A 144,179-nucleotide genomic window follows, 5' to 3' on the forward strand; every position below is an offset into this window, starting at 1 on the left:
GATAGGCGAATATATTATTTACACGAATTTAAAAATGTTGATCTTAACAATAAAATAGAAAAGGGAGTATTCACTACAAAACTGGATAGTCTTAAGTGTATATCTGCTGAACTTGTTTATTATATTGTAGTAAGAGTTCGAAGGCAAAATAAACAATACTTCAATGTAATATTAATCAAGATGAAACCAAAAATGAAAATAAAATGGTGTACATTTTTTTTGTTTGTTTTGAAGTTATGACAGTGAGATGTTTTACAGAATGAGCTATGACTTTTGTGTGTAGTACTTTTTGCCTTCATGTTAAATAAAGTAAAATGATAATTAGAAAAGGCAAAAGTTGCTTTCACTTTGGTATATGCTATACTGAATTTTAATCTGTATGTTTTCGTGTTTTTGTATAAAATTTTAAACATGCATTTCGATATCTTTGCAACCTTTGTACCAAATATGGTCACTAAGCTCACTCTTGGAAACTTAAAATCGCTGAAAATTATCAGCTCAAAAAATTGCAATTAAAACAGATATCACCTGAGTGTAAAAACATGTAGACATAACAGGAAGACATTGTTGCCATTGAAGCATGTCTATAACATTGGAAAAGGTTTGTGAATTAAATTTTCAAGAACTTAAGAAAGTTTGTCTTAGATTTAGTGACTAAGTATATATATAGTTTTTTGTTTTGTTTTTACTTTTGTTGAAATACATGTAGTGTAGTGGTTTCTTTTTCGTTCTTGTAACTATAATTACTATTAATAAATTTAAATCAGATAACAGATGTTCACAGAAGTATTTCAATAGTCATATTCAGTTTGAGTTTCTGGACATTTCAAAGGCGTCATGTTTCAAACTTTCTATAAAAAATCATGTTGTTTACTTGTATGATTGATACAAAAATCCTCTGACTAAGAATATGATTTCTTGATAAAATATAAGACATAACAGTGAAACATCAACATTTTATTTGAAAGAAAACATCCACTTATATGTTATAACAGATCCAACAGTTAAGTAGCTGTCTTTGTAAGAATCATGCAAAATCTGAAATATGTGATACACCCCAAAAAAGGCTACATATTTTTATTTTTATAATTAAGTTGTTTTATGGGTCTATACTATGAAATGTGTAATTATTCATTCAAATCTGCCTGCTCTTAGGAGATAATCCACACTGAAAATACAGTAGATTCTAATGTATTTGAGCACCATTTACAGAGTTATCTCCCTTAATTTTGATATCTACAGTGCATTCTATATAATTTTTATCTCCTAAGAGCACGGATTATATGAAAAACCACATGTTTATTTCTGTTTACTATGACATTTCAAACAAAATATCAGAAATAAAAATATGTAGGCTTTTTACACATGAATCACATTTTGCATGATCCTTAGCTGGAGTACTACTTAAAAATACAAATTTATCAAAAATTACGTACAAACATGAGTGTCTATTTCAAAGAAACAGTATAAAAAGTGGTGTTGCATCAATAATCATGATTAACCATTTAATATTATTGAAATTTTCATTGTCAGTTTCACTTGTAAGATTTTCAGTCCATTTCAGTGTATAGGTTCCAATTCAAAGAGCAAATTACCAAGTCTATAGTTTTTAAAGAAAGCTTTCTATACAACCTTTATTACGCCTTATAGGGACGGAGCAGCAGCAAAATCGTACATATGTAAATCCCGTCAAAACATATATATCGCTCAGTGTAAAATCTTTCTGTCAGAAGTGGCATATTTTGGAAGGTGGATGTGATTGTTTGAACTTTAAAGGCAAACACATCATGTTTTTAAGGAAGTCTTGCATATTCCTCTTGGTTAAGACATCAGCAATGTAACAACATAACAGTGCATATAAAGTTAAGTGTAATTTGAGTAGAAATAGCTCCATCTCTCGCAGGCAAAGGTTGAAATAATATTAAATTTTGAATTAATCTGACTGCCCATTTTACAGTATATTAACAAATATGTTTATGAAATATATCAATATCCTGCAAAATGGTACAATCAAAGATAAAAAAATGACCAAACTGTACTATGGCCTCCACAATTGGATTGTATATAATATCACAATAATCAAAAGGACGGATACAGAAAAAAAATATCACTCAAAATGCATTCCTGGAATTAACTATATGAGGTAAAACATGACTATAATTAATTATCAGAAATTTATTAAGTTCTGGACTTCACAAACAGATAAGAAACTGGTGTTTATCTTGCACAAACATATAATTTTCCATGTATATACAATTAATATAAAACCTTTAAAATATGAATTTGAAAACAAAAATTAACAAAATTTAAATGAAAAAACAATAAGATGAAACCACAAATGAAAAAAAGTTGATTTACAGAAAATCTCATGACTTCAAAGTTTTGATAATGAGAAGTTTTACTGAATGAGCAATGAATTTTATGTGTAGTATTTTTTGGCCTTTTTTGTCCAATTTTAAAAGTGGTAAGTAAGGAACTGCAAAAAAATAATACATCTACAAACAGTATGTGGTCTGAATTTTGTATACTTTATTCATTTAGCATGTTTTCACATAGAAAGCATGATCATATTGTTTTGTTTCTGTAAGGCATCATCTTTAACAAGCTTTTTGTATTTCTTTAAACTTGAAAGAGTAGTAATATAACTTTGAAATAATTTTTGGACAATAAACTATGAAAATTACCTTCATTGAAAATGATCTGATCTAAACATTAAAACATTACATTTAAAACATGGTCCTATTATTTTTTCAATCAAATATCACAGACAATGAATTCAACAACAAATATAAAAATAGTCATTTTACAAGTACATGTACACAAAATAATACATATTTATCAATAAATGTTGAAAATAAAAAAATCATACATTTTCTCATAACAGCATGAATTTCTTGGAACCAGCCAAGAAACTATTCTTTGTACAATAATGTATTGCATTACTCATCAAAGGTTAAACCAAGACTACTTTCAACACTTTTAAAGGGGATAAGATATCTACTGTGAACTTAAAAATAAGAATATATAATAAAATAAATAAGCGAAGATAAGTAAAATATATTAAATTGAAAAATCAATTACCTTTTTTCAATTTTCTTTCATCTAAAATTTGGAAAGAACAGAGAGACTGTGCAATTAAATAAAATCAGATGGATAAGAAAGGGTTACCACACATTCTCAAACCCCATATCAAATTGCCTACATCAACTAAAACAGTAACTTCTACTATTTCCTGTAACATAGTTTCATTTATTTGAATTTATCATAGAAATTGCATTTTTTTAAAAAATAATACATAGCAGTATTTCTATAATAATATGAAATTAAAAGAAAAAAACTGAATACTTGCCAATATGATTTAAAGCGTTTTAATGCTCATCTTTTGTGCATACTTTAGATTATTTTGACATATCTAACAAACTGGCGAGGTGTACCTTTCCTTCCATAAAATGATTGAAGGCATCATTACACTTTAAAAGTGACCAACTTTAATGTAACAATAACATTTATGCTATTTTTTAAATATCACATCTCTAGCAGTATTGCTATAAAACTTTAATTTCAAGCCATTTAATTGGATTTACACGGCGTCATGTGATGTCACTTCTTAAGTGTAACTCCACCTTAAAGATGAATGGAGTAAGAAAAATATAATCTGATGTATATACAACCCTGAGAACGCAACTATTCGCTAATATTGGGCAAAATCTACTCAGCAACAAAACATTGCTCTCTTTTTTCAAATTAATTACTTTTGCCATCTAACAATACCTACTATCACACAATACAGTAAACATATTAATTTTCGCAGTTGCTATTTTTTGCAGATTCTGCCGAATGAACATATTTGTGGGTATCAATTATTGCGGTGTCAAAAAATGGTTAGCGATATGTTGTGTTAACAAATCCACTTTGCGAGTACTATTTTTTGCGGATTTCTGTCCACCACTAAAATAGTGAAAATTTGTACACTGCGAACATTAATACATTAACAGTAGTAATTGGATCCATAAATGGCAGTGCACATGTACTACACAAACATTAAATATTTTTTTCTTAGAATTCAAAGAAGTTGTTTTTATCTATTAAGAATTTTATGAAAAAGTAATATAACTAGTCTAAAATTGTATGACTGAAAAGATTTTGACATAAAATTGACTGATCTAACATATCAACGTATGGTTCAACTATAAAAAAAACTGCTTTTACTTGGGGTTTCCAGAAGTAAAGACTATTTTTCCCCTCTTCATAGTTTTTTCTGCATTATTTCTTTCCTTTAGGCTCTTCAAACTTATTTGTTTTATTCAGGATTTTCATTAAGTTTTTACTCATGAAGTAGGGTTTTTCTGGTGATCCATCATGCATCTCCAAATCTTCCACTGGAAAGATAATATAATGTACAAAATCATTATATTGAAAGTTTTCTAGTGAGTCCATGAGTAAATATTTCCCATTACATATGATATTAGAATAACAAAAGCTACATTACAGGTACCGGATCTGACCAACTTATTGGTTGTTCCAAATACTTTAACCAAGCAGACTAAATTAGGAATAGGTATTTAGGCCTGAAGAGTAGATTTCATACAGAGCAAATCAGTTCTGCAGAGGAAATTTGATAACAGAAGGAGAGTGTTTATCAGCAACTTTATTGTTTTTCAATTGTTCTTACAGCCTGATATTTTCAATCGCAAGCTACTGTCATAATACAAAATATGTATTGACAATATCTAATGACAACATTTCGTCAACTGTGACATTGCTGTAACAGAAAAACATCAGTCTTGAACATCTCAGAACTAGAAATGCCATTATTTTGTATTTCTCAAAAATGCATGTGACTTTGTAACCACTGGGCGGTGATTAAATTTCTTTGAGAGTTTTCCTTTCATTTTACATTTTCGAGTTTTCCACAGATTTCATAGGAGAAAACAATTATCCTCCAATGCTCTAGATAATTACAAGATTTCTCCACTCTTGATAGTTAAATTTAAAATTTAACATACTCATTGAAGCTACTGGGTTGAAATCTAAAATTTAACAATCTCAAGTGGAGAAATCTTGTAATCCCTTGGAGACTGAAAGAAAATCTTCTGCCATGTGATGGAGTGATATAAAATAAATCAGAAAGTGGTTCAAATATCTGCTGAGGAGACAAATACTTAACAAAACAGAGAAAGAGGACATCTATCATCATATTATGATCTGGTGGAAATATATGGGCAAAATCAAGACTTATCAAAATTGGTTATTAGGTCCCAGTGCCACATAACCTTAAAACATTACTTTGGTCCAAAAAACTTCTCAACTGTCATTAAAGTCATCAGCTACAAAGACTTTGATTGGAGTTACCATGGAAATTAAGAATATTCTCAGACTTAAGTATTTTTTTTCCTTTTGTGGTGACAGGGCCTGGTTTGAGGAGGCGATAAAAAACTTACAGAAACAGAGGAACAGTGTATCTACTGCCATGTTATAGACACTGAAGAATGTACAGGAGATGATGAACATTCCTATCACCACAACCTACAATATAAAAAACAATGTATTGTACTTAAATATTAATTTACAACTGTGATATTTAAAGACTTATAGTAGACTTGTGTCAAATCGCGGATTATGAACGCAACATAAATAACATAAAGTAATTTGCAGCTGCTTAGAAATTTTATACTTTTGAAAATCATTCACCCAACGAAGTCTTGCATACTGCAAATTCTGAAATGTTTTCATTTATTAATTTCATACAAAAAATACATATGACTTACTTCCAAAAACTTGTGTCAACAAAATAAAATTTATAGAATGTTTGCTGGAAGATTATCCTCAAAAGTGCACAAAATAAAACTGATATTTGGCCAAAATTACAAAATACAATAGATAATGTAGACAAGAATTTTAAAGTAGCTGTCTTTGTTAGAATCATGCAAAATCTGAAAAATGTGATACACCCCAAAAAAGGCTACATATTTTTATTTGTGTAATTAAGTTGTTTTATGGGTCTATACTATGAAATGTGTAATTATTCATTCAAATCTGCCTGCTCTTAGGAGATAATCGACACTGAAAATACAGTAGATTCTATTGTATTTGAGCACCATTTACAGAGTTATCTCCCTTAATTTTGATATCTACAGCGCATTCTATATAATTTTTATCTCCTAAGAGCACAGGTTACATGAAAAACCACATGTTTATATATGTTTACTATGACATTTCAAACAAAATATCAAAAATAAAAATATGTAGGCTTTTTACCCATGAATCACATTTTGCATGATTCTTATCTGGAGTGCTACTTAATATCTTATTTAATTCTTGCCTATATTTGGTTAGCATAGCATAAAAACATATCAAATGGATAGACTTATAAACATCCCGTTCCCAAAAGTATACATACTAATTTGTTTTAGTAAATTTGGTCCTGTTTAAAGAAATAATCCAACTTACCACAACTGGTGTAAGGAAATAATTCAGTGTTGGATTGTAATTCTGAAAGAAGTCTATTCCTCCTGAGAACCAGAAATAAGCCCCAACACCTGTAAAACAAAAACATTATTCTTATTGATTACACAACATCAAAGTAAAGAGTAAGGAAGCAACAATTTGATTTTTATGGAGGGGGGGGCAGGGTCAAATTTGAAATAAAAGGCAGAATGATGATGTACACAGCAAATATTTTTCACGTGAAATTCATGCTAATCGAGCTTCACATGAAATTCATGTGAAATTCACATGAAATTAACATGATTTTCATGTGAAATTCACTAACACAAATTTCATGTGAACATTTCTTGTGAATTTCACGTGAAGGCTCCATTCACCTGAATTTCACATGAACTCTGCCACTTAGTTTATTTGCTCAATTCAGGTGAAAATCATGTGAAATAACTTTGCCTGTGTACGGTTAAAAAATTCTAAAATGATCACATTGGTAAATCCAGGACAGGCTAGATGAAAAAAAAGTCAGGTAAGAAAATTATACTGAAAAAATCCAGGACACAAAATTTGATCTTAGAATTTTAAACAATCAAATGTGCCATACATGAGAATCATATGGTTTGCAACAAATGAATATCATATGAATTGGGTATGATATGTTAATCATATGTTTCCATTTACATATGATTATTGCATGACTATCATATGATAATCACATATCATATGTTTTTCGCTGCTGTAATATAAGGATCATAATATAATAGGTTAAACCCTAAACACTCCCTAAGAAACATATGAATTCAAACACTTAAGCCCTTTCATAATTTTTGTCAGGCCACTTAATATTTATTTCCAAAATGGTAAAATTTGTTCTGATATACAGTTTTTATGCATTCTTCTGTTGTCGTGGTCTGAATTAAGTATGGGTCAAAATGTACAGCTTTGGTAAGGAACTGTGGGTTGTCATGGTCTGATGATTTAGGGTCGAATTGTTTGGTGTTGATAAGATGATTATGCCATTTTAGTAAACATTCAAGGGCCATGTTTTAACCATCCCTTTCTAGGAAAAAATTAAGATCCGATTTGTATTTAATCATCCAAGCTAGTTAATGTTTCCTAGTCCAGTGTGGTTTTCAACTGCATTATTAAGTATACAAGAATGGAGTTGCAATGACGCTATTTTTAAGCTCCAAATTTTACCTGCACAAACTATACGTTGATGGTTTCTCTGGCCATAAGTATACTAAACCCACTTTTTTTTCTTGATAATATAACCATTAACCCTCCCTTCTAGAGTGTATGATTATAATACATTTCCAAACCAAAATTATTGCAAATCATGGGTAGGGAAACTTTTTAAAAATTCCAAATATATTTATTTTTGCATTTTTCCAAACCATTAGTCACATTGATATTTTTAAAGTTTCAAACATAATAAACATTTAAAATTATGAAAAATCATATTTATGATATTGACAAGGGAGATAACTCACCAACAGCAGCTGTGACTAGAAGTTTACTGATAAACAGGACATAATCACAGACCTTGTCTAAAACTACAGCTCTGCAAAATAAAGATTTAAATTGTAATTCAGTCTAAAACTAAATCTAAACAAAATGAAATAAACTTTGACTATTTTACATCAATCATAACTAATTATACAAAATGATATGATTATCAATAGTTTGGTTTGTTCTTACAAATACATCACCCCTTTCCTGAACAAAAAACTTGAATGAGTTCAATCTAGGATACTCCTTAAAATCTCTATCTTTGATTATTTCCCTTTACTTCATGCATATCTATTAATTATGCTATAAAAAACTTCAATATAATGTTTCATCCAGTTTCATTAAATTCAAGGCACATAGAGGAACAGACAGACAGAAAGATGACCAGATAAACAAGTGGTTTCCTAATAACACCCAATATTTGCATAAGCAGTATAAAAATGATAAAAGAAAAAATAAGAAAAAAAGATCCAGAAAGTGTAGTCAATAGGAAAAAGAATGGATATGAACAAATGCAACATATATATCCTAAATACAAACTACTTTCAGCAATCACCAAGGATAACTTTATTAAAACCTCAGTCAGTCATGGGGAAACTACTAATCACTGAGGACAACTTTATTAAAACCTCAGTCAGTCATGGGGTTATTACTAATCATCGAGGACAACTTTATTAAAACCTCAGTCGGTCATGGGGTTACTACTAATCACAGAGGACAACTTTATTAAAACCTTATCAAGGAATTTAAGTATAACAAGATAAAAACACTCCTCCAAAGACAAATCAACACTAAATGGGAAAAAAAGTATACATCGGCTTACCATCGGCTTACCATTGCTTATGGGGAGGGAATCTAATCCTTCAAACTTACCTTACAACATTTCGTAATAATAAGAAAAATGCCTCTTTAGCAGCTGAACAGAAATTTCTACCATATACAGCAGTCTGAAATTAGATCAAATGAAAATAATGCAATCTTTGAATATCAAGACTGATTCATATTTTGAATATTTCAGGTGACTAATTAGTGGAATAACATGATTTCTTACATAAACATAGAACTACAATGATCTAAAAAGATAAACTTGAATGTTACACAAACAATTTGTATAAAGGGTACAATTATTACATCATAATTGAAAATAGAATTATTACATCATTATGTTTGATCAATTTAACACTAAAGACTTTTGTTTTCATTACTCTCATTATTTTTTCACTTTTCACATATTTGGGGGGGGGGGACATTTTAAGTGACAAATAATTTAAAAACCCATATATTTTGCCTTCTTTTTATTTCTTAAATTAAATTTACTAATTTCTATTTCAATGAAAGATTATGAATGTAGAGTCTTCAACTAAATACTGATTTCTGTAAGTATGAACTCAAAATTTCTAAAAACTATACAACTGGTTGCAATATTGTGTAAAAAAATAACTATCAAACAACATAAAGATGACAAAAGGCAAAAATCACATTAATTACACTTACCATGATGTAGGCATTTCTGTTCATGAACTTGACGAATTTTTCTAAACACCAGAAACAACACTTTAAACATCTGTAAACAGAGAAAAATGTTAAGTAGCAGTCTTTGTAAGAATCATGCAAATTCTGCAAAATGTGATACACCTCAAAAATATTTTTATTTTTGTTATTAAGTTGTTTTATAGATCTATATGATGAAATGTATAATTATTCGTTCCAATCTGTCTGCTCTTAGGAGATAATCAACATCGAAAATACAATAGTTTCTATTGTATTTTACTGTCATTTACAGAGTTATCTCCCTTAGTTATGAATTCTACAGTATATTCTATATAATTTTTATCTTCTAAGAGCAAGGGTTATATGAAAAACCACATGTCAATTTCTGTTTACTATAACAATTTAAACAAAATATCAAAAATAACAATATGTAGGCTTCCCAACCATGAATCACACTTTGCATGATTCTTAAGTGGAGTGCTACTTAATATTTAAAAAAAGAATCAATTGTAAATCATCTCATAAAAAGTTTAAAGTTTAAATTATATTTAATCAGAAAAAAAACAGAACTGGGAGAACAAAATAAATACCTACAAATATTTAAATTAAATTTGGTTATAGGTTTGGAAGGCAAAACTAGAGCTCACGTATCAAACTCTGCAATATTTATTCCAAAACAGCCTTCCATGTCATAATAAATTCTGGCAAAATATTTTGTTACTAAAGTTCTGGATTGAAAACTACCATATAACCTTACATTGCCAGATCCTTAAAAACTACATCAAAGCAGTATTTGGTGACATCACAATGACTCAATAATGACAAAAAAGTATGTAATGTTTGTATGCTAGGATTCCAATATCATTTGAACTTCAAAATATACCATAAGAAATAAAAGAAAGTATATTGATATTTCCACAAAACAAAAGGCCTGAAACAAGTGCTGGTGAATCTTCTCCTTTAACCAAAAATGCTATGCTATGATTATAAAGCTAAACATGACTTACTTGACAAAGAATTTAGCCACTGGATTTTCCTTTCCTTTCAGTTTATGATCAAGGTACTCCAAGAAAAGTCTGATAAACTGTATTATAGCAATTATAAGGGATCCAAATGCCAAAGTTCCCAGATGGTACCTTAAAAAAATAATACAATACTTCTCATACGTTTGCTCAAAGCAATATTTCAGATTATTTGTCAACAGATAAATAATTGAAATTGGTGAGGCACAACCTGAAAAGATATTGATTAACAAATACTTTGAATATAGAAGTTCCTTAATTCAAACCAAAAAGTTTGGACATTTAACTTGAGAGTAATTTACATGAAAAAATGAACAGCAAAAGATGTACACACAATTGATGTTACCCTATTTCAATTAATCAAGTCTACTTTTAAAAAAGGCAATGAAACAATGTCATGCCCTGTTGAATATCCATATTTTTTTTTCTATCTTCTGATTGTTAGAAATTGACTGTATTATTCTCTCCTGTTGAAATTCAGTCATGTAATATTCATTATAAAAAAAAATACAGTAAATCCTCTCTAAACAAAACCAAAAAATGAAACCAGCTTTAAATTCTTTTGTATCAGTTTAATTGTATTTTGAACCTTTATAAACCAAACACCTACTGTAAACATATTAATTTTTATGGTTGCTAATTTTGTGGATTTTTTCAAATGAACATATTTGTGGGCATCAATTTTTATGGTTTCAAAAATCAATATTAGAGGTATATGGTATTAAAATCCATTTCACAGGTACTATTTTTCATGACGTTCTGTTCAATACGAAAATATCGAAAATTAGTACACCACAAAAATTAATACCTTTTACAATTTCTTAACAAATTCTACGGTCCAAAAAGGTTTCAGGTTAGACAGATTACAATGTATATATTTTTACTACAAAATGGCATGACATTTTATAAGGATAACAAAGAAATAGAATTGTCAGAAAGAAATAATAACATTGTCAATATTCTTACATCATAACTTACCTTAAACTTCTATAAAAGGCAGCCGAGAGTGGGAATGCAGGGATGTCTTTAGGCTTTTCAAAGGCCCAGTAATATGAGGCAAATGAACCCGCTAGAGTCATTTGACCGAGGGCAACAATGAAGTTCATCAACCATAAAAACATAAACAGCATGAATACCAACACTGGTATAATGTACCTAAAAGTTAGAATATATAGGATGAATTTTTGATTTGCTAAATTAAGTCTGGGTCCTGCCTCATGAAAAAATTTTTTGGACAATCAATTAATTAGCAATTTGTTATTTGAAGAAAATCTCAAGGATTTTAGGAAAAGTCTCAATTTAAAATTTTCTACAAAAACAGAACCATGACTGACATGTGATAATAATATTCTAACGAATTCAAAATTTTTAAAAAGTACATCATTTCATATTCATATTTGTTAGAAACTTTAAACCTCAGAAATATAACAGACAAAACACTAATATTACTGTATAGAGGGTCATTTTCGTGGATGCCAAATTTTGTGGTAAAGGTATTATATTTTCAGGGTCTCTATCATTTGTGTCCATAGATACAGGAGGTACTGTATAATATCTGATTCTAAATTTTGTAAGCTTTTATTTTCATGATTCCCAAATTACAAATATAGCAATAATTTGGCTACTTACTCCTCTCCTCCGTATTTCACAAAGTCACAAACTTGTCCAGCTGTGGAATCCTAGAAACACAAATAGTTTACATTTTTCATAAATATATTTTTATCAATACAATAATGGTAAAACATAAGCTTCATGAAACAAGGTAAAACAACACTATAAATACTAGGAATGTTTTGTGGTATGAATTAAATGTACAGACAGCAGACTTATGAAGGTCAGTGATTTTTTAGTCAGCTTAGAATTGCAATATATGTATGCATTTTAAGGAGGTAGACCTGGGGTAATGGATATTACACATGAAATCAGTGATATGTTTGTATCATATTAAACTTCACTAAAGTATTTCAAGCTTTCATTTGAAACAGAATGAAATCAGTCCAAGTTACTTTGATGCTTACATGAGATTGATGTAAAATGCTGAATACAAACGTTCCAATGATTTAAAAGAGTTGTTTCCCTTATCCTAGGTCTACCTCCTTAAAGGACACCTGAGTGAAATTTATGTGAGTTAACTTTAATATTGATGTGATGTATTGCTTTATATAAATAAAACTTCAATTGAAATCTTTTCATTATGCCAATTAACGTACTCAAATTGGGTATCTATTGGGACATGAAATGATATCCAGCCATGTTGCAAAAAAACACTTTGGGGTAAAAACAACTTGACCATAACTAGTGTAAATATTCCAGTATCAAACTCAAACAAAAGTTGGTCTATAATTTATGACACTCAATAACTATACAAAGTTTGAAAAAGATCTGTCAATTTCTTCTTGAGTTATCATCTGGATATGGACAAACAACTATTCAGAGGATATCACATAATACCTCCCCAGTCATTGTGGCTAGGTATAAAAATTAGTTGTGTACTCTACAGTTAAAAAAAATTTCAAAATATACTTACATCAGGTGTACATGGTGCTCTGGAGAGGTAATAATCTACTCCATTACTTGATGTGTTGGTCGAGTTGGAGTAAAATTCTGAATTACCCATTGATGCTATGTAACTGAACAGTACTTAAGGAAATCATAATGAATAATTGGAGAAGAAAATGTGACAAATAAGATTGTATTTTGCATCTTTGAGTTAAAATTCTCCTTAAATAACGTTTTTATTAATGAGAACCCCTCCAAAAAGTTTAAAAAATGAGAAAACAAATTATCTCCCTTGAAAGAACTTCCACTTCCCTTTTGCTTTCTATTTTCTCTACTAATTTAAATAATTAAGTAATTCAAATTCTATAAAAGCTAAAGATTTGTTAATGTTGGAAGTCTAGATAGACTCTATTTCTGATGACCAGAAAAAGATCAGTTTCCCAACCAGCAAAAAAAGAGAATACAGAGCCCATTTATACTCAAAAAAGATTTCAAAAGCTTTTTTCTGTTATAACAGACTGTTGTTCAAAAACATCTGTTTTTTTTTCTACAAAATGTGAAATACAGAAATGACATTCATTTCATTTGTATGTGTCAGTAATTCTAGGTATAAATTAATGAAATACATTGCATTTTCATGATCAAAGGGAGATAAATCAGTTTCCCCATCATTCTATTGTAACTGTCTATAACAATCCAAGATGAACAGACAACCAAATCGTCTTCAGTAGACCATAAACTATCCACACAGTGTCAAATTTGTGTGTTTTTCTCTGAGTATGATTAATTATTTTTCAATTTTGCTTGATTTTTCCAGATTATAACACATTACACAACAGCATTTAACCATAATTTCACTCATAAGTGAATTGCCCTTTTTTTAAAGATTGTCCCTCGATCTTAATTACTGGTAGTAAACCCTAACTTTACGGTATAAAAGGATACGCTACACTAAATCCCATGTATACAACCAGGCACAGCTGTAGGATAAATGGAATTACGGGCCAAAACAAAGTAAATATCATGTTCCCGATGGCTCTGGAATGAAAAAAAATAAAACAATGAGTTGACATCAACAATATACCCTTAGTCTAAAATAAACCCCTTTTTTGAATGAGAGATACATTTTCTGATTAGGCAGGTATTTGGTTTACACAGAATCAAGAGCATTAGAAGATGTCTGGTTTAAACAGGTTACCAGTTTATCCAGGGTTCAGTTTAGACAGGTTTCACTGTATTTAATGACAAATCATTAATGACAGCTAAAACAACATCTATCATACAATAATAATCCAAAAACAGGACATAATACATGTATAATTTTCTGAATAACTTTAGAAGTCAAGAAACTTACACATCATCCATTGTTTTTTTTCAAAATTAAAAATATGTCTAGGGCTTATTTTGAAAAGAAAAACACAAATATATATATGTTATAAAATGGGAAAAAATGATAAAGAGTGTAGAGTTGTCCATTTGTAGTTTGCATTTAATACAGTGTTAGAATCAATTTTTCTAACCACTTTTAGCTCATTCTTTGCAGCCTCCAAAAAGTTGTCTTTATTATGAGCAACATCATGAACAACACCATATGTAACACCACAGTGGAATTAGAATCATCTAGCTCAAAATTCTTTCTAATGAATGGAACAATATTTCTCACACTGGTCAGTAGGTTTGAAAACTGAACAGAAATACATAAAAGAAGAAAAAAAAATGAAAGCCCAGTTCTTAAATCACTAAACTGACCTGCTCCCTTCCTTGATAAGTTCAATAGCTATACAAATTCTGCTGCACAGGATCAACAGCAAGAAGATAAATATGGCCAGGAATGTGGATGTGGTACAGGCTGAAATGTAAACATAATTAATGTGACAAGCCATGTTACCAAAGTTCTTATATGTCTATCATGTTGGGATGAAATATAATAGATTCATTCATTATACAAGTGGACTTTTTACCACATTCAATATGTATATAGAAGTAGACAATTTCATTCAGTACTACCTTTTTGTTAATATTCATTTATAATTTATGTTTGTATAGAAATTTTACCTAAGAATGTTAAGTGCCTTTTCAAATCAAATGCTATCAGAATTATCAATTAAATAAACTGTTTCAGAGATTGCATGGAATTTTGTCATGTAACTTATTTTGCAACTTTCATGTTCAAATAGATGAACATGTATGCCTGAGAAAACTGTTCACATGTTTCACCTATGACTAGGTCTTATTTTGAAATGAAAAACACAAGTATTAAAAAAGATTTGATTGTTACCACAATAAAAAAATATGCATTGAATACTGGACAGATAAATATATTTCAGACTACTTAATTCTATGTCAGCTTTTATATTACCGGTATATATTTGAAAATTGTACTTACCAAAAGCCAGCCAAGTCTCTTTAAGCTGTAGATAGTATGAAAAGTTGAGGGCAAAAGCTTCATCAAATCCCCATTTTGCTGTAACATCTTGGTTTTTCAGCTCATAGTATTGTTTGTAACACCAGTAAGCCCCTGTAAAAGGAAAGGAGAGACAATGAAAAATTCCAGTACATTCTAGAACTTGTACTATAAAATATAAGTTACAGTAATATTTGTGTAGCCACACTGAATGCTAAAATTTCTTCTTGGTGGGTGATGTATATATTATATTTGTCATATTCTATCTTGATAACGTTTACAAAAATAAATAAGAGATACTGATCCAGACCAAATAAAAAAAAACCAAATTGACAGGAGCACATTTTACCATTAAATCATCTGTAGTTCTCTGTAACACTTACCAAAACCTAGAAGTCCTATAACTGAGAAGATACTGATCCAGACCATCACTCCTGAAATCCATCTCATCAGCACAATCCAAATAAAGGCAAAAATCATGCCCATACCCAGGAAACTGAAAGAAATCCAAGAGATATTTATAGTAAAGGGCTGTTAAGAGATTGAATTTGTGTTTGTGTTCAATCCTTCATCTATCTGAATTTAACTGCTTGTTGAAATGTCTCCCATAAACCCTGCTCTGTAACTGTCATTTGTTGTTGTTTTTTTAACAAGACATGCAGCTGTATATTATGAGGCAAAATAATGAATGGGCAATTCAGATGACCTACAAAATATTGAACTGACAATTCCGATGAACTACAAAAGAAATCTGGATTATGATAGGGATGCCCTGACCCCTTAAAATGCATTTATTTTCAATTTAATTTTTGACTTTGTTAATAAAGATAAATTGAGAACTTACACCAGTATAAGATACCCAGCAGCTACAATATCCTTCATCACCATCTCTACCTTCTGTACACCAGAGAAAAATATGGCTAAATACCTGAAAAGTAAACAGCTTTTGATATACTGTAGTACATGACATATCTCACCCTGCCTCAAGTAAGAACTAAATACATGGGTTATTGGTATAATTAATTGGTCGTAATGGCATAACCTTTCATCTTGTTTGAAGCAGTTTAAGATTCAATTTTTTAAAAAAAGTGTGAAAATTCGATTTGGTTTATACCATACTATTATACTAACGGCTTTATACAAATCAATCCAGTAGCAATTCATGATGTTATCTAACTCTTCATATCCACAAGAAAAATTATCACATAAGTTTCAGTGATTTTTCTAGCGCTCCTCATTTTTGCCAATGACAAAGGACTTTTCAGAATGATGAAAATAATCGAGTCTCATTTCATCAACTGAAATCTTTGAAAGTACAAAAAACATTAAGAGCTATAAGCCCAACATTGGTTCAAGCGGTGAAAGTGAAAATTTAATTACCCCAACCTAATTACAACTCTCAAGAGGTGTCAAAATTTTGTGTAAACAATCTCCTAATTTGCCAATTACACTTATCAGGCACCGCACGTGGAGTAAATGTTGATCTCTTACCACTCAAGCGTGAAAGTTCAAATATCGGTAACAATTGCTGCTTTAAAAATTCCTTTACTTCTCATTAACTCGGTCTCAAAATGACATAAAAAATAATTTATAATTTATTTTTGTACATCCAACCAAATGTGGGTAATTTTGTCACTACCCTAGTGTCACTACATTTTGTAGTTGCATGTCAGCAATATTTACGATCTTGAAGATATCATTTATGCTATCAATGAATTCCTCTGGGACCAGTTTTCATATGTTTTTCATATGCTTAAGACAACCAACAAAATATATGAAAAACATAAATGTTTAGGAATCCCTGAAACTAACTCTTAAAAACAAGTAAATAAAATTCATACGATAATCATATGTCTTCCATAATAGGTCTTAATGTATGAAAAAAGTATGGTTATCATATAATTTGGGAAAACATTTGTTTCTGTCCGCTTTTATACGCACAAAAGCATATGTTTCTATATGGGTCTTGCACATATGTTTCAATACTTACTCACTACCCTGACTCAACAGGGTTCCAGTTAGACTGGTACCTCCACTATCTTGTAATGTGTAATTAGAACCACTGGCAGTGTAATACAGTTCTTGTGCATAGTCTGTTATCTCATTAAAAATAGATGGAACGCATCTGTTTATCACTGAAAAGAAAGTCAGTAAAAATTATAAAAAAATAAATAATGGAGTTCTCATATGAAAGAAAAGAACGTGAAAACAGAGACAAAAACACTACCAAACTTTAAAATAATCAGCTAAAGTCAATTAGCCCTCAATGAATGGTGAGAAATTTTCAACATCCAGAGTTTCCTTTAGCTTTATGCTAAAATGCCTCAAATTATAATTATACCAGTTTAACAAAATATGCATCACACTCTAAATTACCTTTAACATATAAAAACCTAAATTCAAAATCAAAGAAAGTTGACAAAGCTAAAGTTTTCTTAACTGGAACAGGCACAACAGATGCCTATTCTAAAAGTAATTAATCTACAGATGAGGTCTTTTCCATGCATGACAATCTCCACACGTGTTTGCCCATTATAGTCAGCAGTCAAGTTTACATTTTATGGCCAATAATCCCAAGGCCCGGGCTACCCCATTCAACCACCATGAGTACACACCTTAAAAGCTTTGTGGACTGAGCATCATAATGCCCTCCACACCTAAAGGTGGGGCATAACAAAATAGAGCTTCTATATATAAAGAGACTTTGTACAAAAGAACATACCGGTAATCATATTCCCCAAACTAGTTTTTGATTTAATTCCTAAAATCTAAGATCAATTGTAGGTGCAATGTAAACAGAAAGTTCATGATTGAATAAGGCAAGAAACAGAAAAATGTTTGCTTGTGGCTTAAAATTCTATGGCAGATATTTCATGCACTTCAGAACAAGAAAATTTGACCTGATTTGAACAGACCCTGAATACAGAGCTAATTTTTTGCAAGTGTGTCACAGAGGCCCCATAGGTAGGCATGTCACATTATTCTGACATCTAGCCAATCAATGATCACTAATATATGGGCAATCCTAAGGAAGAAGCAGTGACTATAAATTTTAAAGTCTTTGCTGGGACTTGTTTAAGCATAGCACCCACAACTGTACAAAGAAGCTATATGCTATACTTAAAAAATTCCAATGAAGTCTAAGTGACAAGTATTTATCAAACAGATGTACATATATGCAGACAGGAGTTAAAATTATTGTTCATACTCTTAAAAGTAAGACATAGAAAAACACAGAAGGTACATCACATCATATTATAGTTGTAAATTTTTCAATTAAATATTTAGCTTAGAGATGAAACTCTTCACAATTCAGTGTATTATAAGTATACCATACCTGAAGTTGAATCTACATAATATGGAGCACACACATCATCATCGATAAATCCTTGTATGTCAGCCTATAAACATTAATATGGAAAAAGATAAAAATACATTCTGTTAAAGTGTAAAATAGATTTATTAATACATTTATTATCAAAACAAGTAATCTATTGGATCCAACTATCCTTCAGTCTTCATTTCTGCTCAAATTTTAGTTTGGGTTAATTTGTAGAGACGAAAAATTGATTCATACTTTCTCGACTTTGCAACTATTTCTAGTTTTCTACTATCTATATACATCTATGCCTTTCTGACAGCCAAGTTCTATAATTTAGATCGTATTGTGATTCTGTATTCTCAGATGAATGTAACAGTAAATATGATTATTGAAATAACTTGGAGATATATTTAATCCATAACTATAAAAAACTGTGAGGAAATGCTCACTTAAGTGAAACCCCACATTCAATAACATACTCCTTAAGACTTCAAAGTTGATTTGAAATCTAAATATAAAATAATAGGTTCACAATATGTAATAAAAGTTTCTATGAACATTTAATTCCATACAGGGGTGTTAGTAGAGTTGCAGATATGTTATGAGCACCCTATATTTATAAAAAGCAAACTCCATATTTATTTCTGCAACTGAACTCCCCTCCAACTCCTGCCCTTAACAATTAAAAGCTTGGTGAGCATTGCATGATATGACAGCAGCCAGTTGAATTCTGTTTACTTGGACTCCCTTGCAACAATTATGGACATAATATTAGTTATGACATATGACACCTTTAAACATAGGGACTTAGAGCTCATTAGTTGACATTCTTTTGACCTTCCCTTATTTACTCTTATGGACACTACAACTGGTTTGGATACAGTATTGCACAACATTTTGAAATTCAATTAACAACAATGATGATCATGATGACAAAAATGAAGCCAATGAAAGGACAATGAAGACAACTTCATAACATTATTTAGCTCCAATCTTTTTTTATGTGGTATAACAACCCCCTCCCCCACAAAAAAAAAGAAAGAAAGAAAAACAAAACAAAGTAAAACCAAAACCCCACAAAAGACAAAAAAGCAAAACAAAACAAAACAAAAATAATGCTACTGTCACTCATGAATAAAAACCTAATTAAACCCTGCTTTTAATAATGATATAACTATCAACCCATACATATATTTGCTCATGGACTATACCAAAATTCTTTCAAGAGAGATAACTCCTGCAAAAATGAGTGTAATGGGAATATCATTACAGAACTTGTATTTGCAAAAACAAAAACATTACTATCTGTTCTGAATGTACAGTATAAATTACCCGAGAAGAACTTGTTGTAGGTTGATTGGCTACCCAGTCCTTACAGATCATTTTATCAATATCACTCTGTTGTAATGTGCTAGCAAGAGCTTTGGCCTTTGTCTCTAAATACACATAGTAACCAGTGGGACATGCATCTTGGCATACCTGCAGGTTAAAAAGATGAATTTCTAGCTTAAGAAAACTAAACTAAAATTCTAGTCATAAAATTTGAAGATATAATTAAGAAACACTTGTTTTGTAACTCTGATTTTACTAGGTAAAGGAGTCTGTTCAGTTTATATCATGTCAAATCTACTTGAATATTGCTTAATAACAAGGAACCTGAATTTGTGACAGTCTTCTATGCAGTAATCATAAGCCACATGCATCAACAACTAAGATATTTTGTCCATCAAAGCCCACTGTATCAACACAAGGGTTAAAAAATATTTGGTTTGTTGAAGCATATGGCAGATATTCCATTTAAGGAAAGAATGTTACATTTTTTTTTCGGTCTATGACGAAATAACCTCCATCATGTGGTCAGATTAAATAACCAGCAAAGCAGGTTATTTTCAATTGTGCACCATGGGCATTGAGGTTATTTCTTCATAGACTGAAAAAATATATAACAGACATTCCTTACAATTAAATTTAAAATTAGATTTCAAGGAGTAAATCTTTAAAAAAAGGTTGATGACGTCACAGTCATATTACAAAATTTGGTCTATGAGATGACGCACAAAATTTTAATCCAATCAGAAAGCATGTTACTTCTGCAATTAATTTATAATGAAATATCGTCTGAAACCTGTTCATAGATTCAGAAGAAAATCATTCAAAACAATCTCTATAATTAAGTTTCCAGTTGTATTCAAGTCCAAAGTCAGTAAACAGCCTTGAAAGATTAAAAAAATTTTATGTAAAGTTTTTTGACAATAACAATACCTAACAATGTTAAACAAAATGCTGGTCTTTTGAACAAACCAAGAAAAAGGCTTTCCATACAGCAAATTAAACAAGACGTTGCACACAATTTTGCCAATCCTGAAAAGGGGAGGAATGGTGCAAGTCATCAGTCAAAAGCAACACACAAAATCTCTAAGCATTCCCTCCCATAGAAGCTGAGAAATCTGTAACAAAAAAGTGTAACATACAGATAAACAGAAGGACAGATAAGGTGATTAATTGCAAAATAGCTCCTACTCATGAGTGAAATATCTTCTAAACTGACCTGAGGTGTAGGACATCCACTAACAGCCACTGCTGCACCCATCTGAGCACAAGTTAAAATATCAAAATATACCAAGTATGGCTTGTCCTTTACACTACAACAAAATAGAGAGTAGTTAATTTTATATATTGATAATATTCTATATGAATAAAAACTATTTTTAAGTTAAGTGCACCCAGCTTTGTACTACATCATCATTGATCCATCAAGTGCACCAAATTTTATACCACACCATCATGATTCAAACAAATGCACCCAACTTTGTCTACGTCATCATTGATCAATCAAGTGCACCCAGCATTGTACTACACCATCATGATTCAACCAAATGCCACCAGCTTTGTACTATACATGTACCAACACTAAGCGAGTTTCCCAAGTAAACAAACAGGAGCTCATCTCACTCAAAGGAAGTAATCTTAAAACCCTCAGATTAAAAGGTTCTTTACAAGTCCTTAATTGAAGATCTGTGATTTTATTTTACAACAGATTGAGAAATCCATAAAATTTAGTAGGGAGGAGTTTTCTTACAGCATTTAACTAAAACTAGATAAGATATTGTGTAATGTAAGAACTGTACATGTGCAATGATCTGATGAGGTCACATGCAACTGAAATTAGCCATTTCTAGAAGAAACATTATTCTGACTAAAAAAAAACACCACAGCATCCCCATCTCCTTTATGCTTTACTCTTGGCAAAAAGATAAAGCAACTACCAATTTTCCAGACACAATTGGTATGAATTGTCTGGGCTGGGATGAAACCCTTACCAGTAGCCTCTAACACTCCAGACCAGTACAGTTCTTGTATAACCATGTAGATTATAAGATAATTCAATGATAGTTTGAAAAAAAAACTTACGAAGAATCATAACCACAGATCTGTCCTTTACTGTCAGTGGGAAGGATTAGTTTGTATGGATCACCTCTTGTGTATCCTGCAAATATAAAGCAACATACATGCACATCTAAACCAACTTATATATATATAGAAAGGTCTGAAAAATTCCCAACAATGTTAGAACTGTCAAATTTGCGATGCAAATTTTTTGTCGTTCCCTCCGCGGGACTCGAACTCGTACTGCTGTGACATCTATGGCAACACTGCCTGCATGAAGTCCAGCGCCCTAGACCACTGGGCCAGCTAGGCTAGGCGGTGTTGCCATAGATGTCACAGCAGTACGAGTTCAAGTCCTGCGGAGGGAACGACAAAAAAATTTGCATCGCAAATTTGACAGGTCTAACATCATTGGGAATTTTTCAGACCTTTCTATACGTTTATATATCTTCCCTGTATCAATTTGATCCGATGGAGCAGTGTAGCAAATAGAGTCGTCACATTCTGAGACGTTATATATATATATGTAAATACAAATAAACAGTCACATATATAAGAAACCAAGTACCTGTATATACATGTAAACAGTTAGTATCAATATTGTGAGTGTATAATTACAATGCTATGTCTGAAAAACTTACTGAAAAAAATCTACACTGTATTGACAAAATTGAATACTGAGAAAAATACTTTTCAACTGAGATACTAATCTTTGCAAATTAGACAATTCTGTCAAACTACTGATCTCCCAAACAAAATGAAAAAAATTCTACTGAATTCTAACATATTTTATTTAAAATGATATTCAAATGTTCACAAATTATTGGTAAAGAATATCATTAAACTATCACAACTTATACCAAAACATGATAAAACTCATGTTTTAAGACCAAGTTACACAATCCAATCCTTCTTCCCACACAGCCAAATTACCATATGTAAACTGAAACATATTTTAATTGTATGCTCAATTCATATGATAGTCATACCAGTATGTCACATTGTGGCACTTTATATAATTATTATATGTGGCATTATTGGCTGTGTGTAAAATTCTTTTTAAAATGTTTAAAGGTCATGACACAGCAACTCATGTCTTACTCATGTTTTAAAAAGAAATAAAGAGCTGTGTGTTAAGTGCATGATGTGCCATTGCCCTTTTAACTTGTCCTTATGCTTTTAATGAATTTATGTGATCAACTATAAATACTGTGAGTCAAATACCCTCTCCCCACAAAAAAAAAAATAAATAAATAATGCACAAAAAAATTGGTACTATCAAGACTACCTCAAGTTTAACTAAGTTTGTTGTCTAGGTTTTTCAACCAAACATTTCTGTCTTGTTCAAAACACACTTTTCTGACAAGGTTACCAAGTACCTTTTATATTTATTAGTTGATCATCATAAGAAATGGTCTGTTTTCAACGATTTTTTAATGTATAAATTTCCTTGGCTGTTTCTGCCTTTTTTTCCGGAGTAAAACTTCATAACACAGAAACATAAAATTTGACATTTATACAAATAGAAAGGGAGCTTACTTCAATAGATATGAACAATTCATCAAAGTTTCATATAAGTTAGTGGAAGTGTTTTTGAGTTATTAACTGAAAACTTGAAAATAACCCCTTTTTAAGTATAAAAATTCATTACAGGGAAATGAAAAATCTTAAATTTATAAAAATGGAAACGGAGCTTACTTCAATAGATATGAACAATTCACCAAAGTTTCATATAAGTTAGTGGAAGTGTTTTTGAGTTATTAACTGAAAACTTGAAAATAACCCCTTTTTAAGTATAAAAATTCATTACAGGGAAATGAAAAATCTTAAATTTATAAAAATGGAAATGGAGCTTATGTCAATAGATATAGACAATTCACCAAAGTTTCATAAAAGTAGGTGAAACTGTTTTTGAGTTATTGCCCGAAAACTTGAAAATCCCCCTTTTTTTAAGTAAAAAATTCATAACACGAAAACGAAAAAGCTGAAATTTATAAAAATCAAAAGGAGCTAATGTCCATAGATATGAACAATTCCATAAAGTTTCATAAAAGTTGGTGAAAGTGTTTTTCAATTATTGTCCGAAGTGTTGACAACAGATGGACGGACGGCACGGTATACCATAATACGTCCCATCTAAGACGGGCGAATAAAAATTAGGGTAAAGTTACTCAAAGTGACATCCACTGACACCTACCAATAACTGTACAAGCTACCATCCCAGCAAAGAAGAATAAAAACAGCAAACAACATATTATATCTGTACATGATCTACAAATAGAATGAGAGAATTAGTAATGTCTATATTTTAGCCAGTTTGACAAAAAAATACTATCATGGTCAGTTGAAGACTTATGGGAAGGGAGGGCTTGAAAATATTGACCAGTAGAGAGAAACACAAAATATTTGAGATTTTATGTAATTCCCCCATCCATTTTTAAATGAGGGACACCTACAACGGTCCCCTAGAATCAAAACTAATTATTTTTCCTTAATGTTGCAGAATATCTACGAAAATACTACAAAACAATTGAGTGCCAAGTTTTTTTTAAAATAGCTGTGTTAGTGTTTAGGATTTGCAGTACAAAATATTTAATACCAATATATGGATACATAATAAATTGCAATTCTTTTTCTATCTGACCTTCTGCAGTGGTTTAGTGACTTTTTCAAATGTTCGTAAAAAAGACGATTTTTTTTGGTCAAAAAGTTATGAACAATATAAATAATACAGAACCACAATTCATTTTCTTCAATGTCACACAGATGGAAGATTGGTTGATTGATTGATTGTTGGGGGTTTAACGTCTGAGCAGCAAACAGCTATATTCAGACGATGAACATAAAATGGGTGATAAAATGAACATGAAATGATGATGAAATGAAAAAATGGGATGGGCCAAAAGGATAATAGGGTCGACAAATTTTGATTGCCACAAGAAAAAGAAAGGCATGGGTAGGGTAGGGCAATTTAGCCTCCTGTGGTGGAGCGCAAAGGTTCCTACTCCTATCGAATACCACAGCAGGGTTCTTTAACGTGCGAGGAACATAACATCTTTCCCAACAAGCTGCACCACTATGGTTTGCAATCAGGTTTTCCATATTATAACTTGACAACCCCAGCATGTAACACGCCAGGGGTACCCCATTCCATCACCCAGGGCCGCTTCCCAGTTGCTCTGTGGGCAGAGTGCCTAGCCCCTGGCTAGGTTTCTGAGCACTATTTAGTCGCCTTTTTACGACAAGCTTAGCGCTGCTCCAGGCCTATTCTTTTAACACCCGGACCTGCATGGGGCCACAGAAGGAAGACAAGAAAGGCTTAGTAGACTGCCTGTTCAGATTAGAAGAGCTGCATGTGATATCATAATAGACTTGGCCAATTGAACTATGTAGCTATAACTTATATATTTCAATACAATAATTATGTGGTGTATTTTTCCAGTTTTAAGTTATGTATATATAGGAGGGGAAATGCCTAAAATTTTACATCATAGATTTACATGAACTTGAAAAACTCAGTTTAAAACAATGTATCTTATTATGTGCCAAAGTCAATCATGATGTCTGTTTAGAGGATGCATTTGTTATAACATGATTATGCTTATTATTTATTTGCTTTGGCTTGTTTGAAAAAAAAATAAAATTTTTGTCAAGATCTTTAATTTCTTTTTCTGACACAGTTGGTATTGAGTGCACTTTGACATCATGTGACATTCATAATGCTTAACCATGGTAACCTAACCAATGTAACTTACAGCCTTGCATTTTATTGGACAAATGTGATAGCAACCATGAAACTTATGGCTCTATTGGGGGCATTGGTGTCTAGGATATTTTCAATCACTTTTATATATTGGAAATTGGAAATAGTTTACTTGTTGAACCAATAAAATAATTGAAATATGAAACACAGCACAGTGATCATACAGTTCACCAAATAAAATCTTTAAACTAGATCTGGGTATTAACCAAGGGAGAATATGCATCATGTATCTTTTTTATAGTACTTGTTTACCTTTGCTATATTATTGCAATTATCAGCTGAAAATGATCCATACCAACAGGCAATGTAAACCATAATTTGAACATGAAGTTGCTTGTTTTGTAGTGCTAGGATATCCCCATACATGAAGTAACATTGGACAGCACCCAAAATCCCTTACAATGTATGTCTCATCTATATAAAACCACACATCAAATTTGAAATCTATCCATCCACTGGGAGCTGAGATAATTGTGACGAAATTTGGAAAGATGGAAAAGGTGTACTCTAATATACCTTTACATCATTATTTTTTAAAGTCAGATGTAAAAATTGCTGAAACTGAGATCAAACCGAGAGCAAAATAAATGCAGAAAATAACACAAAATCTCCCTATAAAATTTCATAAAGGTTGCTGATGAACAGATAATGAATGGACAGATAGACAGACACAGAGAGACAGGAGGATTCCTATAACCCCCAAAAAATTTGTTTGCTAATGATATCATTAAGTAAGGCTCCAAAAATTTAGTAGTATCCACTTGATGCATCCTGTTTACATGTACTAGTGATATGGAAAACTTATGGGAGACAATGAATAAATAAAACCATTAGAGATTAAAAGGAGTGTTTGTAACTTTCAATATAGGGTGATTAATAAATTTTACTTGTAAAAGTACATCTTTCACTAAATTGATCTCTTATAACAATAAGGCTTGTCACTGTCCTGTTGTAAAGGTAGAAATTTATTATTGCAAAGAGGATATACCATTTATGCACAATACAATATCTCCAGGTGCGGATCCAAGGACTGGTGTACCAGGTGTATGCCCCCCCCCTAAATTGGTAAGAAAAAAACTTTTTACCACAAGTTTCACCCCATAATAATTTTGCCTTGCTTTTGTACTGCATTTAATTCAATTAACACCCCCCTAAACTCAAATCTTGGATCTGCCCCTGATCTCAGAAGTATTGTCATAAATTTACGACTGATCAATTTGATCGTGTCCTGTTTTACAATGTTATTGCTACTGTTGTCAAAACTCCAAGTAAATCAATACTTTACAGTGTCAAATTTTAACTCTCTAGAATTAATATCAAATCCCTATTTTGTAAGACAATGTGACGTCACTAAGAAGGCACAGGTGTAAAATAAGATAAAAATTAAATGGATTATATGACGAGACTTACCTGTTTTTGATTGGTCCTTTGAAGTTTGGATCAAATTTACGTTTTTCTCCTACAAAATAAAAACAAGATTTAAATCAGTGACAAATTGACAAGAATTGTTTCTACAACTTTGATCCTGCTGGATTATTTATGATTTGATCAACCAAGAAAACAATTGCACATGAAAATAGCTTTAATTTGTAATCTTTATATTAATTATACACATTAACTTTCATTTAACATGATATTCATTTGATTTTCACACACAATTAACTTCTGATCACATGACTTTCATGTGATTTTCATGTGAATTAAAACCCTGGTCACATGAACTCTATCAAAAAAGAATAGGCTTCATGTAGATCTTACATAATACATTCTGTTTATAAATTTTTCTAATTTTTCTCAAAGATGACCTTAAATGAAAATTCTGTAAAATAGTATAAAAACATTGGTCACCAAACTTGGTTTCAAGATGATTAAACCATAACGTAGGCGATTTTTTAAATATATTTTATATAGATTCTTCAAGGAATTTTCATTATTATCACAAACTATAAAAAAAAAACCCCAAAAAAATGGTCCATAGAATTTCTTAAACCCTTGTGTAAAGAATCCTTATCTGACTTTCTATTACACTACAAAAAGAAAATGGGGGTTACAAACTCACTTTCTTTCTTGTAAAAATTTAAACTTCCATTACATTCTCCTGCCAATCATCCCCCCCTTTAATGAGGCATTTTGTGATTTTATCATACTTTTTTGTCAAAAATTCTTTAAAATAATTTAAGACATGTTATACATCATTCCAAACTCAATATGCTCATTAAAAATACATACTTCTACATGATTTTGCAGGATGACAGAAAATAATGCTCAGAGTAATAGGTAAAAGATCAAAAGTTGCCAGGTAAATGTGAAAAAAAAACACTTGTGGATAGCTGTTGTACAATCTATTGAAGTCCTAGTGTAAGAAAATTTACAAGAGCCAAAAAAGAAATTATGACTGCACTGTTTTAAAACATAGACCATATCTTCTATCTAACTATAGCCTCTATTACCATTGGTTGACAGATATGACAGTCTCATAAATGCACCAGAGACAACATGGTTATGAAAATATCATTCTATTAATTAAAAAATAATTGGAATTATCGGTATTTGGATAAACTGTACACTCAGGTATAATAATTTTACACGAATTGAAGAAATAAATCATGTGACAGATTTCATGTGAATGAAGACATCATGTGAATTTCATGAAAAAAAAATCAAGTTCAAGTAGACAGAAAAAATATGTCATTCCTTATTTAATTTTAGTATCACAATTCAACAAGTATGTCATTAAAAAAGGTTGATGAAATAACAGCCATATACAAAATTTGTTCTATGAGATGATTGACAAAAATTTTAATTCAACCAGAAAGTTCTACAATTAAATTATTCATAAATGAAATGCATGTGAAAGATGCTTGCCTGTGTAGTAAATGAAAACCAATTTAAAGGTAAAAACTGCTTGGATTCTACATTAGATCTTTGAGAGAATAAATCCATATCACATTGAACCAGACCTAAAGCTTGTTCAAATAAATCTATTCCATGAAAAAAATAAATTGAATCTATTTTTTGTCAAATAAAGGAAATCATCTGAAATTATTTGCAGCTCTATGTCAACAATATTTCTAGCATAGATATCTTGCAATCAGTAAATGAACAGTCAGCTGATATATGTATACGGATACTTGGCAAAGAATGGTTTTGTTCAACTCCATTAAAATTAAAAAAAGGAGACTTACATACAATGTCAAAGAGGAAAAAACAACTATAAGTATATCAAAGACATTGAGAGTATTACTGATTAATAATCTGTAAACAACAAGATAAAATGGTAGAGTATAGTTGTGAAAAAAACCCCACTGCAATCAGTTATGATGATTATCTATGACACACATTTGTCCTCATTAAATCATGAAACACATAATTTCAAAATTGCAAAACCAACAAGAGACAACAGCCCTGATATTAGGATTATGAATTTATCTATCTAGTTCATAAAATTGTCTTTCTTGCAATAAATGAAGGGGACCAAAACAAGAGGCTCCCAGGAGCCTGAATTGCTCACTTGGTTAAAGTTTGTCTTTCAAGGGTGATAAATTTAACAAGTAGATGTCTAACAATTTTGACTCAAAAAGACTTCGGTAGGACTTATCATAAGGATCATTTCAGCAAATGAAAGTTTCTTTCTATCTATTATAAGTTTCAAGATATTAGCTGAAAACTAAAAAAAAAATCATCTTTCAAGGGCAATAACTCTTATAAGAAGTCGCCTGACAACTTTGATCCCTAAAGACTTTTGAAGGCCTTATAATAAAGATCATTTCAGCAATTGAAAGAGTTTGGCTAAACCTAACGGTTTTCAGATATATGCGAAAAACTACTGTCTGACCCCTATGTTCTATTTTTAGTAATGGGGGCCATGTTTTTTGATGGATCAAAAATCCCCACAACAGTTCTATGCAGGATATCACAAGGAATATTCATACCAAGGTTGGTTTCAATTGGTCAAGTAGTGTCATAGGAGAAGATTTTTGAAAGAAATAGCATTAAAAATAGCAAAAATCATTGAAAAAGGGAAATAACTCCAACATGGCTTCACAGATTAAAACCAAAACTTGATCAGAGATAGATCTCATCATGCTGAACACTTTTAAATTTAGCTAAACCTAAAGATTTTGGAGATATATGTGAAAAACTACTGTCTGACCCCTATGTTCTATTTTTGGTAACGGCATACCCCAAGGAACATTTATACTGTACCAAGTTTTGTTCTAATCAGTCAAGTAGTTTCAGAGGAGAAGAGTTTTGTACAATTGTTAGTGACGATGATGGATGATGACGATGACGACGGACACCAAGTGATGGCAATAGGTCACATGGCCTTTGGTGAGCTAAAAACAGTATTCAAAATATTAACAAGAGTAATTCTTGCTTTTAAATTTATTACTTTAAAAAAACTGAACCTACAGCAGTAGACTTAGTATAACAGACATTCAATTAGTGATGACAATCTGTCATTCTAAAATAATGCATGGTATCTAGTTTCCTATGCTATGGATATTTGATCAATCAACCAATTGTAGAGTCTTATAAATATATATGTATATATAAAAACTTAATGCGGTGAATTTTAAGATAGACATTTAAGACACAACAAATACACATGAATTACTGCAAAAGGAGGTTTCATCTGCTTAAAATAATTTGAAATGAGAGCCAATCAACTTTAGGTAATGTGGTTGCAAAATGCCTCCCAAACAGAGATGTAATGTGTTGCAACTCGGTGATTCCTGTGTGACTCGCTGATTCAACCAAGAATCATTGATTAATACATGTACATTGATTTTTTTTTTAATTCAAAATTAAAAATGAACATCTTTATGTGCAATAAAGTTTCTAAATGAGATCAAATATTAAGTAAGTGCAAATTTAATCATCAATATTGCATTACTATCAATAGAGGGAAGACAAGAACTCACTATAATCACATTTATTAAGGAACTCTACACTGAATTCCTTTAAACTTTCACACAACTTTTTTGACAAATCAGATAAATATAAATAGACAAAAGCACTATGTTACATAACATGCATGTTTTTGCTGAAGTTCCAAAAGTTAAGTGCTTAAAAAACCAGTGAAACATATGTACTAAATGAAATTAGTCTTAAATTATAATTAGACAAACAAACTAACACATAAGAGTAATTAAAAGGTACTATTTGAAGACTTGAATGTGAAAATAAACAAAGGGAGACAAATCCATGAAAAAGACCAACAGAGTTAACTACCTTGATATTCTTTCTCACTCCATGCTTTTTTCTTATCTGAAATGTGTTAGGGGTAGTTAAAACATGTTCAAGTATTACCACCCTTGATGTCATCTTATTTAAAATGGTACTGATTCTGTACAATTTCAAAATTGGTGACAAACCCAGAGACAATTCAAAATTATATAGTTTGTGATATGTGAATAAAATACTTTAACAAAAAAAATTAATGTACTACAAAAACACCAACATACTAAATTTAATGCTGTATCAAATTTATTCATTTCAAATTATGCAGGTACATGTACATGTATTTGTATGTAAAAATGCATGACCATGGCATTTTTCCAACAAACTTTCCAAATTTAAGTAACTCTAAAAAAAAAATAACTTATCTCTTATGTTAATATGGTTTATTTTACACATTAAAAGATTTTTTTTGTAAAATGTACCAATATTGTAGTGAGATAGAATTTCAAATTTTCCTGACATTAATTTGAATGTTAAGTGCCTGTTGAACACAAAGAACAAGTATGTCAATATAAGCAAAGGAGTATAACTAATAAAGCACTTGTAAGAAGACGGAAAGTTGAATTGGTATATCCATGATGCATGCAATATAAAATTTAAATTTACTACATATTTATGGCATATTAAGTTTCTACTGAAGTATAATGGGTAATGAGAAAACAAACACAAGTACTATCTTCAAATAACTTTTCTAGAAATGGTTATCTGTCAATGAAATCAACTTTTCCTTGTTTACAGACACTACAGGGTTTATGTTACTGTACTGTAACATATAATAAAGCTCTGTATAAGTCTCTTCTCTTAAAGATTGTTCATGTAGAAACACCAGGCAGATTCTATGATTTAGTGGCAATGATTTAGTTTTATTCAACCAATTCTAAAGTTAAAATGCAATTATGATGTCAGAGAGAAGTGGGGTACTGGTATTTCTGTATCAGAAGTGGATGACTGAAAATTTGCTCAAAGTCCCCTGGCAAATCAACTGGTCATGATCAGGTTAGAGAGTTATTTCCCTTTTTAAAGTTTCCAGTGTTTTCTATGTACTCATTACTTCATTCTTATCATTTCAGTAAATAATGAAACAACATTCATATTGAGAAAACATGATTTTGTGATCTCTTATGGATGAAAATTCTTTTGAAAAAAAATTTGGCAGAATTCACCCACTACTTGGGACTTCCATTGACATTCTCTCAAATCATACATTTCTGATATTGAGTCTGTGTAAGCTCTGAAACTGTATACTAATGGTATCTCATTCTTATGAAAATTTAATGATGTTAATACTTCATAATGAGTTTTCTTCCTCAAGAAAAACATACACCCAATAAATTAAGGAATAAAAGCCTTGCATGGGTATTCCATAATATTCTAGTTTATGAGGACCTAATTCTGACTATGTCAGTTCAGGTTTCCATTTGAAAAGTTCAACTTTTATATGTTATTGATTAACACGTTTCATTTGCTTACTACACATATATAGCAAATGAAAAGAAAGGTATCAATATTGTAAATGACTTAAACTCTTCAAATGGAAACATCAGGATAAATTTGGAAACTAATAATATAATAACAGGATAATATAATCATAGATTAATGAGCCCTAATTTTCATTGTAAAAAAAGGTGACAATCCTTATGGAAATGGTATGATGGAGTATGCATGTAAACATACTATAAATACAATGGCAGATCCAGGGATAGGATTCTGAGGGTTGGAATCTCCCCTTCTCTTTTTTTAGAAATTTTAAAAATTTTGTGCAACTATACCCCTCTTTCCAAATCTCTTGATCTGCATCTGCAGTATAAGGTAGGTTTCTTTCTCATCCCATTGCAATTAAAAAGCAGAACCAAAAATATAACTATTGTTAGCATGCAACCATTCTAAGAAGGCCACAAGATTCATAATACATGTACATTGTATATTGTTGCTACTACAATTCTTAGGGCATGTCATTGATTAAAATACTTGTAAATAACTAGATTTTCTTTGTGGTGGTCACATGAAAGCTTTCAATATTGTCCAATATACTGGTAGTTCTATTTTATTAAACATGGTCCAATATACTCCACTTTTATGACCTGATCAATACATTTACAGAGACAAATATCAATGATTTCAATATATCATTCCATTATTGAATAGAGACTTTAAATGACTAAAGAAAATGGAATTAAACCTCTTCACATCAAATCTCATTATAGTTGGGGTTAAAAACTATGAGTTTGAAGATAAAGGTTTACAATATAAATTATGTGAGTACAGTGTTTTAGTTTGAAGACACAATAATTGAAAATTAGGCACTGCAGCACTTTTTATAAGAATGCAATAATTTTGGTAATATAATTATTATGGTAACTGATTTTAACTACTAATCTTGGCTTCAGGCATTTCAATATGGCTATATAAAACGATACATGAAAGATACATCAAGCATCACTCTACATGTTGACGTACTCCCAAACAGTTAGAGTAGGGAAACACTCTCGGACCCACGTGGGGTCTGGGAGTAGGCCAGAGCATCAACACAGCAGCCCAGCCTCTAGTGGGACATACTCTGACCGAGTTCTTCGGTCAGGTATCCCGAAGGCTGGGCTCCGCCACCAATACCAGTTGGTTCTACTAACCCACTAACATCGACCGTGAGAGGCCTGTATTGGTATTCAAGGTCGTTAAAAACCCCCAATCATCATACAGAAAGCAATTCTGGGCACTGCACTTTGATCTCTATTTAAGGCAAACTGAGGCGTTGGATTTGAAATATTTGTAAGTTTATACACATGATCTTTGTCAGTTTCTAAAGGAAAACAAACCAACATTCTCAACTTGGAGACAACAATACATTTTATATTCATACTTTTATGTCTTTGAAAAATTTCTTCCGTCATTTTTCATTTGAATCAAAACTGGATCTGTGGCATCAGAAAAAAAAAGAAATATCATTGAAAGGACATATAAAAATCACTAGTTTTTAAATTAAAAAAAAAAAACCTCATTTACCAAAGGTTGCTTTAAAGTAAATCAAATAGGAATTTCTGTATAGAAGATAATTTTCGCTGGGTGATAATTTTGGAGTATTTCAGCAGTCTGTCTAAAAATACCAAAATAAAATCAGTGAAATTTTTACTCTGGGCTTAAACACCTAGTGCACCACGGTATTCTAGGATTACACTTTCCCATCACACAGGACTAGTACAATGTTGGCATAGGGAAGTTATTGATTATACTCAACTTTCTCATTGGAAAGTAGAAAACTTGATAATTCTAAAGAAAATTTCAAGTGTTAGAAAGTTAATCTTCATTCTAGGTTATCCTGCGGAGACTAATATTGAGAAAAATGCTAGACTACAGCGTCAGCCAAAATAAGAAATGCCAAAATTTTACGTGATACCTTTTTGCTTTAAAACAGCCAAATTTACACCCATCAATATAATCCACCATACAGTAATAAAATGTCTTCAGACAAGATAATCTCATTTTTTAGTATGTACTTGTAATAATAATCTCCCCAATCTTACATTCTCAAAGTTGAATTCCTTTTATAAATGATAATAACCAACAAATACTAGCACAGCAATATGAATATTCCTAATCTTCCTTTATAGTGAAAGTGCACTTTGTAAAAGGCACATCATGACCTCATATCGGACATATTTGTGTGATTTAAGGCAATTGCTTGCATAACCAGAAATTTTCAGAGAAACAAATATTACAATGTGGAATGGTAACTGAATTAGTTATAGTAAAAAACAAATATATTAACTTTAAATAAGTTTCAAATACAACCTAGGTTCAAGAACATATGCATCTACAATGTGATGTATGGTACATGTGTAAAACATAGCTAGACTGAGAATTTACATGTATGTAAAATGCAATGAACTCTTTATGTAAACTCCTAACTTTCCTTTTTCGTCTACCCAAGACTTGACATTTTATGAGCAACTCAGTGGGTGTTTCTAGAAAAGTGGCAGATGGTGCATCTGGTCCATGCTCCCAGCTTTTAGTTGTTTCCTTGTATGTATTATTTTAGTTACATTATGTTTTTTGTTGTGTTTGTCTGTTTTCCATGTCTGGTTTTTGTCCCTGGATTACATTCTTTTGATTTCCACTAAAATCTTGGTTCCCTTGATTACTCTTTAATCAGCTCTTAGAACAATTTATTCCTCTTTACATTGCTGTTATTGATCCTACACCCATTCATTTCTAGTTGATTACATGCACTCAGATCAAAAGCATAAGAATATCAAGGTGTCAGATTAGAACATCAATTGTATTTTTCGACCTGATAGAGCAGTATTGGAAAATCAATCATAACTAATTCGAAGTTTATGTAATGACACTAAACCTATAGGGGAATACAAACAGTAGTTCCATTGAGTGATGGCTTACATATTAGAAAATTATTTACTCTGGGGTTGAAACATGTTTTTTATTGGTTTACATAATTATATCAGTTTTACTTAGCACCTACATCATCCAAGCTTTACAAGAATTAGAAAATATGTAATCTACAAAGAAGATGTTGTATTATTGATATAAATGCATTCAAGTTTGTATATATAAGTTACCAAAAATACTCGCCCCGTGCAGGTCCGGGTGAATAGGCCTGCAGCAGCGCTAAGCTTGTCGTATAAGGCGACTAAATAGTGCTCAGAAACCTAGCCGGGGGCTAGGCGCTCTGCCCACAGAGCAACTGAGATGTGTGCCCCAGGTGGTGGAATGGGGTACCCCTGGCGTGTTACATGCTGGGGTTGTCAGGCTATAATATGGAAAACCTGACCGCAAACCATAGTGGTGCACCGTGTTGGGAAAGATGCCACGTTCCTTGCACGTTAAAGAACACTGCTGGGGTATTCGATAGGAGTAGGAACCTTTGCACTCTGCCACAGGAGGCTAAATTGCCGACCTTACCCATCCCTCCCTTTTTCAAGTGGCAATCAAAATTTGTTGACCCTATTATCCTTGTGACCCATCCTTTTTTTTTTCATTTCATGTTCATTTTATCATCCATTTTATGTTCATTGTCTGAATATAGCTGAAATATTGCTGCTCGGACGTTAAACCCCAACAAACAAAAACCAAAAATACTGTGAGCAAGCTCCCAAATATAGATGACCCTGCTACAAGTGGACTTTCGTCAAGTTGGATAATCTCCCCTCACAGTGCCCTAGCATTATCTACATTCAATCACTTTAGTTAACCTTCCTATAATCTTTATCAAAAACCAAAGAGTACATGTAATTTAGGATGGGTTGCTCTCACAAGAAATGTGCATGGACAGTGTCAATTTTATATGCCCCAAACTTCTTTGTGCAGTTTTAATAAAAAAAAATGGAAAGGAATTAAGGTTCAACATTCCAACATTCCGTCTCCAATTAAAGGAAAGTCATATGATGGCTCTTTGAGATGTAATTCTTTTGAGAGAGCAAAATCACCAGACATTCTGTGTTGTAGGAAATAAAGAAAATAAAATATTGAAAATGTACAATTTTACACCAGACGCAATGCTGAAAATTTTTCTAAAGAAAAAGAAAGTGTGTGTCAAGGATATTTATTGTCAGATATCAATTGAATTGTAGTAATTTTATAACCAGTAGCAAACATGTACAATTTAAATAATGTAACTAACAATTGAATTTCAGTCTTGTTTTTCTTTTATATAAAAAGATATTTTTGGTTTGGCACAGCAAGACTTCAGACAGAATTTAAAGGTCCACACAAGAGGAAAGAATTAAGAAAACAGAAGAACACTTTCTGCTTAGTAATTCTACTTTAAAAGTATTTTAATCCACTAAAATGTTTAAAAGTCAATATACATTATATTGAAGTAATATATTGAATCCAGAATTAAAAGTACTATTCAAATATACAAGTAATATATTACCAATAAAAAAAACACCTTATATACCGAAAAAGTTCATGGGAGTGGCATAGGTGATTGATTTGTAATAAATATTTTCTTACCATGAAAGATTTTCTTCCAATTTTTAATTTCAAGTACTTAACAATACACATTTACTATAAATGCTTTATTGTACATTTTTTGTACATGTTAGATAGTAAGGATGTTCGCTGCTATATTTAAGAATAACATGAAATTCCACGAATTGTCTCGCTGTGCATACCCCATTTGCACAGGAAGTTGATATTGGAGAGCAACCAAAATTGTTTAAAAGACATACTCCATCTATATGAAGCTACAGTACAAATTTAAAATCAATCAATCAATTACAAGCCGAGATAATTGTGACAACAATTTGGGCGAAAATTTTTGGTGGAAGGACATTAGGTGATTCCAATACATCACCCACTCATTTAGCAGATTAATAAATTGAATAATATGAAAGAAAATATTCTTAGTTTATTAAAAAGAAATGGAAGTTGAAATGTAGGCTTATCCAACTGCACAGGTCATAATACTATGAAATGGAATAAAACGAAACAAGTCAAATAAATTGTAACAAAAAATGGCTGAACATGACCAGCGAACATCCTTTACTTTTGAACAAACACAAAAATAAAAGTGAACTCAACTGTTCAGTATCCAAAGGCGTGAAATACCAAGAAATTTCAATGAAGTTAACACATGATTGATATTGATAAAAACATTTTGAACAGATTCTACTTGTAGTGTACAGACACCAAGAAGCATTGGTGTATCAGTATAGTGTGTAAGTCACAGAAAGAGTGTAAGTTAGCTATACAATGTACAAATGAATATATAGAGATGTTTCAAACCAGAATCTACACATACAATGTAGTACTACCTTTATATTCCTCCTTCGAACTTGATTTGTCTGTAAATTGAAATCAGATGTTTGTAAAATAGTGTTCTGACTTTGTCTCTTTAAAGTATCATTTTAAGTAGTAAGATTTTCTAAAACGGTCTGTGATATCAAAACATAGTCCTTCTTTTGAGAATTAAATACACATGTAGCTAGCTGTGATCAAATTTTTACCAGTACAATATACAAGATTTCAGATTTACTAAAATGTTTCTAATAACAGAAATCAATGCCTCTGAATACATAATTTTGAACCCCCAACACAAAACATGGATCCAGCATTACTTACATATTTTGAAGATGGATGGTATATCTGTTAATCTTTGGATTAATACTGTTCATGAGGGAGATGGACACTTTCTCATGTGGGAGATTATTTAAGAAAAAGCACATTTTTTTATGTAAAAATTCTATCATTTAGTATACAAAAGGCATAAACTTAAAGCAACATGACAAACATGCAAGTAATCAAGCACACACAAAAAAAGCATTAAAATAAAAGCAATGCAAACTAGATTTCAAAGCAGATAGAGGGTTAGGTATTAAATGGATCAAACAGGCCTCCAGGTGACACTGACCCTCTAGTATGACAATTGTGATAATTTTTTTTGTATTTATGAATAAAAAAATGATAAGAAAAAAATAAAGCATTTATCATACAACTGTTTCAATAGTTTTGAATTAATTGCATTGAATTCCCTATTTTTAAGTAGCACTCCAGCTAAGAATCATGCAAAATGTTATACATGGTTGGAAAGCCTACATATTTTTATTTTTGATATCTTGTTTAAAATGCCTTAGTAAACAGAAATTAACATTTGGTTTTTCATATAACCCTTGCTCATAGGAGATAAAAATTGTATAGAATGCACTGTGAAATTCAAAATTAAGGGAGATAACTCTGTAAATGACGCTCAAATACAATAGAATCTACTGGATTTTCAATGTTGATTATCTCCTAAGAGCAGACAGATTTGAATGAATAATTACACATTTCATAGTATAGACCCATAAAACAACTTAATTACAAAAATAAAAATATGTAGCCTTTTTTAGGGTGTATCACATTTTTCAGATTTTGCATGATTCTTACAAAGACAGCTACTTATAACATTTTTCTGCCCCTCCTTTTGTGACTATGCGGATCAGCCATGGTTGCACATTTTTTAATATGAATATTCGCAGTTTCACTAAAAGGTTATAGTTATCTTAAAAACTGTATGCACAATTCGCATATCATAACTTACTAAGCCATATCATAACCAAGCTTATCTTGTTTTTATAGGAGAGTTCTTCAATCTCATTAGTGATGTCATATTCACTAATTTGCATATCATTAAGTGTCAAATTGGTTGCCAAACTAACAACTAAACAAACAATTGACAATTTCATGGTTAGAATTCCAATTTTCAAAACTTTATAACTTTGTTATTTTATATCTAATTTTGGTTCTGTAAAATGTTTCATTTAGATAAAATAATTCATATTATGTATGTGAATTCATATCTGTTTTACTTGAAAAAATAAATTTGTAGTGAAATTTATATGTAAACCACTGTTTTTGTATTAAATTATAATTAAAATCGTATGTACATATAGTCTAATTACTGAATATTTATTTCAAAAATTTCATGGATAAAAAGAATTTTATTTGCAATGTTGGGAACAAAAAGAATGTTTAAATTAACTTAAAAATGAAAAAGTTATGATGATTTAAAGTTGATACCCTATGCCACTCAATGGATGTTTTGAAAACCAAAACCAAATCACAGGTAAGTGATGACACCACGAAGAACTCTCCTATTTCGCTTACAAAGGGCAGGCCATGCATGCATGTGAATCCCCGTTAAATTTACAAAACAGTCCAATTTAAGCTAAAGATTTTCTTATTTTGTTCCTTTCATGTACATAAATATACATTGTATATAAACTTATTAGTCAATGTGTACATATTTGTTCATGGACAATACGCTAAAGTTCTGTGATGTGCCTCTGCAAGCACGGGAGCACGGTACAATATAATACTTGCCCCCCTTGCTTGAGTGTGCTACAGTAATTCAGTAAACAATGAACAAACCTTCCTTTTCTTTCTTATTTTCTTCTTCATCAGCAATTTTAGCCATTTTCTTATAAGTAATCCGAAATTAGCGAAAACAACTTCAAAAATAATTCCTTGTTTATGTCATGAACCTGCCAGATTAAATTTACCTGTATCACGTGATCAAGCTTTCTCATTAGCAACAATGAAAACATTAAATGACAAGAAAATAACATTTTATTGATGAAATTAGATTGGACTTCGAAAATAAACAGTTTATAATCTGAATTTAATTTAATCACTATAATATGTATATTTTTAATACCGATTAATAAGTTATTGGTATACGTATCAAACAAAGTATACGGGTCGAAGATGAAATAAGTGTTTTTTTTTAAATGCAATACAGTCCAGCGAATGTACAATAAACCTGAACTATGTATAGAAAATCAGACTTAAAACGTTTTGTCTTCCTATTTAAAGGCCAGAATGGTATTGAAACCTGGTACCGAAAGAGTTGATGAGCACACTTATTTCTTAATTAAGGCAAAGCATAAGATAAGTTATTTTTGTAAATATATCTTTTTCTAATTTTTCTAAAAAAAAAAACCAAAAAAACACAAGCCATCAAACTTATTTCCAGGTAATTGAGCCTCATAATTAATGTAGGTGATTTGTTTCACAAACTATCTAAAAATTTCATCAAAATTTGTGTAAAACATCTAGTCACTTTTTCTCATAATTCAAAACAAATCCAAAATCCTGTTTTGTTTTTGCAAAACATTTCCCACCGATTATCTCCCATATGCAAATGATTTGATAATATTTTTTTACATCACTTCCAACACTATTTACTTAAATTAAAAAAAAAAAACACTTATCTGTGATTTTGCAAGAATGCATACCGGTAATTATGTCTGGTCTGGTCACAGGCCCTTGGAGCTAGGTTTGTTTAGGTGTTTTAGTCTTTAAAATATAATTATTCAATTTGTTTCCATTATTTGAACCATACTGTTGTCTATGACATGTCCGCCTTTTATTGATGCTTGTAATGCTATGCCAAGAGTTCGGCCTATCTCCTTTTCTAAATCCCAAGCACCCGTCAACATTTTATGAAAATTGACCAAAGTTAATGGCTGCAACGACCAATGATGACTGTACCTGGCTATATTTGACAACATTGTAGTCTAGTGATGACATAAACTGGTATATAATATCAACCAATAGGCAGTAAATGTCTGAAGATAGAATGGTGGATCCAACAGAAGGGAGGGAACTCATGCTTGAAAAGTACTTGGTTGATTAGATAAAAATAAACTGGTAAGAGCGGGCCTGTGGTCCTTTTCACAAAAAATTGTAAATGTAAAATTAGTCGTAAGTTATGACGTCATAATATATGACAAAAAGAAACAATGTTTTCTTGATTAAGACCATTTATTACATAATTCAGAGATCATAATAATCATACATCAGAAAAGGTTATCTAAGATATAGGTAATCATTATAGGTAAAAATTAAACTGTAAATCTGTAAATACATGTACAAATTACTAATCTTTTAAAGTTAGAAAATAGGTAGTGTGTATAATATGATAATGATATAACAGCCATCAATAAATACCAGTAGTAGAGTAGCCATACACGTAGACAGTATTTAACATGAGATTCATACAATTAAAAAGAATATCAGAAATAACAAGAACCAATAGCTGTGCATGGTCTTGTACATAAATCATGTATATTTTATATGCCAGATTTTTTAGGATATGACATGTCTGTCTGTCTGTCTGTCCAAACCTACCATGACACTAAACAGTTTTGATAGATTTCATTCCATTCTTTTCAATATAATTAGAATCAACTTTATGTTTGATTCACACTGTTTTTGGAGCTAAACAAACTGTTAGTTTCAATTAGATTGCAAAATTTTGTATTTGATTCATTTAATTTTGTCATTAATCTTTGTTTTGTTATAATTGCATGAACACTACTTCATACTATATGTTTCTATTCCTGCACCAACCTCCTGATAATAACAAAAGTACTGACTTAAATTGAAATACCAGAAAAATTTCTCTATCAAATGAATACTGTTTCAATGAAAAACAGTAAAAATAAATTTCAAAGAAAGCTTTTCAATCATTCCAAAATAAAACAGTAATGATCCAGTCATAGTAAAATAAAAACTACTAAACAAAAAATATATTTATAAAAAAGTTCTCATTCTATATTAAAAAAAATCTATCATTCATAAAAAAGTGAATTTATTAGATCATGGATTTTCTACTATGTAGGAAGCATTTGTCAAAATTGCAAAATCATTTCTTTCATGACATAAGAACTGTTCCTTCATACTGATCCCCTGAAAATCTGTATATTAGAACTTGTCCTTCTCCTAAAAATCTGCACATTAAAAACATATAATACAAGCATATCACTGATTTCAAGAGTTATGTCCCTTACCCCAGGTCTACCTCCTTAAGGTAAAAAAAAACATCAACTGGAGAACAGCTTATCATGAAATTCTTGAAAATAACCTTGGGAGAATTTGACATACAAGTTTCAATTCACAAAAAATGTAATACTATCACAGTAGTTGAAAGTTCTGGTAATACAATAGGAAAAGGATTTGTAATGTAAAAACTTACAAACAACTTCTTGTGAGAAAGTCACAGGGATTTCATAATAACTTTTCAAACAACATTTATTACACTTTTTCTTTTTATTTATGGTTTAATGAAAATATATTGCAACAGCTTGTGCAACACTCATAAATAGTTATAGAAGTATCTTCAAAGATAAAAAAAAGTTTCATACGGTTATGGAAAATGATTTTAAATAAATAATGACTGATATGTTATTATACAATATATATTATGTTAAATGTTCCATATATGTAAGCACTTATACAATGTACTATAGAATACATTAATAGTCTGATTGCAATGAATAAGTGATAAGTTGTAAGTTTGTTTAGTTAATATAAAAAATCAGTCCCCATAAAGAAGAAATATTTCAAGGATGTTTGCTTCTAATGTTTGTCAGAATTTCAGACTCCTCTGGTTTTATCCATTTTATAACATTAATATTTTTTGCCACTTTTCCTTTCATAATTTCAATAAATACCCCTTTAAATGTTATTTGAGAAGTTTTTATGAAATCCTTTTAATTTCTTCAGTGTTTTTAATAGATAAAACCTACTAAGACAAAACCTGTGGAAAATCAATAGAAATCCTTTTCCTGTCAAAATTTCATATGCTTGTATCTAAAAAAAGAGCACACACTCCCAACATTGTTTTGTACTAATATTGTTCTAGCATGAAAGATCTTAAAAGATTGCTCAACCGTTGATATCCTTTTCATTTTTAACAAAGCAGCAAACATCCTTTAATAAATTTGAAAATAGCACTTGTTAAACTGGTGTCACACTGGAAACAAAGTAACCATACATTGCAGTTCATGCATGTGTTGCATGGAAACTGAAGATGAAATACAATCACAATTTGAAGCATCAGCCAAACTGTTGAAAAAAAACAAAGCTAATTTTATAGATAATTTTCTGTGGGAAACAGACTGTATACCTGACAGTATTATATATATATTCAACACAGTGTTTTGTAAAACTCCTTGAGAAAATATTTAGTTGCTCAAAGCCTGCAGAATATAATTTTGGATAAGAAAATTCCATTAAATCACTCATTTGAATATAAATTCTCTGAAAATTGAATAGTGGCAGAATTTGTGACGTCATTTTGGCATGTACACAAATTTATAATCCCTTGGGTAGCCAACATGTTTTTCAATTTTCTTATGATTTTCATCTGGAAAACATGTATGAATCTCTATGGGTTACTTTCTTTTTCATGTTTACATGTAACTAATACGGTTTTAGGGAACAAAGATAAATATTAAGACTTATTAATGATGGACATCCTTATAAATTATGTATGCAAGGTACTAATCAACAATTCAACCAGCAAAATAAGCAAAAAGGACTTTTTAGATGTTAAGATAAAATTTTCACAAAACCATAGGCTTGAAACTGTCAGGTATTCGTTAATCTAACTGTTAAAAACAAGTAATGTGTCAATAATGCATTACAGACTGTGTATTAATGTCAGTATAATATATTATTGACTTATGTTGAATATTAGACTAAATATGGATCAAAACTACCAATACAATACAAAATATAAATGTGCGCCAATACAGGATTTAGCGGTCCAATACTAGTATGACTTTTACCCGTCAAATACAGTTTTTATCAGTCCAATATGACATATTGGCCTAAGCAAATATGACATATTGGACTAGTAAGTGTATAAATGCCAAAGGATTTCCATATTGCTAGCAAAGAACCAAAAACTCAGCCAATATGGAAAACTTTACATAACAATACTATATTCTTTGTCACTGAGTATTGGTGAAAGTACACAAACTGATCCATCAAAATATCACCAATTATTCAAAGTTGAGATTGTGAAATTTTTAACATAACCTATGTGAACAATATTTTTCTTCAAATCAATTTTTTTTAACTAAAATGACAAACTGCAATAACAAATGCATGTAATAATTTCTGAATTTAGAGTAATTGAGGCTTATTGATACATGACAACATAAAAAAAACTATTACTACATCCTGATAAACATGAACAGATTTTAAACATAAAAATATTATGGTATCATTTCTATCACAATCTCCATCGTTCAATGGAATGTACAAGTAATAAGTATATATAGATATATATATTGTTAAAAGATGTATGATATAAAAGTACCACTAGCCAACAAAGCCTTTTTCATTAACCATATGTAGAGGACATAGCTCTCTCATTCCAAAGATTTCAAGTAACTTTTTTTTCAAAATTATTTGAACAGGAATTAAGTGTCAGTCCCTGTAAGAATCAGGCAGCAGTTGAAACATGGTATGAAAAAAACATCATTTTGATTCGCACCACCAGAATCAAGGAATACATATCACGCTGGACCTTTGAGTTACAATTTCTTTGAAATGCACTGAAAATGAACATTTCAAGCAGATAACTCTGTCAAAAAAACTAATTTTCTAACATTCTATTGAAAAATTTCTGAGCAAAGCCAGTAATGCAGAGATCAAATAATGGATTTTTTAAATAAAAAAGGCATCTTCGAGTGATATTACATTGTCAGATCAGTGGGGTTTTGACATGCATGTTTCTGATTTTTCCCATTTTGCCTGATTCTTACAAACACTTACACTTAAAGCTTGCAACAGTTAGGGCATTTTATCATCATTACTGCTATACGTTAAAATTAATTTTCACTCCAAACATTAAGCTTCTTTTTTAAATATATTTTTATCAACTCTATGTATTATGCTCTACATTCAAATTACAAACAAAAATGATAATTAAAACAGACAGAACATTTTGTACCCAGCCATAAGAGAGGAAAAGAGACAAGAACATTTAAATTATTAAATTATACATACATAAAATCTTATTCAATAAGCAGACATAACATTCTAAATATAAATATATTCTAAAATTACATTTTTTTTTACCTTTAAATATTGCAAAATGTTACAAAAAATTGCTGATTATTATTATGCATGTAAAAACTAGAAAAAAGTAACAAAAAGACATAGCAATGAATAAAATACAGAGATTCTAACAGTACTGAGTAATATCAAAATACTAGGCAATGCATTTTTGATTTTGAATAATTGATTGTCAGAATTCAATTGTGTGGAGTTTCAGATGTTAGCTTAGAACACACAATTAAAAATGTAATGTGATGGGGCAGAAGAGACAGAAAAATACATGTAGAAGTACAGATAGCTGCATAGTAAATATCACAACTAAATAGGATTTCATAATAGAATAAATTCACCAAAAAGTTGAAAAATTCAGATTGTCCTCCTGGCATCTTTTTGCCATTTTGTGGATTTCAAGTATTGTATACATTTGTTCTTATAAACAAAGGCATCACAACCAAAGTATTCTATAAAGAAGTTTTCACTATATACGTTTGACTTGCATGAACGACTTCCACATTCCCAATTTACATTGATTGAATCAGGTGAAAACTGGTTTACAGTTGTATACTAGACAAAGAAAGGATATCAGAGTCAAAGTCTACAAGAACAGTAATAGTTATGTGGAAATAAGTCTCCAGAAATTAAAATATCAGAAATGCTTCTATAATATGTATCATTTAAAAATTCCTGGCACTAAACGAATCAAGTTTCTGTTCCCTTGGGTCCCATTACAATGTCACCGGATCTCACGCCTGCTGACCCCAGCTGACCTCGATATAATTAAAGAACTTTTCCAGAATGGAAGTAAATGTGAAAGTCATCTATTAAGAAGTATTACCTAATGAAATTTCAATTGGTCCAAAAATATCAAGCACCATACAATTTTGGCACTCTCAATCAACATTCTCTTTTAACACACCCAATGCTAATGTTTTTCCCCCATTTAAACTTTGTTGTCTTCCTCAGGTTCTTTGTATTTATTTTTCTTTGATAACAGTCGTAAAAGTCCTTTACTCATATGATAAGGTTTGTCCTTTCCATTATTCATCTCTAAATCTTCCACTGAAAATAAAACAATCACATTAAGTACGTGTAGATAACCAAGAGACCACTTAATATAGTTACACTGTGGTTTTGAGACATTGCATTCAAAGGGAAATAACTCTCAGACTAGTTGGCTCACTCGTCACATCTGAGGAAGAGTAGGGGACTCATCCAATGTTGACAATTGTAGCTGGCTGCCTCAAATAGAATAGGAAAGTCTTTTTACCGGAAAAGAAGATTTTTTTGAGAAGTGTGGATAAGGAAATTCTACCAAAAAAATATATTTTGTAATTTCTCATTTTGGAGTATTGTTACAGGTATATTGTTGTCATTTCAGAAATGATAAAAAAAAAATTACAGGAATGATCAATACAAGTAGTAAAGATGTTTCCTGTTTGTTAAGTACAGGTCTTCCTAAGAATCATGCAAAGGGTAACATAATAAAAATATAAAGTAACTAATGCTTACAGAAACAGAGAAATAATGTATCCACTGCCATTGTATAAACACTGAAGAATGTTGCTGCTATAACATAAGTTCCCATAATAACAACCTGAAATAACATCTGTAGTTAACATGGTATTACAAATAACTCTATGTATTAAATGGTAATGATGCTTCGCAGAGTTTTTTTTTATATTTCTAAAGAGAACAAACATTCACAACAGTACATGAATTGTAATTATAACCTTGTTTGATAATATTTCTTGATGGTTTAAAATAGATGAAAAGTTATAACAAAATTACCAAACAGATAAAATCTAGGCAGTAGTTAAAAGGAAAATCTGTATAGCAAATGACAATATCAGGGTAAAAACCAGAAAGTTGGGAACCATTGCAATGGTCCTAACTTGGTATGGGCACTCCAAAATGACAGGTGGGTTAAACAAGATTTCATAGTGTTCTAAACCTCCCATGTGTTTAAAATCTGTCATTTACTCTCCCCACAAATACATAAATGTGCACAATATCAGTTTACATATTATATTTTTCGCCAACAAGAAGTTGTTGCTGGATGATCAGATGGATGGATGAAGTGAAAGATACATTAGCGATGTAGTCCCTAATACTAACTGTACCAGTACATGTGTACTTACAATTACTGGGACTAAGTAATAATTAAGTCTGGGTAGATAATCTGTGAAGAAATCTACTTTTCCTTGGAACCAGAAATAAGCACCAACACCTTGAATAAAAAAAATCATACTTACATTCCAAGAACAACAAAAATAAACAAAAATACAAAAGCATCCATAAAGTTAAAATTCCTAGTGAAAACTATATAAACTTCTTTTGAAGTAACCCTATACTGTTTTTCTTGGATATCATGGATTGGTCAAATGACACAAATTCCCAACAAAAAGTTAAGTTTCATGTGAAAACTTTTACTATCTAATGTAAAGTATCCATAAAATAAAAAAAAAATTGACATCCCATGAAAACTGAATTCAATCCAAATGAAAACCTTCACAGAATTTCAAAGTAATTGATTATTGCTATTCTAAAAAGGGGTTTAATTAAATGGTCCTCTGTATTAAAACATATTTTTCTTCCTCTTCTTCCTTGATGATTTGTACTGCTATTTAAAATATCAATACAAGACTTGCTCTTGTGATAAAATCCCTGTCTTAATTTTTTGGCAGATTCATTTGTTACTGCTTAAATCATAATTTGGAAATCTAAAAATTTGACATCTTAACTGTATTTGTCATTTTGTGGGTATTATACATGTACTACTTGTGCTGTATAAAATTTTGGTCCTACTAAACTTACCAACACCAGCTGTCACAACCAATTTACTTATGAACAGAACATAATCTGTCACTTTATCTAACACCACTGCCCTGTAATGTACAAATAGTTAGATATAAAAGTGTGCATAAATAATGACCCACAATATACCACAGGCATGATTAAAATATAAGGGATGGAGCATAAGTGATGCCTTAAATATGCAGCTGCTCTGAAATCTGAATGGCTCAAAATACTACAGTTGGAAATGACAGTAAAAAAAGGTGATTGGTTAAATGTTTAACCTAGACACAGTGTGTGTTATAGGAAGAATTGCACATTCCATTGGTCAACACATCAGCACTATCTATAAAACCAAAGCCTTATGGAAATTGACATGAATTTTTTGATAAATAAATAAGACTGACATCAGCTGAATTCTCAAAAACACTTCTTTATCTGGTTGATGGAAATTGTTGGTCAAATCTTTTATTACTTCCAAATTATGCATTTATGAATAAAGGTCTACTTGACTTGATTAAATCCACCTACAGGTACATGTACTAACTTACCTGACAACATTCCTAAATATTAGAAAAAAAGCATCTTTTGCTGCAGGGCAGAAACTTTTACCATAAATAGCTATCTGAAAAATAAATAAAAATAGTGTAAATATGAAAATAAATTATAACACTTGAATTTAACACAAAAACTAAATTTATCTGTACCTCATTACAGAAACAATCCTTTGAAAATGACTTGTATTTAAAATCAGTAACTAAAAAAAAACCTTGGTATTCCAGCCAAACCTGTCTCTTTTGATGGTGCCTCATTACCATTTCTATCTCTATTACCAAATAAATTAAACAAAAACACCTCCCTTATAATTTATAAATGAACTTAGAATGGCCTCACTGAGAATTGAGCTAAACATGTCCAAATGTCTACAATCAATAGTGTTTAAATGCCAGTCTCTATAAGAATCAGGCAGTGGGTGACACAATATATTAAAAAAAACAACCATCAGAATCATGGAAAAAATATAAGATTTTCCATATCATAAACTGATTTACAGTTTCATTGAAATGCACAGAAAATGAACATTTAAAGGGCAAATAACTCTGTAATGAAATATTTCTAACAAAATCCAGTGATGCAGAGATCAAATAATGCTCTTTTCAAACAGAGAAAGCATCCTTGAGTGAAATTATATTGTCAGATTGGTGGGGTTTTGACATGCAAGTTTTTTTATTTCTCCCATTATGCCTGATTCTTACAAAAAAACACTTAAATATAGTAGTTCCATTAATTAACATAGTTAGTATATAATTACTACCATATGCAAAATTGAACTTACCATAATATAAGCATTTCTGTTTAAGAACTTCAGGAATTTTTCAAGGCACCAAAGACAGCATTTCATACACCTGAAATTTATATCATTTGTTATATATGCATATTATGGTGACTTTATAAAAGAATAAAGATTGATTGATGACAGAAATAATTTAACCTAAGACTTAGTTTAAAAAAAATTGTTGTGACCTGACTTTACAAAGCCAACAGACAAGGCAGAAAATATAAGAATATATACATGAAGTAAAAAAAAAGTAACGATAAATTCATAATTTTAAAAAAGTGGAATTCCACTCAAGAGCAGAGGAAAATAAGGTCTATTTTTGGCAAAAGTCATTGCTAAACAGTACATTACTTAAGTTGTTGTTCCTTAGTATATTTTTCTACTGAGTCTAAGAGACCAGCTTAGTAATATACATTATGCTAAGTAAACATGCACCTTATTCTGATCTTATAAATGGCCTTGGAAATCGGTAACTTTAACCATTTGATAGACTGGTATACAATACAATAACAACCAGTCATTGCATGCTACATCATCCAACCATTTCTGTCAAATTAAGGAGGTAAACTTAGGGTAAGGAACACAACTCTTACAAATCATTGGAACGTTTGTATTCAGTATTTTACATCAATATAATGTAAGCATCAAGGAAACTTGGACTGATTTCGTTCTGTTTCAAATAAAAACTTGATAGGCTTTGGTGAAATTGAATATGATACAAACATATCACTGATTGCAGGAGTTATGTGACTTATGTCCCTTACCATAGGTCTACCTATTTAAGTAGACCAGTTAATATGAAGTAGATAAGTAAATAACTTGGAAAAGGAAAACAATGTACTAGTCATCATGCACAAGCAATATGCAAAATATCTAAGTTCCCTCTAATAAATCTGAGAAATCTATTACAGAAAAGTGTAAAGGATGGACAGACAGACGACTGACAATGTGATTGCAATACAGCAATAAGAAATGGATACAATTTGTCTTCTTTTGAAAAGTGGATAATTGGCCTTAGCTCAGCCTAAAAACTTACTTTATCATAAACTTTGCTACAGGGTTTTCTGATTTCTTCAGTTTATGGTCTATGTATTCAAATAAAACTCTAATCATCTTAACAATGGCGATGATCAGCGAACCAAATGCCAATGATCCAATATGATATCTGTGAAGAGAAAAAAGGATATTGTTAGATCACTTGAAAGTAAGAATTATAACAGGAAAAAATATGTCAACCTAGTAAGACATGAACTCACACTTGTCATTTTGCTCTGAATGACCCCCGATTTGTCTCCAATTGACCTTATGACATCATTGATCTTTCAATAGCAGATAGTTTAACACCAAACTGTGGGAAAATATATTAATTTCTTTATTGACTTTCACTAATAACTCACTGGCTTGGATCCATCAAATCTTAGCCTTACGTTTCACATGTATCATTAAGATGTCATGATACTGAGAAAGTAGGGATTAAATTCACATGTTTTTTTTTAAATATTTTTGGTCCTATATTGTATCAGATCCTTAGTTTTCATTTTTTTATTTTCTCACTTCTCTACCATTTAGCTCCCTTTGGAACCATATTATTTGACTGATCTATAAAAAGAGGATAATATTGGCAAATCTGAAATGTCTCTGGGTTTTTCTTTTGCCCAATAGTACCTTATGTATTAACCATATTACCTGACTGATCTATAGAAAGAAGACGATACTGGCATAGTTGGAATGTCTCTGGGTTTTTCCTTAGCCCAATAGTAAGATGCAAATGAACCAGCAAGTGTCATTTGTCCCAACGCAATTATGAAATTCATCAGCCAGAAAAACATGAACAAAATGAACACTTCTAATGGAATGATGTACCTGAAAGTATAAATTATATACCAAATGGGAGGATGAAACAGACACTTAATATATATTGTCAGTTCAGAAATGAAAACAAAAATGTATAATGTTTTTAAGTCGTGATTTTAACTGAGAATGTGGAATAGAAGTATACAGTATTGAAAAATCATAGGTTTTAATGCTATTATATTCTGATAATAGTCAGAGCTGTACATTAATCAATTTAAATTCAAGGGAAAAAACTCTGTTTCTTTTCTGATAAAAGATCCAGTTTGCAATTTATTGGCAATTAATTCAAGTTGCTTATGTCACAATAATAAAAAAAATGTAACAAAGTTCCAATTTACCAAATTTGAAGGCATATTCTAATAATGTCTTCCAATGAAAATAAAAATATAACTGAGATTTTTGATTTCTTACACTTTAAATTGTGATAACAAAAAATAAAGAACACTTTTGTAATTTTTGCTTTATTTTTAATGATAATATACACTTTTAAGAACAAGGGTCACTCTAAAATAAGTTATAAGAGATGGTGCTAAAGTCAATATGTCATACATTTATGATAAAAATCTAATAAAAAGGAACATTGAACTTAATGCATGAAACAAATTTTTTTTTCCAATTCCATGTATAAATATTTTTTTGCGAAGTTCAAGAAACTAAATAAATAATAAATTTATCAAAAACTCATGGATTCCCATTTCCCATAAAATCAACCAAGGTTTTGTCATAGATAGATTACTTACTGATCTCCGCCATATTTAACAAATCCACAGAACTCTCCTGTCAATGAATCCTAAATGGCAAGAAAAAATAACATCAAGATACAAATACATGTATGTATATAATCATATCCTTCATGTAATCAAACATTCATGTGAATAATTAACACTTCCAAATTAGTACCATGTAAAAGTTGTCTTTGCATTAAAATAATATGGCAAATTTAACATTTCTAAGCTCGCAGTACTAGTTTACCTTTACTTCACATATATGCCAGAAATTTTTAATTTGGTTGTAATTAATATCTGACATATTCCCTATTTTAGTGATCATTTGACAAGTTTGTGCAAAATATACATCTAAAAAGCCAACATTTTTCAGACTTGCAGGCAAAGAATTTCAAAACTTATTGCTTTTCTTTTTTCATAATATTACAAATGATGCAGGGAGCCAATTTAAAAGATATTTAAAGCTAGCAAAAAGATCTTTTTACATGGTTTATTGCAAGCAAAAGTGCAAAATTTTTATGTATTAATACATGTGTTACTGGTATGGAAACAAAAATTGAATGGACAATGAAGCACCATAAACAATTCCAATTGGCATAATTTGCCCATGGGTTATAATTACTTACTGATTCATTACAAGGTACAGAGGAGAGTAATTCACTCCCAAGCTGGCTACTGGTATCATTTCTATAGTATTCTTTTCCTCCCATTGAGGCTACAAATCTATGTCATGTTAAGGAATATTGTGAAAACTTTTATCTAGTAAAAATTAACCTTGGAAAAGAAAATCTTCAAACACCTAAAATTTTCAAAATTTTACTATGACTTTGACGATGTCAACAAACCTCCCAGAATTATTCTTTGTAGTAATAAAGACTAGTTGGTACAACTTTCAACACATATCTAGTTACTAGGTGAGTGATTTAAATAGCTCTCTAGATGCAATTATGCTGTACATTATACAAAATGTCCTATTTTTCTAGCACTTAATACATGTGATTTTTATAAACATTGGTATAATACAGGAAAGCTCTAATTTATGAATTTAACCTCTACCAACCAATGTGTTCCATTAGCTATTACTTTTCACTGAATAAATTGTTTCAACATGGTAAGGACACATTGGAATAATATAGGGCAGAATTCTACATACATTACTATGCTTAAAATTGTATTGGAAGTGGTGTCAGTCTGTTTCAAATTGCTATAAAAATATATATCATGAACAATAATAATAGGATAACTAAATGGAAAGAGTGAATAACCGAAATATAATCACTAATGCAAAATGCCTAGATTTAACAAGTGTGCTGAACTACTTTTGCACAAGAGTGAAATCTTAATGCGTTCCTGGCACGAGTGTTTATAATTTGTTTTTTACCCCAATAATCAATTGATTATCCTATTTATTATACAGATTTGCCCCTTATTTATTTGTTGCTATTTTCAACATGAAATTCAAATTTTGTAAAGGAAGGATTGATATACATTTTGTGATGTTTTGGCAGAAGAAAGTCTGAGAGTGAAATTACCGAGTTTATTTTACAGTGTAAACTACATGTATTGAAAATTTTTACAAATGGAACATTTGGTAATCACTTCTATCTATATTATAATACATAAGGATACACTGCTGCTACAGCCATGTAAGCTATGACAATGATTTGTAACAGGAATGGTATGATTGGCCAGAACAAGGTGAAAATCATGTTTCCTATAGCCCTGTAATATAAATTTAGATTCAGGGTTAATAATCAATTGAGAAAAGCCATAACTAGATGTCATGCTTGTTTTTCTAAAGCATGAAACACATCAAAAGGAAAAACAAACAAGAAATTGTGTTGTCATACAACTGTTGCCAGACTCAACATTTTTCTGACAGTCATGGCATTTTTTAAACAAAAATATAACATTAATGTGAGGAAGGTGAAAACTTACAACAATCCTGAAGAAACATATGAATTCAAACACCTAAGTTCTTTCATAATTTTTGTCAGCCCTGTTACTTTCTTCCAAAGTGGTAAAATTTGTTATGATATACAGTTTTTATTGTCTCTATGCATTCTCTTATTGTCATGGTCAGAAATATGAATGGGCTGAAAAGTCCGTCTTCGGTTAGGAAATGTGGGTTGTCATGGTCTGAAATATGAATGGGCTGAAAGTCTGTCTTGGGTTAGGAAATGTGGGTTGTCATGGTCTGAAATGTCTTTGGGTCTAATTGACTGATACTGATAAGCTGATTATGTCATTTTCGTAAACATTCGGGTGCCATGTTTTGACCATTCCTTAACAAGCAAGCTTATGTTTCCTAGATTGGTGTGGTTCTCAATTGCATTTACCAAGTAAACAAGAATGAAGCTGCCATTATTATGCCAATTTTAAGCTCCTGAATTTACATACACAAACCAAATATTGATGGTTTTTCTGGCCATAAGTATACTGAACACCCTTTGGAAGTGTATCAGGAAATTCCTGGATTAGTTTTAGAATGAGGTGACCAATCTTCATACAAATAAATATAACAGAATTGGAGAATGGACATACAGACCCATTTATGAAACATTTCATATCAATTAGTTGGTGTGGTATAATGCAGGACATAGCTACTCACAGGGTAGTGAATGCTGTACTTAATGTACTAAAACCTACTTGCTCCCCTCCTCAATCAGTTTGATAGCTATACAGATCCTCTGACACAGAAATATCAGCAAAAGCAGAAATATTATCAGGAATGTGGCGATCGTACAACCTATTAATAAACAGTATTTCAAATTAACTTACATATTGGGAACTAAATATACACAAATTCACAAAAGGAAATATCTATTTTTTAAGTCATACAAATAAATTTTAAAATGTGAGATGCAATTCTAATGAGGAAAGAAAAACTTCATGAAATGACATACACTGATGTCTATGGAACCTCAAATCTACAGAAACTATGTATAGTTTATTTATTGTGAGTTACAGAATTATTAAAACTCAATTTTGACAAAAAAATTAAAGAGGAGTGTATCAATTTATAAAATGGTGCAATTATTTTGGTTTCTGTAGAAAAGTGGATGTGAATCATGACAAACCATGCCCCCACAATACAAAGAACATTTCCAAATTTTAGTTCACAAGAGAATATACACATTATAAGTACCGGTACATGCACATACAAATTTTTAGAAAAATCCAGATAGAAGATTTCTTAACTCACTATAGGAACTAATTATGAACTTACCAAATGCTAACCATGTCTCTTTCAGTGTAAGGTAGTAACTAAAATTCAGGGCAAATGCTTGAGAAATACCAAACTCTCCCGTAGAATTAGATGACTTCAGATCATAGTACTGAGAATAACTGTAATAACAACCTAAAATGATATACACAAGAAAAATTGTAACATATATTTCCCATATGTTTTGAAAACACCTGAAAACATATGTTTATCATATGTTTTTCGTGTTTAGGACTACCATGAAAAAGATATTTTTCTGACAAACAAATTAATTCATGGAAAACCTATAAATAAAAATCATACAGTATTTATGTTTTCAATAGGATTACATATATGAAAAGAATATGGTCTTCATTAAATTTTTGAAAACATGATTTCATTTAATTTTAAAAGCAAAAAAACATATTTTTACCATACTGGTCCTGAACATATATTTCCATATGTTTTCAAATATATGAAAATTATCAGTGTAATTATATCATGAAAACAGTTCAAAAATTGACAAGAACCTGTATACTCAAAGAAGTAAATTTGTTAGACACAGATACCCTTATCACAAAAAAAATATCAAAACTAATTCTGTAAATAGGAAGTTGATGTATGGGAGAGATGGAAGACACACAGTCCAACCCACCATGCTAAAGCACCACACAATATTATTCATCATTCTTATGAAATGCTCCAAAGCACAGTGAATATTCATGTAATACTGAAATTTTGACAGATAAGTGGGTGGTGACCAAAGTCACTCACATTATACTTAACCATCTAAAATTCAAATTTCGAATCAATTTCACAATGGCAGAGTATGTTGTGACAATACACATAAATTTTTGGGACAGATTAAGAAACTGTGTGCTACTGTTAGGATAAAAGAAGAACTAATTGTCCTGAAGACTATTAGTAGGGTTAAAAAAAAGAATCATTATTATTTTTGTTTGCGATGTATAATTTGTGTCCAATGCATTTATATTCTTAACAGCAAGAAACAAATCAGCTACATGTAGGTTTAGCAACCATAGAATGTTTGGACTTGCACACATTTTCAACATACATGTATGCAGAAACAAAAACATGACGCAAAATTCAATAATGCTGGTTCTACATTTTTGGAATTACAGTTTACAGTAAGTAAATACCATCCTAAACATTAAGTGGCAAAAATTGCTCAGATCAAAATGCAGTTAAAGTAGGAAAACATTTGCCAATTTTCCCCATAACAGGAATTGCAAATCTTCAGTATGTATATGTATATAAACACTTTGCAAAATGTTAAAAAAATATTGCTTCAATATTTTTTTAGTTACAGATTACACAAAGTAGTACCCTTTAGCATGATGGATGGACATGGACAAAGTTGAGAACTACTAGTCCTGATTTTGCTGTTTGTGACACAGGTAAAAACTGAGTTTTGGATCTCCATCAACATTATGGCACTTTCCGATGAATCATAATAAGAACATCTTAATGAGGTAGACCTAGGCTAAGAGGCATAACTCTTACAAATCAATGGAACATTTGTGTAAAGCCTTTTACATCAATCTCAAGTAAGCATAAAGTAACTTGGATTGATTTCAATCTGTTTCAAATGAAAGCTTGATAGGCTTTTGAGAAATTCAAAAATTATTTCACTTACCCTAGGTCTACTTCCTTAATCAAGACATTGTTTTGTCTACCTAAACGAAATACTCACCAAAGCCCATACATCCTAGCACACCAAAGATACTGAACCATACCATGACACCAGCTATCCACCTCATAATTACAATCCAAATAAAACAGGCTACCATGGCTATCACCAAAAATCTGTAATAGATGAGAGACATATTAAAAATGCCTTAACCCTCCTGCATTAAATGAAGCTGTAGACATAAGTATCAAATTAAGTAGCACTCCATATCAGAAAACATGATTGCTACACATAGCCATATGTTTTCTAGTGATGGGATTTGTAGTTCTATAAGTCCCATAACTCCTACCAAATTTGTTAAATATGAGAAAAGGTGCACCCTCAATATGTTGCAGATGGACAGACATCCCATTCACCCTACTCTGTGGCTTTGCAGCAAAGTACACCAGTAATGATACATCAAAATAGAATGCCATTTGGTTCACAACAACTAAAGTCATTGCTTGGAAATGAAAAAAATTAATGATGAAGAAAACATCATACGGTCGTATAAAGTCATACCAGGTGCTACAGCAATGTATTCGATCCTACGCTCAATATAAGTACTTACATTATTATAAGGTACCATGAAGTGATTATATCCTTGAAGACCATTTCTGCCTCCTGAGATGCTGAGAAAAATAATGCAAGAAACCTGAAATCATAAATACAATCATATAAACTCATAGCCATAGACATGCATGAAAAGCATGCTTTACTTGTAACACATCTGAACCAATTTCTTAAAAAATGAATAATACCGGAGATTTTTAATTTCTGCTTTACTCATTTTTTTTGTATTGTAAATTATTAGAAGTTTGAAGTGTTAAAGTTAATATTACTTAGGACATTTAATGCAAAAAAATAACTGACAAAAAGGAATAGCATACTGACTATAGCTGAACAAGACATTACCTTTTGATGGCATGTAATTGAATATATGAGTAAAGTGTAAAGAGGTAGCATGAGGTCTTTCCTACATTTATCCCATGTTTTGTACTTGATAACATGATAAGAATATATATAACCTGACTACTCATTCTGTATCGTTTTTCAGGATGTTGCCTGTGACTACTTCTCACCATATGTACTCATAACATTGCCTGTGTCTACTTCTCACCATGTGTACTCATAACATTGCCTGTGTCTACTTCTCACCATGTGTACTCATAACATTGCCTATGACTACTTCTCACCATGTGTACTCATAACATTGCCTGTGACTACTTACTCCCTACCTGTTCTCAGAACATTACATGTGACTACTTACTACCTGTAGTCAAAACATTGCTTGTGACTACTTACTCCCTAATTGTACTCAGTACATTACATGTTACTACTTACTACTTGTACTCAAAACATTATATTTGACTACCTACTCACTTCTCATCATCAGAACTACTTTTTCACCATTGTACTCAGAACATTGCAAGTGATTACTTACTCACTACCTGCACTTAGAATACTGCCAGAGATTGGTGTCTTATCTGAGTTTGACAAGTTAAATGATTGATTATCTTTATTTATATAGGTTAACTGCTTTAATGAACCTTCCACAACTGTCTTAAAAATTGATGGTATGCAACGGCCAACAACTGCAAACAAGAAATAAATCATTGATAATAAACAGCTGAAGCATATGATACAACTCTCCATCCTTAATTTGTTGTGTAATGTCTCATAAATGAAATTTGGAAACAAGGAAAATTAATCGGAGTTTTATTCAATGATTTCAAGTATTTCAAAGTCATTGAAAACAAAGTATTATTTGAATTAGGAATTATTTTGGATTTAAGAAAAAAATTTAACAAATTATTTATAAAACTTACCCCTAATAAGAGGATTAGTCATGACTAAGGGGGGTTTGTAAGTTTTTCATGCCTTTTGTTATCCAACTAACCTTAACCCTTAGCCATGCCAGCATGACTAACCTCTTGGAAAGGGTTAGTTATACAATTTACTTTTTTGGTCATTTTGTAAATTCCAAAATAATTCCAAATTCAAATAATTGTTTGAAGCATTTTTGGTTACTGTATCCTACAACATGTGAAGGAAAGTACTGATGGACAACAATATACCATAATACATAAAAAACAAGACCAGAAACATGCCTATTTAAGGAGGTAGACCTAGGGTAAGGGACACAACTCTTAGAAATCATTGGAACGTTTGTATTTAGCATTTTACATCAATCTTATGTAAGCATCTAATTAACTTAGATTCATTTTATTCTGTTTCAAACAAAAGCTTGAGAGGCTTTCGTGAAATTGAATATAATACAAACGTATCACTGATGTCATGAGTTATGTCCCTTACCCTAGGTCTACCTCCTTAACCAGCATCACAGTCAACACATAAATATCTTCAATATACATGTCATGCATATAACAAAAGCAAATTAAAAAACTATAGTGTGGGTTTCAAATTACCGTAAGTATATACTTAACTGACACCATATATTTTTGGAAAAAAAAAACGCTAATTTAAGAAGTTTCATATGAAGATATTGTCAAATTTTTCGCATGTAAAAGGTGCATATCTTCAATATAAATCACAATTAAGCAAAGTCTGAATAATATTAGTTTAAAACTTTTTTTGTAACTGATAACACAAAGTAGGTACCTTAAGCGTGACAGATAGATGAATAGGAAGAGCTGAGTAGCTAGAAGACCTATGTGGTTGATAATGCAGGAAAAAATTGGCTTTTAAAACATTTCACATACATCTTAGTAACATATCAATGCATGATTAAAATTTACCAGTTTTCAGTCAATTAAAACATTCTACACCACCTTGATCTTTAAAGTATATATGCATTGTTTCAATAGTGTTTTGAATCTATTTCAGCAATGAAAACTTTATTTCACATGTATCACTCGCCGATTCTAACATGGGACAGTAATTAGATAACTACTGAAAGTGTATTCATCTTCACTTTTTTTGCAGAGGACTGAAAAGCATGAAAATTAGTACCCACAAAATTGACATTAAATATGTTCACTTAGTAAAATCCACAAAAACCACAAAAATGAATATATTTACAATAATGTTTGGTACATGTACTAGCAAAGAAACTTTGAAACAAATAAAAAAGCAACACTGACCATCTGTTGTTTCAACATAGTAGGCTGCACAATCACCATCTGACACATACTTTTGTATATCACTCTACAAAATATAGTTATGTTCAAGTTATAAGATTAGCTCCATTTGCTGAGAAAAGGTTTCATCTGCCTCCATTGAGAACACAGGATTATAATATGTCCATTGATCTCAGATAACCCACGATACAAGAATATGATATGAGAGTCTAAAATTTTTAAGCCACTACAGAATAAGAAACTGGTGTCAATTTCTCTTAAATCTAGAACTATAAATTGAATACCCCTGCTTCAAATGCAACTGAATGTATAACCAATACATTCAATTTTTTCCCTATGAAGTCCCCTAACAGTAGCAATAGTTCTTCATGCACATCAACATATGATGCCCAACATTCCAATAAAAATCCATCAAATTCTCTTGAATGGTTACAGAGGAGTTGCGCTATGATGACCCTTAAGGTGAATTATCTCTCTTTGCAGTCCCTTGACAGTAACTATATTCCTTCGTGTACATCTACATATGATGCCCAATCTTCCTTTAAAGTTTCAACAAAATGCCTTGAGTAGTTTAGGAGTTGTGAATACAAGAAATGTGAACAGACAGATGGGGTGATTCCAATATACCCCCAAACTTTGTTTGCTGGGGGGAGAATAATGATCTTTTTACTTTATTTGAAGTTGTGTATTTCTTACACTGGCACTATAAAATTTATGCTCTGTTTCTCTGTTTATTTTTTTTTTCAATATGCATTCACATGAGATAATGATGTTTCCAATCTTAAGCACATTCATGCATGCGGTTACCAGTGCATAATGAGTGTATTGAGGGCCAAGCATATTTGAATGATTATATCATACAAATGTTTAAGGAAGTCTAGCCACTATCAGTAAGGAAATATCAATGTTTTGTCAGGAGTTCCAAGAGCAAGAGGGGTTAAATAAGAAATAAATCAAGGAAACTCTACTTTATTGTTGTTTTACCATGGGCTGGCCATTTATGTCACACTGTTTTACCCCAAGCAATTGTGAGCGCTTAAATAACAATATAAATGTCAAGCCAATGGTAAAACAATGATAAAATGGAGATTCTGTGACTTATTTCGATTCTAATAGGACTAGTTTCTTCATATTTTTTAATAGACCGAGCCTATGTGTTGCATGAAATGTTGGTCATGTGTTTATCACTTTTTTACCATAGCTTTTAAAAGCACGTCATGTTAGAATTAAGGATCACTGACATTCCATTGAACTCTAAATTTTGTATATGACTTTCACTCTTACTTCTGATGTTGAATTGGTAATAGTAATACCATCTTGACACACCATCTTATCGATATCTTCCTGCTCTAAAGTACCAAGTTTTCTCTTAAATAATGTTTCTAAGTAGAAATAGTATTCACTAGTGCAACTCTTCCTACACACCTACAAAAACATATATAGAAATATTATATAGATTACAGTGTTTTATCAAATGTTCCCAGTGTAATAAATTTCGATAATTCGTACTGTGAAATAAATCCAGTAATTTCACTCTCAGACTTTCTCCCGTCAAAATGTCACAACTTTGATATCAATATGCCAATTGCTGAATTCAAAATTCACATTGAAAATATTGATTAATTCTGAATAAAGAAAATCTATATAATAAACAGGATAATCAATAGGTTATCGTGAATAACTAAAATACAATCACTTGTGCCAAGAACGCTTTCGGATTCAACTCCTGCTCTGAACAAGTTTCGCAAACTCGTTAAATTTAGGCGTTCTTCGGCACTCATGATAATATTTGGTTATTCACCTTTTCCAATTAATTATCCTATTAATATTTATGAGTTAATTTTCTAGGTCAGCCTGTTAAAAGAGTTAAAGCCAGTTACCTACAATTAAGTTCCAGTATATATTTAGCCTATTTTTGGTACAAGCTTACAATACATTTTAATGTAATGATACAATCCATTCAGCAGTCCATTTCTTCTTTCAAACAGGAGTACATATTTATCATTAATTTTTCGATAGAATGGGTCTCCAGATTTCAGGTGCAGATACAGATATCTTGGAAAATGGGTTAAATGGTGAGGAATTAACAATTTTTAAAACAAATTAAGGAGGCTCTACTCCACAAAACAATTGTCTTTTCTGCCATTGAACTATCTGTTAACAATGTTGTCAACCCATGTCTAGGCTTCAAGGAATAAATAAAGTTAGAAATAGCAGATCTTGTAAACACATGGAGTAAACATGTCAGGATACAAAAACCTAGTTCATATGTATCCACCTTCTACCTATAACTTTAAAATGACACAGTGCTTGGTATAAAATCTATTGCAGTTAAACATTATTCACAGTGCTGATAGTGCTTGCTTCTTCCTAAAATTGATTTAAGAAAAAAAGTGTTATAAGCAATAGCTCTGTAAAGTACAGCATTATAAGGACAAGGAAGAAGTCTGTGTACATCTAGAGACTCTAGAACCCAAATATGATCATCAGTAGGTAACAGAAATCTACTAGTTTAAGTTCAAAAGCAAAGGGAGACTTTTATCTTATTAAGGTACAGTTAATATTTTGCATCTCTTTTTTTGCAACTATTTTTGAGACATCAGTCAGTTTAAACAAGTAACTATACCTCCATGTTGAAAGAAATAGCATTGGTGTCTATATTTTTCACCTGATCAGCATGATCAACAAAATTCCAGTGATAAAGCTATAGAAACAAGGGGCATCAGTATAGCTCAATCAAGTCAACAAATGTGGCATAGCTTACATAACTCTATAGAAACAAGGGGCATCAGTATAGCTCAATCAAGTAAACAGGTGTGGCATAGCCTACATAACTCTATAGAAACAAAGGGCATCAGTATGGCTCAATCAAGTAAACAGATGTGGCATAGCCTACAGAACTCTATAGAAACAAGGGGCATCAGTATAGCTCAATCAAGTAAACAGATGTGGCATAGCCTATATAACTCTGTAGAAACAAAGGGCATCAGTATAGCTCAATCAAGTAAACAGATGTGACATAGCCTACAGAACTCTATAGAAACAAGGGGCATCAGTATAGCTCAATCAAGTAAACAGTTGTGACATAGCCAACATATCTCTATAGAAACAAAGGCCATCAGTATAGCTCAATCAAGTAAACAGATGTGGCATAGCCTACATAACTCTATAGAAACAAAGGGCATCAGTATAGCTCAATCAAGTAAACAGATGTGACATAGCCTACATAACTCTACAGAAACAAAGGGCATCAGTATAGTTCAATCAAGTAAACTGATGTGGCATAGCCTACATAACTCTATAAAAACAAAGGGCATCAGTATAGCTCAATCAAGTAAACAGTTGTGGCATAGCCTACATAACTCTATGGAAACAAAGGGCATCAGTATAGCTCAATCAAGTAAACTGATGTGGCATAGCCTACATAACTCTATAGAAACAAAGGACATCAGTATAGCTCAATCAAGTAAACAGATGTGGCATAGCCTACATAACTCTATAACTTAGAAACTAAAAATAGGAAAACAAAGAAACAATTTGATTTGAAAGCCTCCTTCAATTAAAACAAACATCATACTTTAATGTCTTAAAATCGAATAAAATTTTTAATGTACCTGGGGTGTAGGACATCCCAAAGCCACTGCACTTGGTCCCATCTGTGCACATTTTAGAAAATCAAAATAAACCAAATATGGTCTGTCTTTTACTCTGAAAGAAAAAGAACAAAATCATACCAATAAATACACAATTAAAAGAACATAAATCTACTCTTCCTTAAAGCAACATCAAGATAAAAATGTTATGATAGCACTATAAACAATGCATATAAAAATGTACATGTACATCTGCAAAGGCAGACATTTCATTTTAAGTATCTTCCTTAAAACACAAATAAACTTTCTTTCTCTTAGCATTGATATTTCAGTACAAAATCTCTGACTGCATTCTATCTTGCATGTCACTTTTTTCATATCATCATTAAGTTGCTCTGGAAAAGACTATATCAGGCCATTGCCATAGTCACTTTAATTTTTCTGTATAATGAACAACAATGAATGCATGATTTATTATTCCTGTACTTTGTGTTTAACAGGACAAAAAGCAAGCAAATATGCATTAATTTTGTGGTACATAAAAGATGCAAATTGATGAAGATGCTGCATGTTACATTGTGCTAAGAATACCCCTACTTAAACAGTTCTTTAAAACCCAGCAAAGTGAGACATGATACAAATCATCATGCAAAAGCAATGTACCAAATATCTAAGCATTCCCTCCAATAGAACCTGATTGAGAAATCTGTTACAGAAAAGTTCAACAGACAGACAGACAGACAGACAGACAGATAGACTGACTGATGGAAGAATAAAGTGATTGCAATAAAGCTCCATGCACTGTAATAAATATATAGGGGAATAAGATATCTTACGCTTGATCATAACCACAGATAAGTCCATTAGAATCAGTTGGATGAATCAGTCTGTTTGGATTTCCCCATACAAAACCTAGAAAAAAATAAATATGGGAATCAAAATCATACACTGAATACATGTATTATTGATATTATCAGTTCTAGTATAAACATGTAATACATATTACACTGTGGTAAATAAAATTAAATCCCCCTCCTTGAACTTATGCATGAATAGATTGCATACCAGCATTTTACAACTTATTTAAATTGCCATTGCAAAGAATAGAATGATGATCAAACAAAAATAAGTTGAAGTTGGTATATGTACTGTATAGAAAAATTACAATATTTCTAAACCATGTAACACGGTTTACAAAAATTACCTCTAATGTTCTAAACGTGGTATACTTTGGCAATAATAGTTATATTATAAACATACAAGGTAATGCACATTTTGTTGACTGATTGATCACTGATGGATTGATAACCGATGACTGATCTGATTGCAGTTTTGTTATGTAAAATGACAGATGATCAGTTCATGTAAATTTAAGAATTTCCATCAGAACCAATCTAATATACTACCACATTAAATTCATCTTAAAATTAATAAATCCACATACTGTATTCTGTTAAAAATAAAACAAAAGTAAAATAGGAATAATTAAAAGATGTTCAAATCTATTGTATTGTGTATAAATATAAAATAAATAAAACGAAAAAATTTGTAAAATATGTTGACTGCACTGTCGTTACATGATGCAATCACCCTTTTAATGGATTGGTTTAACAGATCAATGACTGATCAGAAACTGATTGGTGACCAATGACCGATCACAACTTAAGTTGTGTGGATAGGTTCAGGTACTGTGTTCTTGTATAGAAATCTAACATCAATCAGCTCAAATGTACTGAACAACCCCTCTTTCAAGTCATCAGTAATATTACACACATGTACTTGTAAGTAGGGATTAACAACCTAATATAATGTCACAAACCTGATGCTTTGTCATTTGATTTAATATGACAACTAAGTATATATGATAGTAAATCAATATGTTTTCTTTATAAATTATCTAGCCAATTATCAAAGTCAGGCAGAGGTACTGATATATTTCATGCAAATCAGTTAATTATTTCAAATTTTTTTCATTTGTTCATGTGTTTCAAGTTAATTAAAAGCAAATTATTATCTTTCAAATGATAAAAAAAGTTCAATGAGTTATCTCCCCTTTCCAAATTATTGTCTGAGATTTTATTTTATTGAACATCTGTTCGATTATCAAAGGAATATATAAAAGGAAGTTAATTATGATCTATTCTTCAACAGGAATGGATCCAGAGATATAAAAGGGATTTTGATGACATTGTGCATGAAATTTTCAAATTAAAAATTTCATCAAAAGTGGGCCTCTGCCTCCATTCCTTAAACCCCTGTGGATCCAACAATCTTTTAAAGAAAACAAATATCCAGTATGTTTATTTTTTTTTATTAAAGACACCTATAACTGGCCTTCATGCCTTACACTTAGTAAAAATATTATACATGTCAATTGATAAATAGCCATAATAGACATATGATCATCTTTATCCCAACAGTATACAACACAAATTTATTAATTAGCTCATTTTAAAGGGAAAATCAATAAAACTTGATACATGTATACACTGTATTTCTCTGGGTAAATTTAACAAGGAAAGTCAAATGTACATTGAACCACAACAATAGCACATTAATGTATCTATATGAAAAAGGAAAGACAAAAAAACAACTCAGGATACAAGTATAACTGGAGGAAATCAACACTTCACAGAGGGGAAACTTCTATCTTTTCCTCTCCATATTGTAATTCAGTTTTAGTTTTTTAAATGACCCATTGAAAATGTCACCATTAAAAACTTGGGCCAAACTAGGAATGAAGTGTGAGTTCTCTGACATAATCACCTAATTTACTACTTTAAATTCTATACAATGTACCCTATCTTAAATGTACATGTATATACAATGTATATATACAACATGTGCTAATATTCACATTCTACATGAATTTACAAGGAAGTATCACACATTTGCATTAAATAAAAGCCTTATTTACCACATGGTAAAATTTACATTTAAAGTAGTATACAGTTTATAATGACTTCCCACAGGCACTGTTGCCAAATCCTTTTTAAAAAAATTGGCAACAAAGTTCATTTTATAGAATCTGTGAAAAAATTAGTACCCACGTAAATTAAAAAGTTTATAGCATCCTCTGAGGATTATTATAGAGTGATACAAAAAATGTTTAAAAAAATCACTTGAAATTACTGAAGTGGGCCTCCCCTCAGTCAGCAGCTCCCATTTTCTTCATGGATTGCATAAGTCACTAAGTCAGCCATACTGAATAAAACTAACTTAACCTTACCCAGTATGGAAACAGCAATCAAACCCAGGATAAAGACAAGAAATAGTAGACAGCATATTATATCTGTACAGGATCTACAAAAAATATAAAAATAAAATTCCCTGTACAAATCAAAAATCATTTTCATGGATGTAACAAAAGGATAAAATAATACATGGACATGATACTGCTTGGCATATATACAATGTACCAGTATATCAGAAAATTGCAGTTTAGCCCTCTTTTTCAGCCTTTGTAAGCATCTAGCAATAATTACATTGTAGCCTGTTCTTTGCACCTCTACATACAAATGTACATGTACATGTATGCAGATGCCTAGTCCCCATAATAAGTTTCATTAAAAACAATTGAGCATTTAAACTTACAAAGTACATGTATGTACATATGGGAAAAAAATTTTGGTCCGCACGAAAATCACAGTTCCTCCAGGAAATCAAACTGTCTGTGTCTATATAAACATGACAATATCTTTAACTTTAGTAATTTGAACAAAACCCTATTTGCTAAAGGACCTTAAGTTTTGAAATTTAACACTATACTATTGCCAAAATCACTTAAGGTTAATTTACATAATAAAGAACTAAATGTTGTATTGAAAAAATCAGGAAAATAGATCAGTACAAATGGCAGATGTACTTAAGTAGTTTGACGTAGGTACAAAAATTTCAGCATTTTAAATTGTTCAAGGAACCTCTAATCTAATGGAACCAACACTTAACAAATGGAAGTAATGGCACACAATTGAATAAAAATGTTAAGTTAAATATGCAAACACTTGAGTTCACATTTCACAACTTACCTGTTTTCAATTGGACCTTTAAAGTTTGCATCATATTTTCTAGGCTTACCTAAAACAGATGTATACAAAACTGAAAGTAGAGTAATAAATATACTTTTTCTTGAAATTGATAGCACAGTACTAAGAAATCATAGTGCTGCAAAGTACAGAGCTATAATGGCCTGGGTAGGACACTGCACATGGATTAATGGAAGAAAAGAATTCTATACCAAATGCCAAAACTTGATCATATGGAACATGTTAAAAAAAAACAACAAAACTTGAGGCACTTAAATTACAGATGAGGAACATGAAATTACAGGTAGTAGAAAATAAACACAGAGGAATCAATATATTTCTTCATTATATGTACCGGTATACATTGTATATCTCAAAAAATAAAACACACTGCATTGAATTTTATGTTGGTATAAAATATGAATACCGTACACATTTAGAGTGTAAAAAAATTACAAATACATGTATTCATGTATTCTTTTATATTTAGACTTGCATGAAGCAAAATGTTTGAACTTCCAGTAGAAAAATAATCAATGATAAAATCCCCACTTTAATAGGTTTTATAATTTAAGATATCAGAAGTGAATGAACCTGTAGGCTTCAAATGATTAGTATAGAGCAACTCCACCTGGATAATATAATGAAACTACATGTACAATGCATTAAACTATTGATTGAATGAATATTCCATGAATGTCATATTAAACTTTTGCATTCTTGGTGTGATAGGCGTAGGCCTTATACTCTTGTACTACAATGTATGTATATTCAGGTACAATACTAACATTTATAATCGAAATAAAAAATCATTAAAAATTATATTAACCTGAAAATTGGATCAATCACAGATCACTTGATTTGAAGATTTGATAAAAAAAAACAATAAAAGAACAGCGGTCCAATGTCCCCTGTGAAAAAAAAATGAGGAAAACTTTAAATTCACTGAAATTTTCTAAGTCCAAGGGCCATAACTTCCATAAAAAGCAATCAAACATAACCAAAGTTGAATTTAATCTGTAACTTCTCATAGTAAGACTACATGCAAAATAAAAAATCAAATGGTAAAAGTATTACAAAAAAAAGTGTGGAAAACTGTAAATTCTCTGAAATTTTCTAAGTCCAAGGGGCATAACTTCCGTAAAAATCATTTAACTGTAACCAAAGTTATACTTAATCTGTAACTCTTCATAATAAGGCCACATACCAAAAACAAAACCAAACTTATTTGGTAAAAGCATAACAAAAAAAGTGCGGAAAATGCGGACGGATGGCATTTCTATGTCCACTTGTGACGCATCGAGGGGGACAAAAATACAAGAATTTTGGGAAAATTTTAAATTGAGCTCTTCAAAGAAGCCACACTTTGTCATGATGTAAAACAGAATTATAGTACAGGATCTAGATAAGAGCAATTGGCAATTGAAATAAAATGTCAAATGGATCAACACCCATATAAATGATTTTATTTTGCTAAGAGTTTCCAATTAAATACCAGAGAGAAGATAAGTGCATGTGCATGAATCCATTATATTGTGCTATGGTACCCTTTAAATGTACATGTATTAAGTACCATTAAATTGTTGTTTTTTTAAATCATGTTATCATAAATAAATCAGTCACATTTATTTGTATAAGACAGAAGCAGTAACATGTACCTATCGGTCCTCCATCCTTTACTCTACATGTACATGCATGTTCATTTGCACTATTTCATTTTCACTATTAAAGTTTTGTTTAAAAAAAAAAGATGGATGTTACATGTACTAACTAGTCCTTGAGCCCTTATATTTTACATGTATATCATTTAACAGTTCAAATCCCCACAGTTTACAGCAAATTGCAAGACCACCAATGAGAACATTAGTACATTGAACACAGTTTAAATTATCTTTCTCAATTTAACTTCTCTAAAAATTCTATCTACTTAAAATGAGAAAACCAAGTGCAATCTGATTAACAGCATCCTTCACATGTTCCAATTTAAGACTATATACACTGTATCTTATCTAAGATTTCATTTCTCATGATGTAATTATCAAATTAGAGCAAATGGAAGGTTTTTTTAAGGAAAATAGTGAAAAGACAAGAATGGTTGTGCACTTACGGTATTCTGGACGTTGGAACCTTTGCTCCTCTAAAGAATTTTTTTTTATTTTGTGCATTATTTGGGTAAAAAGTGAAAACAAAATAGACTAGAATTTCCTTTTTTAAAATATCTGGATCCACACCTGAATGTGTATAATATTTAATGCTTACAAAGAAAACAGACTGGACAAAAAACTTCTAAGTGATGAGGTGGAGCAGAAAATTATATGTAAATTTGTTCATTACATTAGGTAGGTCAATGACAATGAATTTAAAATATGCTACAATTGAATAAAAGCTGCCTAGCATTGAATACTTAGTCTCTTTATGATCTAATCATAAAGTAGAAGTACACCCAGAGAGGGAGGATTCTCTTACTTTAATTTTGGAGTCCAGTGGATCACAGTTATACAGAGTCCACTCCTCCCTCTTCATCCCCACTTCTCCTTAGTGTCTCTCTGAAAGAGAAGTCACTTCTCCCTGTTTTGCTCAGGCAGCTTGAGCCCTGATGTATTACATGTTTTATATCAAAAAAATACCTGAAAATTTGTTTGAATGAATTGGAGTAACAAGCAAACTAACTCTCAGACACAACAGTCAAGGTATGTATACAATAGGATGTATCATCCTACCCCTCAATCCCTATGACAATGTTACATTAAGCTGGAAACCTGAATTAAGGAAATTTGCCTTTTAATGCCACTTGGCTGGAAAAGTGAAAGACATTTATGATACATGTCAGCTGACCCAGTTTTAATGGGTCACACCTTCACCCACCATTAATTACATGTGTGATCCAAAGTGGGTCACAGTTTTTACCCATCAAATTCATCTTCTCAGAAAAAATGCCCTAAAAATGTTGCTGGATGTCATACTAGATGTATAAGTGACGCAACCTTCCAAATATTATCTGTAAATCAACACAACACGCTAATTAAATTTGCAAAGAATTAGACAGATAAAGCATCCATTGACTATCAATGTGTGTATCAGACAGAGAATAAGATAGATCAACACACTGAATGTAAGATGTACATTGTATTGAGTTCTTTACAGGCAATTTTGGGTGGTCATGGGCTCTGTGTGTTTTTTGATTGGTTTGATAAGTGCACTGCCATTTTCTCTCAATATCCCTAAATACATGTAAATTTTTAGTTCTTGCATGTGTCTTTAAATTGCTATACTGCCTTTTTTTCCATGGAATATGCCATACTTCCTTTTCCAAATATAGCTACAGGAAACACTTGATACATAAACTGCCTTAAAAAGTACCATAAGGAGGCAGGCCTAGGGTAAGGGATTTAACTCCTGAAATCGGTGATATGTTTGTATTATATTCAATTTCACCAAAGCCTATCAAGCTTTCATTTGAAACAGAAGGAAATCAGTCCAAGTTACTTTGATGCTTACATGAGCTGAATACAAACATTTCAATGATTGGTAAGAGTTGTGTCCCTTACCTTGGTCTAAATTAAAAAAAAAGATTTATACATGATTTGACTTCAGACAAGACAAGTTATGTTTCATGAGTAATATCTCATATCTTTGCATAGGGTGATAATCCACAACAACATGGGCCAAGGTTCTCACTAGGATTTTTACACGGTGAGTCCAGGGACTGATTCTTTTTGTCAATGGAATGTACATGTAATACTGTACATGTAAAAATAATGACTTTTACAATTTTGTTTAGAGCAGTGTTCTAGGCTTCCTATTTCCTGTTACCCGGGGGCTATTTTTGAGGCAACCACATCAGAGAATACTCAAGGACACTGAATCCCAAAGGGATTAAGGAAGTGCATGCAGTCATACACATGTACATGTAATTAAGTTACAACAATGAAAAAGTTCCCTGTCAAGTACTTCAGGATAAAGAAAATTCCATACAGTAGTTCAACGTACCATCTGAGGAACCAAAAGTCGAGCGTAACTGGTTTGTCACTTTCTAACTTTTTGAACATAATTATTTCTTGTTTGAAAAAGATATATATTATAAAACATCCATTGTATAAAAAAGATTTTTATAATGACTCTTGGTGTATTAAACATCTTACCGCCATTTTTCTGAAGTTCAATTTCACCATTTTCTTTGTCTTTAGAACCCATTGGTAGCCAGAATTATATTTACTAATCAGATCCGCTTTCACATTCAAAACGTGTTGTTGTTTTCTTTTTTTATCACCTGAGTCACGTGATAAAGGTGTTTCACTGATAACACTAAAACCTGTGTTGTTGACCCGAACATCTTTTATGACAGGACACAATGTTCATTCCAGGTCTGTCAAAGTGGAAAAGGTAAATATATTTTAACGAAGTTAAATAAAATATCCGAACGATTTCAAAGTTACAAAAAGAAAAGCATCGTGCCCGATTAGTCTCCCCAGTTCTCTCCCCTTTTCCAATTAATGAGTCATTTATACCATACTGTGTAAGAATCAGGCAATATATTATCGTTGGCACGTCATTTTCTCAGTTTAGTCTTTTTTGCCAATCATCCGAAAAACTATTTAATTTTTTTTTTCTTGGGGGTGTGGGGAAACTTTCCAGCCATTAATTTTTCCACAGTGCGTTTCAGCTAAATTTAAAATATCAATATTTTATATAGGCAAACTTTACAAACAGTTTAATAGTTATTTTTAGTAGTTATGGTATAAATACTTGGGTGATGCAATAAAATCTCTGCGATTTTTCTTCAAGTGCCAAATGCAGAGTATACATATTTTGCTCGACTTTAAGACAGTGAAGTAAATTACAAGCGTGCATGACTCATTTAAATTTGTACTAAAATATTATGTTCTTTTTAATTTTGCAAAAGCACAACATAAATGTCGATTTTTAATTTTTTTTAACAAAACACTTTTATAAGGTAAAGCTTATGAAGAAAATTCCCGACCGTGCGAGACTCGAAAGCCGGGTAGCCAAGCGTTAAAAAACCTTCAGTCAGTCTGTAGAAAATTCATTAAAATCTTTATCAAGATACAAAAAAAAAAAAGAAAAAAAAATCAAACCTCGTGATAGCTGAGGATTTCCGTAGAAAATACTGTGAGCAAAGCTCGCTATTTGAAAACAAAACAAAAACAAAAACGAAAACAAAAACAAAAACAAAAACAAAAACAAAAACAAAAACAAAACAAAACAAAACAATAAAACAAAACAAAAACAAACAAAAAACAAACAAACAAAAAACAAAACAAAAAACAAAGGCATCGTCTGATAAAATAAGGTAATGGCCCCAAATAAACGGCAATTGGCTTGAAAAGAGTAACATCATAAAAAATATATATTTAATTTGGACAACAGCATGTAATGAACACGATGTACAGGTCCTATGCTACAGACATTTCATGAGAGACATTCTCTGCATTAAGGACCAACTATATATATCATTAATACAGGTATTTATTAACATATTCTTTAAAATATTTTTCAGGACAATGTTTTATATCTTGGCAATAGTCCATTAAAGTCTGAAACTTCCCACTATTGGTGAGCTTTCCATTAACATGCCGAGAAACACCCCTATGACCGCACAGCTTTTCGCAAATTTTGTTCCCAGCGTAAAACAATACCTTCAACAAGACAAGATTCAATGATTTTCTTACAATTTCTGCATTGCTGGTGTTTGATAATGTACTTAAATTATAGCGTTTGTATTTTCCATCATACAAAGAAACTGAGTGCCATTTTCATACCAAAGTTAATGTTCAGGTTACCATTCTTGGTTACCACTATCTTCTACTAAATTCTAATTATGATCATGCTTCATCTTGCGCTTGGTTCTTTAATTTGTTAAACTGAAAGTTATTATCTAGAGGTCTGGTCAACATCTTCATTTTATTATTCTAAGTTTTCTTTCGACAATTTAATACCAGGTAAAACGGATCGGTTTGGTCTCTTGCAGGTACAAATACGTTAAAAATATTCGATTATTTTTACACCTACGGGTATTGCATTTGTAAGGGGGGGGTATTTGACTTATTAATTTCTACCACTGCCACCATGTTGATTGCATGCCAGCGACAAACCATTTTAGCAAAATCGCTTAATTTGTAGCTGGCGTTCCATAGACATCCTTTATTTGTTTGCAAAGTTTCAAGTGACAACCTCCTCATCGTTGAAATTACTTGTATTCCAAGTTTTCATTTGATAAAACAATTGTGTACTTACTCATCCAGAGACTCTTCTTTGTGGTCTGCAGTGTCATACAATTCTGGAGGGCCTTCTTAGGGCAGGTAATATAGCTCCTATCTCCTACTTTCATAGCGAGTAGCTTAGTTTACTTCAGGGAATACACTATTCGATGAATGTCTTATGTAGCATTATAAGAAAGTGGACAATCAACAAGAAGATATAAGAAAGAGTGTGTGTTTGGGGGCGGGTTATAGTGCTCCAAATGAATGAATAGTTTTCGAGTTTTTTTTGTTTATATCAATACAATACATGCAAATACTTTATTGTTGAAGATGCCAGTTAGCGTAGAAGGGTAATCAAGGGAACCAAGGTTATAGCGGTAATCAAAAGAATGTAATCCAGGGACAAAGACCAGACATGGAAAACAGACATTCACAACAAAGAACATACAGTAACTAAAGTCATACATACAAAGTAACAAAAGTAAATGAGCAACTCGGACTCCACTAAGAACTGGGAGCATGGACCAGGTGCACCGGTAGGGTAAGCGTCATCTGCTTTTCTAGAAACGCCCGCCGAGTTGCTCATAAAAAGTTGAAAAGAAATGGAAAAAAATTGAAAAGAATTTCATTCATTGATTGCATTGATTGGAATGATTTTTACATATAATTACACCATAATTGTATAACACTAAGTAATTGTCATTGTGTAAGGCTGACTAAAGTAGCACAACAAGCACAGTGATCTCCATGCAGTTTCACCAAGTGTTTTTGTCCTATTACACCGTTAAGCGAAAAAAAATACTACTTGTTAGAATAACAACTAAGATTAATGCGAAAATAAAACTCTAAATTAAGATGGAAGACATTTATATCTAATTCAGCTCTTCTTCTCTTAAGGAAAACAGGCTGTTTGTTAAAGTGTAGAAAATTATTATATAAAAAGACACCCTCTGCTGACATAAGCCATATAAATTTATCCAAAGCATCCAAATATTTTAAATTGACATATTTATTTTCTATGATATCTAGTGTTTCCATTCTAGCATGATCTAGAACAGGAATGTATCTCATCTTCAACATAGTTACAAATTACAAGTTCTCTGCTCTGCTGGTATACTAGCATTAAAATATCTACCACGCTCTATTTCCAAATTACAAATTTCGAGCATGCATGTGTTTTTCCCGTCATTTATAGTCAATTTACAAATCACAAGTACTCTTAATCATTATCAATCCATTTTTTTTAAAACTAAAATTTCAAATATATAAAAACAAGAAAATCGACCCAATTCAAAATAAAATATTTCAGGGTATAAAATTTCAAACGATCTCGGATTATCCCTCTTTGAAAGACTTTTTCCTAATATGGCATAAATGAAATTAAGTCAGATTCGAAACAAAAAACCAACATTGCCCAATGCAATTTTTATTTGTGGCTAATTCTCGATCTTTCAATACTACTGTTATTACAACCACACATTCGTAAACACAAAACATAATGATCTAAAGCTTTTATTTTGTGTTAAAATAAAATATCTCCCTGAATCACAGTTAATTGCCACAACTTTCATGGTTGTCTTAAATGATGGACAGTGGACAGGTAAATGGTTCCCTAGTGAAGTACCAAGAAGGCGTACGTGGCCGTTGGATGACCCCCGAGATATTCGAATACTTTTGAAAGATCAATGTAGACAATATTTTAATTGCAAGAAAAGCACTAATGATTTACGAATTCTTTTCTCAAAATGAATTTTATGAACGATTTTATTATTTCATGAAGTAATAAATACCCTATAAACAGAAAGTTCGTTGGAAAAATCAATAACATGTGCTCTTGCCTTTTCATACTGAATAAAAATTTAGGTTGATATTTCACGATGTTGGCCTTTCACATACAAAAGCTGGATAAATGTGTCATAAAAGAGACTAGAAACATGAGATAGTAATCACTACGATCATCGCATAGTTCATAGAATTAAGATGTGATTTTTTAAAAGAATTCCATTCACTTTAGATGTATATTTTTAATGTCGTCATGTTCTGACATTTAGCGACCTTTAAGTGCAGCTCTGCCTTAAAACCAGGCAGAAGCTTATGATTAGTGATTCATGCATTTCTTAATCCCAAAAAATTATTGATTGGAAATCCTTCAGTAAACCTCAAAGAAACTGTTTTTAAAAAATAAAAATGCAATTGAAAGTTGCCCACTGGAGATATTATTAACACTTGACAGTTGGTTACATTCTACTCCAGAAAATAACGTGAAAATTTTCCGCCGGAATTTTTACATTATAACCAATCAAAAATATTTCACGATTTATATCAGATCAGAGGAAATGAACATATGAAGAGTTGTATTAGAACGATTGTATTTATTTGAACAATTTCATTCATTATCTTGAGATATGATGAATCACCCCCTGCATGCCTGGTTTTTAGAAAGAACCATACTTTAGTGCTAAAGTTAAGCAATCCACTCTTGCGACAAAATTCCATACTCGTTTGATACAATTCAAGTTCCACTTCTATGCAACAGTTATGTGTCTGGGATATATACGTATACATGGCACATTTTCGTTCGTTTATTCACTTTCGTTTCAATTAACGTCTGTTCGTTTATGATAACGTCCGCGCGCTCGTGTAGGTTAACGTCTGCTTGTTTAGATTAACGTCCGCTCGTTTAGGTTAACAGTTTTGATAAGAACTGCCCGTGTTAACTGTTGTTTCTGGTTCTGTTGTATTTCATCAAAGAAATTCATTTTTCCTCTGCCGAATTTTCATTTATATTCAAAGCTCACGAAAAAGATAAAGTTAGGATGATGTCATGAGTCGTAGTTGTAACTTATTCAACTACCAAATCCTATTTTAGAATATCAAATAAAGATGGTTTTATTATTCCTTAATATGCTTTCAAATCCAGCTAGATACATATACTATTTTAAGCAGTACCTCTATAATATGTTTTAAGTATCATTCTGTGTAAGAATCAGGCAATGGGTGGCACATGATATTTCTCAATATGATCTTTTTCCCCTAAAATATATTCAATACATCTAGAAAACAACTGAACAGCTATTTAAATTTATCCTAAAGCATCATTGACGTGTATATTTTTTGAATGCTTATATAAGGAAAAAGTGCGGGAAAATTTCCCCGTCATTTTTCCATAGTGCATTTCAACTAAATTTGACCTATCAATATCTTAAAAAGACTTTACTTTACAAACACTTTGACAGTAATTTCTTGAAATTATGAGGTATAAATACTTAGATAATGCAATAAAATCATTGTGTATTTTTTCTTCATGTGCCAAAACTTCTACACATTTCCCTGATTCTTAAACGGAGAAATACTTAATTACATTATAGACTCAACATTATTTTCTTAGTTTTTTTCATTTGCGTTTAATGCTCCGGATACAACTCCCTTTAAATAATAAGAATAGCATAATAATAATTATAAATCAGCAATAACTGAATAATTGAGCTCATAAGTTCATAAATTGGTGCTATGAACGTTTATCGCCAACAATGGTTTCAACGTATATGCATGGTCTTTGGTTTTGCCAAGTTAAATACATAGTAAAATTTCTGTGGTAGTATAGTTAATCGAGGTACAGAAAAACAAGTATTCTAAAGGAGTTCAAAATATAAGTTCAAAACACATAGCGGAGAATGGAAGAGTAATCAAGGGAACCAAGGTTATAGTGGTAATCAAAAGAATGCAATCCAGGGACAAAGACCCGACATGGAAAGTACCATGACAAATTAAAACGAAGTGTTCAAATGTATCAGTGTAACTTTATCCACATTTCACACAAGTTCTGGTGTCAGATTGTTGTAGATTAATCATGAGATTCTACCGGAAATCAAATGAATGTAATCAAGGGACAAAGACCAGGCATTGAAAACAGACACACACAACCGCGAGTTGCTAATAATAAAAAAAACTAAGTCCAGGGTAGACGAAAAAGGAAAAGAAAACGTTGAACAAATCGGTTCTCATGGTGCAGATGGATATACCGTAACGATTCACGAGTTCATGATGTCGACCATAAAACTTCTGTAGTAAAGACTTCAATCTTGTAGCAACATAACCATATTCCAGAAGTATAATTTTGAGAAATCTAGCGCGGTACAAAAAGTCTGTGTAGTTACGTAGTTATGACGACATAAATTCCAAAGACTTTGACTGATATTACCATGGAATATTCTCAGACTTTTAAAAGTTTTGTAGTGCTGATTTAAATTTTTGTGAGAACTGATAGTATTTGGTTTTGATTCACTTAATAAATGCTGATACAAGTAAAACATAGTTATGTAAATATTGCATGATACCAAATATAATTTTTTTTTGTATATGCATTATAAGTGTTTTTTTTTTAACCCTATATCTCCTACCCTCTATCTCCTACCCTATATCGCATACCCTATATCTGCTACCCTATACCGCATATCCCACATCACGCCTCTAGACCTATATTGCATACCTTATACCACAAGTCTAAACCAATATCGCATACATGTACTTTATAACACTCTCCTAGACCTATATCGCATACCTTATATCACACCTCTAGACCTATATCGCATACATGTACCTTGTATCACACCCCTAGACCTATATCGCATACCTTATATCGCACCCTTTCACATACTATACTTGAAGTGTGGTTAAAATACATGTTATAATGAACATGTAATATGCAGTATACACCAAGTCATAATATAAGGAATGATAGTTGTTTTAAACTGATTAATATGTCAACAGTCTATTCATACTGTATAAAAAATCCATATATCACAAGGCTGATCGACAGTTATCTAATATAGCTTTGCTGTTTGAAGGAGCAAATAACTCTAGTGTTGAGTGATAACCTCTTAGAATCAACGCGAAAAACAGCATAAGTGTTAGTATTTGTAAGAATCAGGCAAAATGGGAAAAATCAGAAAAATGCATGTCAAAACTCCACCGATCTGATAATGTAATATCACTCAAGGATACTTTCTCTAGTCTATTTGGAAAGACTATTATTTAATATCGGCATCACTGGCTTTGCTCTGAAATTTTTTAATACAATGTTCGAAAAATGAGGTTTTTGACAGAGTTCTTCGCCCTTTAACTGTTCATTTTCAGTGTAATTCATTAAAATTATAATTCAATACACCAACATATGATATGGAAAATATTGTCTTTTTTCCATAATTATGATGGGGCAAACAATCAAATTACACTATCAAAATGATAGTTTTTTTTCATACCATGTTTCACACACTGCCTGATTCTTACAGAGACTAACACTTAAAATGTAAAAGCATATCCCTTCACAATCTTATCAGTATATTGTCTTTTCTTGACAAGTTGAACGAAGTTTTATTTTTGAATTCAATTCACACTTTCCGTTCCGTATAAATAATTAAGTTTTCTAAAAATTAATTATTTACTGATGAACTTTGCTATGCCCAAGAGATTCCTGTTGTGGACCAATTTGTTCATTTTGCAATCATGGAAGAATAATGAAGCTGGAAAATTAATAATTATTAGAGTTAAGCTCTAGAAAAGGGAAAAGAAAGAAAAGTAATAATGACACTTATTGCCGTGTGGGAATTTATGTATCTGTGTAAACTTGATTTCTACCAGATTAAGACCTTCTCATTGTGCTTTTAAAGTAATTTGAAATTGAATAGAGCTTAGTACACAGCTGTGACGTTTATTTGAGGAGTAGTTACATTTTCTATCACAAAAAGTTTGAATAGTTCCTGCTTCTTTCAAGAAATCCACCATGCTGCTATTTGAAGGTCAAGTCAAGCAAAAGAAGATGACTATGAAGACCATGAATGAAAGATCTAGACTGAGGTCATTCGTCATGTTTGAAGTGAACACTACAGGTCAGATAATCATGCTATTCTAGACACCCCTGTCCCAAAAGAACAGAGAATATAAACATTTAAGCAGGCCATTGGGAATGAATTTCACTATTTAATTTCATGTAAAAATGAAACAATAATAGAAATTCGTCTGAAATATATCTTAAGATATTACATCGGACACCCACAGGAATATAAAATGATACAGCTTCTTTTACTATCACAGAAATCCAAAACAGATGAAATTGCATAGTAGTGGAAGGACCAATAAAACAAAATTTCTATGTATTTTTTTCATCCAAAATTCAACTTCTCTAGGAAAGAAATGCATACCAATCCACATAGAAGTAGAGATATTAAAACTTTTGAAATAGGGAAAATTCATGGAAAAAAGCATGCAACATTAAAAGGACAAAAGTCGAAGATGAACACAGCACCAAGGAGCAAGCAATGAACTCAGGTGTTTCTGGAAGTTTGAATAGTTTCTGCTTCTTTCAAGAAATCCACCATGCTGCTATTTGAAGGTCAAGTCAAGCAAAAGAATATGACTATGAAGACTATGAATGGGAGATCTAGATTGAGGTCATGCGTCATATTTGAAATGAACACTACAGGTCAGCTAATCATGCAATTCTAGACACCCAGAGTGGCCTAAGTGGATACCACATGAAAACTATATTTTTAGTCAATGCCGACTTGAGTTTTACCTGGAATGATCAAATGCAAAAAAGAAAAATCTCGTATTTCAACAATTAAATGATCAATCTATACAATCTTGGTTTTGGAACATAAACAATTTATCCAGAGGTGAATTTTATTTTGATTTTTTATTAGAACCATTATTGTTAAAACTTGAACAATATGACATTTATCAAATATTCCCATTTGAAAATACCTATAGAAACATGCAAGTGGGCTCAGATTACAACAAAAGAACAGAGAATATAAACATTTAAGCAGGCCATTGGGAATGAATTTCACTATTTAATTTCATGTAAAAATGGAACAATAATAGAACTTCGTCTGAAATATATCTTAAGATATTACATCGGACACCCACAGGAATATAAAATGATACGGCTTCTTTTAATATCACAGAGAACTTGATATAAACTTGCTTCTTTTCTGTCTGCCAAAGTTGCCTTTAAGGAGGTAGAGCAAGGGTAAGGGTATAACTCTTAAAATCAGTGATCTGTTTGTATCATATTCAATTTCACCTAAGCCTTTCAAGCTTTCACTTGAAACAGAATGAAATCCACCAAGTTACTTTGATGCTTACATGAGATTGATAAAAACAGCCTGAATACAAACGTTCCAATGATTTTAAAGAGTTGTGTCTCTTACCTTAGGTCTACCTCCTTAGATAATCTTTACACTTGTTGTTCTATTTGATATACATTGTATTTAAGTTAGTTTATACATTATTCAAGTTGTTAAATTGTGAAAGTTGGAATATTGTTTTCCAATTGGAACATTATTATTCCAATGGGAATCATTATCAATTATTTGCTCCAATTAGAAGAAGTTTCCCCAATAGGAATTTTCTTTTCCAATTGAAAGTTTAAATAGTAAAATTGTACAAGGCATCTATTTAGTACTAACATAAAAAATACTCATTCTAAAACTGACCACATTTTATATCAATATACAGAACAATTGTTCCCTTTTTTACAAATCAAAAACTTGAATTCTCGAAATTAGAGTTGGAATGTAATGTAACAATTCACAAAAGTGGCTGAAAACATTTTTGAAAGTGTTATGGTTGGTATTTTTCTAAAAGGGATTTTTCAAATGATGTGATATATATTCTGAAGTATGTGTTTATTTTGCTGGAATCTAATAAAGACTTGGGCTAATCGAAACAAATAGCATATTGATATATTATCTATTTATTTTGCAATTGTCCTTTATATTTATGTCAACATCCAGTGTCCACAATGTTTGCTGTGGTATTGGCAAAATACATATACTTGATATGAATAGTAAAGAAAATAAAATCAGTTATTGTTCATGGAATGATTTTAAAGTTTAATTTATGAATGAAACTTGTGTAACATGTTGTCCTGAACTGTAAACCAGACTTTCCAATTACTTAATTTGCTGTGAAATAGGTCCCTTTTGTCTGGATTTGAGAATAAACTTTCACCTCAGAAACAGGGAGGCTCCCACAAAAGAGAAATCTAAGTACAGAGGTTTGTAATATATAGAAAAAAATCTGCACAAGGTATATTCTGTGATTCTAAAGTTCCGAATATTATGTAACCAGAAAAGAATCTCAAGGCAGTTACAATGACAAACATTATTTAGTATTCATGGCTTCTTTAATAACTATTTGAATTATTAATGTGTAACAGTAGTGTGTGTTTCCATTGTCATTTTGGAAATGGACACTTCATGTGGGTCAATCATGCTTTGATGACGACAGCAGTAGAAAAACTGTCCAGAGTGATGACCTTTATTCATTGGCAATATATTTTTGTCCCAGTAAAGTAGTGTGGAAAGACGCTGAACCCTTTCTAGAAAATCGGTTCATTGACAGTCGTATGAGTGGAGAGACAAATGAAATACATTCTGCAATAATTTGCGTAGTGTTCAAGATCTGTGCAGAGAAAAAGTAATATTTTTATATTTTTTTTCTACTATTAATCTTCCATAAGAACATGTGAATCTGAAGCAACTTTAAATCCTGTGCAAAAATAAAATTAACCAACGCACCGTAATTATCAATAAAAATTGGTCTTTTACCTTAAGTGTCTTAAACACATTAAATTAATATGCAAACACTGCAAAATAATTTTTAAAGACAAAAAATGTTTATATGCAGACGTCGACAAAACTGTTCGAAAGAAAAGAAAGATATTATCTACGAAAAGTACTGTTCCCTGGGGAGTGGTGATTGTTTCTTTGTTATAGACAGTAATATATATATATATAAAAAAGGTGTATTCAGCATCGTTAACTTAGATTATGAATGATAATCTTTTCATCAGATAATTTACTGTAATAGATGTAGGGGAAAATGAAAATAATGGATGGCTTAATTCAAATTTTTTTTCCATATTATAACAAACTTGAAACATTTGTGCGCATATTGATTCGAATGTACTGAACTAGCACTGTAGCTAAGAATCATGCAAAATGTGATACATGGTTGGAAAGCCTACATATTTTTATTTTTGATATTTTGTTTGAATTGCCACAGTAAACAGAAATTAACATTCGGTTTTTCATATAACCCATGTTCTTAGAAGATAAAAATTGAATAGAATGCACTGCAAATTTCAAAATTAAGGGAGATCACTCTGTAAATGACGCTCAAATACAATAGAATCCATTGGATTTTCCATTTTGATTATCTTCTAAGAGCTAAAACAATTTAATTACAAAAAATAAAACTGTGTAATTTTTTGGGGTATATTACATATTACTGATATTGCATGATTCTTACAAAGACAGATACATAATATTTGAAATGATCAATCTCTTTCATCGTGAAAGGGTAATGACAAAATTATCATACTGACAAGCAAAAAAAAAAAAAAAACTTCAGTGAATAGTCAAAAGGAATTGTAAAAAAGGAAAGTCCATGAAACAATATCAAGGCAAAAAAACCGAAAGTTAGAAAAACACCCTCAATGGTACTGACTGGTGAGGGAATTTCCGATAGAAATGGTGGTTTGGGAAGATAGAAGTTTTATTATCTTACTCTATTGGAAAGCGTAAACAGCAAAAATATACTACATTACAAATTATCTTAACATACATTAGCATGGATTTGGATTAGATGGATGTGCACAATTTTTTTCACATTCCACCTGAAAAGCATTATACCCGTCGTCAAGCATTAAGGCTCATATACTAGATAATCACGTGATTACAATTGAAAAAAAATAATCTGCTTACATTTATGAGCAATGAGAAAGTAATAAAATCATTTTTTTTATCGCCCAGTAGGCCAACCATTACACATAAACTTTCTAAGTATTTATAAATTTACATCACATTTATTCAATAATGAGAACATTACTGAACTAATAATGATAAATCGAGAAGGGAGGTGATCTGGCAAAATCAAAGATTAACAGACAAAAATTAGCTACGTTCTCAACAAGGCACAGGCAAAATATGAACTGGTGGGTAAAATAAGGTTTTATTTGTGTGGATAGTAAAGCCTCCTGCTTCCATAGTAGTCCCGATCTAAGTTAATATTATGCACATAAGAGTCGAATTTGGTAATACAGTATTTATCTCCGAATTATGTATAACAGCTTGTGTAACGAAATCCTACTGTATCACCACAAACATCAGCTAAAAAGTATTGATCACGTTTACGAGATATAACTATAAAATCTGACTGGTCGAAAGCATCGCCGTGAAGCCCATGCTCGTTTTTATGATGTTGAAATGAAATATCTGGAGTTGATATTTTACGATATTCACCTTTCATTCCTTATTGGACTTATACTTTTCAAATAAATGTGAACGTTTTGACTTTTCATTCCATATTTGTGTAATTCAATATATTAAAATGATCGTTTACGTTAGCTTTCTCACATTTTAAAGGAACTGTATGAATATACATGTATAGTAAATTCCTGTATTGTTGTACGTGTGCTTCCAGGAGAAACGCCTCATCAACTGAATTAGGACAAAATAAATAGAAAGATCTGAATTCCAAAATAAATTGTATACAAGAAAAATAGTATCGACTTGGGAACCCAAACCCAACACCGAGAATTTCTTCGAAACGATATGCATCTTTTCCCCGTTTGTCCCTCGAAGTAGTATTGTCAAATGAATGTATATTCATACTACATACATGCATATTGGAAATAAGATGTGGTATGAAATAGGATGATACACGTCTTTATAACAAAAAATCTCAATCCAATTTTATGCTAGTGCTACTTGAACTCGTTCATAAATAATAAAAATATATTATTATCCTGTACAAGTATCCTTCAAGTTTTTTTGAATTCGCACAACCTATAGAAATACCAGCGGCTAGCTGATTCTGGATCATACGTGATAGAACAACATAACGCGAATCGTTATTTTAACTCTATAATGGCATAAATATGAAAAATAAAAGAAATTTTCATGTTCAGGATTTTTTTTGTGATTTGAATTTGTTTTGTCCAGATGTGCTTTTTTCCAGCTTATTGTAAAAATGTACTGTAGGTTATTTTTCGTTACGTAGAAAAGATTATTTTATGACCTTGTTTACGCATTGGAGTCTCACATAGTCATCAAGATTTATCTAGAATTTCCACAAATACATCTTGTTGAATCTAGCGAGCTACAGTAGTTCTTAGGAAACTTTGTTTGTTTGAATAAACAATGGTAACAGATAACGTGATTTAAAGTGAATTTACCTAAGCATTCAGACATTCATGACAAAGAGTCTGAAATCTTGCCTTTCACACTTTTAATTGTGAGTGTCTTTACTAATTAAAGTATAAAGTTTACAGGTATTATTTGCTTACACCTCATTCATCGGTAGAAAAAAGTGAATAGGCATGACTGTTTAAAGTAATCAGGAACTAGTGACGATGTATATGTTTCACTCATAATTATTTAATCCTGTAACCGTTATGGGGTGTTTTGTTTTTATGCGTCAACGGTTTATCTTTAATTCTTTTAAATCTTGACATCTACAGCATTGTTTACATATAACCGTTCATGAATAGCTCATGAATTCAAAAAGAATCACCACACTTTCCATCCTGAAATAAAGCTCTATTAAATCTATGAAAACAAGGCGCCGTCTACATTTTATAATGACATGTTTCTAATTTGAATTCAATTTTTACAAAGCTCCCTCTTAAAATTCAAGTACAACATCATGACAATAAGTCAAATGATAGAAATGCTAGTCTGGTATATTGCTTTTGTTTTATACATTTCTAGAAAAAAATGTCGACTCGACATTGCTAGTTTTGTCGTTGTGATCAAATAGTATATGACCCCAGACCATATAAATCAGTTGATAACAAGTGGAGTAATATCAATTCTTCATAGACATTTGTTAAGATCCCCCAAAGGGTCAGTCTGCAGTTATATCGTAATATTTTAGGGATACTTTTTAAACAATTAGCAACACGTTTAATTGACAGATTAATTTTTACCATATTCAAAATATATACGCTACAACAAATTTTTAATGTTATGTTTCACTTTCAAGCATATTTTTAATAGAAGATGTATTCTTTTTTTAACTTGAGCTTTTTGAGCACCAATTTCTACACATACTGGGACCTGTTTACAACTTCTTTCTCTGCTATTTCAATTTCAGTATGATATAACGTTCATTCAAAAAACTGTTTTATGTACCTGGAGTATATGGGGTCAACTATTTCGCTGTACCTGTGTATAATAATTGTGGGATAGTAAACACACAAAAGCTGGAAACTTTACATTTCGAAGTTGCTAGAATAATAATTGGCTTATCGATTTTCACCAAATCGGAGCAAGTGTATCGCAAAATTGGATGGAAAAAACTAGAAAATCGACAAAAACGTAAGAGATCAAATTGATTTCATAAAATATGTAATAAATTGGCACCAAATTATTTACGAGATAAAACGCCATTGACGATTCAGTCTACTACAGTAAATCCGCTTTGGAATGGTGAAGATATTCTTCCCATTTGACTCGTGAATTTTATTTTCCACTAACAATAGTCGAGTGGTATAAACTAGACAGATCATTAAGAGAGATCCAAAAGATTTCATTCGTTTTTACTGAACACTACTGGTTAATTAACTGCTCCTAAACATTTGTTTTGCTACTGTTCAAGAAATTGATAATTCAACTTCGCAATTCTTCATCCCTATTAAATTTTGACGTGTATAAAGTTAATATCATACTAAGTCCACCGTGCCAATATGGTTATATTTTTGTCTCTTTGTCATATTCACCTATCCATTCTCGTTATATAAACATTAAGTATTTATTTCTAAAAAAATTCTGTGTTTCATACAAAAATACGAATTCTCACATTACCAACATTTCGTGCAACACATAGGCTGCGTCTTTTCAATAATACGAAGAAACTCGTCCTATTAAAATCTAAATAAATCACGGAAACTCCATGTTTTCCCCGGGCGACCATTACAGTTTTCACTACATGATTTTCAATTCATCGTCACATGGATTTTTCAAATTGTTTTAAAGTCTTCACGGGAATGTACAACCTTTGCCAAAATAATTAAACGGGAAAACCACATAGTAGTATATGACAATGTTATTTCAAACAATTTGATACACTTTGCTTTTGCTATGATTGTTATTTTCGCACACATTAAAATTAGTTTTCATTTAGTAAATGAATATCAATTTGAATAATTACTTGAAGACTATTTCATTGTGTCAAGAGTCTCATACTTTTTTTTAGGTGTGTTTAATTCTATATCATTTTTCCCACAGTGGCCTGATTTAAAAGGGGATGGATGTGATCCCGCCGAAGTACTTTAACCGGCCGCCTTTAAGCCCCTCTCCCAAATCAGGAATTTCTGGCCTCTGTATGTCTGGTTTCGTTTTCACATTTATTTTATTTTTTTTTATGTTACTTGAGAATATAAGGGCGACTATTTTGCTGTACCTGTCTATAATGAAGTGTCAGGGTATGAGAGTTTCCTCACCGTTCATTAAAGACCAATGGGTGAACTTGGGCTGACCTTTTCACCCTGACGAGGTTGTTGTCTTTTAATATATACACCATATCTGATATTGTTATAAATTGAAGTTTCTCTCTTAAAGTTAAGAAAACTAAATGCTTGGTTTTTTTTTTCAAAGCAAAAGACACTTGCAATAACAACACACAATTCCTTTATTCCTTATATCTCTGATAGTAGTACGAATCGCTCACTCACTTGTAGTTTTCTGTGTTATTTGTTTTTCCACCTATGTTTATGTCGTCTCTACTTTGTATTCGTCTATTTTCCATTGCCTTTAAATTTATTGTATAATAATTTGACCTTGGCATCTGTTATTTCACATTTGCAAACTGTTATTTGTTATGTCAATGCTTCGGAGTATTTTTTCCACTTGAAAGTTGAATACTATGTCTTTGTGCATTGAATCTCTCTCACATTGTTGTTCATAGGCTTTCCGTTTTGCTATTATACAACAAAGCTAAGGATCACTTATATTAAATTTTATTTATCGTATTTATGGCCCTCTATTTCAATATTTCGATTGTTTTGGTTTTAAGTACTCTTGTATATAATTCATTTTTGAAACTAATTCTTCCTATATATTTGTATCTAATTCTGCTGATGGGAAATTGCTCATTGACAAACAGCATATAGAAATTTTATTGTCAGGACACAAATGTCTATATCATCTATTTTACAAAAAACAAATAACTAGCCCAAGAACAAACAAGCAAATAAAATAAATCAAATAAGAAAAGAAATAAATAAAATAATAATAATAATAATAAAACCAAATAAAAAAAACAACCAAACAAACAAAACTCATTGCAAGATCAAAACAAAACAAAGAATAAAAACTTTGACGGAGTGACGGAGTTGTCATGTATATTTCCCCCTTATAATACAATTCGATATAAATTGTCTGTATGCGTTGTACATATAATTAATATTTTATGAATCATTCACTACATCAGATGCCATTTAAGATACTGTCCATTTAGAAACCAGACAGTATCTATAATATGTACGGTACATGGTAATTATTTTACACGGAATTTTTTCTTCCAATGACATTCGCTACACTGCTCCATCGGATCAAATTGATACAAGGAAGATAACGTAAACTTATAGAAGGGTCTGAACAATTCCCAACGATGTTAGAACTGTCAAATTTGCCATGCAAATTTTTGGTCGTTCCCCCCGTGGGACTCGAACTCGTACCGCTGTGACATCTTTGGCAACACTGCCTGCGCCCTAGACGACTCGGCCAGCTAGGCTATAAAATATAGCTTTCGCTGACCGGGTCATTGCTCCTCGTAGGATTAATCTAGGGCTCTAACTTGGTAGTACGGGACAGTTCATCTAGGTGTTATTATGTAGGATAGAGGATCAAATTAATGATGCTTGTCACAACAAATCAATATTATACAAATGTCTCAGAATGTGACGACTCTATTCGCTACACTGCTCCATCGGATCAACTTGATACAGGGAAGATAACGTAAACTTATAGAAGGGTCTATGTTCTTTGTTGTGTATGTTTGTTTTTCATGTCTTGTCTTTATCCCTGGATTACATTCTTTTGATTACCGCTATAACCTTGGTTCCCTTGATTACTCTTTCTTCTTTCATCTTCCCCGGACTTGACGTTTTAAAAAGCAACTCGGCGGGCGTTTCTAGAAAAGCAGATGACGCTTACCCTACCGGTGCACCTGATTCATGCTCCCATTTTTTGGAGTCCGAGTTGCAAATTTACTTTTATTTCTTTGTATGTATTATTTTGGTTATTTTATTTTTTTTGTTTTTTTGTGTGTCTGTTTTCCATGTTTGGTCTTTGTCCCTGGATTACATTCTTTCGATTTCTTCTAGAATCTTGGTTTCCTTGATTACTCTTGCCGCTGCTTGCTCAATAAAATAATTAACAAAGCACTTTTAAGAAATTGATTTATTGCAAAGTGATAGGTCTATGTAATCATTACCTGCAACTAACGTAAGTTAAGCTTGCCTGTACAGTTCTTCGTGATGCCACCATTTACCTGCTATTTGCTTATGGTTGGCAAAATTCATCTAAGTATCATTCGGCATCAACTTAAAATCATCATATTTTTTTTCGTGACAATGGGATTTCAAAACTAAAGTTCGTGCTTGATTAAACATATATAACTTGTGTATTAGCTTGGACATCAATTTAATCATATAAGTATCTAATTAAGTCATATCCATCTGTTGGGAGGGAACTTAATCGAAATATACAGGATGTGACTGGCGTTCTGGCCTACTCGTGTAATAGCACGGTGACAATATACGGGAAGTAGCTGACACGTCTGTGTAATGTAAATCTTACACGGGTTTATAATGACACTTTAGGGATTCAGAACTCTTTATTACATGCATAAATAAGAACAAGTCCTAGGACAAGTTTTCAGACAACAACAACAAGAAAAATAAATTATAAAATACAAATAAAAGTTTTCAAAAATAAGCAAAAAGTGTAACCTAGAAGTTCATGGATATGAATATAATGACACATAATAACATTCATTTTTGATCGAGATTTAAATCACTTATTTTAAATCATATGAAATTTAGCATTCACATATAATTTATTTATCATTTTTTTCGTCTTCACCCTTAGAAACTTAAATTTGATCAAAATTCGTTCCCTATTTGTCAGCCCAGAATATAATAGAAGAGCACAATAAACGACGATCGCAATGAAAGATCAAGGTAGGTAACTGAGCTATTTGTAGTGTGATAATGAGACATATTGCCTTTTAACGAAAAGGTCACGTGCCTTCTCAAGATCAAAGAAATGCACTGTAAAATGTATTTTTTGACAAAACTAGGCACTTATAACAGAAACGCGGAAGTTAAGTTAGTACGAAGGAGTAATCAAGGGAACAAAGGTTAAAGCGGTAACCAAAAGAATGCAACCCAGGGACAAAGACTAGACATGGAAAACAGACATACACAACAAAGAACATAAAGTAACTAAAGTCATACATACAAAGTAACAAAAGCAAATGAGCAACTCGGACTTCACTACAAACTGGGAGCATGGACCAGGTGCACCGGTAGGGTAAGCGTCCTCTACTTTTCTAGAAACACCCGCCGACTTGTTCATAAAAAGTCAAGTCCGGGGTATACAAACGAGGAAAGGAAAGCTATGACCCGTTGAATAAATCAGTTTTCATGGTGCTGATGGATACACCATAACGATCCACGAGTTCATGATGACGACCATAAAACTTCTGTAGTGATGACTTCAATCTTGCAGCAACATAACCCTAATCTAGAAGCCTATTTGTTAGAGTTCTAGCGCGATACAAAATGTCTGCGTAGTTTCGGCAAGCTCTTGCATAACGTATGACTTGTGATATAAACTCCATACGCAGGAGCCGAAGGGATGTTGCCACAGATGAAAAGAAAGTTGAGAATTTTGAATGAAAAGTCATCACGTTTGTCGTAAAGTTTGATCAATAGTTTTACCTTTACCATCGATTTGTAAGTGTAGATCAAGATATGACAGTGTCTGTAGTATCCTTTATCTCAAGTTCTTTTGGGTAGATGCGATGTATCAAATCCCCGAAATTAGGGTTGTTTAAAGATAATACGTCATCCATATAGTGGAAACTGAGATTGAAGGATCTAGCCAAACGATATTCTTTCTTTCTGATCAGATCAGCTATAAAGTCAGCCTCATAAGAGTGAAGGAATATGTCAGCAAGTAAAGGAGCACAATTTGATCCTATTGGAATGCCGACCGTTTGTTGAAAAAAAACGTCCACCACACTGGACAAATATGTTTGATTAAAAATTCCAGCATTTTGTAAACATCTTCCTCTGTATATTTGAAAGATGATTTGGAATTATTTTTTACAAAGTCTGAGGAATCTCTACCAAGAACTATATATTTGTATCTAGGTGTACCATTTTTTTTGGAAAAACAACGATGTATAATGTTTTTTAATTCGGGATTATAACTGAGTATGGGGAATAGAAGTATACAGTGTTGAAAAATCATAGGTTTTAATGCTATTATATTCAGATAATAGTCTTGAACTGATTGTCTCCAAAAGATCTTTCGACTTTTTCAGGAGCCACATTGAATTAATACCACTACGGGAGTAACAAGTGTTGTGGTAGGACTGCAGACCTTCTTTGACAGTTGTGAGTATAGAAGTTAAAAATTTTGAAAGAGATTTGGTGGTACATTTTGCAGATTCAGCTATGAAACGTTGTTTGTATGGATTCTTGTGGAGTTTAGGAATCCGGTATATAGACGGTAAATCACAATCATCGTCCTTGATTGAGAGACCAAAAGAGGATAGCACAGAATTATGGTTTTCCACAATCTCTTCTTTGGAGAGAGTGGTAGCAGTATAGGTCTTATTACTGCTATTATTTTCTACGTCTACCTCTGATATTAAACATTAGATATAAATCGTTTTGCAGACAAAGAACAGTGTTGTTTTGGGCTTTGTCTGCTGGTACGACAACCTATTTGTCATGTAGAGTAGACAATGTTTTTGCTACATCGGGGTATTTGAATACTGATGTAGCTTTGACACTCACTGACCTACTTAAAACTTTCATTCGATTCAAAATTAAAGACTTCATGGCCTTTAACCACTCTGACAGAGAATCAATGTCTTCTTGTTCTCGTTTTATCCATTTTCTTGCATAGTCCTCTACGGCATCCTTAAGAACTTTAAAGTTATAATTCCAATTTATGGAGCGTGGTTCACGGTACTTGGGACATTTAGAAAGGATATTACGCAGAGATTCGTTTTTGATAATGGTTAAATCTCCCGTAACGACGTGACCAGAATGACCGTATTTGAATGGAGAGGTTTTGCAAGAACAGTCAGGTGGTTTAGCCTTGAAGTCCTCAATCTCGAGGTGTTGCAATAGCCTTTTATAATTGAAAATTTTGGATGCAATGGATGAAGTATAGGAATATGAAATAACTGGTATGGATTTGTCTTTGAAATATGGGGGAATTTTGTTGATTACGTTTTTGTGATGGAGGATGTTAGCGAAATAAATTGCATCTATACCTTTGTTGACAAACGGTAGTGGAAGACATGATCGTTTTTCTTCATCTTGACTTTTCAAACAAACTGGTTAAAGAGTCTGTGGAAAACAATATCCAAAATGATGGCAACAAGTCTGTATAATGATGAGGTGGGGTCAGAAACAGGAGTGTCAAGACTTGTTTTGTAAAGGGAGTGTAGTAGAGTGAGAGGTTTAGAATAAAGTTTGGTTCTAATGTGATGAAGTCCAATAGGTTTTTGTATGACAGGAAGAAGACCATCTATGGAGACATCATGTAACTTAGGTGACGTATAGTGGCAATGGCCATGACTCCTTTCCCGTCTTGGATTTTTGTCAAATAAATTCATCACATTTATGCTATTGTTTTACTGGCTTGAAAGGTTTTTTTTATACTTTTGATGTTGTCATCCGTAAGGTATTGCAGTACCTAGTCTGCGTATCCATCACTCCTCTCTTTCCCTACGATAGTTTTTACTTAGAACGGGACTGTTAGGATGGTAATTTTTTTTTCTAAAATACAAACTTTCATGGAGAGGATTGAATGATCTTATTGATTAAAGTGTTGATAAACTGTCGGGAATTTGGTGGTGTTAATTCCTGAACGATGACCGCACATTCTTTTATTTAATCGTTTTTGCGTTTCTCCGACATATATTAAACCACCTAAGTTGCAGTCTAATCCATATATTAAGTTTGTTGATTTGCAACTTAAGTCATCGTGACTTCTTGTATGGAAGGTTTTGTTTGTAAGGGAACTGGAGAAGTAAGGGTCGGTTATAAGAATGATGCATGTTTTGCAATTTTTAATACCACATTTTGATATGGTACAATGTGGTTCGTCATCGTTGTAGTCAAATATATCGTTTAAAGTGATGGAACATGGTTTGATAATTTTAAAATAGTCAGAATTTTTTGTACTGGAATAGATGGTCTGCAGACTGAACGTGCGATTGGGTACTTCTAGTTGAATTGGTCGGGGCACTTTCCACACCAGATGTGAGCGTGCTAAGATTCCCATCTGGGGACACCACAAACTTACAGGACAACAGAGTGTCCGATCTGCTGTAATGTTCGGACTTTTTTATACTGGGCGACGTCCGAGCCAGTTTTTTTCATTCCTCTTGTTAAAACCATTAATTTTAAAAATTGTATTACTGGGTTGATGATACCCTCGGGGACAAAATCCACCAGCAGAGGTATCGACACAGTGGTGTGGAACAGTAATCAAGGGAACCAAGGTTATAGCGGTAATCAAAAGAATGCAAGCCAGGGACAAAGACCAGACATGGAAAACAGACATACACAACAAAGAACATAAAGTAACTAAAATCATACATACAAAGTAACAAAAGCACCTGCGCAAGTCGGACTCCACTAAATACTGGGAGCTTGGACCAGGTGCACCGGTAGGGTAAGCGTCTTCTGCTTTTCTAGAAACACCCACCGAATTGCTCATAAAAAGTCAAGTCTGGGGTAGACAAACGAGGAAATAAAGCTATGCATATTCAAATTTTGAAAAAAAAATCGCGAACTTACACTTTAATAAATAAAAATGGGAAATATGGAGCAATTGCCAATGAGATATATATCCACCAAACGTCAAGCAAGGAACAGTTATACTTCTACAGGTCATCACACGGTCTTCAGTGTTGGGAAAACCCTTACCACAAGCTGTAACAGGCCTCAAAACAAATGATGTGAAACTATTCATAAATGACGAAAATGGACCTAATCTTTACAAAAAAAAACAACAAAAAAAAACGTATAACGAATAACAAAGAACATAAAAAACATTGAAAACAACTGGACTACTGGTTCCTGGTTTAGCACAGGCAGATAAAGTATGTGGCGGGGTTAAACATGTCGGCGCGCAACTCTCTCCTAACATGGAAAACTGTTGGGAAAACAATTAAACAAACTATAAAAATCTGTCGAATTCGCATTTAAAATCGATGTGTTAAAGGGGGAAGCAACATTATTTTCAAGGGGCCCAGGACAGTCACGATTCTAAATTTGTAGAAATAAATGGCATTCTTACCGGTCTGGGCCAAAATTGGAGCACTCTGCAGTTTCCATGTCGAAGAGGTTCAGCTTAACATGTAGAATCAAACTGTACGTGGAAATCTTGATATGTTGAATTGTATAGACGTAGCGTACGGTGTCGGTGTCATTTTTGGTAACATCGAAATCGCCAAAATTTGACGTCTTTTTTCTATTGCGACGTACATTGTTCTATAATTGTTACACGTAAAAAGATATGAGCTTATTTAATTTTTTACATAAAATAACACACACGACATGTTTTATTATTTTATTTTCCGATTCGATATTAATTTTTCGTACGTTTTGGTCAATTAAAATGATTCGATTGCATCTTGATATGATATAGTTTGGCATCAACCATTTAAAAATGATTTGAAGGAAATTTTATCCTATGAGAAAAATGTTAGGAATTATGAAAACGAGTTTCGTGATGCGCTAAAAAAGTAAAACACCCTCACTAAAATAGAAATCCAACAAACCTACAAGCAAAAAAGTCAGTACACCCCCAAGGAAAACTATGACCCGCTGAATAAATCAGTTTTCATGGTGCTGATGGATACACCATAACGATCCACGAATTCATGATGACGACCATAAAACTTCTGTAGTGATGACTTCAATCTTGTAGCAATATAACCCTGTTCCAGAAGCCTATTTGTTGGAGTTCTAGCGCGAAAAGTCAGTAGCACACCCCGGAAAACATATTGTGAAAGCGTATAAAGTGAATCTTCCCTATTTGGATTTATATCTCTGACGAAATCTCCCGTTTTTATTATACGACGAAAAAAAATTGCGGTCGTATAATGTTATGGTCGTGGTCTGGGGACACTTCGTTTCCATGCGATAACTTTAGTTGTGGTTAACGAATTATTCTGAAATGTTGATATGATTATACCAACAACTAAAAAAATTCCTATTTAATTTAGACTTTGTTGACCCTGCCGCTTTAGAAAAAAGGGGCCAAAAAGGGTAAAAATACGTTTTTATTAAAATCCATGTAGATTGTTTTTTTTTTCGATTCAATTTTTAATGCGTTCTTAATTTAATTCGGCTAAACAAATGTACCATCATTGCATATGAACAGACAGGAGTGCGCTCAATAGGGGGTGAGCTTTCTTTTTTCCTGTCTTCCTTTCAACATTTCTTTCATTATTTTATCAGATTCGCTAAAATCGTAATTTTTTTTATTCATGACGTCCACAGTCGTCATAATTTAATCTAGTATCGTAACTTTTAAATACTTTTTATTGTTTTTTAAATTGACGTTAAAAGAGTTTTTACATCGCAAAATAAAACATTACTTTGGAAACGTAAAAATTGCGCTTTGTGACATTTTTGTTAGACACGTTTTTACATAACCCATTTGTTAAGCCAAAGAAAAAATGAAATGATAAAACCATAATAGAGGACGAATACATTTTTAAGTATATGAAGAAATCGACTCGACACCATTTGCCTTTTTGAACAATTCGCTCGAATTTCGCATAGTGTACGCGTGAATAAATAAAATATACAAATTTTAGATGTTGTGACGTTTTGGTTAGACACAGACAAATGCTGTGCTTAGATACATGTTCAACCAAGGATCATTATTCTAGAATATACTATCTGCAGCATATATACATATAAAATTCAAAATTTCATAGTTATTAGTTCAGTCAAAGGTAACGAAAAAAGCTTTCGATAAAGACTGTGTAGCACGCAACGTGTAGAAAACGTTTGGAAAAAGACAACGTGACATCACAACATACGCGCGTATTCATATACTATAAGACAATAAAACTCATTATTTTTTAGAATAAACATGATATTCGGAATATTTATGTAGTCCTTTAAGCGTGAATATACTTTGGTAAAAATTGTTATATTTTACAACCGTAAGCAAGAAAGTAGCCAATGGCCGACGTCGAAAAAATTCAGATTTGTGATATAATTGAAATACGGACAAAAAGGCTTCAAGCAAAAAGACTGATTGGACATTTTATAAATATATTCATTGAGGTTATGTAATATATTGTCAATATAGTTCACAAAAGTTCCGATAAAAAAAAGCTGTTCGCATAACTTTAAAAATATGTCTAATATTTTGTCTTCAAATCGGTTTCTTTCCATTTTTACAATGTCCACATCAAAGGGGGGACATATGTGATTTTGTAATACGCTTTGATCTTATCATTACGTCATGAAAATATGACATCGTCTGCAGCACAAACTGCACAAAACATTTCCGTTTCCGTAACCAGCCCCGGTTCAATCGAATGTGACACCAACAACGTACGCAACGTCATATGGCTATAAATAGGTAAAAGATATTCAAATAAAATTTTAAAAAATATTTTCAACGGCATTATGCCTATATGTGCAGTACACACCTATAATTTTCATGTAATGAATTGTTGCATGTTAATTTTTAACTTGCATTTTGATTTATTAATAAATATAAAGCGAGTTGGAGAGTTGAAAAAAAATTTCGAGATTTATTTCAGAAATGCCAGTACTACGTCAAGACAATTGTGGATTTTGGCTTTCCGGATTTCGCCTTAATATTACCATAAAGACATTCTTTCTTCTAATATTCTTTTTATGACAATCCTTTAACACTTTATCTTGGTAATTGTGTTCTCATGTAGGTACTCTACAAATATAAAAGCAAGAACTGAATACTATTAACATTTAGTTCTTTTATTATTCTATTAATTCTTTATGACCTGTGACTTTATCCAGGATAAGATCAATTGGAAGCATTACTTGATTGTAAAATTAGGGCATTTGCACATGTTCAATTGCTGTTAAAGTATTTTGTCTTCAAAATCTCTAAAAACTATTTGGGAGGTAATTGGCTTTTTATTTTTATATTTTGATGAGAAAATGGACAAAGATTTGCATTATAACAGTGTATTTTACTGATGTTACCGATTTAGATAAAACGAGTCGATTTTCAAGTGTATGTTGTGGTAGTAAATAAGTGATTTGTTGCAGATTCACACAAAATAAAACATAAGCAAAACATACGTTATGACGTCACAATATTATTATAGTGAGGTCATTTTGTCCAATCAATTTTTACTTACGACTTTTAAAGAAAACGACGTTAGCACTTTTATATGGCAGGGAAATTATATAATATTTCAAATTTAAATTTAAATGAATTACGCAGTATTAGAGTTATTCATCTTTGTACAATTGAATTCTCCAGAGCAATCACTTTATCTAACATATGCTCTAGATAGATGCTGCTTGTACTTGGATATAATAAAATAAATAAATGTGTCTGATGCAAGGTCAAAATGTGACGAGTACATGATGATGAAAAAAAAGATTTGAATAAGAACTTATTACTTATATAGACTAGACATTCCATAAAGCTACAATACACAGCATTTATTTATTTCATAGGTACTGAACTTCTTTGGCTCCCCATTCGAATATTTTTGGTTGTTTTAATACTTCTTGTATGTAATTTATTTTTGTGCTTTAATTTTTTTATGTATTTGTTTAAAACGCTAATAAAGATAGGTTATATATGGGTATTTTTCATATAGTCCAACCAGTATGCATTTGATTTTGTCAAACAAGCAAACTTAGAAATGATATGAAACTATTTCTTTACTTTTTACAAAATGGTAACAGTTTCTTTATTATCTAGATGTAAATTTTGTGTAAATAAGTATGAAAAGTGGAGAGTAAAAATATGATCTACAATACAAGATTAAAAATACATTTAAAATTTTTTTAAATAGTATTCCCCGAGCAAACAATGTGCCTAAAATATGGATATTGCTATCAAAGCTTTCAACTAATAGACGTATTTGATCTTTGTCGTTGTATGTCAAAGTATACAGTCTAAAGACTCGGAAGGTCCAGATCGTTGAACCCGAATGATCGGTATACGCATATGGTAAAGACAAATACCTGTATGGTCTTGAACATAGACATGCTTCTTACAATACTTGTATGCTAAATAAAAAGAATGACTCAAAAATATTAAACCGGATACGGTACTTTGTTATTCCTGATGAAATGAAAGATGGTATTTTAGTTTTCTCTTAAACATACATGAGTATTAGGTAGTAGGTTTTATAGTATGACAAAAAAGACGAGAAAGTTTTAAATACTTTTATATATGTCAAGCGTTTGGAGAATCAGTCACTTTTCACATATGAACTTTCTTTCTAAATGACATTGGTAATCAATCCACGTTTGTGCGTAGGATAACGTTAGAGCGCAATCTTCTCCACGACTATTGTTAGGTTCACCAGGATACCACCGGGTGAAGTACTGCTTCTCAAGGGATGTTGCTTGTAACCATTGTCCTTCACTTATAAGATCTGTTAGTCCTATCCAATACATCCCATATCCTGATAAAAAAGACTCCCTGAATAAATTACAAATTATCTTTTAAGATTTTATCTTATTTCATTCTCTCGTTGGTACACATAGTAGTTAAAGATTTAGTGAATTTTCCAATTATGGTTTATTCTCGTGCCTGTATAGCTTTGTAATACTTTATAGCCGTCAGTAGGTCAAATGAGAAATTTGGTCGAAGAGAAACAATACAGGCGATCATAAATATTCAGTGTTCTATCGACTTAGTGTCTATCTATATCCCTATCTTGGGGAACATTTTCTTTACTTTCAAAGAGTAATCATGGGAACCAAGTAGTCCGAATTTACACTGACCCTGAAATCCTCCTCTGGTTTTTTTTTTATATTGATATCAATATCCAAAGAAAAAAAGGATGCCTTATATATATCTTCTCAAAGATTTAAATTAAAAAAGCACATTCAAAGTACATAAAATGATATCACGGCAAATCCTGAGATGATGTTTCCATGTAATGGATCCTTCATTATAATCAAATTCAGATCCTAAGTGAATGAGTTACAGTAAAATATTGCATTTGAAATTAGGACGACAGGACCTGTACATGAAACTCATATTGAAAATATTTCATCTTCGTGGGAGGGGAATGAAAATATAATAACTTGAATGAAAAGGGTAAAGTTGAAGTACACTAACGAAAAAATGCAGAACTTTTCCTGACAAAATTTAAAATTTAAGCACCGTTCACGATATACACTAAAATGTTCAGCCATTACGTGAGCAAACCTTTTCACAGTGTTTTAGATGGTAATCTTCATTATCCTAATTTACGATAGGAGCTCACGGACTTGCAGCAGTGTAAACAGTTCTTGTTTATCACATCCTTTACCATAGTCGGCTATGCTTTCTATGAGAGCAATAAATTGTATTGTGTATGACCCTTGAAAAATTAATAGGTAATATTACATTTTTGCTGCACTAATATCTAAAAACATGCCAATTCTTGGTCAAAGACTTAAAAACTCAAGCTTTGGAGGAAAAAAAGTCACAATTGAAATTTTAAATCGGGGAGAAAAAAAAATTATTATATACATAAAAGAAGTAACATCGGTTAGAGGAATGTGATTTAATTGGTTATATTTTTACCTAAGTTTACTGAGTTAACTAATTTTTCCTACAATTTCTCATTCAAAAGTATCTTTTTTTTTTTAAATATACCCCAAAGCAATTAACATTTCTTTCTAAAATAAAATTTGGGAAAGACAAAAATGTTCGCTGTTCTATCTAACAATAACAAGTATTTCAAAGGGTTGTCAAATTGTTTATATTTAGGATATTTTACGCTAGATCAGTATAAGAATGAAAAATGGATGGATACTCGTGTTTAAGATATAAGCATTTGAAGATTTAGCAAGAAAGGATTTATCTCGATGTTTTTCAATATTATTGCTATGAAGTGAATAAAGACAGGAATTCGAAAATCTGACAAAAATATCTGAACATGACCAGCGAAAATCCTTAAACATGACATCCTTTTAACTTTAAAACAAGAAACTGCACGAATTACACTCATTTTCTTCCCTAAAGAATGTGATCTCGAATGACATAATGCCTTACTTGTTTAACTAGTAATACTTGTTTATATATATTTCCAAAGATATTTATCTTAATCCTTTCGAAAGAAAACGTAGAATTTTAAGTTCTAGAACCTAGACAGGTTTTATAGCCATCTTGCTCAAAAAGAAATACATTGTAAATTTGAATTCAAACCTCTTTCTTGTTAATGTGAGTATCTGACTGATAAAACTATCGGTTTACACATTAGCGAAATAATGTCATAGAATATATTGAATACTGGAAAGAATTGTAAACAGACTTATAAATATAGTTTATAGTTTGAGCTCTCTGATTTAACTTACAAAAATACTTTTATAGCTATGACAGCAATTCCAGAAACTATTTTATAAACAGATTCAAACAGCACATACTTATAGAATTTAGTGTTGTTATACAATTGCTTTATTTATGGATGCATTTCTGACATCTTATTTCGCTCAAAGCAGTATTCTGGAAAGTTCAAACCCCTTTACTGGAAATAAAATCCACAAAGAACGGACATGACTGAACCGAACTTTACCAGTGAATTAGACAGATTTTTTTTTAAAATATGTACTGACTTATTATAATTTATTTACAGCAATAGCTAAGGTTTTCCTAGAGACAGAACTATCAGTGGTAGTTTGTTTGGATGAAGGTTACCTGTACCCAAACTCCAAAATTTTAAACGAGATATGCTCAACCCAGCCAAAAGTTATCGTGGAAAAGACTTTTATTTGCATGCAGAATCAATCAGAAATAAGATAAAAGTGAAAGCAAATTTATCATACAGCTTTGTGGAAATGTATTGTAAAATATTCTGACCAACATTTGCATAAAACAAGTTTTAGAAAAATGTACGATAAAAATGAGAAATTAATATGCCTTTGTCAATTGTTATACATTTATGGAAGGGTATGCATATAGCCTTGTTGTGTTTGAAAACAATAAGGTCTTATAAGTAGCATTTTGGTGCCTGGTTGTAGGGAAAGGACAAATATTTAGGCATATTTTAACATTGCGTAGTTAGCGTGCTGCCTAGCTTATGAGGATTAAACATGTAATGTTGACAATGTATGCCTCTCATGAAAACTGATTTGTTCAACGTGTCATAGTTTTCCTTTCCTCTTGCGTCTACCCCGGACTTGACTTTTTATGAGGAACTTGGCGGGTGTTTCTAGAAAAGCAGAGGACGCTTACCCTACCGGTGCACCAGGTCCATGCTCCCAGTTTTTAGTTGAGTCCGAGTTGCTCATTTTCTTTTGTTACTTTGTATGTATGATTTTAGCAGCTTTATGTTTTTTTTGTGTGAGTCTGTTTTCCATGTCTGGTCTTTGTCTTTGGATTACATTTGTTTGATTACCGCTAAAACCTTGGTTCCCTTGATTAATCTTTCGCACTAACTTAAGTTCCGTGTTTTCTTACAAATGAGAAAAAAATCCATATAACCTTATTTCCCTTGATTACTCTCTTACAAAACTTTGACCAAATAACAAAGAACCCGGCAATTTTTTATGTATTAGTTTAAACATCATAATGTTGATTTATACATTGATTTGTTTTGCTTAGAAGTCATAGAAAAAAAAACCTTTTAAAATTAAGAAGAGGAACAAGATTTCATGTGTTGTCAATATTACATTATCTCTAATGTATCTGTGTATAAGTATGTATACAATTTAATCAATCCTAATTATATAAAAATATATAATCAGCAGATTTATAGGGATGTTGACCGTTACCAATCTATAATTAATGCCTTTAAAAGTATTTCATGATTTTGAATACTTTTTTCTCTTCTTGTAAACTGTTAATAAAATATTTTAAAAATACAAAGGATACAAACAGGAAAAAGTTTTAAAAAAATCAACACACTGCCTTATTGTTTTTATGTAGATTTACATGAACACCCTCTTAATATTAAAAAAATAATATTTTTGGTAAGTGTCGAGAAGTATTGAATAATTTAACAATTTAGTATACAGTAATTGTTTATGTATTTAAAAACTGTCTTCTCGTCAGAAGTTTAAAATCTTGGCATTATTTATCCTAAATAAAATGATATAAGTACTACACACACAAGTGGTTATTTTTATCGTTGTAATTCTTATACTTTAACAGTAAAATACATACCTCTATGCCTTGCCATTCTACGTAGTGTAAGAAACTCTCTGTAGTTGTCTACTTCAACTAAATATCCTCCATAAACCCTGCAATAGCTCTGCAATGGATTTTTTTCTCATTTGTAAGAAAACACGGAAGTTAAGTTAGTACGAAAGAGTAATCAAGGGAATCAAGGTTATAGTGGTAATGAAAAGAATGTAATCCAGAGACAAAGACCAGACAATGAAAACAGACATACACAACAAAGAACATAAAGTAACTAAAATCATACATACAAAGTAACAAAAGCAAATGAGCAACTCGGACTCCACTATAAACTTGGAGCAAGGACTAGGTGCACCGGTCGTGTAAGCGTCCTCTGTTTTTCTAGAAACACCCGCTGTGTTTTTATAAAAAGTCAAGTCCGGGGTAGACGAGAGAGGAAAGGACACGTTAAACAAATCAGTTTTCATGGCGTAGATGGAAACACGTTAGCGAACCACGAGTTCATGATGACCACCATAAAACTTCTGTAGTGATGACTTGTAGCAACATAACCCTGTCCCAGGAGCCTATTTGTTAGAAGTCTAACGCGATACAAAATGTCTGCGTAGTTTCGACAAACTGGCATAAAGAACGAGTTGTGATATGAACACTCCATACGCAGGAGCTGAAGGGATGTTGCCACAGATGAAAGGAAAGTTGACAAATCTGAATGAAAAGTTATTACGTTTGTCGTAAAGTTTGGTCAATCGTTTTCCTTTACCATCGATTTCAAAGTGTAGGTAAAGATATCAGGCTGACTTCACAGTGTCTGTAGTATCCTTTATCTCAAGTTCTTTGAGGCAGATGCGATGTATCAAATCCCCGAAATTAGGATTGTTTAAAGATAATATGGCATCTATATAGCGGAAACTGAGAGTAAAGAATCTAGCTAAACGATATTCTTTCATTTTGATCAGATCAGCTATAAAGTCTGCCTCATAACAGTGAAGGAATTGGTCAGCTGAAAAAGTGTCCCTACAAAGGTTACATTTATGTTTTGCTACTTTTCAGACACATCTATTCAAAATGACCACCAAAAAAAGAACGATAATTTGACTTTATATAATTATATTTTAGATCCTCTGTCCATTTTTCTACGATGCAACCCAAAACAGGCTAAATTTCAATATGCCCTATGTGCATATCTTTGAGAAAGGGAGGAAATTGTATGGAGGTTTTGAGACTTTACAACTGATATTTTATCATGTGAACTACTGATTAAATTAAAATGTAGTAGGGGTAAAACAGCTATACAAAACATGAGAACAGTTATAAAATAACTACCAATACATATTCCAATAACATTCCAATGGCGACAACTGATATTAAAACAAGTTATAACCACATACTTGTACAAAATCAAACTGGTGTTACATGTACATATGAGATACCTGTATACATAACAAGAATACAACCATTAAAATGACAAGGGTGCATGAGGAAAATGAAAGCTGTACAGGTACATATACATTTAAGATGGTACTTTTAATAAATAAATGCTAAATTAAAAGGGGGTAGATAGCAGTATCAGATATTTCACTCTGTTATAGGATGATTTGTGTTCCACATTTATTCGGAATACCCATAGAAACCGCTTAATAAAGACTTCTTTCAGAGGAAAGTAACAAAATTGCTTTATTTTGTGAAACGGTTTGTTATTTGAGTCTGGGGAACTTAAGTATCGGTTTTGCTTATAACAGGACGTCTTGTTATCACTATGTTACCACTTCCGTTAAAATTATCGGACTCAGAAACGTCTTGAGTGATGGAGACAAAATTTAGTATGTGATGGAACGACATTTTTAGAATGGCCGACTTAAAAACGGCACAAAAAATCAATATTGTACCGCTATAAAGTTGGTTCCCCTGATTATTCTTGTATGAATATTTTAAATGATACTGAATACAACGGCATGTTTTAGGACACACATGTTTTATAATTGGTCACAAAAACAAAGAGGCCACAAATCAACATTGCCCTATTTAAGTAAAAATGTATACCCTGAGGTTTTGTAACAAATCTACTGGCGTTGATGAACCTTTGATTTTTAGATCATTTTTTCCGAAATAGCCGTCAATAAAGGGCAAATATTAGAATTTTGGAATTTTGCAAGGTGCTTAGTATAATGTTGTATTCGAATATAAAATATTTATTTCAATTATCATGTTACGGTCCCTCAACAGCAAATAAACATAAAATTCACGCAAAAATGTTACACCCTGGGGAATCGTTTATTGAGTGCTAGCTATAACAATTCATCTGATGAGAACGAAAATTACAACAGGGATTAAAGCATATTCCTAATTTTCCTAGAACTGTTTTCGTTTCTGAGAATTTGGTTTCGGTCCTACCGATACAGGATATCTTGTTATTATATAAGTCGTTTTTCATATTTACGGAATGCAAGCCAATTTCGCATTGTTTTCAAAGGTACATAACCAAACAACACCTGACAACCTGGTTGGCGGTCTCATTGGGAAAAGGGAAAACATTTTTCTTGGAAACTTAAACTATCTTTACTTCGGTAAGTACCTGGATGGCTAGAAATAAGTTATTTAAAAGTATCCAAATAATTACAGCGACTCCAATATATTGAATATTTGAATTTGAAGTCAACTGTCGACCATTGCTCCAATATGACATTGGTCGGCAGTAGACTTCAAATTCAAATATTCAATATATTAGAGCCGCTGTAATTACTTGGTTACGACCGTTGCTCAAATATGACCCAGTCCGAGTCCGGGTGTCAAAAGAATAGGCCCGCAGCAGAGCTATGCTTGTCATATAAGGGGACTAAATAGTGCTCAGAACACTAGCCGGGGTAGGGCGCTTTGACCACATAGCAACTTGGTTTTGTGCCACAGATGGTTGAATGGGGTATCCCTGGCATGTTACATGCTGGGGTCTTCAGACCATAATACGGAAAACCTGACCGCACAACCTAGTGGGGCACCGTGTTGGGAAAGATGCCACGTTCCTCGCACGTTAATGAACCCTGCATGGTATTCTACCGGAGTAGGAACCTTTGCATTCCGCCACAGGAGTCTAAATTGACCCTACCCACCTCTCCCTATTTCCAGTGGCAATCGAAACCAGTCGACCCTATTGTTCTCGTATCCTATCCCATTTTTCTTTTCATCATCATTTTATGTTCATTTTATCATCCATTTCATGTTCATCGCATGAATATACCCGAAATATTGCTGTCGGAAGACAAATTTGTAGAAAGTACCCCCTCCTTTGCTTAAAATCTTAAAAAACCAACCCATAGTCCGTATTATGAAAAAGGACTATTATCCTGTCATAAAAAGTGCATAAAAGTGTACACACGTTTTCTCGGAAAATACTCAACGGATTGAACAGTAACGGATTTTTATGAAAACTGATATACTGGTACTTTAAACTGTCAAAAACATTCAGTTTGATAGATGATTTGTATTCAATGAAAAAAAATGGACACGGGAGGTGACCAATAAACGTTTCACAGAAATTGGTAAATAATATTATATATTATATAATTCCCGAAAATCACAAAAGGAATTTACAATAAAAGAGTAATCAAGGGAACCAAGATTCTAGCGGAAATTAAAATAACGTAATCCAGAGACAAAGACCAGACATGGAAAACAGACAAACACGACAAAGAACATAAAGTAATTAAAATCATACATACAAAGTAACAGAAGTAAATGAGCAATTCGGACTCCACTAAAAAAACTGGGAGCATGGACCAGGTGCACCGGTAGGGTAAAGCGTCCTCTACATTTTTAGAAACACCCACCAAGTTGTTAATAAAAAGTCAAGTCCGGGGTGGAGGGAAGAGGAAAGGAACGCTATGGCATGTTTAACAAATCAGGTGCTGAAGGGATGTTGCCACAAATGACAGGAAAGTGGACAATTCTGAATGAAAAGTCGTCACGTTTGTCGTGATCACGTTTGACTTCACAATGTCTGTAGTATCCTTTATCTGTTTCAGATGAATGAAATCTTTACATAACCAAGAAATAACTACATCAAGTTTTTCGACACCACAAGCTCGTAAAAACAGTCACAAAGGTTTAAAACCGACACAAGGAACTCATTCATGAACATTCTTAAATACAGATGGTAATTTTCTTCATAAAATACGGAAAGCCCAATACTGGCCAAATTTTGATTTAACTCCGTGCTTAATTGTTTTTATGCATGTTTTTTGTAGGGAAAGCATCGTATTTAGACTCCATATCATGATTTTATTTGTCAGTCCGTTATTTAAGGTCTTTATTTGACACCCCAATCTCCTCTGGACTACTGTTTTGTGCAACCCGAATCATGAGCCTGTTAAGCGTATCTGACGCAATCCTGACGGTTATGTTAGAAAAGTGCATACTACAATTTTTGATAATTTGAAATGGCCTTTTGATTGGTTGAACTTTTTAAGCGCTTCATTGAATTGGAATTTACACACACAAAACTCGTGTGTAAAAACGTAGATGTGATTCTCGTCTGCCAATTCGTAAACATGGAGCGGTCAATTTCCTATTCCTGGTCGAATGGTTGTCTCTTTGACATATTCTCCATTTCCATTCTTTATTATATCTCATAGACAAATTAGGTAATAATACAGTTATTAAATGGGTTGGGTGCAATAGACCAGAATATTTGATCATTCTCAGTACCTCAGGACAAATATTCTGGTATATTGCATCCAACCCATTTAATAACTGTATACTATGAATCTTTGAACAGAAATAATTGCATACAAAAGAAGATTCATATGTTTCTTCACCAATGCAATAGTTATGCGGTGCATTTTTATGCACTTAGCACAAGTGTCTATAAATACACGAAACATTGTCAAGACGTTCAGTGTAAATTCGGTATTGTCGAATGCCGACGATTACGGAAATATAACTTATTCAGTCTAATAAAAATAAGTCCCTCCGATTTTTATTTGTTTTTCCCGGAGGATTCCGAAAAGTAAAAAATAAAAAAACCCCGCAAGGTCTAATTTTAATTAGACTGAAATATTTAGAGGAAGCTAGCAAAACGTAATTAAAATCAGTGAATTGTCAAACTTGTCATGGATAGAAAAACCAGTACTTATAAAATGTTTTTCGTTTTGATTTGAACTATTAAGTATTCTTTAAAAGTTTGCAGAATTTTTCGTGTACCAGCATCAGGCACAGGTTTTATAGAAAAAAAAACAATTTAAGTTTGTCCTTTACTCCTTCAGTTTTTCCTCAAAATAACAATTTCAAGTGACTTAATTAGTCAAAATTTGAGTTGAGGACTGCTTTGAAGAAAATCTATTTGAAGAAATTTTTTTTATGAAAATAAGCCACGTTCCTTTGCTACAAGTTTACAGGCTGTTGTAGTATTGATTTTGAATATTGGATAGACCTTAAAATATTTCTATAGATTTGCATTTGTCATATATATGAAAAATATAAACAATGAAGTCAATCATAAATTTGATAAGCCATTTGTATATGTACTTGCAACATAATGTCGGTGAGAAAAAGACAAAAGTTGTATCAATTGGAAAAAAAAATGAAATAAAATACAAGCAACCTTTCTTTTAAGTCATTATCAACACCCGTAAGCATGCTCAAATTGAATACCGAGCCGAACAAAATGTGTTTTGTCTTATTAGTAAAATTGACGTTTGTAAAATGTCGAATTGTATAGAACATCTAAAAAAAGACAAAACAAATATAAAACAGATCAAAACAAAAAGGTAAAACAACAACAAAACAAAACAAACCCAAAACAAAAGAAAAAAAAACACTGAAGAAAGTGATGTGACAATGCTGAATTTATTCATTGTAACAATTAATGCAATATTAAACGATTTTAAATATATCGACATATGAGTGAGTGTAAGAGAGTCATTTATTACCTACTTTCAAAGCTCAATTTGCAAGTGAAACAGATAGCTCAACAGAAACCTGGGATGATGTGCTTGTTTATTTTGAAAAAAAACTGAACTTACTATGATAGTCAAAGTGACAGTATGAAAATAACCGTTTATCTGTAGAATAGTCTTACTAGAGCGTTGTAAAAACTTAGTTTAAATCGGCTGAAAAAGTAGCAGCGTCCATCCTCATAGTTCCATCCTGGATAACAGGCTAGAGAAGCTATGAAAAAAAAAAGAGTTCGATACAAGCACCTGAGATTTTTTCTTATAAATATCGGCATAATTTTTTATTACAATCTTTTTTATTCTGCACATTATTATTGTCATAGTTATTTTAATTTCGAGATAAAATTTTAATAAAGAATAAGGCATGAAACAAAAACAGACGACTTTGACAACGCGGGCACATAGTTTATGAACTATTGAAGACGAATTGGCAATCGTCTTAGTAGTGTCGATGCAGAAAAGCGAGTTTAAAGTTACAATCGAAAGATAAAGAAAAAGCGGGTTATCTCCTTTTGATGATGAATTTGCAATATAATTTAATGTATACCTCAAAATACTTACAAAAGAAACGAATGCATTTCTGAATGTCAGAAAACATTTTGAATAACATTTCAAGGAAAGATTTGTGTTTTTTCACCTTGAACACCCAGTGACTGATTCTTACCGAGAACATATTAGAAACGAAAGTACCTTGTATGTAAACGGACAGGAAACACAGTACAATAGCATAACGTGAGTGCATCTTTGCACTTTGCTGTAGCGTTCTGATTTACAATTACATACGATAAGAATGAATGCGGGAAAGTAAAACTGATGGTGTAATATACAATTTCAAAATAACGACAAATCAATAAATATATATATCATACAAACAAAAACATTTCTAGATATCCACACATGTTGCAAATAGTAAACAAGTAACAAAATACCACATTATACCAGACATGATGAAAACACAAATACACACTTTATATACTGTATATAGTGGGAAAATTAAGTTATTATTTTAATCTTTTTAAAAATTTTTCTGGTGAAAAAACTATTCAGTAATTTTCAGTACATGTACTAAAATATTGACAGATCGAGCACATTTTGTTGGTATTACCGCAAACTTTAAGATCGAAAACAACGAGTCTCGTTACTCTAGAGGACGAAAAGATCATGATGTTAAGAGACATATTATGATAACTTCCTGGCGTGAATATGCAAGACTCGAGGACTTTCCCTCTCCCCTTTCAATCTTTATTTCTCTGTATTGATATACAAAACCGTTACCATGAATAGATAGAAAAAAAAAGAAATACCGAAGGGTGGTATATAATGCCAACTGGCAATCTATATAAACTGTTTTTATCAATCATGTACATAATGTCATTAAAAAAGAATGGAAATAGTGTGAATATGTTATCAAAGCGTCCAATACACGCAAGGGACAAAAGCTCACCTATGGAACATGATTTGGTTAAAGTAACTGGGCCAATTTCTGTATTCATTAAAATACTGCAAAAAAAAGGTTGAAATGCGGCTACATTGAAAGAATGCTAGATAGTTGTATGTTCCATGAATATGAATAATATTGTTTATATGTAATGGATTTCACAAGTTGTTAAAATATAACACATAGGTAGCCTATAAACTATTGCTTTCCAAAGAGATGATTAAAATCAAAATAGAAATTTCATATGCGTGCCGAATCTTATTTTCATTTTTAATTTGAAGACGACTTCCAGAAAGAATCCGTTTTTTTTTACCTCTATTTTTTTATTAATCGTTTAAATTGAGCGTCTTTGTACGATATAAATCTATTAGAAGCATTACTCACAAAACGTACATATTTGATAAACATGTACAACGTTAAAGTTGAACATCACCCTATCTTCAAAACATTTGTTAATCTAGAATGTTTGATTGTATAAAATGAGGCATCTTCACATGTTTATTTTCTGAAGAAAAAAACATGTTATCTACAAAATTCAGGAGTTGTCATATGAGGAAAAAACTTAGACACCCAAGCCTAGTCCCTTTTGCACCACTGCCATCTGGCAGAGAAGATCAACAGGCCTATTATGAGTAGGCCAAATAATCAAATAGGTCAATACCGGTAGTTGTATTACGAATGAATGAATGAAAGAACGAATGAATGAAAAATGTGATGAATGAAGTGGTTATTTTCTATATTTTGTATAACTTCCTCAATATTGCTTCTATGGCCTCAGCTTTTCGATAAAAAAATATAAAAATATCAAATATACTAGACGAAAAACTTCTTAACGGTCATATCATACTATAGAATTTCGTATATTTGAGAATCGCCTAAGAAATTTCAACAACATATTCTGTTTTATGGTTATAAGAACATTGCACGTAGTAGACTATCTAATAAACATATGTTACGACAATAAATGCATGGTATTCGATGCAGTAACATTAAAGACAGTGTAATAATTATGAACGTGGCTTAACGGTATGGATGTAGTGTAAAGACCGGTATATAGATTGCTTCAGTCACTTAAGTTGGCATAAAATGAATGGAACTTAAATGATCCGTGACCCTTATTTCACACCTCACATATAGATGTTTATGTATATATGTACTTCTCTTATGATATTATTGGTATTTAAATGCGTCTTACTGTCAGATATGAATACTTAACCTTGGGCAAAAGCCTCAAATATAATCAGATAGGCAATTCCTTAAACCGATTAATAGTAACTTTCCCATAAAACAATAACTAAGCAATAAAGAGAGAATGGTATGTATGTAGATATATGATATATTTGGTAAAAAGGTTTCATAACTTGTTGAGGTCAGTAAGATAAGCTTCAAATAGAAAAAGAAATGCACTTTCTGCTAACTGAGTAGATAATTTATAGTAAACGTGCCACTAACCGATATCTATATAAGACAAAATAGAATAATTCACATGTATATATATTGTAACAGGTTTTTTGTAATTTGTAAATGGAGATAAACACGCAAAATACCCTTAGAATGCTAGCCAAAACAAGATGTCATATCAAAATATCCTTACGAAATAATAGTAATAATAACAATAACAAAAATAATCTGAAAATCTTCATGGAAACATAATCATGGTCGATTGATCGCGTAAACTATGTGATGCTTGATTACAATATCATCGGATGTGGAAAGGGCGTTTATGTTAAGCGGTCCTTTTTAATCCAAACACCTGTAGATGACAATAACCTTGTATTGTTCTACTTTCATTTCAAATTTGAATGGTCCCGACATGTTAAAACATGGGGCTACAATAATGAAGCTCCTTTGACACAGTTTGATTTAACTTATCGGTGCTGGATTTTGGTTTTTCCTCTGATTGTTTTTGTTTTTAGTACTTTTTGCATACAATTTAAATTATATTCTTAAACTTCGTAAGTGTTTGTTTCTAATCCTGCTGATGAGAGATCACCAATTTAAACACGTGTACAGTATACCAAAATTTGCAATAGTTATATAATTGGTATTTGTGTATTTTGACACAGAATACAATACTTAATGATATTCTATTTCAATTAGTATACCTGCTCTTTGATAAATTAAAAAAAATATCATATAACTACAAACCCATTGTCTTTTCGAAACTCGTGTTAAAGTTTTTGCGAAAAACTTTCTTGAAAACCTTAACGCAAGTGTACAAATTTCGTCGTTAAACACTCAATTTCGATTGTAGATCCATACATCAATATTCTTTTGATTCAATTCCAAAGTTTTTTCCCCAGTACTGTTCTTTGTTAAAGTCAATCCAAAGTCTACGTAGCTGATTTGCTTATCATACCGATGCACCTGGTTAATGCTCCCAGTTTTGAGCGGAGCGAGGGTTGCTTATTTGTTGTTTTTTCTACGTCTGTGCATTTGTTTGCTATCTAATGTTTTATATATATATTGTGTGTGTGTGTGTGTGTGTGATACAAATTTGTAAACGTGTAACGGATATAAGTCTGAAAATGTAGATGTATATTGATGATGTTCACAAAATCAAAAATATAAAAAAGATTACGGACCTAACGTCAACATTTCTTAAGGTTCACGGTATTCGAAATTAAAGGATTCCACATTTTAGTTTTCTTAAAAGTGCAGGTGTCAGTTTCACAAAAAGTCGTAAGTGTAAAATTGATCGTAAGTAATGACGTCATAAACTAAAATAGAATTGTGACGTTGTGATTTACGATCAATTTTACACTTACGACTTTTTGTGAAACCGACGCCAGGTAATTAACATTATATATATTTCCTTTTTTCGATTCAAATGAAATTCACTGCAAGACTTAGAGTTTCTTCCCTTTGTACAACGGAATTCTCCAGTGTCTGAATAGATCATATTTACTAATATATTGATATGATACGTGCAGTTGTCTGACTTGTAAGTAAAATGTTACTAGTACCTGATTAAAAAAAGTTTATTTAAGAACTTGGGCAATGCATCAACAACTTAAATACTCACGGCATCTCATCATGCTACAATTCACAGATCGTGAAGGTAAACGTGGGCAAACTTTTTATTTAAAGCAGATGTGATCTTACCCCTAATGGAGCGAATTCTGTCGTTTGCCAGTAAGGGCTACATTATCAGTTTAAGAAATGGATGCAATTGTCTTTGTACATGTTTTTTATATACTGCTATTGACACCAACTGCAAATCCTTTTCAGAATAAAAGCTTTGAAAAACAATCTCGATTTCAATGTGACAAATCAATTCCAGCATTGATATCATCGTACTTGTGAAAACATGGTAAGCTCGTGAAATTCAAATATAAAAAATTCACACGTTTTTGTAAAAAAATAAGTAACTGTAGTCGTGAAATGGATTAATATTCTCATTGCAATAATTGATATCTCTTGTTTGCTTGACTGTATACGCTATTATGGTCATTGAGAACAAAGTAATGTCACACAAGTAGTTACTACAAAAGTTTACAGTTTGATTATTAATCACCAACAATTTTCGTTTTTGAAAATCAGAAATATTTTATCAAAACTCAAAATCCCATTCTTGCATATACCTCAAAGTACAAATCTATACGGATAGATCAAACAGAAAACCACTGAAATGCAGGAGAACCAAAAGTGAAAATCCATGTTTCATTGTCAAACATCATTATAAATTTATCATCTTTGTTTAAAACTTGAATTTGTATCATTATTTATCATACTTGCAAATTTTGTTGGTATTGTACGACTTGTTCTTTTCTTTTGGTGTTGTTACCTTTCCTTTCGATAATTCGATATGTTGATTGAGACAAGATGATTTTGTCAACTATACAGAAAAGATATGATAGATAACGTTGATGGTATATTTCATACACTCGTTATAATCAATTGGAAAATTTTCCAGTTTGAACGCTATGACATTTTCTACTACACAACCTTAACCCTGGATTACATGCTTTTAATTTTCGCTAGAATCTTGGTTCCTTTGCTTACTGTTAAATTAATTCCACCAACGATGTAATCGAACTTGTGAAAAATGGTGGTATGAAATCATGAATGAAATTAATATTCCTTGAATTTATATACTATTTTCTGACTTTGTTCGCCACCATGTTCATTTAAAACAAAGGTCTACAGTTGATTTATTACATGTTACATGATATTTTTGTCATTACACAGAAGTTTTCATGATTATTCGATACAAATAAAATGAGGAAATCTTTATAAACATATTACTAATTGCAATAGGACAATAATAGGTCAAATAAATTACCATTTAAACTAAAGAGAAACTCATTATAACATTGATATTGCACATATCATGATTTGTTTTTATCAAAACTTTAGTGTGTCATTAGTTTTCATTGACTTGACCCTCGTCTATTTTCCTTGGTGTTCCCGATCAGGTATTGTCAACATATAGCCACTCAAATGTATAATTGGTGTTGCTACTTCTTCGTTTGGTATTTCGATGTTTTGAATTTTACAATGAGTTAATACTGGTCAACGTGCATATAAGATTTCTTTAATGTCAGTGCATATTAACCCAAGCCAGTGCAATATGATAAAGTGAATTACGAATGTAATAACAAAAATATTTGAATCGTGATAACGGTATTAAATGAAAACACATTTCTCTTCTCACTTAGGGATATAAACTAGTGGTCATTTAGTATAACAACGAAAATCAATAAACAGGGACGTTGAGATGTTTTCAACACAGAAATGGTACATTATTATTATTTAAATTATCATTGAATTTTGGTAACAACGACGAGTAGATCATAAGGAAAGGTTGATGACGTCACAGTAACATAACACAGTGGGTCTATGAAATGATGGAAAGATATTTTTTGATAAAATCAGAAAGCATTTTCTGAAATTGTGCTGTATTACTATAGATCAACATTTTTAACTGTACGGTTTGATCACCATCATACGATTTCAAAATAAGTACCAGTTTTAGTTGTCATGATTCCCAATCGCCTAACAATACGGGTTAGTCTATTTTTTTTAACTTACGCATTTGCATGATAAAAATCGGTCCTACATATAAAACTTAAGAGTTTTTTTCAATTCTTAGAGTATATTTACTCAATTATGTTGTGTTAATAAAAGATAATAAGATATTATAAAACAGTGAAATGTTGAAATGGTGAACAGGCAAAAGAACTGCAGAATCAGGAAAGACGAGATCTGGCAAGATGGTACAAATCGCCGAGAAGTTAATTGGCTAAGGTAGTCGTTCCGCTAACGGAAGTTCTTCTGCACATTACCTTTTTGAACAGGAATCTCGATCTTCACGTACGTTAGATTATTTGTAAGAGTATTCAAGGGAACAGAGGTTATAGCGGTAATCAAAAGAATGCAAACCAGGGACAAAGACCAGACATGGGAAACAGACATACACAACAAAAAACATAAAGTAACTAAAATCATACATACAAAGTAACAAAATTAAATGAGCGACTCGGACTCCACTGAAAACTGGGAGCATCTCTCGTTTAACAGAGGATGAAAAATTGCTGCAAGTCTTGAACCGACCCGTCTGGTAACAGATTAAGCCTAAATTAGTATCTTAACCCACCATTCTGTGGTTTCAAATACAAGGTATAAGCAACACAATATGGTCCAACGCAGCATTATAGGATCCTGATCCTCTTATCCTGCCAGATTCCACCCTTCCATCACTGCAACAATTTCATTTTATTCACTTACCTTACATGTATGTAGCAATAAAATACACGTAATGATAATTTGCATATTCACAATAATATACATCCTGAAAAAAGAGTAAAAATCATTGATTAACAAGTAAGGCTTCTTGATATCTTATTGTACGATAAGTAATTCTTTATTGAGCAGATTTGATAAATTCTCAGGTTTTGAGGTAGATTCGGTCTTCCAAAAATGTTGCTGTTCATTTTAATGGAATATGCGTTATTATACACACAAAACAAAAAACTTTCCACCCATAAGACGTGTTGGATATTAACTGAACATAAAAATGGCAAAACATATATTGCAATTTCAGTTTTACTCTATAGTCAAATCTGTTTCATGTAAAACATATACTGTCTGTAAACTTTGATGTTTTGAATGACAATACCTACATCATAAAGAACTACACTACTGCATCTTGCTAGTCTGTACATATCGGCTTTACGAATAATAAACCCTGCATCATAAAGAACGATAATGTTGCGCTCTGTGAGTCAGTAAATAATGGTGCTTCGAATTGCACTTCTAATTCAAGATCTACAGGCAAAATATATCTGTATCGCAATGATCAAATTGTGCTCGTAGGCATCCATCCTTTGGCAACGTAACCTGTACTGGAGTTGATGCGATTCTTTGTATTATAGTTGCAAAATATAAGAAAACAACATGATAAAAGTACCCATGGAAGTTGAAGAGGAAAGAGAGGGAGAGTTTTTGTGAACCATTCTCCATGCAAGAACACTAACAATGACGTAACAGATGAATTACGTAAATTTAAAAAAAAAAGGCTTGTTGAAATCCGAATTTAACTCCGTAATCAGTGTTACATGTATTGAACATTCATTAAACTTGTGTTATCTTTAATATGTACTTAACCAGTACTTATCTTAGAATAAATCTGTATTAATCATTTTCGTCCGCTAAGTCGTTTATTACCATTGAGTATTTATCGAACTGCGTGATGTTAAACAAAATCGTTCAAGAAACGGTTTACGAAACTGCAAATGCATTTTTTTCTGTGATCGATTTTTATTCTAGTAATATTTCGTGTTAATTTCATCTCTGTTCATATCTTTTTTTTCTGTCATTAATCCTTTAACTTTTATGTATGAAAATAGTGCTTCTTTGTTTCATTTTATAAAGATATTGAACTATAAAAATTGATAGAAAATATCTATTACCGAATTTGTTTGTTTGAATCTGTTTTTCATATTCACTCATTGTTGTTTGCGTTATCAAGGGAACCAAGGTTATAGCGGTAATCAAAAGAATGTAATCCAGGGACAAAGATCAGACATGGAAAACAGACATACACAACAAAAAAAAAATAAATAAAGTAACTAAAATCATACATACAAAGTAACAAAAGCAAATGAGCAATTCGGATTCCACTAAAAACTGGGAGCATGGATCAGGTGCACCGGTAGGGTAAGCGTCCTCTGCTTTTCTAGAAACACCCGTCGAGTTGCTCATGGAAAAATGTTACATTAGGTCTAGCGAATGTAGGGAAAAGATCAATATTTAATGCTATTTTTGGTGAATTATTTAGGTCAATACGATAGAGACTGCAAGGCTTACTTAATTAACTGAGAATACCACAAAAATGCACACTTGAATGAAATAGTCCTTATTAAGTGTCTCTTTGATAAGTATTGATGGGGAAGCGCCTTCTGGTAAAATGACCAACGCAATTATTCTTATTCACTAACATTAAACCAACTCCACCTAAAATATTTACATACAATCAATATGTCTTCGTTTAGATGTCGACAACTATCTCACATTGTTGTTGAATGCCGCCATTTGCAATGTCGATTTCGGGTGTCAATTCACTGAATGAGAACCTACAAGAAAAAAACTAGAAATATATTTCAGATAAGAATTGGAATTATGAGGATTAAACACTGTTTTTCCAAGAATTTATGGACGTGAAAAATCGGACCATTCACTGACACACCTGACATAAAAGTTTTTCGGTATTTTATTTGTTTTGTGAGTGAATAGTCAACTTTAACACATCGATAAATTCTTGAAAAACTGTGTTCAATTCTATAATAAATAAGCTTTCTCGGCTGATTAGTCAAATAAATTTCATTTATTAATATTGAGCATTTATATACGAATAACTAATGTGTCTTTAAATGTGGTAATTATTAGTTGAACAAGATTTACGTTTTTTGCTCACTGAAAAATGAAAAAAAAAAAAAAAAAAAAACAAATGAAATCTATTTCTTTTTTTTATCTAGAAAAAAATATATTCATTGATAATAAGCAAAATGCATGTAAAATAAGAGAAATATTTTTTAAAATGGAAATAATAAAACTTCTGTTTAGATTCTATACAGTAATATGAAATGGGTAACAAATAAGAGATAGGTATCTAAAGTCAAGGGATGACAAAGGCCATGTTTTGCTAATGTGACACTTAAAAATCAGATCAAAATCTACAAAAAGGGGTGTCTTGACATGTGAAACTACAAATTGATTTGCGTGAAAATTTTAAACAGGAAATACACACTAATAGACATTTAATAACTATTGCGTGAAAGCTTGCTAAAATTCCATTGAGAGTAAAATGTGGAGTAACAGATAAAAGATGTTTACACCTCTGCAAAAAGGAAGGGAGGAAGAAATTACGGATTAATGGACAGACACTATCAATTTATACCCTACTTTATCTGGACGGTGATAGTGATAATGAAAAATCAATATAAACGACATTTGAAGCAATAAATAAACTACTTCTCCATTATTCTATTGTAACTTTAGACTATCTTTTTGCATCCTGCATCCTTTGACACTTCTAGAACGAACAACTGTCAATCGTCTTTAACAGACCCTAAACCACGTGCCAGCATTGTCCGATTCGCGTGTTGTTTTTTTCTGAGCAATATTCATCATTTTTCTATTTTGCCCAAATCTTACAGATTATAGTACTTAAGTATGAGGCTTGAGCAATACTGTCAAGAGGTCGAACGATATGATATCTTATTTAGTTATCTTTTTTAAGAAAAGTATTCATATAAATCAATTCACTAGTTATCAATTCATAAAAGTGCCTTCCTCTTGATGATATATATGACGATAAGAGTTCTTTAGTTATAAGTATCATAACTACAACACTATATGTCTTTAAGTAAGAACTGACAAAAGGGTCGCTGAACGTAGGTCTAGAAAAGGAATTTTCCCTCAGTGTAATTTTATTCTAATAGTTGAAATTTTTTCTGACACTATATTTATATCCCGGTTTTTGTTATGCAGAACATCAGTGTTTTTTTGTTACTGTGCGCTGATTTTCTGCTTTAATTCAATTAGGCTTTTGATGACTCTGTTCTTTTAATCACTTAAATCAAAGTTTATTGTACTATAGTGTAATCATTACAGTTTTATTTTTGGAAACACATAAGCAAAAATTAGTATCTGGGATCAACACACAAATATTTTTAAATGACGTCACATAAATCTTTTGAAATATGTTTCGTCGCGATTTGATAAATACAAGACGATAATAAAGATAGCAGAACAATTGTCAGAAACCTACGTCTGCGATGCGAATGTGAATCAGAATCAGTCGTGGGTTTCCGACGATGAAATAGAACTAAGATGCATTGAAAGACGCACATGATACTACTTTTAAATTTCTAAGAGAATTCATATTACATGTACTTCATATTCTGATTTTTATTCAAATCCTTATTTATACTTGAGCTTTAGGACGTCAAGAGTAGTATTACTATTATATATTTTTTGACTTTTGAAATGTTAAGTATTTTTTAAAACTACATTTTTCTTTATCACTTTTGACATCTTTTTTTTACGAAATACGGCTTTTATTTTTATATGAAGGTCAACACGAGGTCATTAAACCTTGAGTTTAACGTAATAAATCAATTTCAGCATAGCAATCGGCATATTCATAGAAATGGCATGTTCGTGAAATGTCAGCGGGTATTTATCACCTCTTCAGAATTAAATGATGAAAATCACGAATGGATTATGTATTCTAATTCATGCAATAATTTCGCTATTTGAAGTTTTCATCATGTACTTGATGGTCGTCAAATGTCTCAACTACTGAGAATTATGACTAAGTTACTTATAAGTAGACACGATATAAATGTTCATATATTTTAAGTATTATAACAAAGTAAGACTACGAAAGACTATCATTACACAAACTAAAGGTTAAAAAAGCCACTTATATTGGTTTAATGCTGTTCAATTCACAAAAAATCTGAAACATATTTAGGCCAGAGCGAATATTTATTTATTTACTCTTTTTCACAAATAAGCATTTTTAACTGAATCAACCTTTAAAATATTCTAGTAGGTAGAGTTTAATTACCAAACTTTTTACTTCCACCTAGTTACATAACAAATCTATAAGAGTAATCAAGGGGACCAAGATTCTAGTGGAAATCAAAGAGTAATCAATGGAACCAAGATTAAAGCGGAAATCAAAAGAATGTAATCCAGGGACAAAGACAAGACACGGGAAACAGACAAACACAAAAAGAAAAGAAAATAACTAAAATAATACAAACAAAGTGACAAAAAAAACTCTGACTCAACTAGAAACTGGGGGCATGGACCAGGTGCAACGGTAGTGTAAACGACCTCTGCTTTTCTAGAAACACCCACTGAGCTCCTCATAAAATGTCAAGTCCGGGTTAGACGAAAGAGGAAAGGAAAACTATGACACGTTGAACAAATCAGATTTCATGATCCAGATGAATACACCATAACAATCCGAAGTCATGATGACGACAATAAAGCTTCTGTAGTGATGACTTCAATCTTGTAGCAACACAATCCTGTTCCAGAAGAAACCTAATTGTAAGAAGTCTAGCGTGATATAGAAAGTTTGTGTAGTTATGACAAGCTCTGGCATAACGTACTCGTACTAGTTGTGATATGAAAAAAATGTGCTGAAGGGATGTTGCCAGGTGAAAGGAAAGTTGACAATTTTGAATGAAAAGTCATCACGTTTGGGGTAAAGTTTGGTCATTAGTCATTAGTGGTCATTAGTTTTCCTTTACCATCTCGATTTTATCTCAAGTTCTATGGGGTAGATGCGATGTATCAAATCCCCGAAACAAGGACTGTTTAACGATAGTACGTTATCTATATAGCGGAAACTGAGATTAAATAATCTAACTAAACGTTTGTCTTTCTTTCGAATCAGATAAGGTATAAAGTTAGCCACATAAGAGTAGAGGTCAGTAAGTTGAGGAGCAAAATTTTTTCCTACTGGAATACCAACCGTTTGTTGAAAAACGCGTCCATCACAATGGAGAAATATGTTGTCGATAAAATATTCTAGCATTTTGAAAACATCTTCTTCTGTAAATTTGGAAGATGATTTGGATTATTTTTTACAAAGTATGAGGAATCTCTATAAATAACTATATATTTGTATCTTGGTGTACCATCTGTTTGGTATGTTTTTAAGTCGGGATTTTAACTGAGTATGGGGAATAGAAATATACAGTGTTGAAAAATCATAGGTTTTAATGCTATTTTCTTCTGATAACAATCTTGAATTGAAGATCTAAAGAGGATCTTTCGAATTTTTCAGGATCCACATTGAATTAATACCACTACGGGAGTAACAGTGTTGTGTTAAAACTGAAGACCCTCCTTGACTGCTGTGAGTATAGAAGTTAAAAGTACCGAAAGAGGTACAAAGTGGTACATTTGCAGATCCAGCTATGCAACTTTGTTTATATGGATTCTTGTGGAGTTTAGGAATCCGTACACAGGAGGTAAATCACAATCATCGTCTTTGTTAGAGATACCAAAATAATGTAGCCCAGGGACAAAGAGTACAAAACAAACCTACAAAGTAACGAAAGTAAATGAGTAACTCGTACTCCACCGGCCCCGTGCAGGTCCGGGTGTTAAAAGAATAGGCCTGCAGCAGCGCTAAGCTTGTAGTAAAAGACGACTAAATAGTGCTCAGAACCTTAGCCGGGGGCTAGGGCGCTCTGCCCACAGAGCAATTGGGATGTGTGCCCCAGGTGGTGGAATGGGGTACCCCTGGCGTGTTACATGTTGGGGTTGTCAGGCTATAATACCTGAAAAACCTGACCGCAAACCATAGTGGTGCACCGTGTTGGGAAAGATGCCACATTCCTCACACGTTAAAGAACCCTACTGTGGTATTCTCCCGGAGAAGGAACCATAGGGCTCTGCCACAGGAGGCTAAATTGCCCGACCCTACCCATCTCTCCCTATTTCCAGTGGCAATCAAAATTTGTCGACCTCTTTATTCTTGTGTCCCATCCCTTTTTCATTTCATCATCATTTCATGTTCATTTCATTATCAATTTCATGTTCATCGTCTGAATATAGCTGAAATATTGCTGCTCGGACGTTAAACCCCAACAAACAAACAAACAAACGTACTCCACTGCATGAACCAGGTGTATATGCAAGGTCCTATGCTACCACCTAATTGCTCATAAACAGTCTAATCCAGGGTTGACGAAAGAGGAAATGAATTTTATTCTAGATTTTATAATGAGTGAATGTTAAATATCGCAAAATATCAAGTCAAGTTATTTCATTCATTGCAACATCATAACAAACGTTTTGAGAGTTTTTTATGATGTAGTAATAAATAACGCGATTTGATATTTTGCAATAGTCAAATTTCACAACCATTTTGACAGAAGGAAAACAGCCAAGACAAAAATATTAAAACAGAAAGTCAGTCTAGGTCATTTTCGTTACGACAAGCGTTGTTTACAAATAATTGAAATGGATAAAATGTGTTTTATTTAAAATTTAAGTAGTATTATTTTCTTATTTATAAAAACCACACTTTTAAGCACTTGTCAGCGACTTATCTTTGAAGTATTTTTTGTCATTCACTCATGATTGTGGCAAGTAGAAACACCAAAGAAATTGTCTGTACAAAGATTGAATATGCTATTCATGACTTCGTGTATGCTAAATTTATTTTGAATTTTTTAACGCTTTTATTTTTAATCATCTCTTTAAAAATTCATTTTCTTTGAGAGGATTGGTAGGATGTTGTGACCAACTAATTGCATCTATAGTTTGATTAAGTAACAATCTTTGTAAGAATCGTGTAGTGGGTGAACCATGGTATAAAACATTGTATTTTTTAACGTTTAATTTGACTATTTGCACTTTCAGTGTCAAAGGAAAAAAGACCATATCACTTTGGTAAACTGAGTTACAATTTCATTGAAATGCATCAAAATAAACATTTCAAGAGCAGATAACTGTAAAAAAACCTCATTTTTCTATCATTTAATTGCAAAATTTCTGGGTAGATGCAGTGATACAGAGGTCAATGTGTCTTTTCAAATAGAGAAAGCCTCAATAGGTGAAATAATATTGTCAGTTCAGTGGGTTTTTGACATGCATATTTCTGATTTTTTTTTCACTTTGCCTGATTCTTATAAAAACACTCACGAACTTATTTAAATGTAGGAAGTATGCATCCAACATCAATCAAACCGTTTATATTTTTTCCTCTTTATATTCCTTTAGGAATGTAACGAAAATAAAACTAATGGGACACGATATTTTGATATATAGTTATCAACATTCAACAACTTCCGCGTCTGGTAGATAGTAAAATGAATGAGAATGAAAAACGAAGCGCGCACTCATATGTACATAATGCATTGGAAAAAAATCTGACAAAACAAAAGAAAACAACATAAGGTAGTATCTAGCATAGTGTATTTCATTATTTGAAAAAATATCATATTTTGTTAATTTGTTAAACACAATGCATAAAGTCATATTAAAATGAAATATTTTTACAAAAGATATTTGACCAATTTCTTGAGGATTCTGCCTACAAGTAGAGACAATCTGGATGTCCGGAAGCTGAAAAATGTTAAAATGCTTGAATTTGATTTTGAAATCTTTAGAAAAACTTTTACACTTTCTATAAATGAAAATATGTGAGGAATTTGAGTAAAGAAATGTACAAAAAATGATTTAAAAATACATTTTAAGCCATTTTTATTCTGAATTGAACACTTTCATTAAAAAAAAAAAAAAATAGATAAACACAAAATTCAAAATATGAAAATGTGTCTTTATTCAGACCCTGTAATTAAACGTTTTGATATTTTTTGATGAATGAAGTGTAAACCCAATATCCTTCGAAACCCTATAACAGCTTCCTGATTTCCTACGTATCACTCCGTTAGCTTATAGGCTCTACTTTACAGAATGTCAAAAAGTTCACAGGCATGAACACGTAAACGCTTCCAAGAGTTTACTCATTCTTAATGATTGACTTGTTACGATAGACAAAATACTGTTGGACGAAGAAACATGTCTTAACATATTTTTTTCAAAGTTCTGTTCACATTTCTTCACCTGCACATGAGACATCACATAAAACATCATCATTTCCTTCTTACTTTAGAAAACTGCAAGTGAGACTAATATGTACATACAAATGAAGACTAATAACAAAATTGCCGAACTGATAATCAAGGAAATATCCAAAAGGACTTGTTAAAATGAAAGTCCGTATAACAAATGGCAATACTATAATATTATTGCGTAATGTTTTTCATATTATTTAGCTGAGTTACTAGTCAGCCAATATGAAAAATCTTACGCAATTATACATTTATTGACTAACTAGTCCAATCCATCATATTGGCCTAGGGCAATATGGATTTTAACCAGGCCAATATGACGTATTGGACGGGTTAAAGCCGTTTTGGACGGTTAAATCCTGTGTTGGCGCACGTTTTATTTTATATAGTGTCAGTTTTGATCATATTTAGGCTAGTTAGTCAACAAAATGTAATACAAGTATCAGGATAGAAAGCTGGAAGTTGGTAACCTTGCAATTGAGAAATTATTGATATATAATATATTGCAAGACAATTACACATAGTATAACATTAATGTGACCAGATCAGTTATTATATCTACCAACGTTAGTCTATTTTATATCATATTCTGTTTCAACTATAGTAGGATATCTGAAAAAGAATTCACAAATAATTTTTGTTTGTATAGAGAGTATAGAGTATAGAGTTCATCAAATAACTATGAGAAGCAATCAATGAATGGTCATAACTTAACTATTGGCAAATTGTATCCGAAGTGTGATTTTGATTAAGATTTAAAAAAAGGTTACACACTTTCAAAAAAAAATATATAGTTTAAAATTCTACATGCACATATAAAAATTCTCTGTAATCATAGTAATCCTCAAGCGTGATATTTTATGTCATATGCATTGTCAATGTACACTCTCTCTTTATGTTTAACGTTTTATTTATTTTTTACCTTCCCATCTTTTTGGTTTTATTTAGCAAAGAACTGATGATATTGAAATACATATATATTTGTCTTATAGCTGTGCATTTCAATTCTATCAGGATTTCGTTGATCTAATTCCAAAGGTCATAAACATCTTCTCAATTGCAATCAGGTGGTTATTGCCAAATGTCTGCAGGTATAAACACTTATTGTGAATAGTGATAAGTCGTGTATCAATATGACTAAATGTCACAAAAACCCACTTATTATTTCATATTAGATCATGTAGTTCTATAATTTAGATTTGTTTACACGTAAAGGACTTGGACAATTTTCACAAAATGAGCTAGTTTAAAAAAAAAGCAATAAGCAAACTTATCCCAAATAAAAAGTTAAAAATAAATAATCATGTGCTAAAGAAGTTTTAGGTCAAGACAAAGAAAACTAGATTATCGGTTAAAAGAAGAACAATTAATAGTTGGTAAATTTCACCTACGGAAAATACGTACCCCACGTTAAACATCGAAGTGTAGAAGAATTGCTATGTTGGTTTGTAAATATCCCCATGAATCAGCAAAATATTCATGTAACATTTGAAGTGTTATTACTCATTTGATAGCAGAAAACTGTCCATTAAGCATTTGAAGTGTGCCACCAAAGTCGTAAGACTACTTTAACCGCATCCATAAGCTTTATAGATACATAACAAAAAAGTAGGTAACATCAAAGTCAACGTTACATTCATACAGTATGTAGTCACGCAGAACATACTTCAATGTGATAGTTTCCGTTGAATGATAAAATAAGACATGTTTTATTTTTCTATACATCGGCCTAATCATCTCCAAGATGAAGAATTTGCAATGAGACCTTGAAGTTGTAAATGTTTTGTCAACTCCAAATCGATGAAAAGGAAATGACACAATGTGCCCATGACACATTATATGTGCCGTTAACACAACGAAATTGTACATTTATATCTGCTTATTAGTTATCTCTGTGTTCCAGTAGATCATAGATTTTTGATTTTAGTTCTTCATAGAAAACAAAAGTCCTGTTTTATTTTTAATTATTTTTCAATGCAATGTCACAACAACAATTTTTTCAAGAAACAATGATTATTCAATATGAATTTATAGAACGGTCTGCTGCCAAATTAATCATGAATGGGAAGATTACACCAGGACATATTCCCATTTTAGTTCCATTGAAATTATGCAAATAAAGGACTGCTTAACTAGAATGTATTAAAGTCCGCAAGTATTACTTTGTTGATATTTCGAGTTGATGGTTAATTTTACAAAAAGTGTTAGAAATGGAATCTCAATTAGTAATTTTCTTTATTTCACCATGGATTGTTGATATTTTGCTGAATCATGAAGTCAATTACATTTGAAACACTCTATCATGAAACGACTTCACTTCAACGTTTTGTTTTCAGGAAACCTGTTATAGTAATAGTAGCCATTTTATTCTTAAAAGATAAGCGTGTATGCAATAAGACGAATATAAAAATAAGAAAACATTGCAATTATATTCATAGGCAAAATTTCAAATAGTGAAATGCAATATCTATCCTTCTAGCAAATGTGAACTAAATTTTTGTTCACAGTTTTTCACTTCTATTATTGACTATCTTTTTGTTCAAGATATATGCTCTTTTGTAAGATAAATGTACTCTTGAATTAAATATTTGTACGGTTGTGTTGAATGAAGCATTCATTTATTTTATTTACTGTATAAATAGTAGATACTTAATGATATTGCGAAGCATTGAAATGTATCTGAAATTTAGCCTTTTTTGTCAAAATCTGTAAAATAAGGCAATTTATTCTTATCTGGTGATAATACTTCAGTCATCAAAGTTTTTGTTAAAATTCGAAATCGTCACCGGAGAGATAAGCTAAATTTAGAATGCATATTAAGTAGTTATGGCACCGAGTGACGCCAACGGCGTTGCTTTGCAATCGAGAAGGTGAAGTGCTTTAAAAAATGTGAAAACTATAGAGAATAACGGTCACGTATTTAAGGAAGTATGGGACACAACCCTTAAAAATCATTGGAAAGTTTGTAATCAGCATTTTACATCAATCTTAAGTAAGCAACTTGGATTGATTCTATTCTGTTTCAAACAAAAGCTTGAGAGGTTTTGGTGAAATTGAGTATGATGCAAACATATCACTGATTTCATGAGTTATGTCCCTTACCCTAGGTCTACCTCCTTAAATCGTTTGCTGCAAATGTAACTTATTTACATAGAATCCACTCCGAATTTGTAGAAAATTGATACTGCCTTTGTTCTTTTTATTATTACAGATTTACTGATCGCAGAACATTGGCCACTACTGACGACAGCATTAAGTAAGAGAAACAACATCTTTACTTACCGTTAGTGTGTTATAACTGATAGATTTCTCGGTTATCGGAGGTGGTTCCAGACCAAGTTTAAGTGAAAAATCAATGTTTTCATCGACATATTCGGGCGGTGTTGCAGGCCTTGTATGCAAGCCGATCTATTAGAATGTTGCTGAAACTGTTATATGCTATTTCTTACGGGAAAGCGTATTCTGGCTCTCTGTGGGTACTTCAAAATATTTTTGAACATGGTTTAGCAGAGAAACTGGAATTCAAAAGTAATACTGATATGATGTTCATTTCAGCAATCTAAGTGTACCTATAATCATTCCTCAAATTTCCCTTTAACAGAATTTATAATATATGTGGAAGGTTCTTCTGAATAAATAACACTTAGATTTATAAGACCACAATTATCTAAGATTACGTTTGTACTGTTAAACCATGTATGTAATTAAAATGTAACTATTATATGGAAAAAAGATAATGATATTAATTATGAAATAATATTTAATTCCGTTAATTACATTCACCACCATTCAGAGCACAAAGCTGTAGTACAACACTAAATATACTGTATACACCTGCCGATTGTAAAAAAAAACCGTCAGTTATGTATTGTCTTTTAAGTAAGTCGAGAAAAACTCAGTAACGTAAAATAATGTGAGTAAATTGGATCCAATTAAAGCAAGTTCATACGCTTTACTGTTGAATTATACTCTCATTATACGTCTTATTACTCATCATTCCTTTAATTATTTCCTTTCATGGTTGAATTTTATACATACTTCTGTATTATACAGTGCTTATAATTGCTAGGAATATTTTCGTTTAGCATCCTATCGAAGACCTCGATTTTAAAGCACAATATCTTTTTTTTCTAATTCAAATAATTTTTTTTATGTTTCTCATTTCTAACCATGACTTATTTTCGAATAACTCTGGTATAATTGCATACCAAACGAGTTTAAACATCTCAAATACTTATATCCTTGTGCAATAAGGGAAGAGTGCAATATACTCTTCTTAAAGGAAATAATATGCGAGGTGCCGAAAACAAAATTAAAATTTAAATAAATTTTCAATAAATGTACAGATGCATATCTTTAAATAAATATATAATACTTTTTCTTATTTATGAGACTTACAAGGACAATTTTGGTCCAAGCGATGAATTTAAGTAGCGGTCTTTCTAAAAATCAGACAGAAAGCGATTCATGCATGTCAAAAACTCACCGAATTCAGTTTTATTTCATAACATTCTGATTAGAATATTATGTTATATTATTAAAACACAGAAAGATAGCAAGTCGTAGGTGAAACATTTCAGAAACCTTTCTTTTTTTTTATGTATGCTGCAATGTTTGTCGTTCAGAAGCATGAAATAAAATTAAGGGTACGTATATCTTTTTCCAATGGTCAGTTCGAAAATGTTGCCCAGTAAAATGATATAAAATAAATAAAAAGCGATGAAATACCATCCTTACTTACATTAATCTGCTCTTACGTCTAGCTGTATATTTTATTTACTAGTTCTCCAATTCCTTTCATATCATATTTAATTAAACAATCATTAAGTCATAAGAGCGGAAAGAATGGTTATCACTTTGAAACAGCTAAAAGTGCCAAACATGAAAAGAATATTGTTTGAAACACGATATTTGTCATATAAATCGGGCATGATATAACAATCATATGTTTTTCACAAACATGTTATTATCTTATGTTTTCATGCCAACATTAGGATATGAGAATCCTACGATAATCATGTATATCATATAAAGAATCATATTATTACCAAATGATTATCATATAAATCGAGCACCATATGATTATCATATGTAGCATATTTGGCTGGGAAACGGGAAATGTATCATATGTTTTGGTCAAAACCCTTAATTTTCCTATATTTGACTAATTTATTTTAAAGCTGTCGTTTTTCCTATGCACCTAATATATTCGCGTTTGGATTAGCTGAATAGAAAATAAATTGCATCTATAAAGCAGAACTCGAAGTCATGAGGTTACATATCAATTGCATAAATTGATGAGAAGAGATTATATTAAGTAAGAGCAACACTGCAATAAAGTTGTCAAAACAAAAACGAACAATCAAACCCATGATAGAGAGCCTTAACACAACCCTTATATAAACCTCCATAGACTGCAGAATAATTAAATCTTCTCTTTTTAATTACAAAGTTTCATTACGAATAGTAAATTTCACTGAAAGTCATTTGAATATGCCTTCTGGACCTGTTCCTTGTATTTGCACAAACAAACGCATTGTATAGTACAAAAGACGTTTTTACAATATTTAAAAATCCTATATAACTGGGAGATATAACATTGAGATATAACAAAATTATTTTGACCAATCAGATACAGTACTTATCTAAATTAATTTATATATCTATAAATGATGTGTACAGTTGTGTTATAATGTTTGTCTCATTTTAACAAACGTTGAAGAGTTGAAGAAGCAATAAACCCAATTAGTATCTAATAGATCGTTCTCTTATAAATGTGCCTATGGTTTTACTTTATTACATATTTGGGAAAAAAGAAATCCGAGATTACATGAACAACGGGACTGCTTGAAACATTATTTTTCCTGGAACTGTAACTGTATCTCAACGTGGTTCCGTTGATTTCAATTACAGTAGACTGAAGCATGAATAGTAATGATTGTTGATTTTAAAGCTTTTCATTTATTGATATAGTTGTTTTATATAATCAAAAGGAACGGTAACTTAAAACATTGCAGACATACAAATATACCACGACGATGCAGACGCCTCAAACATGAAGCAACGCATTTCAATGGGTTCTAATGATAGAGTCGTTAACAATTATTAGGAAGTAACTTGCCATCAAATATCTCACTGAGATCATAAATTGGTGGAACACTACAATCTGTTATTTACTGTCTTAAATATGATAAATACTATTGGTTCGCATCATATTTACTGCATGGTTAATAGTTAGCATAATCCTCTTTTTATTATCCCTCGTTGTTCTTTGAATGTAACTTTGTACTTAAAAATGTCAAAGATAAAAAAGACATAAGATATAATACATACCATTAGCAACAATAGGTCTCTAATATTTCGCAAAGAAAATATAATGTCGTAAAGATGATCTTAGATTGTGTCTAAGATCAGTTTGTATACATCTCATATTTTGAACTGATAGGTCATTTACGATATTAGCAAGTCCTTAAGTGTTAGTTTTCTACATTGTAGAATTCTATACTTAAGATAGATTCATACAGCGAATCGAAATTTTGGGACATTATTCAAAATCAAATGTCTCATTCACTTATATCCGACGTTGCAAGATTCAAGCATTATTTCAGAGGTCTTCTGCTGCGTCTAGAGTGAATTTTGAACTTCAGAAGCATATCTAAAACATGACGAGGAAACCTTTGTTCATAAAATGTGTATTGGGCATATGAGTTTCAAAATCACACTACAATCATGTGATGATTACACAGGGATACACATTTTTGAATCTTAAAATAGATTCTTGACACATTGTCTGTTTTTCGCGTGATTTATTACTATATTATATCAAGTTTAATATCAAATGTTCCAGCGTCTATATAAAATTGGTGTTGTCCTGTGTTTTGTAGTGACTTTTGTTTATCTTAATTAAATGTCGGATTTCGAATTATTTCAACCATATTAGGATTATCAATTTTTTTTTCATCATAATACTTTGTTGAATTGAATAATATTGTATATCGTCCCATTGTGAATTGTTCCGTTTTGTATGGGACTCCTTTGTGAATCGTGTCTGTGAGTGGCATTATTGTTGGTAAACTATTACCAGATTATACTCACTTACAATATGCATACCCTTCCGAACACCTACTTTCAATCTTTTTTTATTATCTAGTGCTTAAGTAATTTGTATTATGTCTGCTTCCCTCTTATTCAGTTTTTGTGTATACTCTTTTTTATTCTGTTTGCTACATTGTGTAGAAGATCGTCTTTTTTTCCTGTTTTCACGTTCAGGCAATGTACTTAGCTTTTGATGTATCTAAATTGCCCCTTTTTGACGCTTATGTATTTTTTGCCGACATTTATGCACAGAAAAAAATCCATTCTTAATGAAAAATCTACACTCAACCTGTTTATTTATTTATTTTTGGAACTATTTAGTCATTTTGCCTGCACAAAATTCATAAATCCTGAACACTTCTGTTGGATATAACTTCCTTTCAGACTCTGCATCTAATGTTACATTTTAAATTCGTGTTTATTACCGTTCTAAAGACTTCGTTAGAAGGAATCGTTAAAATTCAACGTATCTATGCATACCACGAAGGTTTACAGAGGAAAAAAATCACAACAGACATCCAATTTTCTCAAATATTTTATAAAAACAAATTACAGAAAATAAATAAATCTACATTTGCATATATAAAATATGTTGTCTCGAAATGGTGCAACGTACAATTACTTACCAAGTGAATATCGAAAACAAGTCATATTGAGATAAACATTAATCGCATCTAATTGGGCGTTGACAGGGATTAAAAAAAATCTTCTTTTTGATTAAATCAGAATGGTCTAGTTATGAATACGTTATTGTGCCACTAATTCTTTCCAACTAGATGTATAATAATGAGGACTAAACATTGACACACCTTTTGCACAAGACGAACCAGCTTTTAATAGCACGTGCTATCTTATCATATCCATGAGAAATCACAGACGTTCTGAAAATGAAAGACAACATGTCAAAATGTTAAACCAATATTAACATTATATAAATGGAATGTTTGCTAAGGGAGATCACATTATAAAAAAACCATATCGTCATGTAAGAATGAGACTAGTGTTTAGTTCTTACGAACGAACGCAGTCCATCTCTTTACATATAAGTTTATGTATTCGCATCAAGCTTCATTAAAACAGATGTACACTTATACAAATTATGAATCACAGTAAGTGGAATATAACATCTTAACTTTCAAAGAATATCCCAAATAATTTAAAGCTTAAAATTCCACTGTGAAAATCATGTAAGCCATCAAATCATATAAATTCAGGCCAGTATTTGAAATGACTAAATACAGCCTATCGTAACTCTTGGACGAATAATTGTCTTAGGAGGCAATTGAATCAATTACAATTATGAAAAAGGAACAGATTCTTAAAATTCAAAATAACCATATATATCCTTTTATAACAATTATTAGGAAAGTGGACTCTACAAAGGATTTATTCTTTTTGATGACAGCTACTATAAATATGTTGTCACTTAAGTGAAAAAGAATGCGGCTCACAGTAAATAGTAGTCTATCCATAGATTATTGTTACTGAGGCTTTGAGCTGGTGAATTATTTTGTTGATGATATATTTAAGTATATAAAAAAAACGCAATACAGGCACAAAGACCAGATTGGTAAAACAGACACACACAACCAAGAAAGAAATAACTAAAATAATACGTACAAAGAAACTAAAGTTAATGAGCAACTAGGACCCCACTAAAAAATGGGAGCATGGACCAAGTGTACCAGTAGGGTAAGTTTTCCTGTTTTTTCTCCAAAATGCACCTATAAAATGTACAGAAATGTTTTTCCTTTCAGAAACTGTTTAAATTTTTTACATAAGATGAGAATTTTTTTCACAGCACTATGAGGAACAGGGGTAATTTCTGCGTAGGACTATTTTTGCGTACGTTCCAAATGCTCATTGGTTGAATTGGTGGTCTGTAACCTATAGCCCTATATTATTGTCAACACTAGGATAGGCTAAACAATGTTGTTTTTCATTTTTGTTTGGAATTTTCCTATACATATTTATACATATGTATAAATACCTTCAATAGCAAAAGGCGAATTATATAAAGATTTATGTAATAAGTAATAAGCGCATTTGGTTCTTAGGATTTTTGTCGAAATAAGTTATTATACAGTCTGTGTTTAATATCTTGATAACTTTATGTCCCGAAATTGTACAATATTAATTACTGCTATCTATTAGAATACGGTATAATTGAAAAATAATGAATCATCCTCAGAAAAAAAAAACATTTCGCAATTATTAATTTGTACGGTTTCTTCTGAATGAACGAGTTCGCGGTTCCAAAAAAAGTTATCTAGTTTTTTAGTGTAATAATAAATAGACGGTACTTCTATGCGTTCATTTAATTGTCACAGAATGATGAAAATAAGTTTATTAAGGAAATTAAAATTTAAAATGCGCCTGATTTCAAGTTACTATTGTTCAATGATGCTGGATGGAATAAAGAAAAATCTGAAATATTTACATTTCTTAAAATATCAATGATGGGTAATTATGTAGACACTATCTGTATAATAAGTTATATGACATGGTAAAATCAGTAATACAATGTTGTAACAACACAGCAATACAAATTTTGTCATGTATCAAATTCTCTCTCTATATACAGAAATCATGACGTTGTGTGTTTCTTTTATCAAACAGAACAAATTATCACAAAATAATGTTCTCAAATCATTGCACTCCACAAATGATTATCGCTATATCTTGAAGTAAACATAATGTCGTGACTGTCTACTTAAAAAATGATTGATTGTTTGTGGTTTTACTTTCTATATTCCATGAATTATAGGTCGAGAATGGTACGTTGATTGATCAGACCACCGAGGCAGAACTTAAATGGAAAATTGAAGAGAAAAATTGTTTGAATATACCGCCACGACGAACCATAAAATTTGTAAACAAGAATTGTTTTAAAACATGTTTTAGGAAAACGTTTCTCAAGTCAGTATATATGATAAGATAAAGTCATCAGCTTGTAATATTGCTCATTTCCTATTACAAGCATTTTTCAACCATATCTACAAGCAGACTTTCTAGTTCGAAATTTTTTGTTTTTTTGTTTGTTTGTTGGGATTTAACGTCCGAGCAGCAATATTTCTGCTATATTCAGACGATGAACATGAAATTGATGATAAAATGAACATGAAATGATGATGAAATGAAAAAGGGATGAGACACAAGGACAATGGGGTCGACAAATTTTGATTGCTAATGGATATAGGGAGAGGTGGGTAGGGTTTGGCAATTTAGCCGCCTGTGCCGGAGCCCTATGGTTCCTACTCCGGGAGAATACCACAGTAGGGTTCTCTAACGTGCGAGGAACGTGGCATCTTTCCCAACACGGTGCACCACTATGGTTTGCGGTCAGGTTTTCCGTATTATAGCCTGCCAACCCCAGCATGTAACACTCCAGGGGTACCGCATTCCACCACCTGGGGCACACATCCCAATTGCTCTGGGCAGAACGACCTAGCCCCGGCTAGGTTTCTGAGCACTATTTAGTCGCCTTTTACGACAAGCTTAGCGCTGCTGCAGGCCTATTCTTTTAACACCCGGACCTGCACGGGGCAGTTCGAAATTGTACATTATGGTTGTTGTAACATCTTCTAGACTTGCATTGGTTAACAGTACTATTAACACGACTCTCGGCATTGACTTGTATTGTATTTGATGTCGAAGGCCATGAAACATTAGACATGATTCCTAAAAGACATCTTATTTGTCACCCATATATAAAAAGATAAAAATGTCTTGTCAATCATAATATGTGAAGTGGTACAATGCAGCGAATGAGTTTTTTCAATATCACTTTATTCCTCGTTTTTGCAATGAACTAGCACTTCGACGTCTCTAAATTGTTCTATTTTACTGATTACCTAGGGTATAACATGAACGTAAACGCATCTACCAAATTTGGACAATTGAAACACATCAAAACACAGAAAAACTGAAATGAAAAATACATATTTATAGTTTACATTCTGTTTTGTCTAATGAAAGACAAAACGGTCATTGATTTCATGAATATGAACACAACAAGATACTTCAATGTCGGCGAATAACTTGTAATTCAGGATTGCAGTTGCAAAGGGCTTATATTATGCCACATAAATGTTTGGGAATTTTCTTCTGCCATTTTATTGATTTATTCAGATCGATTTTAGTCTTATGTTTTGCACTTTTCCCTGACTTATTCCAGCGTTCTTTTTTGGACGTTAGCCCTGGCATTATTTTTTTCTGTATGATCAAACTTTACGACAGTCGTGATGACTTTTCATTCAGAATTGTCAACTTTCCTTTCATCTGTAGCAACATCCCTTCAGCATCTTCGTATGGAGTGTTCATATCACAACTCATACGTTATGCTAGAGTTTGCCAAAACGATGCAGACTTTTTATATCGCGCTAGAATTCTAACAAATAGGTTTCTGGAACAGGGTTATGTTGCTACAAGAACAAAAACTACAGAAGTTTTATGTTCGTCATCATGAACTCGTGAATCGTTACGGTGTATCCTCTGCGCTATGAAAACTGATTTGTTCAACGTGTCATAGTTTTTTTTCCTCTTTCGACTACCCCGAATTTGACTTTTGATGAGCAACTCGGCGGGTATTTCTATAAAAATCAGAGGACGCTTACCCTACCGGAGCACCTGGTCCAAGCTTCGCTTCCAGTTTTTAGTAGAGTCCGAGTTATTTTATTATTCTTTTGATTTCCGCTATAACATTGGTTCCCTTCATTACTCTTTTTAACCAAACTTAGGTATATGGCTTTGATGACACTATTTGCTTTCTATTAAACCTATGTTCTCTTCTACCAACTCGCGTAAGAATGTTTACGTTGCTGATTAAAATTGCTAAAGAATCCTTTTATTCTATTCATTTAACCATCCATTTGTGCTTATACAGTTCTCGGAATTACTGGTTAAAATTTTGTTATTTACTGGACAACTAGCCAAATCCTTCACTATGCTTCGTTAAAATTAGACATTGGATACCAATGCAGAAGTTTTATACTTTAACAAGAAACAAAAAACAAAAACAAAAACAAAACAAAAACGTTTCGGGCGATCCAGTCAATATGTGTACCACATTTGATATCTTTACGGCTTCCCTGACATATTAAATATGCTTATCATATAATGATTCAGACGGACATTAAAACAAAAATCAAGCTACTTTGTGAGATAAAATCTAACAACATATTTATTACTAGGAATGGGAAGTTATACATATACATCAATTAAGCTTCCATAATTATGTATAGTCGCCGTCGAATGAAGTAATGAAACAAAGTATTAGCTGCCATGAGCCGGTAATTTAGGATCTATTATTACATGTCTCGATTAAACCATTATCCTTAACATGTTATTATATCCAGCACAGTCTTATAAGGACAATTTGGGAAGCATATAAAAATTATAAAGTAATGTAGGTAAAATATTATATCATCTTTTGTACCATTGTATTCCATACGAATACAAGGGGTTTGTACATCGATTGATTAAACCATATATAAATTTGTAGATCAGTTATTTGGAAAAAATGCACATCTTATTCGTATACAACATACGTAAATGATATTTGTTGTACAAAAATGCATTTTTTACATAAAATTCCTATCCTCATCTAGTCGCAAACCCTTTAAAATTTAATGTATTCAGTAGTGCTTTTCAATGATGTTAAATAACTTAAAACTATCAAATTTTAATGACATTACATAATGAGCATGAAAAAAAAAGCACAACAAAAATTAAGACAGTCGATAATAAACCAACAATCACCTCCAATTAAAAAAGAAAAGACGAATTCGTTACGGTCTAGCAGAATGGTAATCAAGTATTCAAGTACAGTGCCATGTAAACATCAAACAAGTATAAAAGGATTGATGGGGCATGATTCCAAATTGTTATATAAGTTTGCAGAGCTTTGTTTCTAATTTTTATGAATAATCTCCCTTTGCTTTGTTTTCCTCTTTCGTCTACCCCGCACTTGACTTTTTATGAGCAAATCGGCGGGTGTTTCTAGAAAAGCAGAAGACGCTTACCATACCCGCGCACTTGGTCCATGCTCTCAGTTTTCAGTGGGGTTCGAGTTGCTCATTTGTTTCTGTTGCTTTGTGTGTATGATTTTAGTTACTTTGTGTTCTTGTTGTGTATGTCTGTTTTCCATGCCTAGTCTTTGTCCCTGGATTGCATTCTTTTGATTGCCGCTATAACCTTGGTTCCCTTGATTAATCTTTACAACAGCGTGTTTTAGTGTTGTCTTTGTAAAATAAATATCTGTAAAGCACAGAAAGGTATTTGTCTACGGAGGATATCGTTTATTATAATTAGTCACAAAAATCCACAATAATTAATATGTGATGTCCATAAGGTTTCATTCTACTATAAAACAATTTCAAAAGAATATTCACGAGTTATTGATCTTACGCAAATGATCTGCCCTACAAAACCAGAATACTTCCAATTTCCATACACTGATCAAATATGCAAGGCAAGGTTTTACATGACAGTCAGGGCTTCTCTATTAGGAAATATAAAAGATTCCTGAAATAAATTCGATGTAGTCTATGTAGTCTAAGAGCTACGGCTGTATGTGAAAACCAAAGACCGATGGTCTTGGTTTCGAGTATTTCTTGTATACATGTTGTTGTTATTTTGGTTGAAGATCTTCATATCCATTTTGGTTTAAATGCTGCTTATGAAAGAAACAGGTATACAGCAAATGTGATTTATTAATATAAGTGGTATTTTAGAAATAAGAAACAACTGGGTCGATGCCACTGCTGGAAGGCCAACATTTTGGAGGTGGGGTGTTCATCACCCTAGTTGTCAAACTTGTCTGAACAGATTTATAGCAAAGACTTTAACCGATATTAAAATCACAAAATTAAAACCCCCATAAAACACTGATACATCATTTCTAGTACTGTACAAGGTAAAACTAATTGATGCTGAATTTGGCTTCCTATTTCAATACTTTTGGTTTTGAGTACTACATGTGTCAGTCATTTCATTATAGACCATCCTGTGCATTTAATTATAATGCTGCTCTTTAAAAGTCACTCCTTGAAACACGAGTACAGCATACCGAGATGGCAATATTTGTGTTTCTACACAAAAGAACAAAACCATGTATAACAGAGGAAACGTACCGAACGAACTTATTTGAAGATAAAAGACTAACAAGTGTGTTCCTGCTTTTTATAAGACATTCGCTTGTTCCTCGATATAATCATTTTAAACAGTGTAACTATTTTTTAAATTAATCCATTGTTGATACAATGTCATATATCCTTGGCATTGGATGATTGCGGCTCCGGAAATTCAGAGCGGTTCCATCAGTCTTTAGTTTAGAAACACGTGATTCGAATCATTTAACTAAAACGTTTCCATTTTTTTAAAAACATGTAACTTTGTCAAAATTGTAAAAATGTCACTGAATCTTATTGTGTTAAGGAAATAATTTTATGAATGAAAACACGTGTTTAGTATTTTCCGAACGGCGAAAATAAAACTTAAATGCATACTTTTCCCGAAAGACAAAATCGTGTTCAAAAATATGAATTTAAAAATAATGTATTCTAATCTAAATATTCTTTATAGAGGCGCTTTCCCCAGGCATAATAACATTATAATATATCGCGTTTTAGAAGCAGCTGAAATTACTGAATTAGTTTAGATTTATTTATGTTCCTAATGTGTTATGTACTCCCTATTTTACAATGACGAGAATAATCTTCCGATATATTCAAGCGAAATAAATCATTTAGAAATGGTGGCAGTAATATAAATAAGAAAAAAAGTAAGGCTACCGAAGTGTTACATGACACAAACTAGTTCATTTGTTACCCAGAGAAGAATGGCAAAAAAGCTTTTTCGTATATTCAAATACAGACGACTTGGTGAAAGGGAACCCAATTTGGACTATATTTAGAAGGTAACATGTTGTTTTAATCCTTTTTAATATGTACTGCAATAACACCTAAAAACTATACCTCGTCATCTTTGATTTTTATCTGTGATTAAGAATAATATATACGTTTGTAAATTTGTCTATCATCCATTATTGAGTCTTTCATATGATAGTATTTTCATTCTTTGCATCCATCGTCATTTAGTAAAAACTTATCATAGAAAAGTGAAAACATGATTATAATTTTGACGAAAATGAGATTTTCACGATAATCTTTGCCTATGTTACTGTATGATATATAGGATTATACGGTCTTTGTTGCTCAAAGATAATATTGTCATTTTTTTCCTGAATTTGACCGTTTTTGATGATACACTGATATATCTGTAAAATTATTCTTGTTTCAATCGAACAGATATCGTTGACAAACAAGAGAATAAATCTGATAATTCATCAAGTCAAATGAAATATTGGCAATGTTACATTCATTTATTGACAGGTTTAAAAAACAAAATTGCTTCATGTCAATGTTGTAATGAATGGCGTTGTCTCATAACCACAAACAACAAGCTACAAGCAAGAAATTCATTGTAATAAAAAAATGCATCCTATGTATGAAAAGCATCAGATTATTTGTACAAACAAAATTTATACCACAATAAAACACGGTAGAGGAACAGTTATATTCTCGCTTATTGCAATTCCGGAGATAATTAATCATGGGAAAATAAAGTAACTGAAATAATACATACAAAGTAACAAAGTTAAATGAACAAATAAGTTTTTATGGTGCAGATGGATACACCGTAACGATCCACGAATTCATGATGACGTCCATAAAATTTCTGTAGCGATGACTTCAATCTTGTAGCAACATAATCTTGTTCCAGAAGCCTATTTGTTAGAAGTCTAGGGCGATACAAAATGTCTGCGTAGTTACGGCAAGCTCTGACATAACGTATGAGTTATGACATAAAAACTCCATATGCTGAAGGGGAGTTGCCACAGATGAAAGGAAAGTTGACAAATCTGAATGAAAAGTAATCACGTCTGTCGAAAAATTTTCCTTTACGATCGATCTGTAAGTGTAGGTGAAGATACATGTATGAGCTAACTTCACAGCGTCTGTAGTATCATTTAGCTCAAGTTATTTGGGGTAGATGCGATGTATAAAATCCACGAAATTAGGATTTTATAACGATTATATGTCATCTATATAGCGGAACCTGAGATTAAAAGATCTAGCTTAATCTATGTATTACATAAGAATTGAACTAATAAGACTTCGTGGGGCAGTGGGGGTGGGGGGGATTCTTGTTGGGTATGATAGGTTCGTTTGTATAGACTAAAGGTAATGATGTTCGTTCCTCTACTTAAAAATAAAAAGGTTTTCAAACGGTTGTGAAGATCTTTCATGCCAGAACAATATGAGAAGAAAAAAATGATAGATCAGTGTGTTCGTTTTTGAGATATAAGCATTTGAAATTTTGGCTGGAAAAAGATTTCCCTGGATTTTCTATGGGTTTTGTCCTAGTAGGTTTTTATCTATTAAGTTATAAAATAATTTCATAAAAGTTTTCAAACATCATTCTAAGGTGTGTATAATGAAATTATGAAACGGAAAGTCGGGGTCACTGAGCAAAATAATATTGATGTTATGAAATTGATAAAGCCAGAGGAGTCCGCAAATCTAACATCAATGACAGAACATGAACAGCGGTCATCCTTAACGTCGATAAGTTCCCGATAGAAAATTCCCATTTTGATTAAAGATCCAATCTTTTTTTTCGAATAGAATCAATAAGAAGTAAAGAGGGTGTATAGATAACAATGTAATTTGGCAAAATTCGGTTGCTTTGTTCGGGAATTTCAAAACGCTTTTCTGTGCCATTCATTGCCAATTCAAAACAAATTATATACTTGTTTTGGTATACATATGGAATTTACATTACATTGATACAAAACATTTAGTGGGAAAATGCCTTGTGCCACTCATATAGTCGGTACTGCCTGACTTTTACATGAACAGCCTCTTAAATTATAAGAATTTTATGTAAGAGTTTTGATCAAGCATTGTGGTTTATGAATCTTGAACTGCCCGAATTTAGGTTGTGCAGGCCAAACTTTATCAAAAGGTAAATACAATCCTTAAAAATTATAAAAGCGCTTATAGTTACATATGTACGCTAAGTACTTAACATATGAGATGAAAAAGTACACGGCATACAAAGGTTAAATTTAAATTTTGAATAACAAGAACAAAGTATCAAAGATACAAACATGGAATTTATCGATAGAAAGACTTATAAAACATAAGCCTAAAGCAGAACGTATTATTCTTACAGTGTGTCAATCACGACTTTTCTTTTGCTCATATTAATCTACCCCATTTACATTTAAGATAAGTAAAACAAGAGTAAAGAAGACAAAATTTTATCTCTTTTCAAATGTAAAACATTTAACAATCTGAAAAATACGGCAACTTTAATTAGGAATAATTACAAATGAAGCACACCAATGTGGAAAGTGGGCGTTGTTTTTTCAAGGTAACTCCAACCAAGTTGTTTCTTTTCTGACCTATTAGGGAATAAAATAAACAAAAGTGAACAACTACGAAGTTTGAATAATTCTGTACTCCTGTTTAGGACCGTAAAATTTTGAAACGATGACCAATGATTCTAATCTTATAGTAATTTAATAGTATTCCTTAAAAAACTAATTTTAAAAGGCAAACATTTCCTTGCCATTCAAATATGGATTCTTTTAACAACAAATAGAAATCAAAATATAATATTCTATACTGAGGTCAGAATGAGTAACCGGGCAGAAAAGTTTCAGACTTCAATGATTGTGGGGGATATTTCCTTCTTTAACCGACTTTTACCCTTATGTGATCTGTCACCATACTTCATCATTTTAATTAGATTGTTAGATGAGATCTGCCCTATGATCTTTATATCTGTCTGACGCTATATAAAACTTTAAATGATGCATTGTATAATGATGGAGACTATTTATTATCTTACTGCCCAGCATACTCAGACGTACAAATTAAGTATGGTGTATTGATGTTAGACTCGTCTTTCCTAGTTAGATATGAGGTTTCTTACAACTTTGATTCAAAAAGACGTATTAAGAACAACATTTTAAGAGCAATGAGTCAAAATATGTGTACATAAGTGAATTGCGACCCGTATGAAAACTAAGAAAGGAGAGAGTAAATATTGAATTAACATGTTACACACTATGAGGAAAACAAAAACTATTTTTAAAATATAATTATAAAAAAAATTAAATTTCTTTTCATAAAAAAATTAAATTTCTTGGATGATCTACATTAAAACATGTTTATTTAAGATAGACGAAAATTTGGGCCTCACATTCAATTATTATTTGTTATGTTTTATTTGTATTTAGTTCCCTTTTACCTTTTACATGTGGTTTTTAATCATTTAAAATTCATATTACCGTGTACGTATTTTGGTATATTAGTACTTTGGCATAATCCAATAAAAGCACTTAAAACATGATGTTATTTTAATTATCTACAGTAAACTTTTTTTCTGCATTTATGGAAGACATTCTTTTGTTTACATTAGTAAATATAAAAAAGAACATCAATATATTGAATATAAATACTATCCGCATTAATGACTTATTCTATAGAAGACTGTTTTGTCATCGTGCACGTGCATAAATATCTATTAAATATCAAGTTCAATAAATATTCTATGTAAAGTATTCATTTGATCTATCGCAAATTCTTTTTCTTTACATTCATGAGCCAAAACCTGAGGGAATATTGTGTTATTATTGTCTTGCTTTGATGTTTTTGTACGTCCAGGTTCAGTACGTTACTAATAAGTGCATTTTTACGCAACAAAAATGTTATAAAGATTTCTTTGACTATTTCCTTGTAAAAAAACATAAATTATACCATTTATTCTCCATTGACACATTCTATTAATGCTTCCATATTTATCATTATTTCAAAATACTTTTAACGTGGATCCATAAAAAATCATAAGATCTACTGGAAACCTTCATTGCTAGATTATTATCATAATAAAATAGCACAAGACCAATGATTTTTTAACCCTTTCTACTAATATTCCCCATCCCCATATTCTCAACTTTCCATTTATCTGTGGAAACATCCCTTCAGCATCTGCGTATATAGTTTTCATATCACAACGTTATGCCAGAGTTTGCCGTAATTACGCCGATTTATTTGTACCGTGCTAGACTTCTTTCACTTAGACTTCTGGAAAAGGGTTATTTTGCTACAAGATTGAAGTTAGCGGTGCACACGTTTTATTTGTCGTCATCATGAATTTGTGGGACGTAATGTTGTATTCATCTGCACCATGAGAAACGATTTGTTCGCCGATTCATAGTTTTACTTTCATCTTTCGTCTGCCCTGGATGTGACATTTTATGATCAACGTGGTGGGCGATTCTAGAAAAGTAGAGGACGCTTACCTTACCCTTGCACCTGGTCCATGCTCGAAGTGCTTTTTTTATAAAGCCCGTGTTGCTCATTTAATTTTGTATCTTTGTATGTCTTGTTTTGGTTGTTTCGTGTTTTTTTTATTGTGTTCATTTTCCATGTCTGGTCTTTATCCTTGGAATATGTTCTTTTGATTCCCGCTCGAATCTTTGTTCTCTTGATTACTGATTCTTCCATATAGTAAAACATATAAATCAACGATTGATTAAAATGGAAACAAAGAAATGAATCTTAAATAGGTAACGATATAATCGATTTCATTAAATAAAAAGTAAAGAAAAAATCGGAATGGGACTAATACAAGTATCAGCTTCGACAACATGAGAACAAACAATCCTGTACACCAAAGAATACTGTATATCAGGCAACAGTATAGAGCTAAAATCTTAAATTTTGCATACCCCTCCCCCCCCCCAAAAAAAAACAAAGCAAAAACAAACGCGTGTCAAATTGACAAAAGCATGGTAACGCGTCTTTTAAATACACAAAGAAAAAAAAATAAGAACAAAACAAACCATAAAAAACAAACAAATGAAAATTAGAAAAAATATAAC

The 144,179-nt window shown here is 31.7% G+C and overlaps 3 protein-coding genes and 1 long non-coding RNA gene across 8 annotated transcripts; 1 reads left to right on the forward strand and 3 right to left on the reverse strand.

Annotated features, from left to right (window-relative positions):
• Positions 1 to 941: 941 nt before the first annotated feature.
• Positions 942 to 40,079, reverse strand: LOC148611593 (choline transporter-like protein 2). Of its 4 annotated transcripts, XM_088592294.1 has the most exons (25): positions 39,951 to 40,079; positions 37,856 to 37,885; positions 31,077 to 31,112; positions 27,252 to 27,300; positions 24,276 to 24,349; positions 22,103 to 22,178; positions 21,240 to 21,333; positions 20,024 to 20,170; positions 18,707 to 18,770; positions 17,360 to 17,504; positions 16,214 to 16,297; positions 15,753 to 15,865; positions 15,352 to 15,483; positions 14,715 to 14,814; positions 13,911 to 14,003; positions 12,994 to 13,096; positions 12,096 to 12,145; positions 11,445 to 11,621; positions 10,452 to 10,580; positions 9,448 to 9,517; positions 8,827 to 8,900; positions 7,935 to 8,005; positions 6,451 to 6,539; positions 5,442 to 5,526; positions 942 to 4,379 (listed from the first exon to the last, which is right to left on the reverse strand). In XM_088592294.1, exons 1-25 carry the CDS (start codon positions 39,994 to 39,996, stop codon positions 4,264 to 4,266), a joined length of 2,247 nt encoding a protein of 748 aa, XP_088448420.1. In that variant the 5' UTR covers positions 39,997 to 40,079; the 3' UTR covers positions 942 to 4,263. The 4 variants fall into 4 exon arrangements, with proteins under 4 accessions (XP_088448420.1, XP_088448422.1, XP_088448423.1 ...); XM_088592296.1 differs by lacking the exon at positions 37,856 to 37,885; XM_088592297.1 differs by lacking the exon at positions 31,077 to 31,112.
• A 4,807-nt stretch (positions 40,080 to 44,886) lies between these two features.
• LOC148611594 (choline transporter-like protein 2) lies at positions 44,887 to 72,039 on the reverse strand. The gene is made up of 23 exons (XM_088592300.1): positions 71,902 to 72,039; positions 67,763 to 67,811; positions 66,964 to 67,037; positions 64,571 to 64,646; positions 63,756 to 63,849; positions 61,426 to 61,566; positions 60,145 to 60,208; positions 58,485 to 58,635; positions 57,612 to 57,695; positions 57,065 to 57,177; positions 55,375 to 55,506; positions 54,795 to 54,894; positions 53,775 to 53,867; positions 52,772 to 52,868; positions 52,161 to 52,210; positions 51,253 to 51,429; positions 50,603 to 50,731; positions 49,564 to 49,633; positions 48,779 to 48,852; positions 48,249 to 48,319; positions 47,573 to 47,661; positions 46,944 to 47,028; positions 44,887 to 46,493 (listed from the first exon to the last, which is right to left on the reverse strand). The coding sequence occupies exons 1-23, from the start codon at positions 71,951 to 71,953 to the stop codon at positions 46,375 to 46,377; spliced, it is 2,184 nt and encodes a 727-aa protein (XP_088448426.1). The 5' UTR covers positions 71,954 to 72,039; the 3' UTR covers positions 44,887 to 46,374.
• LOC148611595 (uncharacterized) lies at positions 72,040 to 81,863 on the forward strand. The gene is made up of 3 exons (XR_015924158.1): positions 72,040 to 72,142; positions 73,148 to 73,242; positions 79,754 to 81,863. It is a non-coding gene; the product is annotated as an uncharacterized LOC148611595 (long non-coding RNA).
• A 16,845-nt stretch (positions 81,864 to 98,708) lies between these two features.
• Positions 98,709 to 109,386, reverse strand: LOC148611596 (perlucin-like). Of its 2 annotated transcripts, none has more exons than XM_088592302.1 (4): positions 109,268 to 109,386; positions 108,703 to 108,791; positions 102,657 to 102,744; positions 98,709 to 98,964 (listed from the first exon to the last, which is right to left on the reverse strand). In XM_088592302.1, the coding sequence occupies exons 1-4, from the start codon at positions 109,317 to 109,319 to the stop codon at positions 98,753 to 98,755; spliced, it is 441 nt and encodes a 146-aa protein (XP_088448428.1). In that variant the 5' UTR covers positions 109,320 to 109,386; the 3' UTR covers positions 98,709 to 98,752. The 2 variants fall into 2 exon arrangements, with proteins under 2 accessions (XP_088448428.1, XP_088448427.1); XM_088592301.1 differs by lacking the exon at positions 109,268 to 109,386 and adding an exon at positions 109,139 to 109,263.
• Between the last annotated feature and the right edge of the window lie 34,793 nt (positions 109,387 to 144,179).

This window comes from Perna viridis, chromosome 7 (assembly GCF_037379345.1).
Source record: "Perna viridis isolate PV_CMFRI_1.1 ecotype Kerala chromosome 7, ASM3737934v1, whole genome shotgun sequence".
NCBI classification, from domain to species: Eukaryota; Metazoa; Mollusca; class Bivalvia; order Mytilida; family Mytilidae; genus Perna; species Perna viridis.

Excerpts from the sequence above, each read along its gene's own strand:
- LOC148611593 (XM_088592294.1), bottom strand. The coding sequence starts at position 39,996 with ATGGCTAAAATTGCTGATGAAGAAGAAAATAAGAAAGAAAAGGAAG. Across the intron at positions 37,886-39,950 it reads AAATAAGAAAGAAAAGGAAG|ACAAATCAAGTTCGAAGGAG; the intron begins GTTTGTTCATTG and ends TTCAATTTACAG. Across the intron at positions 13,097-13,910 it reads TACATGGGATTTAGTGTAGC|TTACATAGCATCAATGGGTA; the intron begins GTATCCTTTTAT and ends AGTACTGTTCAG.
- LOC148611594 (XM_088592300.1), bottom strand. The coding sequence starts at position 71,953 with ATGGGTTCTAAAGACAAAGAAAATGGTGAAATTGAACTTCAGAAAAAT. Across the intron at positions 61,567-63,755 it reads TGGGATGTCCTACACCCCAG|GTGTGTAGGAAGAGTTGCAC; the intron begins GTACATTAAAAA and ends ATGTTTTTGTAG. Across the intron at positions 52,869-53,774 it reads TACATGGCTGTAGCAGCAGT|ATTTGTAGCCTCAATGGGAG; the intron begins GTATCCTTATGT and ends AACATGACATAG.
- LOC148611596 (XM_088592301.1), bottom strand. The coding sequence starts at position 109,250 with ATGTTCTCGGTAAGAATCAGTCACTGGGTGTTCAAGGTGAAAAAACAC. Across the intron at positions 102,745-108,702 it reads TAAGTTTTTACAACGCTCTA|AGCTATTGCAGGGTTTATGG; the intron begins GTAAGACTATTC and ends AATCCATTGCAG. Across the intron at positions 98,965-102,656 it reads TAGAATGGCAAGGCATAGAG|GATATGGGATGTATTGGATA; the intron begins GTATGTATTTTA and ends CTTTTTTATCAG.